Raw genomic sequence first — 114,230 nt, 5'->3', positions numbered from 1 at the left:
TTCATACTGAATAACTATATAACGTTTGTCTGTAAATAATCGAGTCTGAACCACAATCATAGGAACCCAGCCCACAAACTACAAAGCTTACATAGACTCTACATGGCTATAACGTTGTGTCAATGTGACATGCTCGTTGATTCATACTGAATAACTATATAACGTTTGTCTGTAAATAATCGAGTCTGAACCACAATCATAGGAACCCAGCCCACAAACTACAAAGCTTACATAGACTCTACATGGCTATAACGTTGTGTCAATGTGACATGCTCGTTGATTCATACTGTTTCAGATTTTCTCTCTCTTTGTTCACGTTGTACAATTAGTTATTGTTTGTCAACAAACATATATTACACTTTATTCAGGTTATTTGTTTTGTTTGTTTGTTGTTTAACTCGTACTCAGCAATATTCAAGGTATATGACGGCAGTCTGTAAATAATCAAGCCTGGACCAGACAATCCAGTGACTGGCCTCATGAGCATCGATCCACGCAATGAGGTTGGTTGTTTTGTTGTTTAACGCCGCACTCAGCAATATTCCAGCTATATGACGGCGGTCTGTAAATAATCGAGTCTGGACCAGACAATCCAGTGATTTATATCATGGGCATCGTTCCACGCACTTGGGATCGATGATTTGCATCAACCAAGTCAGCGAGCCTGACCACCCGATTCCGTTAGTCGCCTTTTACAACAAGCATAGTCGCCTTTTACGGCAAGCATAGGTTGCTGAAGACCTATTCTACCCCAGGTCTTCACGGGGTTTTATGCAGTTTTATTTTATCTGAATATATCTTTATTATGTAAATGCGAAATATGCACAATGTATGTGTATTCACATATAAACAGCAGGTTGTTTTGTTGTTGTAGAAAGTTGATAATAAAGTAAACAGAAGTGTGATCTTAATGAATCATGTTTCCCTTCTTTTATGTTACATACTGGAATCATTCTTGTTTTTATTGTTGTTTAACGCCGCACTCAGCAATATTCCAGCTATATGACGGCGGTCTGTAAAATAATCGAGTCTGGACCAGACAATCCAGTGATTGACATCGTGAGCATCGATCTACGCAATTGGGATCGATGACATGTATCAACCAAGTCAGCGAGCCTGACCACCCAATCCCGTTAGTCGCCTGTTACGACAAGCACAGTCACCTTTTACGGCAAGCATAATCGCCTTCTACGGCAATATTGGAATCATAGTTATCCTCGGTCTGACTGAAATTACCTGAGGTGTTTCTCTTTGACGCCCTGAAATAGTTATTTGGTACATGAACCCTGGTGTCTGTATTCACATTATAACAACGGGTTGCATGGTTCTACTTGTAAGTGGGGGCACGGGTGGCCCAGTCGTCTAAGGCGACGCGATTCGCTGTGCAGAGTTGCGTCCCTTGGGCACGCCAGAAACCTATGATTGTTGGTTCGAATGCGGGTTCGCCTCGATTATGTTTCTAGGTTTGTCAGCATCATACCCGTGCTCGTGGGTTTTACCGAAGTGGTAAACGTCTGAGACCTGCATCACTTCGAGCTTTTCTCCCACATTAAGCTGACACGTCGTGATATAACTGGAATACTGTTCAAAGCGGCGTTTAACACAACTCACTCACTCACTCTTCTTGTAAGTTGACAATGCAGAGAGGACATCATGATCATACATGTGGACCCGTGAAGACATGTTCCAGCTATATGACGGCGGTCTGTAAATAATCGAGTCTGGACCAGACAATCCAGTGATTAATATCATGTCATCGATCCACGCAATTGGGATCGATGACATGCATCAACCAAGTCAGCGAGCCTGACCACCCGATCCCGTTAGTCGCCTTTTACGACAAACAGAGTCACCTTTTACGGCAAGCATGGGTTGCTGAAGACCTATTCTACCCCGGAATCTTCATGGGTGGGCAATCAACAAACAAACTGGATTGATGCTCATGATATCAATCTCTGGATTGTCTGGTCCAGACTCGGTTATTTACAGACCGCCTTCATAATGCTGGAATATTGCTGAGGGCGGCGTTGAACAAGAAACAAAGGCCTTCCATTCTATGTTGTGTTTCCATCTCCAGCTTGTAAATAACGTTGTGACCAAGTAAATCGATGGAGAAAGATGGTCTCTCCTCTGCTGTGGTATGACATTTGAAAGAGTCCGCGTCACATACAAGGTATACGCACAACACTAGTAGTAAGGCGAAATGAGGTGATGTGGAATTTAACGTCGCGTACAATATTATAGCACTTATATAGCGTGTGTCTGCCAGCTTGCACTAGTCCGGACCGATGCCGATTTTATAGTGCTAGCACACTGAGATACCATGCCGCAGTTTAACATGAGTACCCCACTCAGACACAGTATACTGACTCCGAGCCGACCAGTCCTTGTTTTAGCCCCTTAATGCCGAACACCGGACAGGATAACAAGTACCATCTTATAACGTCTTTTGGTATGACGCGGCCGGGGATCGGACCCGGGATTTTCCGATCTCCTGGCGGACGCTCTACCACATGACCTTGGAGGCGATCACAACAGGTAAGACAGCCATGAGTGAGAGTATGAGACGAAGCGTACGTAAAAGAAATCAATAGGAGCTTGTTGGAAGCAAGTTACTCATACATATTTATGTTTAGCTAACCGGTGCTCATAAACCGTAAATAATTCTTTCGCAATTTCACGGCTGCAAATCATCGTCTACGCGCCGTTGGTCTGACGATGGTCAAACAGGAATGTCACAAAACAAATTTGCCGGAAATTTTACTGTTCGCAGAGAGACAATATCATCTCTGGATGACAATACTCATTACTTGCCACGGGCTGGGTTTTTTCTATTTATATACAATTTAATATAAAGTGTGAGGTATTGTCCATGTAGGGAAATGTCTGTGTGGGTAAATGTCCATGTGGGGAAATGTCTGAGTGGAGAAAATGTCCATGTGGGGAAATGCCTGTCTGGGGTAGTGTCCATGTGGGGAAATGTCTGTGTGGAGAAAATGTCCATGTGGGGAAATGTCTGTGTGGGGTAGGTCAGTGTGGGGTAGTGTCCATGTGGGGAAATGTCTGTGTGGGGTAGGTCAGTGTGGGGTAGTGTCCATGTGGGGAAATGTCTGTGTGGGGTAGGTCAGTGTGGGGTAGTGTCCATGTGGGGAAATGTCTGTGTGGGGTAGGTCAGTGTGGGGTAGTGTCCATGTGGGGAAATGTCTGTGTGGGGTAGTGTCCATGTGGGGAAATGTCTGTGTGGGGTAGGTCAGTGTGGGGTAGTGTCCATGTGGGGAAATGTCTGTGTGGGGTAGGTCAGTGTGGGGTAGTGTCCATGTGGGGAAATGTCTGTGTGGGGTAGGTCAGTGTGGGGTAGTGTCCATGTGGGGAAATGTCTGTGTGGGGTAGGTCAGTGTGGGGTAGTGTCCATGTGGGGAAATGTCTGTGTGGGGTAGGTCAGTGTGGGGTAGTGTCCATGTGGGGAAATGTCTGTGTGGGGTAGTGTCCATGTGGGGAAATGCCTGTGTTGTGTATTGTTCATGTGGGGAAATTTCTGTGTGGGGTAGTGTCCATGTGGGGAAATGCCTGTGTGGGGTAGTGTCTGTGTGGGGAAATGTCTGTGTGGGGTAGTGTCCATGTGGGGAAATGTCTGTGTGGGGTAGTGTCCATGTGGGGAAATGTCTGTGTGGGGTAGTGTTCATGTGGGGAAATGTCTGTGTGGGGTAGTGTCCATGTGGGGAAATGTTTGTGTGGGGTAGTGTCCGCGTTGGGAAATTGCCCAGTATATTATATTACATTAACATAACATTTTCACCACTTTGTATGAAACACAGCTATTTTGTCTGCTACATAACATATATTGTTACTGGCTATAATGCGGATTTTGAAAGTCTAAAAATTCAAGTTCGCTGCCAGTTTCCATTTTACTAATCGTCCATTTTCTGTTCAACAATGAAGAGAATATTGGGTTGACAACCCACACTTTGCTCTACCCAGGCCAAACCAAAGCCTATGTTTTACAGCAGATTACACATGTTGTTCACTTAAGTTGCCCACGTTCTGCTTCTCGATTCATCTTGGCATATATGTCAATGTCAGTGTGTCTCATCACGATAAACATGTAGGTAAAATGAATGGGATGTCTATCCAGCTCATCATAAACAGCTTCCTTAGTTGTCCTTGTGTTTACAGAGGACTCTTTTCTAAGGGACGTAATGTGTACACGTAAAATAGACTGAACTTGTTCATAACCCCACACATCTGATCCATAACAAAAGACTGGTATAATCATTCTGTCACACCAAAGACCTCCAATATCATGTATGGTTGTGACTCTCAAAAGAAAGAAAGTTATGTTCTTCAATGCATATTGTCGTTGTTTTTCTCTTGTTTGGCACTGTTTGTATATAGCAAGTGTACAAATGAAAAGATTTATGAAATTATGTTTCCTAAATGATATTCAAAGATTGCCACCAAACCCATCCATTCTGTTCACTTGATTCATTATTGGCATCATTGTTTCCAAACTCATCGCCGTCATCTGAGTATTTTTTAATAAGGCATTGCGCAGCAACTCTCTCAGAAAAATATATATAGAATAATATCATCACAACTTGGAATTAAAGATTACCTGTCTTGAGACATTCAGAAAAAACCGTCATGAAATCTGTGTTTTTTCTGTAGTTGATATGCCAAGACGTCTTCTGTATACAAAGTATACATCTAAGGAACACAAGCAGATGCTGCTGTTATCAATATACAGTACTGTACTTTGAACAGGTCAGTTATCGAACGTGCCCTTAAAACAGTTCTCTGTTTTTCGGGACAGTTGGTACAGTCTCGTGAGATCAAAACAGTACAGCTCCTATTTTATCAATTACCTTTTGAAGGAATGATTTTTCATTCTCTGCCTCCCTCCTTGCTCTTAATCGTGCCTCTCGTTCCACCTTTCTCACATGTTCCTTATAATCCTCTTCATAAATCATCTGAAGAGTGATCATAATTTGTGCATCATTCTGCTCCAGCATGTCCATTTCTGCGTCATATTTTTCTTTCAAAAGTTTCATTTCTTCTTCTTTCCTCCGATTGAGTTCTTCTATTGTCTTTCTCTCAATCTCAGTTCGTTCAGCATTGACAATCTGCGCTGCTTTGTTATCACGTTCCCTCTGAAGTCGAACACTCTGTGAATATTCCTTTAATGCTGTTAGTTCCTGTTCAGTGTGTTTCTGCTTCTCTGTTGCTTCCTTTTCTAGTTTGGCTCTAAGTTCCCCTTCCTTCTGTTTCTGTTTCTCGGCTTCTTCTAGAGCCCTCCTCATTTGACGATCCTGTTCCTCTTTAAAAGTCCTTGCTTTCAGTTCTTCATTCCGTTTCAATTCACGCAACATCTCGTCCGTCTCTCGCAGTATTTCCTCCTTTTCCTTTTCGTATTTAAGCCTTTGCTCTTCAGCCTTTCGTTCCATCTCTTCCTTTTCCTTCATCAGCAACTCACTCCGAGCCTTTTCCATTGCATCGAGTTCAGCCTGTTGTTCCATCTGAACATGTTCCGTGAGCTCCTCTTCTTTTACCTTCATTGCAAGTTCAGCTGCTTCAAACATCGCATTAGTGTAACACCCTCCACCATTATGGGCAACCGTTCGGTCAATGAGGTCGATGAGATTTATTCGAAACGTCTCTTTTTCCTGTTCATTACGATTATTCACAACAATGTATCTATCCTGACAGTCCTTGACGAGCTGTTGTAAGACTGGTGAACTTCTCCTAAGGTGATCTTCAAGTGTTATGCCATCGTGTATCAGATTGTCTTTTCTGGTGAAAACAATGATCATGTAGTGCACAACATTCTCGCCAAAGTATTCCTTGTAGTATTCAACTGTGTTCTGATCTTCCTCGGTAAATCTTCCAATCTGCGTGACAAACACCACTGCATGTAATCCAGGGGACGTGAGTGCTATACATTTCATGATCTCACTCTTTCTTTCATCATTTGATTCCAGAGTGTCAAACATCCCGGGTGTATCTACAATAAGAATCGACCTGCTTTTGTATTCAGCAGTTGCATACTTAGACTCCTTTGTGATAGATATTCCGCTTGCACGGGAATCAAATGCCTTGGATCCAATCAGAGAATTCCCTGTTGCACTTTTACCTGATCCTGTCTTACCAATGAGAACAATGCGCAATTCTCGGATTATTTCTTCGTTGGGAGTACATTCCTTTTCTGAAAGAAGAAAGTTAATCAATGACTGAGCTGTTGATCAAGATATTAACTAGTTAGTAAGTGCATAGTTTTACTCCACTTTTAGCAATATAACAGCAATATCACGGCGGGGGTCACCAGAAACGGGCTTCACACATTGTACCCATGTGGGGAATGGAACCCAGGTCTTCGGGGTGACGAGAAAACGCTTTAACCACTAGGCTAACCCACCGCCCAAGATATTAACTATTTGAGTGCATAGGTACATGACAAGGCTTTGAAACGCAAACATAATGGTAATTCTATGTAAAACTGTATGCGTCATTATCTGCATAAAGGCACGACGGATCGAAATGATTCTCTTCATTGTTGTTGACACGGGAAACAAACAGTACTTTAGATTCTAGGCTTTTCTCAACATAGAAATGGACCTGTGATCATAACCAAAGACTTACTTTTACCCTGAACTATATAAAACCAGTATACTATAATGACGACACGGATATACTGAATATTGAAATGAACAAGGGAACACTGAGGTTTGGACTCAGTAAAATGATATGCTGTCATTGGTGGCCACCCTTGTCGACCAAATACATGTTGGAATCAATGCACACAAACGCATATCAACCTCTGATACTGACATGTGTTGAACTTGTATGCGCGCTGTTTCAAATGTACTTAAGCTTATTCCTCTAAATGTCACATTGCTGCATCATTCCTTTCCATCCGTCTATATGGTCCATAACAATCTGTCATTATGATAGTCGCTTACATTAAAACGTGAAGAAGACGCAAGAGTATCGTATCATCCATACAAACGTCATCATGCTTATCTCATTGCATGTTTTGGTCCGTGAAGATCCGGGGTAGAATAGGTCTTCAGCAACCCATGCTTGCCGTATAAGGCGACTATGCTTGTCATAAGAGGCGACTAACGGGATCGGGTGGTCAGGCTCGCTGACTTGGTTAATGCATGTCATCGATCCCAAATGCGTGGATCGATGCTCATGTTATCAATCACTGGATGATAATGATGTCCAATGCAATTCCATATTATGACTTTTATCATAATTATTTTCCTGTGTTTTTTAGGTTATCATTTGACCTGGCCTTGTATGTGTTTATGATGGGTTCCACCGGTGGGACAAGATTGGACTCACCTTTTCGGGAACACCTGGTGTCATCATTATCTTATAGTGATTCATAAACACATGCTCATGATAGTCGAAATTGTACAATCGACTCTGCTTTCGGCAGAGGAATTTGACGCTTTCAACTTTTTGCATACCTATGGTGATGACTGGACACTCCTTCAACCTTTTAACATCCTCCTCCAGCCTTGCTTGCCTGCTCCTTGCTTCTTCTAGCTCCTTCATCATATTTGTCATCTTTTCTTCATATTCCTAATATATAAACATATAACACCATAAGTAAATAACTTGAGTGTGTAAATACACAGAACATTCATGTGTTCATACAATGAAACAATGCAACGGTCAATTATAACCTGAATCATTTTGCCGGTACATAATGTAAATTATGTTTTAATGTGATAATTTGCATAGTCAGCTGACCCATATGCGACAATAAACGTTTTGTCTGGGCCATGCAGACCAAGGCCGTCTTGGTACGATTACATACAAAGAACAAGGTCGCCTTGTCCTCCAGACCCGTTAAGATTCCGGGGTAGAATAGGTCTTCAGCAACCCATGCTTGCCGTAAAAGGTTACTATGCTTGTCGTAAAAGGCGACTAACGGGATCGGGTGGTCAGGCTCGCTGACTTGCTTGATGCATGTCATCGATCCCAATTGCGTGGACCGATGCTCATGATATCAATCACTGGATTGTCTGGTCAGATCGCCGTCATATAGCTGAAATATTGCTGAGTGCGGCGTTAAACAACAAACCAACCAACAACCTTGTCCTCCATGTGTCTAAAGACACCCTAATGACACCAATAACCTGAATGAACGACTGTTGTTATTGTCGGCTTCAGGTAGGTGAAATAGTTCCTATTTTCAAACTAAAGTGGTGCTCGCACCAATGTTGGGTAATTCACCGAGAATAAATATTTATTGCGTTATGTAATGAGAAATTCGTGTGTCAGCTTGCAGCAGTTGCGATGCGTTAGATCAAGTACTTCTATAAACAGTCCGCGATGAACGGCACCTTTAGGCAAGTATGTTAATAGTCTGCATAGAACGGTAAATTACAGCGCTCCCAGGAGAGCTAGGAGTAATCAGACACGCGACAGCTGACAAATGAAAGCTCGAGCAATAGAAATACCGATAGAAACTGCAGCTGGAATGACAATGTCAATCAGGAAAAGAGAGGCGTTTGATAGCATACTTCCGATGCCTAAAAACGACGCATTTTGCGTCCCCAACCGTCGTTCTTTCGTCCAGTGACCACATACGTAAGTAAAAAACCTCTTCGTGTTTGCAGCGATACCCGGGCTCGTAGGATCTACCAGTGGTAAACGTTTAAGACGCAACACACGCTCTCATCCGTCCAACAGTCCATCCACCCAACCACACAACCAATTTTGAGACGGACGCATTGATTGACCCCATAATAGAGGTCTGAAGCAAAAAACAAGTTCACGGAAGTTCCTTTTCCTGGCTTGAGACAGCTAATGTACTCTAGTTATTTCAATGCTGCTTATGCCAACGATGCTACGTATAATACATCATGCATATTGCAAATTCGCGATAAATACACATAGTTTGTCATTAAAATATATCATTTTTTTAAAGTTTAAGTGACTGAAGCCAATCGGGGTATCAAATGATGTGTTTTGTAGATCGTACTCGTTTAAATGTAAATTGAGTCTTTATTTATTTAATTGTGTATCGTTGTGAACTATCTTTTCATCAGCATTACGTTTTTCTGTTGTTATTATGTGACATGGTGACATTTATCTCGTGTTTAGAACTTAACAAGGCAACTTCCTTCTGGATAAACTCATTCTAAATACCACATAACGCCAAATTGACATTTATGCTGTATGCACTGTTGATATCAATAAAGAAGGAAGATATAGAATATACTTCTCTGACATTAATTAAAATTATAAACATTTTTATTTGTAGTAACAGAGTGCTAACCCTTTGCATTGCTGCTTTCTCCGCTTCAAAGTAGGCTGCCTGTTTTTCACTTTCCTTCTGTGAGAGCAAAGCTTGCAGGTCGTCATCTGTATTGCAGACAGAAAATGTGACCATGGCAAACAAAAACAGTACAAAAATGTAATGCTTAAACGCGCGTTGATACAGCTTTTTCAAACATCAGGGGAAGCTTTGTGAACAAACAATTGCTATATGAATTGCGTCTGGCAGTTGGTCATTTTTATTAACAAACATCACACTAAGTTAGTTAAACTCATTACTGATATAAAACTGGAATCGTTCAGTCGGGGATGTGCACCCCTTCATCCTAAGCCTTTATCCCCTGCTCCAGCCAGCCGCATGCACTCACGTATGCAGGAGACTGGAACATATAATGGATACAAAATGGTGAGTGATGCCACATCTGGTTCTGACGACAGGGGGTGTATAATTGGAAACTGCATTTACAAACCTGGTATTCGATTCTTGTCCCCAGTCTCTGCAAGTCGAGCCCTCAGTTCTTGTATCTCTGTCTGAAACTCTCTCAGCAGTGCATCCTTAGGGTCTTCATTGATGACCGGCTTGTTCTTGATGGTCTTTGCACTGCTGGCAAACCTGAGAGTGCTTAGTGTCTCGTCATAGTTGTAGTCAGCCGGGGAGACACAAGCCACCATCAGCGTCCGGGAATTCCCGCCCAGAGAGTCCTGGAGCAACTTCGTCAACTTGGAGTCTCTGTACGGTATAAGTAGGTTCTTTCCCTCTGCTAATATTGAGATGACTCTTCCAAGACAGTGAAGAGAGAGGTTGATCTTGATGCCTTCCTTGAACCTCACACCAGCGGTCCCTATCATAGAATTCCATACAGAACAAATATAGTGAAGTGAGGGAGTTGATTTTAGTCTTTTCGACAGTCACAAATATTTGGAAATATTCTACAAATAATGGAATCACGGCCAGGCGAACCAATGAACAAATCAGGAAACGATGACATGCCAAGCTTGAGTTAACACACATTCCAATTTAGTTTCCTATAAGATTGTTCGCCTTAAGTATAATTTCTATAACAATTTAGGGTTAATTCCAATACGAGTACAACTTATGAAACACATTTTTGGTGTACCCAGCCGGAATGTTGCTGAATATTGATGTATGTGGCATACAAACATACTCACTCGCTCTTCCTTTGGAGTTTCATTGACCTAACGAGATTGAGTTGTCTTCGCAATATATACACAACGCAGACTCACAAAATACAAATGAAAGGTAACTGCAATAACCTGATTCCACGTCCACTCACCGGTCTTGCTTTGTCTTTCACTCCCTGCCAGATCCACGAGGTTGAGTTTGCCAGCTCTGATGTGTCCATTTGTCCTCTGGTCCAGTGTCTCAATGCTGATAGCGAAGACGGTGTGGCTGCGAGAAGATTCGCTGTTCATGTCTGTGGCACCTGTAGAACGCCTTTTCAAGCCTTTGTTCATGAGCTCCTCGCACTGAACCACTGTATTCACTGGGTGTTTCGACAGACCTGTATTTGTAGGAATGAATGGGTTCTACTGTGAACAGTAACTCGTACCGTATTTGCATTTATCTATGGCCCATTTACTCTATACATACCTTGATAATTAACAGTTCGTTTATTTGCTTAAATAATTCAGCTGTTTCTTGACTGCATGTTCTGTTTACTCCTGTACACATGTACACAAACTCATGATCACTGATAGACGCGCAGGCTAATAATTGTGATGTACACATATTACATCTTGGTCCGCACTAGGGTTGCAACCGGGTACGAAAACTGAACTCGAGTACCCGGCAGACAATACCCGAACCGGACTCGGGTACCCGTAGTTCAATGTTGTCCCACTTGTTTGTAATGCTTTTGCGAATATAATATCAAACGTCTATTGATCTATTCTAAGGTATTATGTTTTTTATTAAATGCCTGCATGGCTTACCTAAAACATTTGAACGTGTATCCGCTTTGTCGACCATTTTGAAGTGACTTATGAGTTACGAAAGGCGATTAGAGTTATCTCCCCTGAACGGGTATTCGAGTCCTGAAAATTGGACTCGAGTCCTAAGCTTCCCGACCCGTTATCGGGTACTCGAGTACCCATATTACATCTTGGTCCGCACAATGATGAGCCCAGTAACGAATGTAAACTCGTTTGTTCCTCTTACATACCAGTTGCTGGTAATTTGTGCCCTGTAGTTTCTTTCTTATGATGACTTTTAAGGTGAATCTATAATTGACCGTCTTAACCATGTCAGGTGAGGTGAGGTGAAATTGAGTTTAACGTCGCATCCAAGATTATTGCACTTATATAGCGACGTGCATGAACGTGTGTGTGTGTGTGTGTGGCTGCTTGTTCTAGAACGGCTGATGCCGATTTATAGTTCTAGCCCACTGAGATACCATGCCGCAGTTTAACATAAAAACGCCACTCAGACACAGTATACTGACTCCGAGCCGACCAGTCCTTGCTTTAACCCCTTAATGCCGAGCGCCAGACAGGTTAACAACCAGTACCATCTTTTAACGTCTTTTGGTGTGACGCGGCTGGGGATCGAACCCCGGACCTTCCGCTCTCCGGGCGGACGCTCTACCACTAGACCACGGAGGCGGTCTGAACCATGTCAGGACAGTGATAATGCAAAACAATGAAACGGGAGAGAATTCAGATCTAATCACACATCACTGACATCGACATGGTAGAATTTCAGTGTGGACACTTACCTTTTACATAGAAACCCTTATTGGGGAAGGATCCAATATCCAATTTCTCTTTCAGGCTTTTCCCTAATAAATCTCTGATTTCTTCATTGTAGATTTCGTAGCATGAACAGTGTACAACACACTGCTCACTCTTGGTGGAGGACACGATTTTGAAAATGTCTTCCACGGCCCTAGAACAACAAGGTGGTCACCGTCTTGATAACACATATTCAAGCTATACTTGGCACATTACATTAAGGTATTTAAACATTATTAACACTTACTACTATGACAACACCTTTAGCCAAACAAATGGTTCCAAATTTACGCCACCGTTAGGACCACTGGAACCATTTCGTGACGGGAGACAAAAAGAATGGACACGTAGTCATGTGTAGAATTGAACCCGGGTCTTCGGTGTGACGAGCCAACACTCTAACCACAACTATTCCCCACCCTGTATAATTAGTCTATATGTTACCTTGGTATGATGCCATGTTGGGTTGTAGGTTCTGATATTCCCTGCATGGTAAACGTCTTTCCAGAGGCAGTTTGTCCATACGCAAAGATTGTACCATTGTACCCTTCCGTAACACTCTGAAAGACAATGTTACAATACTGACTGATACGAGCATTGACGACCGTAACCGCTAATACCTTCACACCGCGATGCCTAATTCGTCTTCATTCTTGGTGACGTTCCCCTAATTTTCTCCAAACCATCTATCATGATTAATGATAACTTGGAAACTGTTCGTTGTATTTGCATTTGTATTTGCACCTAAGTACTATCTGTCAGAAGAAATATACTTGCTACATATGTGCATGTTGGAACATGGTTGACCCAGTGTCATGCCGAACTGCTGCTCTCTATGATCCCTAAGCAACCACAGCGGCATGCGTTCGAACCCAAGGGAAATTATATAGCTCTGTCAGAACCAGCATGGATTTCAACCAAGGTGATCAAATCCGAGCTTCTTTCTCAGGTTACACTGAAACCCCATATCATAACTAACATGTAAAGCGATTAAAGTCACATATATGGCACAGACAATTCAGTGTATGATTAGATAAACATAATATTAGATGCACTTGATAAATCACCACCACACTGATCACTGACCTGCACAATAGGACACACGATGTCGCTGTAGATGCGTGCTGTAGTAGTGTCGCCAGGGTATGCCTGGTCAAAGGTGAACTGTTTACTGCCAGGTCTGTCCGAGTCCTGCTTTGTTATCACACACGATCCCTCCGTGTCAGCAATGGTGAGCACTGGCTTACATCCTCTTTTGTGTTCCGAATCGCTCATTGGGCGGCATCTTACAATGACCTTCACCAGTTCTTCTCTTGCTGCCATTACTTACAGATGGGTGTGAGCTGGAAGGAACGACATACTCAACACCAAGTAAAGTGATACCATACAACTCTATCATCACTTTCAAATATGCCTCAAAATTAAGAAAATACGTGATCATTTCTCGTTACCAATTCGCACATGGCTTTATTACTTTATGCACAGTGCGTGAAGGCTTTGAATAATTTAGTTGCAGTCTCATTAAAATCAGGTCTTAGTTCTCGCTGCTGCTGAACAAAGATCTGGGGACGTCCCATTACGGGTCACGTCAGACCGACCTTGGGCGAATTTTTACCGACAAATGAAATGACTGACAAGAAGTCGACATTAGCCAATCAGAAGGCAGCTTTCTCGTGCTTTACGGCACTAATTTCTAATTGGCGACAAAAATTCGAAACATATTTTGACAAATTCTCGATAAAACATTTGAAACCTGAACAAAAAACATTCTGGAATGGCTAATAGATTGTCTAGATTGTATGGATTCAGTCGTTAAGCCCGTAACTATCGTTCTGAATACCCCGTGTTAAAGTTTTCGAGGTTGCATGATTAGAAATCACATTCCAACTGTCACTTTCATGAGCTGGTAAGCGAAGCGCTGATTGGTCGGATGAAAGGTCGCCCTGACGTGACCGCTGAATCATGAAAGTACAAGTTGGGGGCAAAATGATACTTGTACAGATATTAACGCCCCCACACACCCCACACCCCAACCCCCCGTAAAAAAATACGGCCTTGAAATATGACGATGGTCTTATATTTAGACGTTTACAATTTGAAGACAATAACGAGTACATGTATTGTACTGACAAAGCACAAATCATAATTTGGGCCAGTGTCGGATTAGAACCCACGATCATGTGCATATAATATGAAGAATTCTGGCACGTCCGAGCGACTCATCCATGTTACGCCATGTATTGATAAGAAAATGGAAGGACTAGTTGCAACATGACAATCAACAGAGCATGTAGGCCCTGTATTGTAAGGTGCAAACAACTGAGAAAGACGATGAGGTTTGAGATGACTTGATCCATAATAGGTCATGCCCCGCCGTTGGCCAAACATCGTGGCATAGTCTGAATCAATGTCCCAACTTAAGGGAGTCTTGTCCACTTCTCTTGCAGCGCCTGGCCCAGTACACATTTCCCAATCATTTCCCTGACGTGCTCTATTGGGAAAGGGTTAGAATAGGTCTGTAGCAATCCATGCTCGCCGTAAAAGGTGACTCTGCTTGTCGTAAAAGGCGAAAAACGGGATCGGTTGCTCAGGCTCGCTGACGTGGTTGATGCATGTCATCGATCCCAATTGCGTGGATCGATGCTCATGATATTAATCACTGGATTGTCTGGTCCATACTCGATTATTTACAGACCGCCGTCATATAGCTGGAATATTGCTGAGTGCGGCGTTAAACAACAAACCAACCAACAAACCTATTGGGGAAAGGTCATCTCATATCTGGCCATTGCATCATGTTGATGGTTTGTTGCTTGTGTTACGATACGTGAACGGTTATGGTCTGGAAAGACAAATGGTGGACCAGCCAGGGCACAACAGTTAGCGCCAGTACGTTGTCTCGGTAGTACAGTCCAGTGACCCTTCGATGTCCAGTGTCACTGAAGGGTCAAAATCAAGACTGAACCGCGTAACCAAGTGAACGAAGGAATTGCTTGCTCCACATGCAATGGTCAGGTGTGTTGAGGCGTTAGGTTTTGGTTCCTATAAATGGCATATATTTTTCAAAGCTGATCTTTCATCTTTATATTTCATGATCCCCTATGTATTTGGAGGGCATATAGTTAACCTGTGAACGATCGTAGTTTTCAAGATGATCGTTCAGCTTCACCAATCGACCTTCAAATTCCTTTCACCATTGTCATAACCCATGTCATCCTTACAACGTAAGTACACGTAGAGGTAAAACCGATGAAACAAAGTTAAGAGCGAACCAAGTAAAATTTGTAGGGATGACGGCGATTTGGTGAGTGAGTGCCGCTTTTGAACATTATTTCAGTTATATAACAGCGTTTTAACTTGAAGTGAAAGGAAAGATTGAGGTGACGCAGGTCTCAGACGTTTACCACTTTGGTGAAACCAACGAGCACATCTATTGTGCTGTCAAAACAAGAAATATCCTCAGGGCGAATCAGGTATTCGAATCATAGGATACGAGCATGTCTGAAGGCCGCAACTCATCATAACGAATTGCGGGGCCTTAGACGAGCAGGCCAAACTGCCCCCTATGATGACCAGGACAGGAGAAGCGCTGCATTTACATGTTAGAAAGAAGTCATGACAAACATGGATCCGTGCGGGGTTTTGAAAGACTGCTCGGTGGTACGTGAGCAGCTGAGAGTTTAACAGTTCGTTATAAACATAAACACAATCCAGTGATTGCTATCATGAGCATCGACCCACGCAATTGGGATCGATGACATGCATCAACCAAGTCAGCGAGTCTGACCACCCGATCCCGTTAATCGCCTTTAACGACAAGCATAGGCACCTTTTATGGCAAGCATGTGTTGCTGAAGATCTATTCTACCCCGGAATCTTCACGGGTCCGTTGCAATTGACGGACTACACACGTGAGTTCGCTATATCTTTTATTTGGTTTAAGCGTGTTCTTAATATCCATCAAATATATATTATAAAATTTACAAATTGCCAGGACCTACAAACTAGTTCGTTTTATCTGTCAGTTTGTTACAAGCGTGTCCGTTATAAACGTACCTGCATGTATTATTCACTTGATAATCGAAGATGTTATCGGCGTTACACATTATCTTCTCGTGTGATAATAAACGTTCATATAGTATTGAAATAGTAGAAATTGGTATGATATACGTTTGCCATCTCACATGTAAGATATATCATGATTTGAAGACAATATATAGTGAGTGAGTGAGTATGGTTTTATCACGGCGAAGGAAGACAATATATAACACATATATGAAAGTTAATGTTTACAACATACCTGGTCTCAGCCAAAGTGATAGATATCAGGTTATACAATGTCACAATTCAAACAAGAGTATTTCATAAATATGGATTCGCCTACACGTTGTATTTAGATATATACATTGTGTGTATTGTCAGTGTCACATGTACATGGTATATCGTATGACTGAGGCTGATTAAAAGATTAGATAGTATCCATGTATCCATTTTATACATATCAGCCATACAGGTACAAGCGTTGAAAGGTCTTCGCGGATCACGAAAATGTGATAATAAGTCACATGACAATTACGGACACGCCTAGTATCGTCACTATTTGATAGTGATTCATAAACACGTTAAAGTCAGACGCGTTCGGTAGACTTTTAGGAGAGATTCCTTATGAGTATGGAAATGTGTTTTCGCTTCCACCAAGCAGGAGCGGACTATAAGTGTAGACTTCCGTCTGTCCGTCCGTTCGTCCATAAATCATTCTGTCCGTCCGCCCATAGCTTATGTCGAGAAGTGTTTTTTCAGGAACAGTTATGGATACAAGGATGATGAGTTATAGCCCTCAACGAAGTTCCAAAACAACCATCGAAAATAAATATTTTAAAGAGTTATGCTAGAGTTTAGCGAGTCAGATGCTACAGTACACAGGCTACAGGGTCTAACACAACAGTATTACCTGACACTGTAGATCAGGATCAAAACGTATACAGGTTACAGGGTCTAACACAACAGTATTACCTGACATTGTAGATCAGGATCAAAACGTATACAGTTTACAGGGTCTAACACAACAGTATTACCTGACACTGTAGATCAGGATCAAAACGTATACAGTTTACAGGGTCTAACACAACAGTATTACCTGACACTGTAGATCAGGATCAAAACGTATACAGTTTACAGGGTCTAACACAACAGTATAACCTGACACTGTAGATCAGGATCAAAACGTATACAGGTTACAGGGTCTAACACAAAAGTATTACCTGACATTGTAGATCAGGATGAAAACGTATACAGGTTACGGGGTCTAACACAACAGTATTACCTGACATTGTAGATCAGGATCAAAACGTATACAGGTTACGGGGTCTAACACAACAGTATTACCTGACATTGTAGATCAGGATCAAAACGTATACAGGCTACAGGGTCTAACACAACAGTATAACCTGACATTGTAGATCAGGATCAAAACGTATACAGGCTACAGGGTCTAACACAACAGTATAACCTGACATTGTAGATCAGGATCAAAACGTATACAGGCTACAGGGTCTAACACAACAGTATTACCTGACATTGTAGATCAGGATGAAAACGTATACAGGTTACGGGGTCTAACACAACAGTATTACCTGACATTGTAGATCAGGATCAAAACGTATACAGGTTACGGGGTCTAACACAACAGTATTACCTGACATTGTAGATCAGGATCAAAACGTATACAGGCTACAGGGTCTAACACAACAGTATAACCTGACATTGTAGATCAGGATCAAAACGTATACAGGCTACAGGGTCTAACACAACAGTATAACCTGACATTGTAGATCAGGATCAAAACGTATACAGGCTACAGGGTCTAACACAACAGTATTACCTGACATTGTAGATCAGGATCAAAACGTATACAGGTTACAGGGTCTAACACAACAGTATTACCTGACATTGTAGATCAGGACCTAAACGTATACAGGCTACATGGTCTAACGCAACAGTATTACCTGACATTGTAGATCAGGATCAAAAGGTACACAGGTTACAGGGTCTAACACAACAGTATCACCTGACATTGTAAATCGGAAAGTAAACCTACACAGGTTACAGGGTCTAATACAACAGTATCACCTGACATTGTAAATCGGAAGGTAAACCTACACAGGTTACGGGGTCTAATACAACGGTATCACCTGATATTGTAAATCGGAAGGTAAACGTACACAGGTTACAGGGTCTTACACAAAAGTAAAAACCTGACATTGTAAATCGGAAGGTAAACATACACAGGTTACGGGGTCTAACACAACGGTATCACCTGACATTGTAGATGAGGATCAAAACGTACACAGGTTACAGGGTCTAACACAACAGTATCACCTGACATTGTAGATCAGGATCAAAACGTATACAGGCTACAGGGTCTAACACAACAGTATAACCTGACATTGTAGATCAGGATCAAAACGTATACAGGCTACAGGGTCTAACACAACAGTATAACCTGACATTGTAGATCAGGATCAAAACGTATACAGGCTACAGGGTCTAACACAACAGTATTACCTGACATTGTAGATCAGGATCAAAACGTATACAGGTTACAGGGTCTAACACAACAGTATTACCTGACATTGTAGATCAGGACCTAAACGTATACAGGCTACATGGTCTAACGCAACAGTATTACCTGACATTGTAGATCAGGATCAAAAGGTACACAGGTTACAGGGTCTAACACAACAGTATCACCTGACATTGTAAATCGGAAAGTAAACCTACACAGGTTACAGGGTCTAATACAACAGTATCACCTGACATTGTAAATCGGAAGGTAAACCTACACAGGTTACGGGGTCTAATACAACGGTATCACCTGATATTGTAAATCGGAAGGTAAACGTACACAGGTTACAGGGTCTTACACAAAAGTAAAAACCTGACATTGTAAATCGGAAGGTAAACATACACAGGTTACGGGGTCTAACACAACGGTATCACCTGACATTGTAGATGAGGATCAAAACGTACACAGGTTACAGGGTCTAACACAACAGTATCACCTGACATTGTAAATCGGAAAGTAAACCTACACAGGTTACAGGGTCTAATACAACAGTATCACCTGACATTGTAAATCGGAAAGTAAACCTACACAGGTTACGGGGTCTAATACAACGGTATCACCTGACATTGTAAATCGGAAGGTAAACATACACAGGTTACGGGGTCTAACACAACGGTATCACCTGACATTGTAGATGAGGATCAAAACGTACACAGGTTACGGGGTCTAACACAACAGTATCACCTGACATTGTAAATCGGAAAGTAAACCTACACAGGTTACAGGGTCTAATACAACAGTATCACCTGATATTGTAAATCGGAAGGTAAACGTACACGGGTTACAGGGTCTAACACAAAAGTAAAAACTTGACATTGTAGATCGGAAAGTAAACCTACACAGGTTACAGGGTCTAATACAACAGTATCACCTGATATTGTAGATAGGAAGGTAAACGTACACAGGTTACAGGGTCTAACACAACAATAAAATCCTGACATTGTAGATCGGAAAGTAAATCTACACAGGTTACAGGGTCTAACACAACGGTATTACCTAACATTATATATCAGGATCTAAACGTATACAGGTTACAGGGTCTAACACAACAGTATTACCTGACATTGTAGATCGGAAGGAAACCGTACACGGGTCACAAGGTCTAACACAACGGTAATCCCTGATATTGTAGATCTTGTTGAGCAGTACACGGAAAGTGAAAGTAAAACGAGGAAAGACTTACGCTCGAAGCGATGTATTATTGACGACGGCAACACGTGTTGAAAAATGATATCATCATTGAATACTGCAGAAGACGCCGTGACTAGAGCTGAATACGACCTAATCAATACTCACTGCTACAGCTGTTGTGTGTAGTAAAGGCACAGTAAGAGTCACTTTGTACATACATCTTGACATATTGTAAGACTCACGCTGCACGTGCTGGACAGGTAATGCAGTGCCAATCTTTTGTGACCATGGTTACATGGTTGGTTTCTTGTTTTACGCCGCACTCAGCAATATTCCAGCTATATGACGGCGGTCTGTAAATAATCGAGTCTGGACCAGACAATCATGATTGATATCATGAGCATCGATCCACGCAATTGGGATCGATAATATGCATCGACAAAGTCAGCGATCCTGACCACCCTGCGAAATGTGTTAAAAAAACTTTTCCGTCAATTTTGTTGAAACGTCATAAAAAAATCAACCTTTAATTACCGGACTTGTTGTGACTGTGAGTGAGGAGGAGGTGATAACATCAATACATCGCAGTATGTCGGGAAAGTGTAACTATGCAACGCTTCTATTGTTGAAGGGCTTATTCTGGCATCCAGGAAGATTTGTTTTTGTTTGTTCTTAACGCCGCACTCAGCAATATTACAACTATATGACGGCGGTCTGTAAATAATCGAGTTTGAACCACACTATCCAGTGTTTGACATCATGCGCATCGATCCACCTAATTGGGAAACGATGACATGCAACAACCAAGTCAGCGAGCCTGACCACCCGATCCCGTTAGTCGCCTTTTACGTCAAGCATGGGTTGCGAAAGACCAACCGCGGATTTTCAGGGTCAATATGTACACGTATCAGTGTAGATCACACACTTGATGAGGGGAATCAACAGGTAATGCTACCTATCAAAGCTATCAGTTGAACTCGACTTTGCCCAGGTGCGTTACTCTTGGTGGCTTAGCGCGATCTCTTGGTGATGTGGTGAAGGCCTGTTTTCACCACAGCGACGGTATAACGACAACGCAACATTTGGGAGTGGCAAAACGTACCGCTCATTTGTTCAGGTGAGGTGAAATAGGGTTTAACGTAGCGTCCAAGATTAATCGTTTATATAGCGATGTGCATGAACGTGCGTGTGTTTGTGTGGCTGCTTGTACTAGTCCGGACTGATGCCGATTTATAGTGCTAGCTCACTGAGATACCATGCTGCAGTTTAACATGAATACCCCACTCAGACACAGTATACCAACTCCGAGCCGACCAGTCCCTGCTTTAACCCCTTAATGCCGAGCGCCAGACAGGGTAACAACCAGTACCATCTTTTAACGTCTTTTGGTATGACGCGGTCGGGGATCGAACCCCGGACCTTCCGCTCTCCGGGCGGACGCTCTACCACTAGACCACGGAGGCGGTCTCTAAGTCCAGTGACCCACAGTAATGAGACCGTTGACATATGAATTAATGTAAGTGTGTCATTACTTGTGTAACGAGGAAGAACAATATCACGACAGCGAGTTATCTTGTTAAGCCATGATACGACAAATGTCAGAGAGTGAGTGAGTGAGTGAGTGAGTATGGTTTTACGCCGCTTTTAGCAATAATGCAGCAATAGCACGGCAGGGGACACCAGAAATGGGCTTCACACATTGAACCATGTCGGGAATCGAACCCGGGTCATCGGCGTAACGAACGAACGCTTTAACCACTAGGCTACCCAAATGTCAGTGACCGTCCTTGTCCAGGCCATGTGTAGTCGTGTTGTATCGTATGCGTGTTGTGTTGTGTTGTCGTGACAATATGTTTAAGAAATACACCCATGTGTAGCGTAATATAGTTTTGCCCTGAACTATTATAGTTAAAGCACGATGACGCTAGCGTCAGAGTGCTTTGACGTTAACGTGTAAACATAGCCGACGTTCGGAGTCGCTGGTTATATTGCGAGTTGAGTTCTGTTGTACAAGTCGCAACTGTGTTATCACCTCTAATGAACTTCAGCAACTGCGAGCCATGAAATAGTGTGCTTACAGAGTTGGTTGCGCTACATGTTACCGTAAACGACTTGAATCGTAGAATGAACATGGCGGTTGAAGAGCAACAGCGGCTGGTTTGCTTGGCTGCTGTATGTTGTTAAATGCCATCCTCTAAGCAACTTTTCAAGGATTGCTGATTCCTTTGTTTCCGAGAGACATACATAATTCGTTGGGAACCAACGCCTGCCTCGGACAATATTGTGACTCCTGTAGGACAAAGTGGTTTGAATATGTTTAGTATAAGCCAGGGGTCACGGGTGGCTCAGTCGTCTTAGGCGACGCAATTCGCTGTGCAGAGTTGCGTCCCTTGGGAATGCCAGAAACCTATGATTGTGGGTTCGAATCCCGGTTCGCCCCGATTATGTTTCTAGGTTTGTCAGCACCATAACCGTGCTCGTGGGTTTCACCGAAGCGGTGAACGTCGGAGACCTGCATCACTTCCGGCTTTCCTCCCACATTAAGCTGACACGCCGTGATATAACTGGAATACTGTTAAAAGTGGCGTTAAACCCAACTCACTCACTCACTCACTCACGCACTCTCTCACTCACTCACTCACTCGTATAAGCATGTGGCATGAGAGATGGGTGACAATCATCTTTCCATATCTCTAATGACAATCAAATATTCTACAAGTTTAAAGAATGTATATAACCGAAAACCGATTTGGATGCGCCATCTTGTAACGGCACTAATGAAAGAACGATGATATCAAGGAAACGTTAGATCACGGGGAGGTACTTTGAACAGCGTCATAACGTCAGCCCATTATGACGTACCATTATATATCGCAGGATATATAGAGAATACTACACTCATTCTCGTTAGATACCATTTTTACGAAACGAGGGGACTTTCTATGGTATCTGACCGAGCGAAAGCGAGGTCAGATACCATAGAAAGTTCACGAGTTTCGTGAAAATGGTATCTAACAAGAATGAGCGTGGGTTTTTTGTTATTACCCACGTTAAATATATATGTAAGTGTAAATACATAACAACTTTGAAACCGGTTGCAAAATCTGGTTGCGTATGAATATTGATATATGCCCAAATATGGGCATTGTTGACATTTCTATGCATACGCATTGACAACATGCGCCTGCAGTTGTGTTTGTAAAGAAAACAGCACCGACGCTCAAGATCCTTTTGGAAGAAATTCTTCAACTTATGGTAATCCAAGCGCCATGTTGTTAGTACGAAGGACACCTAGATCCATAAGAAAATTTGAAAAGTCACATAAGCGCCGCGCTTTGAATATCGGACCAACAGTCGGTCACTCGCACTGCCAGTGTCCCGTCTGTGCAATCAAAATGATTCGGTTTCCTTGATCTATCAGCTGAATCTATATCATGTTTGTACCATTTTGGAAGAGGGAAATCAGAAATTTTGGCCCAAAACATTCATGTTAACTGTACCACCCTATACTGAAGACGTGAAAATCAACAAACTCAAGTCTGCTTGCATGTCAGTGACAGCTTCGAACGATCGAAGGGCAAGGTCACCACCGGAATAAGAAAAGACAACCGTGGTCTACTCACAGCTTTTAGGAAATGTTATTGTTCACATTTGGGATGTTTGGGCCACAAAATCAGATGTCAGGCACACTTCCACGGATTTTTCGAAAGATTTGTATCTGGTCGTGCAGTCGTGTATGTTCATTCATGAACAACACCTCCCGAAACAGCGCCACAAAATACGCTTCGAAGGGGACACTGATGGCACAACCGGATCATCCCAAGTAAGTCTAGATATCTGTCGGGATAGTTAAACAGACTTCATTTCGCCACGGTTATCCTTTTACGTTAAATCAAATTGAAAGTTGCTAAAGTGGTCGGGTGCGTCACGCTCATGGGGGACCCTCGCTCAATTGATCGGTAGTCGTACATTGTAAATGGATATAACTTGATAATAGATCTATATAATGTCTGTAGAAGCTCTATGCATAACTTATATAGAATGCAAACCGAATTTGATGCGTGTGACTATTTGTTTGGTTTAATAAAGTGTTTGTAAATATTTTTCGTTCTCATTATTTCTTTCTTCAGTTCTGCCTTGTAGTTGCAAAATGAATGACGTCTCGCGATCTTTTATGAATGAAAAAAGTCGTCCCGGTGTGACAGAGGTCACGGTTATCCAATCAAAACGAATAAAACAAGGTCAACCTTGTACGACACACGTGAGACGTACGGATTCAGTATCTTACCACCTGTATCTTCACCACGTGGGTAATAAAGTACAGTACTACAGTCGGCGATTTGATTTTATACGGAAGCATCTCAGAAAGTCGTATCGTGTTGTGTTGTGGCGTCGTGTGGTCGTGTCGACAGTGTGAAATCGTGCCGTATGGTGTTGCGTTGTTATGTCGAAATCCTGTTTTCTACCTACATTGTAGGTACGGAGTGACTTGACGGCAACACAAAGTGTCATGTGATCACATATCGCCCTCCTTATTAGCACAATAGATACATATACACATGTACGCTTCGTCGAGCATGTTACCTCGGCTGTTGTTGTTGGCGGTCATTGTGAGTGGTGAGCGTGATTGACTTTATGTTAGTTATTTGTTTGTTGTTTAACGCCGCACTCAGCAATATTCTAGCTATATGACGGCGGTCTGTAAATAATCGAGTCTGAACCAGACCATCCAGTGATTGACATCATGAGCATCGATACACACAACTGTTATACGATGGCATGCATCAACCAAGTCAGCGAGCCTGACCACCCGATCCCGTTAGTCGCCTCTTACCACAAGCAGAATCGCCTTTTATGACAAGAATGGGTTGCTAAAGACCCATTCTACCGCGGACCTCCACAGGTCTTTTGACTCTATGTACATCTTTCGTGTCATTCAGATTTTTTTTCAGATTGTTTATTGTTATTAACGCAAAATATTTTGTTCAAGGAACGATATGGCCAAATGAATATGGTGTATTATATATATAATATATATATTTAAGAGAATGATACGTTCAGTTCGCGGCGTGTCCGAAGTGTTTCAGGACGTTTACACCTTTGGTGATGCCCAGGAATCCCGGCAGACCAAGAAATGTAAACAAGCCGAATCTGGGATTCTAACCCACGATCATAGGTTCCTGACACGCCTAAGGGGCACAACTCTGCATTGACATGTCATCCTGAGATGCAGTGAAGGGACGAGGAATAATTGTAACATTAATCCGGTGTTGCCATGGGCTACATATAAACATATTGCCAGATAAAGTCAGGATTTTTACTTTAAATTCATTACTTTTTCGAATACTTGGGATTGTGGCTCTATATTGAGGATATGATCAAATATGCATTCTTTTCTGAAATAATATAATTATCTTAGTTGTTCATGCAGCCATTGGGATCGAATGATATAATCGGGAATCAACATTCAATTCCTGTGCTTCTTGTAGAAGGTAAAATTTGAGTGAGTGAGTTGGGTTTTAAAGCCGCTTTGAACAGTATGCAGTGAGGCCTCGGCGTGTCGGCTTTATGTGGGAGGAAAGCCCGAAGAGATGCAGGTCTCAGACGTTTACCACTTTAGTGAAACCCACGAGCAGGTACGGTACTGACAAACATAGAAACATGATCGGGGCGAAAATTATTGGTTTCTGGTTTGCCAAAGATTATAGGTGTCTGGCGTGCCAAAGGAACGCAACTCTGTAAAGCGAAAGGTGAAATTTGAATATTGTTCTACGAAACAAGAGTTAAATATTTAGTATTTACCCTTGAAGTCTTATTAAAGTATGTCTGTGAACTTTCAACGGGTGGCCCAGTCGTCTAAGGCGCCGGATTCGCTGTGCAGAGTTACGTCCCTTTGGCACACCAGACACATATGATTGTGGGTTCGAATCCCGGTTCGCCCCGATTATTTTTCCAGGTTTGTCAGCAACATACCCGTGCTCGTGGGTTTCACCGAAGTAGTAAACGTCTGAGACCTGCATCACGTCGGGCTTTCCTCCCACATTAAACTGACACGCCGTGATATAACTGGAATACTGTTAAAAGGGGCATTAAACCCAACTCACTCACTCCAACATTTCAGAGTAAAATCTTGGATTTCATATTTAGCCGTTGATGGTTCCCTATCAGGCATTTTAGGATAATCGTTTAGATGATAATATCATGTTCCTTTGTTGCAGTCATCGCTGCCGAGTACTGCAGGTTTCAAATAAGTAAAAGACACGCGAAGTACAAGCGATGTCCTTATGGGTGTTGCACTGGCGACTGTTGTGATGAACCTGTCGAAGAAGAGGAAACAAGGTATGTTTCTCCTCCGAGTTCCGAGATACATTATGTAAGGCTGATTGACTTAAGATATTGATTTTGTTAAAGGTTTATTTTTTAGTGTTAATTAAAACAGGAATCCCCTCCCTCATGCCTCTCCCCTCCCAAGAATTTCAGATGCCTATTTCACACGTACATCAACGAATTCGCATAATTTGAATTGATAAACAATATCAAGAAAGAAAATGAACAAATTACCGACAATCTAATTCTGTAGTTCCACATTAACTTTTCAATCCACCTCTACAATATCCAGTCTTTCCCTCCTGCCAGACCAAGCCTTTTATCATTGGAGAGACTGTAGTGCACGTGCTGCACGAGATTTACGTGGTTGAAATGTGACATGACACACATGGAGGTGCTGTAGGTCAGCGGAAGCTTTGCTGCTGACACTCGCTTCGTCTTTCGAAAAAACAACCATCCAGAAAAATTAAAAACAACAACATTGGTATCCCCGGCCACTCTATTGTAGTCTGGCGATTTGCGCTCTCTGGCAATCAAATTCGTGAGAGTTCTTTTCAAACTGTTCAAAGGGCACGGGTGGCCCAGTCGTCTTAGGCGCCACGATTCGCTGTGCAGAGTTGCGTCCCTTGGGCACACCAGAAACCTATGATTGTGGGTTCGAATCCCGGTTCGCCACGATTATGTTTCTAGATTTGTCAGCACCATACCCGTGCTCGTGGTTTTCACCGAAGTGGTAAACGTCTGAGACCTGCATCACTTCGGGCTTTCCTCCCACATTAAGCTGACACGCCGCGATATAACTGGAATACCGTTACAAGTGGCGTTAAACCCAACTCACTCACTCACTCAAACTGTTCAATCCACATCTGTCTTACCGCGCCTGAATATCAAATTTCCCAAGTCACTTCTCCCTGACAAGCGCCTGGCATATGGTTGATGTTTATTTATTTATTTGTTTACTGAATCATGGTGGCATATTGAACAGTCTTTTCCTTTCTCAGTGTCGGTTCATACATAGGTGGGTCTGTTAGTGGTGGTGCGGTTTTATTTTATCAAACAAAATAAATTGTCCCCGAACAAATCTAGAGAAAAAGCTTCAAACTGTTGAAAAAGAGAAATAAATTGCCTGCAATAAACATAACAGTGTTGCAAGGTGTTATTCTCTTAACAATTCAGGCTCATGGTTTTGAATAAAAAATATCTGGTTTCGTAGTTGTAACTAAATAAATAGCTCATCTCGATACACAATCACCATACCACCACCACCCCGTCCCATGAATATCGACCCCTGAAGATCCGGGGTAGAATAGATCTTCAGCAACCAATGCTTGCCTGAACAGGCGACTATATGCTTGTCGTAGGAGGCGACAAACAAGATCGGGTTGTCAGCCTCACTAACTTGGTTGATGCATGTCATCGTATCCGAATTGCGTGGATCGATGTTCATGATGTCAATCACTGGATTGTCTGGTCCAGACTCAATTATTTACAGACCGCCGACATATAGCTGGAATATTGCTGAGTGCGGCGTTAAACAACGAACTAACCAACGAACCAGCCCATGAATATCAAATTGCATGGTCCCTAATTAAGTTGCATCCTGTTCATTTCATCACCATACAAGATGTTTTGGAATTTGAGTATTTAACCGTGCATGGTAACTTTACTTGAGGGGGCATATGTTAGTCTACTCTGTCATAATCCTCGGTACAAAAACCATACTTGTCCTCGTATGTTTCACAAACGTGGTAAAGATCTACGACCTGTATTACTTCAGGACGTCCCCATGAGCTAACACGCCGTTATACTGAACCATTGTTTGCTTCGTTTCCATGCCAAGTGTCGGTCTCTACATTGGTGTTCCGGTGCTGTCGGCGATAGTGCTCGCCGTCATCTCCTATCTATGCCCATGCTGCCGCGGTGGTGATGGTGAAATCGAGATTGAGCTGTAGGTCTTCTGGAAGGTACGTATTTTGAACGTACCGGAATAACAATACAACACGTCTTCTCTTCAGTTCGGATATATATGTTTCCAGATATTAGTCCTCACCAACTGAGGAGATAATATATACCACTCAAAAGTATTTAAGGACCACCCGATTCTTTCATATTGCTTAGCTATAAGCCATGACAGATGAACTATAGCAATATGAAAGAAGCCGGTGGTCCTTAACTTGTTTTGCGTTGTATAAATATCATAAAGGCTCTACACGGACTATCAAAGAACGTTATAAAAACAGAGCCTAAGATTGGTTGGTTGGATCGGGTGGTCAGGCTCGGTTGATGCATGTCATCGATCCCAATTGTGTGGATCGATGCTCATGATGTCAATCACTGGATTGTCGGCACAGACTATTATTTACCGACCTCTGTCATATAGCTGGAATATTGATAAGTGCGGCGTTAAACAACAAACAAACAAAACTCATTATGTATTTCAGACTGCTCTGAGGTGTGACGAATTCCGTGCTGTGTGTACAACCCACGACGAGTCGCTTACCACCAATGCGTGATATACGATATACTACTCAAAATAAGTTACAGAACACCCGATTCTTTCATTACGTTTTGTTCCTAATTACATGCATACGGGAACAATCATTTCATATCATTTGGGCAATAAACTGATACCGCCACTGGAGAAAGTGATGGGCGGATATCTCAAATGGTCAAGCGCAAATCCATAGCACGAGGTGAGGATCGCCGCGGCGGTATATCATGGCAAGAAGATTCTCCTTGACGTTCGTTAGAAACACTGGACTCTTAATTTCCTTGATCTGTTTGTTTGTTCCCAGATCATTCCGACACATTTGTCATGTTTAGTTCCTTGTTTATTGAGAAACGCTGAGTGTTTATTACAAGCGGTTGATCAGTGGTTTGAAAATGGTCGATGTCTGATTTCTTTTCAAGTATTCCTACTCCTCATTTTTGTCTGATTTGTATCTTCATTAAATGAAATCCTCACACGTTAGTAGAACGTTCGTCTTCAATTTGGCAGTATCAAATACTACTTACAAATGTCTAGTTTTCGACGTCTCTAACGTTGCATCTTCTTTGAATGATAGCATGTTGTTCTTTAAAAATATTTCACTGTCCACCAAGGCGGACTCACCCTTGTTAAGGCGGATTGAACCTAATCGAATTTTGGACAGGCAAAACAGTGATTGATAGTATGAACAGCGTTACTGCACCAACGCCACAAAACGATGACGAGTTTTCGATTATTAATCAGGACAAATCATTTTATCAGAATAGACCCGTTTGGAGTCGGGACATTTTAAGTCCCAAGGTGCCTGTTCCACAAAGCGATCTTAGCGCTACGACTGTAGTAAATCTAGGTTAAAGTATGTGAGTTACGATCGTCATAGCGCCGCAATCGCTTTGGGAAACGGGGCCTTGTACACAACGTTTGTCGTAATGTTTTAAGAACTGATGTGGATCGGGTGCTAACTGTATGTCCACTTTGTATGGTGGCACTGTGCCCTGATAATTGATAACGTGTCCTTTTAGATAACAACAAATGTCATTCTTAAACATGCTTTGGCAGCAAATATAAATCTCAAAATTTTGTTTAAGTAATCACAAACTAAAAACTTGAACTGGTAGATATACAAAAACACCAACCCCATTGGAACAACGTCTTTGTGAAACATGTGATGTCTTAGAAGATGCTCAGCATTATGCACTCGTCTCGTATTAAATACGACCAAGAAAGAGAATCACAAATAATCCCCAATCATGATAAAGAATTTGGTACACTGTTAAAGGGGTCACGATATGGCTGAAATATTGCCGATGTGACCTTAAATATTAACTCACTGTTAAAGGGTACCCTTCTTAATAATTTTAACAACAGTTATCCAGAAACGATTTCCAAGATCTGTTTTCATAACTACAAGTATAAACAAATTCCTTGTATGTACAACATTACCAAGGTTTGTTCAATTCTCATATGTGGATCGATGGTCATGATGTCAATTACTGGATTGTCTGGTCCAGACTCTATTATTGTACGGACTGCCGTCATATAGCTGGAATATTGCTGAGTGCGGCGTTAATCCACAGACACACAAATAATTTTCATATTGTTTCCATATCACTATAATGCACTTGTTTTAAAATTAAAAAAATACCTCCTTAATATGTTGAATGTACCTTTGTGTTTTGCACTTATTGTGCATATATTTTGAAGTTTGTAACAGTGTAATTTTGCCATTGTTTCGTCATGGAATTTTACGCAATACATATCTCATCTTAAACATATTTGTTGTATGATAGTTTGTTACAGTTGCATAATCGCATAAGGCGCTGCACCTCGCTATGCACGCCAGAAACCTATGACAGTGTGTTCGGATCCCGGTTCGTCCAGATTATGTTATCAGCACTATACCCGTGCTCGTGGTTTTCACCAAATTGGTGAACGCCTAACACGTGCATCACATCGGGCTTTCCTCACACATCAAGCTGACATCCTGTGATATAACTGTAATACTGTTAAAAGCGGCGTTAAACCCAACTCACTTTCTCATTACTCTTGTGTTCGGTTCCTGGGTTTGTGTAGTTACTTCCGGTTTAGATTTGAAGTATGTTTAGAAGAATGTTACTATGTGCAACCCACACATCGTGCATTTATCATGCAACCGTATTACTTTTTAGGAACATAATTGCAAACTACAAACCAACCTGGTATTAATTCATGTTGAACAATAAGTTGCAATGGCAGTGTGAAGGGAGAACGTTTGAGTGCGCGTTTCATGCTTGACCTGAATTCCTCCTTGGAACCTTCATTGCTGGCTGCCTCAATAACATACGATACATTACCTAGGACGTGCGCAGTAGAGCTATTCGGGTAAGGAAGATAAACACTCACTTTCAGTGAATAAGATACGATCTACATCATTGCAAGGTCATTGCGTAATAAAGCTCCATACCACGCCTATAGCTAAAGGAGATAATCGCTCAATGCTCAGGTCTATTCTTACAAAATACAGACCGGTTGACTTTAGCGAAAGGCGAAATATTTCCCCTAAACATTTTACCTCTTTTAAAAACACAATGAACAAATTGCATGGCTTATCTACATTACGAAACATCTCTAAGTCACAGAATGTGACAGGCGATTGGTTGAAACATATCCAGAATAAGTTACTCTGAATTCAGTTTAATATACTCCAAATGTTTTAGAGAAACCAAAATAGCGCGCCCCTTCAGTCACAAACTCACCCGTATATATTTGAAACAACAAAATAAAGATATTTTACGTGCGCTTCATATATACCCGTATGCGATAATGAACATTTGTACGCGTTTATGAACCATGCGAAATGAGGTTAGGTGAGATTTGTGAATATTGAGAAGAGCTCAGTTGACAAACCTTTGTCTTCGGGTTTAAGTTTTCAGACAAACATTTCGGCGAGTACAGATATATTCTGTGACAACTTGTCAGTGTTTTAACTTTCAAGAAGCCATAGCAATGTCCATGAAGAATGTTGTGGTATGATCCAGCAAGTTTCAGTGTAAAGGTTATTGCCGTTACATTGGTTGGTTTGTTGTTTAACGCCGCACTCCCGCTATTATTCCCGCTATGTGACGGAGGTCTGTAAATAACCGAATCTGGACCAGACAATCCAGTTATTGATATCATGAGCATCGATCCACGCAATTGGGATCGATGACATCCATCAAATAAGTCAGCGAGCCTGACCACCCGATCCCGGTAGTCGCCTCCTACCACAAGCATAGTCGCTGGAACAGAAGAACATGGGTTGTGATGATCACCTCCATGGCCGACTGTCAACTCAGGCGTCAAAATCCGCCAACAGCAAGCAGCTTTACACCTACTTCCCACGAAAGGGCAATACTATGCACATGTTCATCAGGGCCTGGTTATTACGAATCAATTATGTGAACGAATGGCATAAAGCGGACATGCTTCAGACCTCAACGACAAGACACCAAACCCTCATGCCTTAACCTGTATTTTTCGTTGCTGTTTTTGAACGATAAAAGCTTTCTAAACATAAGCTAATACTGTAAATATACTTAAATAAAAAGGGAAACTGATAAGACCACGAGATCTTCAAAATAAAACACCAGGTGACAAAGACGTTTAGTCAGGGTTGCTCGTGGAATATATACTCAACAAGAAAAGTTCCTGTGACCCCAATATTTTAGTGTATTTTTCAAACAAGAAAAGTTTGGTTTTCAATATTGTAGTACATGTTTGGAATCAAGTCACAAAAACGCAACTTCTACAGAAAAGCATGCATTCCATGCACAAGTTGGCTTTTATGCAAGCCCCATGCATTTCACTACCCAAGAATGGGTATAAAAACATGTGCATTAACGGAATTCCATATGCATTGTTTAGCATCGTGCTGACAACAACCACTCAGAAAAACTACAAAATTACGCAATTATTCAACATTACGAAATGCCACGCCTGTCTGAAAATGAGCGTCTGCGAGCCATTGGTATGGTTGAAGCAGCATCGAGTCAATGTGATGTTGCAAGACAATTTAACGTCCACAGAAACACCATTTGGTGTTAATGGCAACGTTGGCAACAGACGAATGCAGTCAGAGATCATCCTCGGAGTGGCAGGCCGCGCGTAACAAAAAATCGACAAGACAACTGCATTCGAACAACACACCTACGAAATCGATTCCAGCCAGCAACAGTGACTGAGAAGCATCCCTGGCCCTCGACGAATATCTTCACAAACCGAGCGTCGTCACCTCAGATTTGCAGGGATTGTCGCCAGAAGACCCGCCAGACGTCCCATTTTGTCAGGAAACCACTGTCAATCACGTTTCCACCCTTGCCGAACTAGGCTGGTATTATGGAGTTACATTTTGGCTAGACTAACGAGTTTAACCTTATTCGAATCAAAATCGCACAAGGAAATCAAAATCCGGTTCGTAAACTGTCGTGCTGATTTCGGTCGATTGCAGGATTTGCAAAGCATGTGCACGGCCAACTCGTCAACATATTTTCAAAATCTTTTCATGTTTTTAATCAAGGTGCTCACAATATAGATCTTGATTATCGATCAGATCGTCTTGACTGGGCGCCGCAGTTTTTAGTTTGAATCAAATGCAAGCGATACGATAAGTGGAATCTGGTTGGTCCATAGGAGGGGTTTAGAAGGGACGTAACTCGTAATAACTACAGGTGGCCCTACGATCGAGCCCAGGAATTCAAGCATGGTTCGGCAAGGGTGGATACTGGACTTTTATAGACAGTTAACTCTTGCCTCGGGAAGATGAACGGAAGTGGCTACGAGGATAAACACTGGCAGTGAGTTGGGAAATTCTGGCAAGTTATGGTAAATACTTGAATCTTATTGTGATGTCACTATACCTGGCATATCTTTTTCTCTGGAGGGATATATTGTATTACTAGCTGGGTATTATTCTCAATTGCTGTCAGTCTCGTTTTTATCTCATAAATATGCAATAGGCAAGCATTAAAGCCATAACAATTCTGTAGGTGATCTGTAAATGTCGTGCTATGTAAACTGAACAATTCTACCAAACACTATCTCTAAAACGTCGTGCCATGCTGCCTATGTAACTCTTCAATACTTGACAGCACGACGGCCAAGCGTATAGTCGACGAAGTCAGCTATAGCCCCCGCCAATTTTAACACGTTATGGTCCGAAACCAGGTAACTGACCCAACATTTCTCTTAGCCCATGTCAAAATAGCTGCAACGGAAATTCTAAAATGAAAATTTATAAAATTCCTAAATAGCAAAAGGCACCAGTTCAGCATGAGTGATAGACATGCTAATATTTAACGGTTTCTGAGTTATGCTCCGGAAACGATTTCGGGACGCGCGCACACAGACGCACACAGACGCACGGACGGACGGACGGAACCCATTTCAATATCCCCTGACAACTTCGTTAGGGCGGAGAATAATTACTGATCCACCCAAACAATACCCCACGAGGTAACCGCAACTCTTCATAAAGACACAGGCACGAGGTATCACGTTTCATAATATTTATTCACAATTCAAGCTCTTGAATAGACATCGTGAATGCACAATACATTATTAAACATACATTCCCTATACTAAGAGTACACCCTTTCTGAACCAGCTCGGGCCAATCGTTGAAAGTAGTCATCCTCTCGTGTACTTAACCAAAACTTCATTGTAACAGTTCTCGCTAAAATCAGACACCAACATCCAATCTTCCCCCGGGGTTTTCAACGAGTATCCGCATGAATCTTTCTCACCATCTCCCCTCGCACCTCTTAATACTTTCACGGTAACCATTATGAGATGACAACTGCAATTACTGTCCTGAAATAAAATTTCTTGTATACTTAGTCTTCATTAGCAGAACCAGGGTCGGTCGGGTAGCCTCGTGGTCAAAAGCGTTCGCTCGTCACGCCGGAGACCCGGGTTCGAATCCCGACATGGATACAATGTCTGAAGCCCCTTTCTGGTGGTCCCCCCCCCCCCCCACACACACACACACACCCCCCGATATTGAAAAAAGCGGCGTAGCAACCATACTCGCTCATCAGCAGAACTATATCACATGAAACAGTCAGCTTTCACTCCTTTCTCTGCTGCTTATTGGCATCGGAAACAGGGTAGATACTCGACATTGCGCATGTTGACGGGGAATAAGCTCTTGGGGGAATACAGGACAAAATCGACATCACTGTCCCGGAACGCTTTATGCACAACATGTAAACAACAATTACACAATGAGCGGAACACCTGTTCTGACAACACAAACGGCGATAATCCGACCTTCGGAGCGGAGCTCCGGACGTTTCCTACGAGAGGCACATCATCCTGCTCGAGGTCGTCCCTTCGCCAAACTCGGAATACCAAGCTTGACTAACACTATGTAATGGTAACACATATATAGTAATGAACAACAGAGGACAGAATGACGTTGCTCTGGACTCGGGACTTCTGGGGGTGATGAACCGACACTGCTCAGGGGATAAACAATTAAGGCAATAAATGTTATACTATACTGTATTACTAACAGTAATTAACGGGGAGTGATATAGTTGCCCAGGTTGGCTGACAGTCATAATACAAAGATACGGTTATAAATCGCTTCTCTACCGGTATATTACCTCTGCCGGATTTTTTCCCAATAAGCGTTTCACGCTATTATCAGACCATCTCCAAACCATGGAAGTTTTAAACAATACCCTTTTCTCTGCAATGTTTCACTTTCATTAGGTTGGTTGGTTTGTTGTTTTACGCCGCACTCAGCATTATTCCGCTATATGAATGCAGTATGTAAATAATGGAGTCTGGACCCGACAATCCAATGATTCACATGAGCATCGATCCACGCAATTTGGATCGATGACATGCATCAACCAAGTCAGCGAGCCTGACCACCCGGTCCCGTTAGTCGCCTTTTACAACAAGCATAGTCGCTTTTATGGCAAGCATGGGTTGCTGAAGACCTATTCTACCCCGGGTCTTCACGGGTCATCTCATTAGGTATGCGGCGAGAACTATCAAAATAAAAACAATGATGCAAAGTATTTCTACTACTTAGACCACCGTAGATGTTTTTCAGAAAAGGATCGTTATGCCCAAACCACTGCAAATCTCGCCCATACGTCATTTCAGAATGTGTTGGACCATGGATGTCATCAATATTTGTGTATACGAGGATTTCTAGAGTGATCAAATTCATTTACACTGTCCAATTCTCTATCACACAAGAGTGAAAGCTCGGTGTGGGCTGTGGAAATGTTAACTGGATACCGACTGTACTTTTAGAACAATTTCAGTCAAACTGAAATGTTTGTTAACAATGGATTTTGGTACAATACACAGGTAAAAACACTCACTGTCCACTGGCACCGAGCACTATTCTTTTAGGAATATATGACCCATTATCAGATGTCCTGAATCATTCTCTCAAGCCCTGTGGAATGTGCGTCGTTGTTTTCAGTCGAGCTATAGGAGATTTCGTAGTACTTCCACTCCACAAACCTTTAACATGATCATCTTTTAATGGCGGGTGCCACCTTAGCTTGGCGACATGAAATTCGGCTGAAAGAATGTGACGAGCATAAATGGTATGCCATTCGTCACCACTCGCCCCTTTCCGTAACCTGCAAGAAGACTCGTCCCCCCTATCCGTGAATGTTATGTGCGAAAACGACAAACCAATCAAAATGAGCGTGTGACTTCAAGTACTTCCGACAAAAATCTCTCAGGAATAATGTTTGATTTTACATATGTCTTGGATTTAAACATATCAATCATACTGTAACACGTCCCATTTTAATTCTGGAAACCCAAAAGTCCAGAAACTCTACAGTCTTTGCCCAGTCTCGGTCAAAGGTATTTACAAAAATGAACATGCTGTTTTCATGGGAACATACTAAGGAAGAAAAAATGAAAAAGAAAGTTCAAAAACTCAATATTTACACCATCTCGCCCATGGGCCTGCCTGAATATTTTCCTTTGCTCAGCAGTTTTAGTTTCGCAAATACATAAAGGTGTGTCTACAAGCATGACACGATTCAACTGATTTTAATTTATTAACAAATAATTCAACGGTGGTATTAAAATATCATGACACTTTTCAACTCAGTTTCACTTTAATTCAACAATATCGCCTTGGACGAGAATATTTTCCTCAACATTTTGCTCAAAACACAAGGTTTTGTTTCTACAAGTATCATGACACATTGTTTGCTCAAAACTTTGAACACATCTTTTGTTTTGCAAAAACAAGTGTCGGTGCACGTAGCACGACACTAGCTCAGCTGATCTAAAACTTGGTAGCCTAGGGACCACACACACATTTTGACTACACATCTCCTTCGAAAAATAGTCTACACAACATGATGACAAAGCAAACTGATAATGGATTACTATTTATTTACATGGCAATGTATACCTATATATGCACATTGTATAAACACATAATTCAACTCGTTTTAAATTAATTCAAATATTTCATAGAGTTATTGAAATATGTTACACATCCGGGGAAAAGTTTGGCCCATTGACAGGCCCATTGTAATTAAAGATTAAAACATTTTATTTATGAAACAACCGACACAGAATATATTGTTGATAATTACTTCAATTCATGTATGAAGCACATAAAGATAAAGTTGAACTATATTAATGCCTTTACATAATAATAAGGTTTTCCAATATATACATGTCAATGTCGTTTTAAGTTTCAACATGGAAATGAAATATTTACAAACATTATTTAAACAGCAATATGCATTTAAGAACATCTTGCAAAATGTCAAATTGAAGAATGACTGTATGCGGTAAACAAGGCTTCCAATGACACTTGCATCAATATCAGTCTATTTAGATTTTTTAATATGACCTGGAACAGTTTACAAAATGTATCACTTATCAACTATATGCAAAATATAGCATCTTGCAAAATGTCGAAAATCAAGTTTAACTTAAATGCATATCTTAGTAAAGTTTTTAATGACACACTTACATAAATATCAGTCTATTTAGAAAATGTTTTTTTAATATGACCTGGAACAATTAAAACAATGTATCCCAATCAACTATAAGAACAATAGAGAATCTTGCGAAATGTCGAAAAAGCAAGATTAACTTAAATGCATGTGTCAGTAAAAAGGTTTTTAATTACAACACCTTCATACGTCAATGAATATACACAATAAGTATGTGACTATTTATACAATTTATCAAATATTTACCATATGCAGAATACAGCATCAAATTTAAGATTAACTGTATGCATGTTACTAAACCATGTGTTCTGAAGCGTCCGGGAACAAGTGTCTGGGAACAAGTCTCATGTTCCTGGACACAGTGGTTGACTCATGGGCACACAACAGCTTCGTGGAAAGCGTTAAAGTTGGCATGCAGCACGTGCTTCTTGCTGGATGAGCGCAAAATGCGCGTGCTCTAGACAGTTTATTTCATGTGGTTTCTGGCATTCATATGGGCAAGGAGTAAATGGGTAACTCTCTCTAAGTTACCAAATAGTGAATTAGAATAGTACAGAAATAGAATAGAATAGAAATAGTTGAGAGAGTTACCCATTTACATTGTTACTATACGGCAACTTCACTTTAAGTTTCAAATACATTTCATTTGATCTTATCACATTTTCATTGTTCATTACATTACAAGGGGATTTCACGTTTAGTTGATTGCAAGGTAAGTTCATGTTTAGATTAGTCTTCCACTGCGAACCACCATGTTTTGAATTTCACACGTACACATATATATGTATTCATACAATACTTTTACCAATTTACCATTGGAGCAAAATATAGCTTTTTCATTCAAATTTGTGTTCGAATGTTTATTGGGAGTATACTAATAGGTATTATTTTGGAAGTGATGTCTCATGATCAAACAGTTACATTAAAACAGCTATGCCTCAATAGAAAATACATTGAAAATACAAGGAAATTCTTTGCGGGCAACAATCCATATCAAATCAAAGCTTCGGTGTGCGTTGGGTTTTACAGCTACTGTGTCCTCTTCCTTTGGACAGATACCTGAAACATTGAAAAATAAATTATCACAACAGGGATAAATCTAGATCCATGTGTATATCAGCAGCATCAGATGAAAATTTTATCGTGAGATGTTACGGAAAATCCTTCGAAAGCAATATGTCTAAAGTGTTGTTAAGGATCAGAAATTAGAACATAGGTTGTATTACTTCACTATCAGGAAACAACACACGCAGAACAATGATAAAATTGATTTGTTAAGTACAGGTTCAACGGATGAACGAGGGCTTTGTCTATTCATTACAAGCTTTTGATTGAGTTAAGATATATCATAATAAGTGCATAAAGCAAATAACATTGTATTCACGAACCTTGGACTTTTCTGGTTATTTTTCTTGGACTTTTCTGAAGTGCTGCCATCAAATTTTCAGGTAGTCGTCCATCTTCTGTTGGTGCAGTATTGTAGTTGTCAAAGTCTTTGAATTCGACTTCAGGGTATTTTGTTGTAGACAGTGACTAAGTAGCTTTCCCAGTCAACTATCTCAGAAGGCTGAAGGCGGGCTGAATCTTTCCGTTTGGGAAGATCCCTGAACATGTTCTGATGTCATTGACCGTGCTACACATCGGCCTTACAACAACGAGTTGTGGGTTCATGCCAGTCAAGTTTATCGGAATTTCCCTGTAGACTTCACTGGGTAGAGGCTAGTCTTTGTAGGCCAAAGTTAGCTGGCTGCCTTTCATGTAAATTTTGAATACATGGGGAATGGAATGTCCTTTCAATCCATCGCGCTCTGAAGTCCCAGACAGATCGAACCCCCGACAAGCACAAGCACAGCACTGTTGGGCCTGGAAGACACCACCGAAGGAGAGGAGTTGGACACCAACAGCTTTCAAGCTGTTGTAGAGGTAACTAGATCAAAGGAAAACATAGGTGCTCACAGACTAGGTTCGGCCCATAATCACATATCGACTCCACACTGACACTGTGCAACTAAAGTCCTCAAAGTGACCAGTGGACATCCACCCCCACAATACAATAACACTAGATCCGATTAATTAACCGCGACCAAGTACATAACCACAAATATATATTTCAGATATTTCGGAGGCTCCACCAAGCCAACTCCCAATGTGACTCCACAGTAGGACTCGACTCCAAAAATAAAGAATGGCGAGGAAAATGCATGGAAGCTTTGCGTTTGGAGAAGGTGGTGTGTAGATATAGCAGAATGTAAAATGCACTATATTCATCTATGAATAGTCCGTCACTTGCGCCAATGAATTGGCTCCTTATTCAAGATATTAATTGGAGCATACATATCTAACAGTTCCATAATCGGATGAAAAAAGTATTGTCTTTTGCTCTATTTTAGATGCGTTTCTGTTGTCCAGGAGGTGTTTTGATGCTGCATTAAACATCATGAAACAATACAGCCTCAACAAACTGCCAAATCAGACATCCAGGATAGTCAACAGGTACATGCAACGAGGAAGCACTGTTCCAGGCGCTACTAGATTTTCGAGACGGCAGGACCGGAAAAGAGAAATTTAATCAGACTCTACAAATAATGAAAACGGGGACATGATGCAGTTGTATTAGCTGAGGAAAGAATTCATTCTGCCACTTGCACACCATCTTTGATCATGACAATGCAATTCTGCTCCGTTGGGCTGTCCACCCCAGGTACAGACCTAACAACTTCATTAATGGACGGTGTATATTTTGCGATCAAGATTAACATAATAATGTCTGTGAATGCTGTTTCATTTACATTTGTCACGTAACACGTTGGGCACTTTATTACAGAAAACATGAGCAGACAAGGAATAAAGACAACGAAAAGCTGAGACGAGAATTGAAAAGACAGCAAGCTATTGTCGAGACAACAGAAGATTGCAAGCCTAGAAGCCGAGATCAAGATTCTGAAGGTAGGTAGCGAAATTTATTTATACAAATGTTTATGTTTGTAGATTTACGAGTTTCCATCAGAAGATTCAGTTCATGTGGTAAGTATAACAATTTGCATAGCCCTGCAGGGTAGCTGGTTACCCCTGTTCTTTCAACTTATGACTTGTAGACATTATTAAGTGTATGATTAACACATGTGGAGAAATTTCATATTTTAAAATATATATATTGTCATCTCATTCGATAAATAACGAAAACCTACACATAAAAGTGTATCTGACTGACGATGACCTAGATGAAGGAGCGTCCGGGGAAGACATAATGATGGGAGCAAGCGGAGATGAGGTCCAGAGTATGTACAGAGTATGCCTCTATGGCATAGATAAATTACATGCGTAAACATTTTCCTAATAATACCGTCTGGTATCTAAAGTATTCAAATATTTTACTTTATTTATTTTACAGGGAGTGGTGACGCAACAGCATCAGCAGGTAATTTGACGTCTCTACTTACTACAGTTATCCTGGTTCCATTCCGACACGATAGAGCAAACCATCACCACACCACAAATCACTGATCCAATAGTTCGTATTTTTCCCCAACTCAAATAAAACAGATGATATTTAATATATTTATGTTTAATAAAGACTTTTTCTCTTTAAGGTTCAGCGGTTTATTGAGAACCAATGAGAAAGGGAAGAAGCTGATGCAGTGAGTGTTTGCTTTCTGCCTTGTAAAGAATGACTTTCACACTTATACAAATTATTTATACACACTATTTTCTACATTCTTAAATGCCCCAAGCAATATGATGAGGAATGCTGCAGGAATACCTTCTCTACATACATTATTATAACATTTGGTCTCGTTTCAGACAGTGGGGAAGATGATGGAGGGCAAAGACCAGGAAACAGAAATGTGGTAAGAATCTCATGTCACAGAGTTCTATCTTGGCTTGTATATAACAAAGATTGAAACTTAATCGAAGCTGAACCTGTACACCTTGCAGGACGTATACATTATATACATTCGCGTCAATTGTCAGTTTGTTCATGGTTACATACAGGAAGATACCACATCACTTAGTCAATGTATTTACTTGCCATCAAGAATAAGTCAATGTATTTACTTGCCATCAAGAATTCGTACTGTTTGGCAATAGAAATATTGGGCAAAAAAGTGATGTGGCTCTTTGTTGTGATATAACCTGAATGTATTTCCCATGTTGTATTCTTACACAGGTTCAAAGTAAAGATCATAGACAGGAAAAAATCCCTTGTTAAAAGTCCACTGGATGAAATACTCAAAAGACTGATTCTTGGTTAGAACAGAAACTACTCAGACCCCTCAAGCCAACGGTTCGTATGATCACATGGAAATAAAATCAAAACGATATCAAAGTCTGGCCACTCTTGGACATTTTATAATTCTGGAACTTTTACATGCAGTCACCACGCAATAAATACAGTATTATACCTTTTGAACATTTCCCTTCATCTGATGCCATTTTAAAAATGTCTTTTCCCAATTTGTAGCCTGTGCCACTGAATGATACACAGCGACCGAGTATTTATATGCAGTGATGTAATAATAGTTGAACCCACTCGAAGTAGCACACATGCAATATTAAATAAATCTACATTCCTGTTTTCAGAAGGAGACCTGGTCACAGCCCGGTATAACATATCCTACAAGACTGTATCCAGCCACAGTTGAAGCCGTTGATGGGTGTACGTCATTGGCATTATTGAACATTAATAACATCGTTCATGTATGCCATATCGTTCATGTACCAATTCACTTACATTACTTACCTTATTGTTACAGACAAGGTGTTCGTGCGCTATGAAGATAACTTGGAAAAGAGAATATACCAAAGATATGTCAAAGCAAGATACAACAGCCGGACCTAGCTCCATACATGTATATACATTGTAAACTAAATTAATATAAGTATTGAATCTATTTGACGATATTCGTGTGTATCAGAGTGGGATTTTGATTGAGTGTTTATACAATGTGCATATATATACATTGCCATGTAAATAAACAGTACTCCATTATCAATTTGCTTTTGTCATGTTGCGTGGACTATTTTTCGAAGGAGATGTGTGTGGTCCCTTGGCTACAAAGTTTTAGATCAGCTATAAAATCGTTAAAATGAGTTAAATTGTGTCACGATACTTGTTGGATTACAAGTTAAGTAACTGCGAAACAAAAACATGAGTTTTGAGTAGAGGAAAATATTCTCGCAGGCCCATGGGCGAGATGGTGTAAATATTCAGTTTTTGAATTCATTTTTTCTTCCTTAGTATGTTCCCATGAAAACAGCATGTTTACTTTTGTAAATACCTTTGACCGAGACTGGGCAAAGACTGGGGTTTCCAGAATTAATATGGGACGTGTTCTGTGTAATACCTGAAGTCCCGATGTGTCTTACATAGCATCTGGAATATATATGACATGGGAAATATACGTGAATCATTACGCAACGAGTTGACAATTTCTTTAGTTATGCCCGTTTCGGCTTAGACTGAACCCAGTCGCAAAAACTGGGCACCAGTCGCTATTCGGCTTGTCCCGGAATAGCCCGAGTTGGTCACGAGTACCGCCCCGGTCTGTAACAGCGTGTAACATGTAACAATTATATGGGCTGTGTATCAAGTCCATCTTTAAATGTACCCCGTCTGTGAGATCTTTGTTGCATGAACAGGTCTTCCATAGGTCGGCTGAGAACACATTTTTGCCTTCTTTTCACGAATGCTGGTTTTTGCATTTCTCACCTGGAGAGAAATTATCAAAACAGTCGACCTTATCTTCAATGAAACCACGTGCTGCCAAATTGTCTATGGGCGATCTTTTTGTTCCAAAGGGCAATAACTCTCCTTTTGAAATGATATTAGTGACGGTCCAAACTGTCGCTTCCGGTCTGGTTCCCGGATCAATGCGCTCTGCGACAACGACTGACATGTAGAGACGGAGCCAAGCTAAAGAGTTATCCTGTTGCACCTGCGTTCAAAAACGGTCGTTTACAACTGAATATTTTTAACTAGCACATATTTTGTAGTGATTATTAGTTTATAATATCAACATTTGTTGAGTCTTCAACTACGAAACGAATTGTCACTTTGGAATATAGCGGGGAAAAACGTCATGAAAAATGGTATATTGCCATGGTATTTTCTACGTCAGAAAACAGCGAGGCATTAGTCAGTCGATGAAATAATGCAAACTCATTTATCTATTAGCCTTGGTATTATTTCCCACAACAATTCAAGCATTCAAATCTCAACCATGGACTTCAATGTAATAAAATTAGTGATACGCCAACATTTGCAACACACAGACATCTTTGACAGGCCTTTACCAATGATCTATATAGTAAGTATACATCCGTGCCTTTACAAATATTTTAAGAAGAAATAACGTTCACAATAATAAAACAACTGATTTTAAATGTATCTTTTTATATCAAAATTAAAGTTGCATCTGAATATTTAAATTTACATAATTCTTTTAGAAATAGGCCAAATGAACATGTACCATGCATCTATTAAGCACTCAGTTACTCATTTGCAATATACATACCAGTCATCATTCTTTGAAATAAGAGATTTACCCATATTATTCTGCCCCTTATAACATGTGTCCCACCATTAAGTGCTCTGGGTCATCACAGGTGTTAATTCATTGATCTATTATTGCTTACAGAATTCTGATACTCATGCTCTTAAAATAGTAGTTAACAAGTATTTGTCATAGAGTGACGAAATATCCCCCGCCTGTACACCATAGTACCAAATATGAAGACAATCCAGAGATTAGTTCTTGAGATATCGCGGCAACACTGTTTTCCAACTCCAAAAGCAGATATGCCTGCTGTGACCTTGAAAATGGGGTCAAGGTCACCAAAACCGACTGGTGTCTGCGGAGTCTGTATATACACCATAGTTCCAAATATGAAGACAATCCAGTGTTTAGTTCTTGAGATATCGCGGCAACAAACAGGTGGGACGTACGGACGGACGGACGGACGGACGGACGTACGGTCGTGAATACTATATCCCCCGCTTCGCGCTTTCGCGCGGCGGGGATAATTACAGAGATGTGTCCCAACAAACAACAAATCATACTGACTACCCCAAAAAATGTGTATGATGCATAAATAGATCTAAATCATAGTTTTATCTTCTTGTTTTAGTAACATTATATTTATTTTAATGTTGACAATTTCCCATACAAACCCACACACTATCCTGCTGTATCTAAGTATCCTGATTTTCATTCAACAGTATTTCAAGACACCTGTAGTATAAAGTATATTTATATGAAAATATGAATATGAAAGTTTATCTTCAAGTCTTCTGACGGTTAAATAAATGCAAATTGAACCCCACAGTCATTCCATGTAGATAAATGGATTTATTTATGTTATTTGTTCTTGCATATAAAAGATTATATTTACATATGTTACAGTCAGTGTCTATAATCAGGCCCAATATGTATTTTGACTGAAAATTTTCAGTCAATATGCATATTGACTGATTCACTCAGGTAAGGCGTATGTTTTCTTAAATTTTCATTCATTTATTATTGCCTGAAAAATAGGACCTGATTTTAGACAGACTGGCTGAAATGAATAAGACTGCATAATTTAATCCTCCTCAATTTAATTAGGATCTATTTTGATCTTATCAAGATCAAAGTAACTTATGTAAGAAATTAAAAATGTTTTCACAATGAATTGATTGATTCTCCAAACCTGAAAGAATACCAGAGTCCCTTTTTAATGTTACTTATCTTTATTAGCATAATATTCAGTTCAGAAACAGATGACAGCTAAAAAGTCATGCATGTGTAATCAAATACTAGTACACATGCACAAGTGTGCCATGATATTGAATAAAATAATAAGAGTCATTGTGCAATGCAGATATCTTTTGGTGTGAAGAGAAAAAAGAAAAAAACATTTATAATTTATTTTTGTTGGAATTTGAAACATCAGTTTAGAACAAGGAAACATAAAAAGCTTTAGAACAAGAAAAATAAAAAGCAAGGCCTACTGAAGTTAAGAATCAGCTTTATCTGTGTCACAATCATATGATTATTGTCAATGCAAACTGGATGTAGACACTGCTTTGTTAATACAATCAACATTATAGAGATTGGCAATTAGTATGAATATATTGTTTTATTTTTTAAAAATTGTAGTTTGTACAAATACTCTTGAATATGTATTTTAACTAACTTATAGGGTCCTCTGTGTCTGAATTTTTTTTCTACTTTGTAAAATTAAAAAAAGGCCAAAATAATATATATATTTCATTGATCATATTGAAATATAATCATGGTAGTATTTGGCAACAAACAGCTACCATTCATATACATAAAATCCTTGTATATAACATGCACCAATTAACCCTTAAATATCAAAACAGATTTCAGTGATTTCCATGACCATTCCCCCGTTACAAGGTACCAATTCCAGGCACTCCTAAAAAAGGCCTTAGCACACAGCAACATAAACACGGCCTGCTATTCTTCGCACTCCTTCCGCATTGGGGCAGCCACATCAGCAGCCATGAACGGGGTGCCTGAACACCTCATACAACAATACGGCAGGTGGAAATCAGATTGCTACAATGCTTACATACGCTTGCCAACAAATTCAATGTTGCACAATTAAATCAAATAGTCTTTCATGGTACTTACTACACTTCTTATTGTTTACAGTTTGGATGGTGGGATCCAGCTACATGGCCAGGGCACGGCAGTACTTGCTCCTGAAGGGCACCAGCCCGAACCAACCGAGGATGCTATGGCTGGCACGAGGGGGGGATGAGGTGGAAGGAGCTGGACACCATTCTGGATGCACAGGTCAAGGCGACACGGCGCAGCCCCAGAGCCCTCATCATTCACCTGGGCTCCAACGACCTGTGCTCGGTCAAAGGCAGCCAACTCTACCTTGACATGGTGGCATCAATCCTTCGGATACAACTCCAGCTTCCTGACACCAAGATCATCGTATCCTCAATGCTGCCCAGGCGCTACTGGCACGATGCCAGGGATCCACGAAAGATCGAGGGGATGCGGAAGAATATCAACTGCCGACTGACCAACCGAGTCAAAGAGCTCGGCGGTACAACAGTGCCACATCCCCAGATCCTGGCATCTGACAAGACATGGTACGCCTGGGAGGGCGTCCACCTCAGTGACAAAGGACTGCGTGTTTACGGACAATTTATTGCATGCCCTGGCGCTCGTTTTGCGCCAGTAAGGATATTATCTCCACAGGTTAGTGTTTCCTTTCAGTACATAAGCAAGCCGGGCAACAATGCTATCTCCGCGTATCGCGTGGCCGTGGGTGTGGGGTAGCACTCTGGTGCTTTGTGGCGGGGTTCTTGTGGGCTACACTGCTAGTAACAAATTAACTTGCTTCCAAATTAATACTCGTGCTTAAGGCTACCTGCTTTTCAGCGGGAACCTTTCCGGGGTTACCTGCTTCTCAGTGGGAACCTTGTCTTTCCCGACTTTTCAGCCGGGGAATCGTAGAATAACATACGTTGGGGCAAACAGTTGCCACGTATATGGGCCCGGCGGCGGAAGTCGTCTTGTCAAGCGGTAGCTGACAGTTGGGTCCGCGGCGGGAGCCGCACAATGGTTTTGCAAATGGGGCCGGGCAGTGGGATCTGCTTTGGCCGGCTACCTGTGGCCGGCTACCTGGGGCCGGGCAGCGGCAGTCTGACTTAGGCCAGCAGCGTGGAGTTGCCAAGCAATGGTAGCGTATAAATATGCTACCGTGGGGGCCGGACAGCGGTAGCAGTCTCAGGCCAGCAGCGCTAGCTGCAATCGCCGTCGGCCACGCGCGTGGCCATGGCAACGGTAGCATTTTTGGTATATACAATTAGCAGCTAAGTAGCCCACTAGTACCTGCACACCCTCGGCCATTTAACCCAATCTCATCTTCTGTTTTATTACAGGCACGGGCACCAACGGATCAATATTCACAACATTGAGGCTACGGGCAACGTCGCATGAGACCTTCACATTTCGCGTACCGTATCGCCTCACCGTTGTACATACTGAAATGCATGCATATGATGTAGCCTGCTCGGCGATGCTACAACATAGATATAGGAACGTATACAAAATCTACTTAATTTTCATATTCATACATCAAGGCCAACACTTTCAGTACCGATTGCAAAACGTCAACAAAGCGACCTGGGATGAACGATCAGCTGATCTCACTGCATCGCTTCGAACGCATATCTAGTGGATAACTATACCATACAATCAGTCGTGGTCATCCTTGATGTATAATTAAATCAAGGAACATTTATTTCCGGACATGGCAATAGATAAATCATTGTTTAGGCGAAAAGATATGCTGTCCACACACAAGCGTAACTGTTGCCGATAGAGGTGAAGGTTATACTAGTTAACTGTCTATAGGCGTCATAGTAACATGTAGTGCTCGTATTGCGCATACCACATGCGCCGTCAGTTTAAGGTTGGACCGTCCGGGTCAGCGCACCTAGCGGGTTAGTGAAGGGAAGATAAATTGAAAAAGATCTCCCATTTGTGAGTGATTGTATGGTCAGGTTCCCAGACTAAGATATCGGTTAATTCTAGCTGGTTGGACCCGTTTTGACCCTTACTTCCGAAATAGAGAATGTAGTTTGATCCCAGTGAACAATACAAAATGTACTTTACAGGAGGTAATTTGTCGGCACTTTCAACATTCAAAAATAAAACTAAGTCCAAATTGACATAGCAGAAAAAGACTATAGGCATTATGCACCTGTCGTCAAGGTGTCATAGGTCACGTTGATCTACTTACACCTGGTTATGCCCAGTTTCACAATAATCTGTTTTATTCACATTTTTACACACTTTTACGTGTAAAAAAGGCATAAAATCATTTGATACGCTGTATTTGTGCCACGGCCCAATTAGTACTAATTCAGTTGTTTGAATATTTACAAATTTTGTATATTAACTGCATTTTTTTAAGATCTGAGGTCGAAAAAAGTTCCGTGAGTACTTTAGTCACTGTCCCACCACGTCGACTGCGAGGGTGGCGCGATACGATCGTCGTCCATCTTAAATTTGCACAAAATTCTAAAATAACATGCAGCGAGATAGATGATAACTTCCATAGGGTTTTTGATATCAAATCTTATATAAGGATAAGAATTTATGGATGAACAACTTCTTTATTACAATTAAGAGGGACGTTTCGGTGTAGGTTCTAACACCGTTATCAAGCAAGTGATTTACAGAGTGTGGTTGGCAAGTATATATACGAGAAGGAGGCAATGTTTGTACAGGCAAACATTGCCTCCTACTTGTATATATACTTGCCAACCACACGGTGTTAGAACCTACATCGAAACGTCGCTCTTAACTGTAATAAAGAAGTTGTTCATCCATAAATTCTTATCCTTACTTAGTACTCCAACTTCTAAATGCCTATCAAAGAAGTCAAATCTTATGGTTCTATCCAACTGGCTGGGACAGGTCACGGGACTATACTTGGTCCAGTGTGAATTGGTTATTGTGGAAAACATGCCTGGTAGTGAAAATAAATCCATCTCTTTGTAGGCGACCCGTATCCCCAGACAATGACAAATATGTAAATCTTTACTACGCCGTACACTTTCTGTGCATTGTACATTGAACTACCAGTCACGACATCGCCGACTACACCCGCGGCACCTTCACTCAATATGTTTTCCTAATGATTTGAGCAAGGGCATCAGTATTTTACCTATTGAGCCTAGAACATTCCCAGACCAGCACCCCCAGCCGTAATGCCGACACAATCTCCCGTTACAATGAAAAGAAGCCGTGTTTAAACACCGATTGTCATACACCTAATGCTGCACGCAAATGCCGGCCTTGCACATCTTGTAATAAAATGCGATGTGTTAGCACTTACCGTTGCTTCTTTTCCTCATCCCTGATGGAGCAGTGTTGTAGAAGTTGAAAATCTGGCTCCATCTTCAATAAGGCGATGTTACATTCATTTAGCTTACAGGTCTCGGAAAAGCGCCCAGTTAATGTACAGCTCTGTGAGATAACTCAGAATTCTGGTGTGATTGGAAACATGTGGGCGTTGTTCAGGAAGGCGATTGCCGCAGATTACTTACTTGTTCACTGTTCGGTTGAATCTGGTCGGCATTTGCACATAAGCTGGAATCGATTCACATATTATTTAGATGTGCATGTATGCATTTTAAGTAGATTAACGCAGGGTGGTTGCATTGTTTTCTTTGTTATTCTGACATATTGGCGTAATGGTACATAATAGCGCTGATAGATGTAGCGAGTGAGTTGGGTTTAACACCGCTTTTAAGGTATTCCAATTATATAACGGCGTGTCAGCTTCATGTGGGAGGAAAGCCCGAAGTGATGCAGGTCTCAGACGTTTACCACTTCAGTGAAACCCAAGAGCACGGGTACGCTGCTGACAAACCTAGAAACAATCGGGGCGAACCGGGATTCAAACCCACAATCATAGGTTTCTGGCGTGCCGAAGGGACGCAACTCTGCACAGCGTATGGCGGCAGCATAGACGATTGGGCCACCCGCTGAATAGATGTATGTGTACCAGGCTGATTAGTTGATGCCGCTGATGCGGTACCATTATTTTCACTAGTTAAACCGTTTGACTCACCAGGTGAGGTAGTGAAATGTGGCAGCTAATTAAATTACTCCGTTAGAGGAAGGTATAGGAGTAACGGCCTATTGAGCACAATGGGGGTGGGGGGTCTGTAAATAATTGAATCTGGACAAGACAAGCCAGTGATTGACGTCATGAGCATCGATCCACGCTATCCCGTTAGTCGCCTCTTACGACCAGCATAGTCGCCTTTCAAGGCAAGAATTAATTCGCTGTGCAGAGTGGCGTCCCTTTGGCACGCCAGAAACCTATGATTGTGGGTTCGAATCCCGGTTCGCCCCTATTATGTTGCTAGGATTGTCAGCACCATACCCGTGCTAAGTAATAAACGTCTGAGACCCGCATCACTTCGGTCTTTCCTCCCACATTAAGCTGACACGCCGTGATATAACTGGAAAACTGTTAAAAGCGGCGTTAAAGCCAACTCACTCACTCTAAAACGTATATGAATGGCCTCACAGTTGATATATTTGCGTAATCGGGACGCTCTCGTTACATTCAACTAGAAGTGTACCATGCAGCTATCCTGCTACTCATTCAGCGCCTCTTACAAGCAGTCGCCTTTTACAGTAAGCGGAGCGGTCGGGTAGCCTAGTGGTTAAAGCGTTCGCTCGTCACGCCGAAGACCCGGGTTCGATTCCCGAACATGGGTACATTGTTTGAAGCCAGTTTCTGGTATCTACCGCCGTGATATTGCTGGAATATTGCTAAAAGCTGCGTAAAACCATACTCACTTTTACAGCAAGCATGGGTTGCTGAAGACGTATTCTAGCCCGGATCTTCTCGGTTCACAAGTTCAAGAGTGCGCGAGTTAAGATTTATCGACTCATCGGCAGTATTTCAGCCATATCTTGACGATCACAAGTTCAAGACATGTAGGCAGCTATATAATTTTCAGAAAACCTAAACGGGAAATATATTTCTGCATATTTCATCCATTTTAAATTGCGATGTAATATTTACTTACTTTCCAAGTTCTGCACTGCCATGTACACACTATCAAGGATTTCCTGCAAGAAATTGAACTCGCATGTGACGTTTGACACAGTCATGATATCTTTGACTGTCCACACATTGAGATTGCCGTAGGTAAAACACTGACGGTCGAGTTGGTATGTTGTTTGGTTTGTTGTTTCACGCCGCACTCGGCAATATTCAAGCTATATGACGGCGGTCTGTAAATAATCTAGTCTGGACCAGACAATCCAGTGATAATATCATGAGCATCGATCCACGCATTTGGGATCAATGACATGTATCAACCAAGTCAGCGAGCCTGACCACCCGATCCCGTTAGTCGCCTTTTACGTCAAGAATAGTCGCCTTTTACGGCAAGTATTCTACCCTGGAATCTTACTGGGATATTGCTCGAGTATTGCTAAAAGTGGCGTAAAACCATACTCACCTTATCGTGCCATCGAGAGATGCCGTACACTTTGTCTTTAAAGCAATCAGTTGCTCAATACGAAAAGCATCTCAGTCTTTACACTGGCCAAGGATGTCAAGCATCACTGGAAACACCTTTAAGGGAATGAAAACGTAGGTTAAATGACATAAAAACTGGCGAAAAGTTATTTTTTTATTCTTGGAAGGTACATGTACTTGGTGTGTGTTGAAGATGCTGGTCTGTTTGCTTATTAAATTGTTGTCAAAAAGTGTCATGGCAAATAAGGAATTCGAACCAATAAAAATTGGACAAATGGTTTGATTAATTTTAGCAAGAATTGTCACCAAAGAGTCCTGGTCACGTGGGATGGTACAATGTTTTACATCTGTACGTTTATCAAAAGTATTTTCAATGGATTTGTGATGAATGTAGAAAATTAGCTAAGCACACTTACAGATGTTGGAAAGGTGGTCATGATGGAGAATGAAATTGTATTGATGTTAACAGCATCATTACAAAATACACATAACATACTGCTTACCTCATGACTTTCTCATGACACAAACTATAACCTTGCAGAGTTCTTTACCTCATTTTCAGCCAAATGGATGGGTGCATAGTATCTGTAAATATGCCAATGTGATTTTTGCCAAGATGACCTACCTACAAACAGGAGAGAATCCGGGAACCAATAATAAATGTCAAGCCTCCTTGAAATAGGAGGGTTCTGTAAAGTAATAAGATGTCGCGTTAGCAATATCACAGCCTGGGACAGCAGAAATGGGCGTCACACATTGTACTCAAGTGGGGGGTCGAATCCGGACCTTCGGCGCGACGAGCGAACGCTTTAAAATCTAGGCTATCTCACCACGCCTGTAAAGTAACGAAATGATCTACTGCACTGGGTGTCACAAAAAGCGATATTAGCGCTAAGGTGATCGTAACTCCTGTACCTTAACAGTCTTACGGCAGTCGCAGGGCTCAGCTTGTCCTGAACTGTCCTGCAAGATTTATATCATTAAAGGGTCTTTATCATTCTTGTCACGGTCATACAAATTTCTACGTCATGTAAACACCTGGATTAGGACATCAATATATCATATCAGTTTGACAATGGGCAACATTGTTCTGCAATATTCCAGCTATATGACGGCGGTCTGTAAATAATCGAGTCTGGACCAGACAATCCAGTGATAGATATGAGCTTCGATCCAGGCAATTGGGATATCATTTCATGCATCAATCAAGTCAGCGAGCCTGACCACCCGATCCCGTTAGTCGCCTCTTTCGACAAGCATGCATGGGTTGCTGAAGACCTAATCTACCTTGTAGTCTATTCTACCTTGCAGTCTATTCTACCTTGCAGTCTATTCTACCTTGCAGTCTATTCTACCTTGCAGTCTATTCTACCTTGCAGTCTATTCTACCTTGCAGTCTATTCTACCTTGCATTTGCAATGCGCACAGGCTGCACTTAAAGGCAAACGACAAATTACCTCCGGGAAAACGATCACTTTTCACTTCGTAATTTCCCTTTGAAAATGTTGGTTTGTCCGCAAGGAATGTCAAAATCGAAAATATCAGATGATAAAATGGTGAGTATGGTTACATTTCGCTTTTAGCAATATTCCAGCAATGTCGTGGCGTGGGGCACCAGAAATTGGCTTCACACGTACCGATTTCGGGAATAGAACCCGGGTCTTCGTCGTGACGAGATGATAAATAAGAATACATCAAAAGCAGATGAATCTACGAAAGCCCATTAGGACCATATTGGTATATTGTTTTTTCTCTTTTAAAAGTCGTAATTACGAGAAAAAATAGTTTACAATAACTTTCTATTTATTGCTTTGTCATATCACGGTGATTTTCATCATTGTAAAAGTGGTTATTACGACTTTCTCTCTCGTAATTACGAGTTTTAAAAGAGAAAAAACAAAATACTAATATGGTCCTAATGGGCTTTCGTATGAATCGGTGTTGATTTGACAGGTTGACTACTACATTTGACTTGATGGTACTATCTGAATCAGACGATACATCAAGGCGTTTTCGTTTAGGCATGATCCTAGAGAAAAATGAAAACGCTGACTGAACATAAAACCAGACTAAAATACCCGTCACAGCGTTCTCCACGAAAATATCGGGATGACGGGTATATATATATATATATATAAAAAATCATATACAGGTTTATAACACAATACATTACACAAATGACTTTAAATGTGATGAACAAAAATTTATCTGTTGACATTAAGACTATAAAAATAGCATGGCCTAATGAAACACACTATAGAGTCTGTACAACGACACCTACCCCGTGGGCGACACGGGAGTGTCTTCGCACCAAGTAGCCGGACAGGAAACTCGTACAGTAAACCTATATAAGGGATAATGCATTGATCAAATGTATTTCTTGACAACTAGATAATATATAAAGGGCTACCATTATACTTACTGAAACATATATATTACATAAGTGTGACCACTATGAAATTCTACAATATTACCAACACTATAGGATGATATATATCAATCTTACATCAGACAGTAAACAGTTACAAAACAATAATTACTAGCCAGCATATTGACCAGATTAAACAAAGATAAACCATACGCATAGGTCTTCAGCAACCCATGTTTGCCGTAAACGGCGACTTTGCTTGTCGTAAAAAGCGACTAACGGGATCGGGTGGTCAGGCTCGCTGACTTGGTTGATGCATGTCATCGATCCCAATAGCGTGGATCGATGCTCATGATTTCAATCACTGGATTGTCTGGTCCAGACTCGATTATTTACAGACCGCCGTCATATAGCTGGAATGTTGCTAAGTGCGGCGTTAAACCAAAAAAAACAAAACCCAAAACAAAACTATTTTAAGCAATGATTTATTTTAAGACTTTAATCTACAATTTATTTAACTAAAATGTATAACTAACCTTGAGTTGTACAATATTCAAGCTGGTGTGTAATCCTCATGCAGTGATTGTATTACAAAGTTAATAACATGGCGGGTGACATGTATATTTGAAACAGGACCAGTCAAGTGAGAAGCTTGGTCTGGGCTGTTGTTAAAAAGACAATGACATGACAATAGACCAATCTAAATACCCTTATACCTGAAATGTGACCAGCCCTGTGACAAAGTGCAGTAAACATGAAAGCAAAGAGAAGATGGACTGACAACTAATTGCAACTTACGCGCGCACAAGCGTCTGTCGGATGACTTAAACCTGAAAAAAGATTAAAATGATTAATTATTCATTAATGTACACGATATAATATCACTAAATTAATCCCCGTTACATATATCCGACTAGATGGTTTGAGAAAGATACAAGAAAAGAGTTCGTCCAGTTCTCGATTTAAGATAATAGCATACCTTTAAAACTGTCGCTTCATGTAACGTCTTCTTGAACCCAAACGAAATCCAACGGTACCGATGCAAGTAGATCACTATTGACGTTTGCCCATCACACACAGCCATTCAAATCTCAAAAATCAGTCAGGGCAACATATTTATCTCCCTACCAAGTGTGTTTCTGCGATCCGCTCTAATGTTTAAAAAAATCATGCTCTGGTGTGTTCCTGCGATCTGCGCTGTAGTGTGCGTCAAAAACGTGTTCTACGTCCTACACTGGTAGTACACTTCCTAGAACAGATCAAGGACATTCTCACCACTCGATCAAAATTTATCCGCATATGTTGCAGGGGACCTATTTAAGCCAGAATCAAAGGGTTGTATATGGTGTATGGTATCTGACAATCTCATTAAAATCAGATCTTAGTTCTCGCTACCGCTAAACAAAGATCTGAGGACATCCCATTACGGGTCACGTCAGACCGACCTTGCGCGAACTTTGACCGACCAATGGAACTGCCAATCAGAGGGCAGCTTTCTAGTGCTTTACGGCACTAATTTCAAATTGGCGACTATGCTTCGAAACATATTTTGACAAATTCTCGATAACAAATTTGAAACCTGAACAAAAGAACATTCTGGATTGGCTAATAGATGGGCTGGATCGTATGGATTCAGTTGTAAAACCCGTAACTATCGTTCGGAATAAAGTTTTCGAGGTTGCATGATAAGAAATCACATTCCGACTGTCACTTTCATAATCTGGTAAGCGACGCTCTGATTGGTCGGATGAAAGGTCGTTCTGACGTGACCCCTAAAGGAATGTCTTCAGATCTTTGTTTAGCGATAGCGAGAACTAAGGTCTGATTTTAATGAGATTGCGTATCTGATGAAGTTGCATCAAGATATATTGAAAGGTTTACGAGTTAAGTTCATCAAACCCTCATTTGACGCCACGTTCAGCGAGCAAAAGGTATCACGTCATAACATTCCTGATGTGTATACAAAGATTGATAAGGAAATATTCTTAGTTACCTGAAAAACGAAATATGAAGGACAGATGTTCGTTTAGGCAGGTGATAATAATTTTTGTTGCCTGCCAAAAATTGTTTTGGATTGTGTTCATCGTATTTCCTCTGCAACGGTAGAAGTACAGTATAATCGCCATATATACTGACGAGCTAAAGAAACGAAGCATCGGTAAATTTTATTTATTTTTTATTTTTTGAACAAAATATGTTTTAACCGAAAACTTGCTGGAAATGATCGCCTGAATGCAACCAACAGATCATGCACATGGATCGTGCATTTCGGGCAGTTTGATTTTCTAACTATCAATTGTGAAAAACGTGTAATTTTGCAAAAAATCGTGAAAGAGTTGCATGCACGTGATGCATAAAAGAAAAACGTTCAACAATACAGTATGACACTATCACATATAACAATCCCACACAGAAGATTAACGGCAAAAGACAGATTGTGAGAGAGGCTAACTGGAGCTCTTGGTGTATCAAATATTGGCACATAGGGATATATGGCCAGTACATTTAGTGCGGCATTAAAAAAAAATTGAACAATATTTCATGTGTGTGTGTATGTTACTTACAATCGAGGAAAAAAAAGAACGTTATGTAATGTTATTACCGGTATATGTAACACATATATAAAAACAACAGCAAGCAGAACAGTGCAGAATAGAGTTTTTGAACTTGATCTTGTGTGAGTATTTTGAAGACTTGTCAGCAGAGGTGTGACCCTCATCCCCAAACGCGCCCTGGGCTTGACTCACAATGACAATCAACTTTATGAAATGTATGACACTCTGAACACCTACAGTCGGCCCTAATTGTATAACATGGCTCAGGCCGCTTCCTCAGAGGCTACATCGTCCGCCGTGAGCGGGAGAGACTGTAATGCACGCGCCGCACGAAATGCACGTAGTTGAAACTTGACACGACGCACTTGGAGGTACAATGAGGGCGGTGTAAGGCTTTGCAGTTGACACGACTGTCGTCTATAAACAAAACGGCCAGCCAGATAAATGGAAATAAATGCACTTGCATGCCCAGGTTGCTGCGATTTCCGTATTTTCTAATCAGGTAATCGTTTAACAGCAGTTTTTCGTGCGGGCTACTGATAGTCCCGTCAGACAATTATGCCAATGTGTACGTTTGCTGTAAAATGGACAACACACTTAATACATTAATATATAGTCATGTAATTTTCTAAAGTCTGCATACTAAATTACATCTTCCTTCAATCATTCACCTCCAACTACTGTTAAACTATTCTTTGTTCTTTAAATGTCAGGTACCGACCATTTAATAATAGGGTTTGTGTATGTACTTTAATTTGTTTGAGAAAGGGTTCTTCGTCAGTCACCGCACCAAAACATACCAAGCCTCACCACCCAATCCCGCTTCTTACGACAAGCAAATTCGCCTCTTATGACAAGCATGGGTTGCTGAAGACCTATTCTAACCCACATCTTCACGGGTCGACCTTACATTATGGTACTTGTTGTTACCCTGCCTGGCGCTTGGCGTTATGCGGCCAAAACAAACCCTTGTCCACGCGGCATCATAAAATTATATCTTTTTCAAGAATGTTCTGGGAAAAATTATTTTGGGATAAAATCCCCCCTAGAATAACAAATGGTCCAAACCTTAAAAACATCCTTGTCCAGTGAACACTGTTTTGTGTGTTATCTTTTAAAAAATATAGCAGATCCCCAAGAATGTTAAATGGTCGGCCTCTTAAAAAAACACATCATATTATTGAATTCTTTTTGATTTAATGAAAACCCTTTCACATTTATGTCAATGTGCTTTGTTGTCAACGTGATATCTCGTTCACCTCGGCCTGGAATAATCGGAATTATTATTGCTGAGTGCGGTGTTAAACTTTTCTCCGAGAGGAACCATGGGTGTTCAGGCAAAGCTCCCAACATCGTAGTAACACAGAGCGTAGTGCTGTTCTGAGCAGTCGGCAGTGAACAGTCTGTAGTGGTCGCCAGCGTCCAGCAGCACGCATTGCTCGGAGTTGTTGGGCTGCCCTGGTCCCAACTGGACACTAGCCTCGGGTATTTGGCCTGCACCGCTCTCGGTGACCCATTCGGAGCTACCGGGTCCACCCAGCCAGTACACGTTGGTTGTTGGTTTCCCTAGGAGACGATAGACATGCATGAGCGAATGATTTGAGTCGGTGAATTGGCTTGAACGCCTCTTTGAACAGTATTTTTAATTTTAATTTTAATACAGTATACATGTATTTGACAGTTATGTCAACTAAATTATATATATATATATATATAGTCTCTTGATTTCACGTGTGGGAATGAGAAATACGAAATAAGATGATGTATGACTGAATTAGTCTCCCATAGTTTCATGAACCCAAATTTGTCCAGATTCCACAAGGAAAGTGTGCTTTACGTAGTGAAATTCAAGTTTCAGACATGTGGTTGCATTTTGCTCCTGTGTGAGATTCCCCTTCCAATAGAGGTTGAAAATCAGCCATGGTGGGGAGAAAGTTATCGAACGCTGAAAGATGGCAAGTGATAGGCATGAAAAATGCTGGCATGTCATGCAGGGCCATTGCAAGACAAATGGGTCTTCATCACAGTTTTATCACTCGTTTGGCTGTCAAACATGGTCAAACCAATTATGTCAATGACAGGCATAGGTCTGGTAGGCCAAGAAAGACCTCTAACAAAGAGGATAGACGTCTTTTCAGGATAGTCAGACGAAATCCATTTGCAACAGATTTAAGACTGCAGTGGATTACCCATCAGAGACTCTCGACGATGACCGTAAGGCGTCGCCTCAGAGCGGCATGTTATAACGCCAGAAGATTAGTAAAACGACCTCAACTGACTGAGAGGCACATACGGAATCGTCTGATATGGTGTCGTGCCCGTATTCGATGGAACTTGGCCAACTGGAGAAGGATGACGAGTGTCTAATGCTGCTATGAACTGTTGATGGTCGAATACGTGTTTGGAGGCAACGTAACACTCGTTTTGCACCAAGGAACATCAAGAAGACCTTAGCATGTGGCGGGGGGTCTGTCATGATTGGCTGCAAACTTCCGCTGGTGACAATTCGTGGAAATCTGAATGGCCAACAACACCAAGATGCCGTTCTTCGTCCAGTGGTAGTCCCTCATTTTGACAACAATCCTCTTCAGACAAGACCTGTTTACATGGATGACAAAGCTAGACCACACAGATCTCGGGCAGTTTTGGCATATTTGCGTCAAGTAGCTATTGCCACTCTTCCTTGGCCGGCCTGTAGTCCGGATCTTAATCCGATTGAGCATCTCTGGGACATTCTTAGCCAGAAAATCAGACATCGTGATCCCCCAGTTCAAAATCTCGCTGGACTTCATGAAGAATGGATCCGTTTGCCTCAGAGAAGCATTCAACGACTTGTAATGAGTATGAGGCGTAGGATTGAAGCTGTGGTCAATGTCCGTGGATCATAAACACGTTACTGACGTTTCTGTCTTGCAATAGACTCTGCACTCCCTAGGGTGTCTATGTGACACCTGATATGGTCTGCTGATATCATGACAGTTACATGACAAAAATGTTTTCTAATCCTTCAATTTCTGGTCTTCGGCAAAATTCCTTTCTGCTCATATTCTTTTGGAACACAAGATACACTTGCTTTGGGACAACTTTTGCATCACATGAGGTTTACATATACGGCTTATAACAATCGTACATCTCGTTATAATAGTCAGCATTAAGTGCCAAAAGTAACAGCTCACGCATATGGTGGATGGCGCTTAACTTTTGTGCATGTGTATGTATATATATAGAGAGACAGACAGAGAGAGGTACATCACGATCATATTATTTAAATCCACTTTACCATTTGAACGCGTACATATGAGACTTTTCTAATTATTGCACTACAAGAACGAAAACATATCATAATAACATACCAAATGACGTTAAGACATGGTACTTGTTGGTACCCTGCCTGACACTCGTCATAAAGGGGATGGTTGGCTCTCGGTCAGTCTGCTGTGTCTGGTTTGGTGTGATATCAATGTTAAAGTTTCTCTCTCTCTCTCTCACTCCCACTCCCTCATCCCCCCTCCCCCATCTCTCTCTCCCTCTCTCTCTCTCTCTCTCTCTCCAGTTACAGGTACGTTTCAACCGCACTCAGGTTAGTGGTTTCAACTCACTGAGGTACTGCAGCTGCATTACGATACATCTTTGCTCCCAATCAGACCAGATCTCCAGCAGGTAACTTGAGATGTCACCACATGCTGCCCCAGCATCGGCCCAGGTCATCGGATTTTCCAGAACCGGCATGCAGAACCCACAGGAGCTCTCTAAGCAGGGACCGGGGTGGATCTCTGAAAACATGTAATACCATCACAATTTAATAACTTTAGAAAGAAGTCATCATTTGTGTGTAGTACTCCTGGTCAAGACAAACTGACTATTGTATCATACATCATTGGAAATGCTCCCTGGGGTATCGGGTGGTCAGGCTCGCTGACTTTGTTAATGCCCATGCTCATGATGTCAATCACAGGATTGTCTAGTCTAGAGTCGATTATTCATAGACCGCTGGAATATTGCCCAGTGTGCCTTTACACAAAACAAACTAAAAACAAATTTAATTTCAGGTAATAAGTTGTGTTTCTGGTGATTCAATACAGACCTTCATTTCTTAAAAAGACATCCATATCGGGCAGAGGCGTCCAATCATGTTCCACATAGTAGTCGACGTTCAGGAGGATGCACAAATCTTTATCTCCGTGGTAGCCGAAGGCGGTGACGTTTCTGAACAGGCTCTCAGACGCACATGCTAGAGCACTATCAGGGAACAGTTCCTCTACCGGCTCAAGGTAGGAAGTGTCATATCCAGTGTCCATCAACTTCCAAAAGTCAGATATGGATGCAGGTTCTACCGCTGACGTTACCAGAATTGACAGAAGTAATTTGGCAGCGAGGAATTTAATCGTCACCATCTCGAACAAAATGTTTCTACTGATGACACTCGTCAAACACAACTGTACATAACGATTTGTAGTGCACCTCCTGACACTCTCTGAGCAGTGCCCTTTGAAGGAGAGAAACATCACTCAGCAATCATTGCAAAACATACACGTGTACATGTTGATATCTATTAAAGAAACATTGTGTTTCCTTTTCCAGTATTAGCAGTCTTTCAGAAGAGACTTTATCTGTGAGACCATTAATCCTGTCAACAGCATCCTGTTTATTCGCTCTCTTATGCAGTCAGTACACGTTAATTGATTATCGTTGATACCCATTATAAGCACGCTCCTGTTCCTCGCATTTCACTGTGACGACGTTTTAACATGAATACGACATTTCGATGTCAAACATGTCTTTGTTTGGCTATTCATCGATCAATAACTGTGGCATTATCAGTTTGTTTCAGCTAATTTTTGAACTTGCTGAAAAGGGTGAATTGCGTGAACTGTTAACTGTGGTATTTGCACAGTTAAATATACAATCGACCCTCGTTGTGTCGAACTTGTGAGGACCGGGGTTCGAGACAACCAGGTAAATTTCCGAAAACCAAACATGTTGTGAGAGATTAATACATGTTGTTGTTGTTTACCGCCGCACTCAGCAATAGTGAGTCTGTAAATAATCGAGTCTGGACCAGACAATCTAGTGATTGACATCATGAACATCGATCCAGGAATGTCCGGGTTCAATCCCCGGGCGCGTCATACCAAAAGATACTTGTTGTTACCCTGTCTGGACCTCGGCATTAAGGGGCCTAAACAAGGACTGCTCAGCTCGGCGTCAGTATACTATGCCTGAGTAGGACATTCATGTTAAACTGCGGCATGGTATCTAAGTGAGCTGGCACTATAAATCGGCATCAGTCCAGACTAGTACAAGCAGCCACACACACGTGCATATACGTCGCTATATAAGTAAAATAATCTTGGACGGGACGTTAAACCCAATTTCACCTCACCTCACCTCACCTCAGAAGACATTGCCACCACTGTCCTATACTTTGTATTAGCGATCTTAGCACTAAGATGATCGGCACGTCCATACACTTACGACAGTCGTAACGCTAAGATCGCTTTGTGGAACAGGGCCCTGTAGAAATCGGATAATAAAAACCGAGCATATCACAAGCGAGTCTGACTACCCGATCCCATGAGCATTTGTCGCTGAAGATCAATCTTACTCGGATGTTCAAGGAACATTTGTAAAATGACCCAAACGTGGCTTGCCAGAGTTGAATCGGTGTCACCCAACACATGACTATAAGTATTCAAAACATGAAGAACGAGAAGAAATATCGCTTCCCAAAAGAACCTGGGTGACAGTTGAACCGTTCAGCAACATAGTAAATCTTCATTTAAAAGTTGCCTCCATTCTGTCAGAAACCGGTTTCGTTTGGTTGGATATTTAACGCCGCACTCAGCAATATTACAGCTGTATGACGGCGGTCTGTAAATAATCGAGTAATTTTTTTATAATAAAAGGGATGTACTGTTATCATACTGCATTATGCCACTAGAGGCTGTGATGGTGTATAACATTTTAGAGTAATCTCCCTTGGCGACCTAGCCGTCGGGACCCCTGTTTTACCGGATGTACCACCCGTGTATGTATGGCAATAAATACAAGATGGAACACAGAATGTCGTTCTCCATTATTTATTTATTTATTGTTTGCGGCGTTAAACAAAAAACAACCAATCAAGCAATTTAATGGTCTGGTTTGGGTGGATGTTTTACGCCCAACTCAGCAAAATTCTAGCTATATGACGGAGGTCTGTAAATAATCGAGTCTTGACCAGACAATCCAGTGATTAATATCATGAGCATCGATCCACGCAATGGGGATCGATGACATGCATCAACCAAGTCAGCGAGCCTGACCAACCGATCCCGTTAGTCGCCTTTTACGACAAGCATAGTCCCCTTTTACGGCAATCATGGGTTCCTGAAGACGTATCCTACCCCGGAATCTTCACGGGTCGAATACGTTTGTTATGAATATATCTACATGTGGGTGGATGTGTACAAGTTTGTTTTTTTCTATCAAAGTTATTGTAACTGTCCGTACTATTACATACAAAATTGCAAGTGATCCCTTGGCATTTCCTTGGCATTGTAAGCGTTTCTGATTCCTTAAACAGAAATATAATTTTCGCCACGCAAATAGTGGACTAGTGTTTACTGGTTGCTGATAACAGTATCACGCTTCACGATGTCACTCATTTCACCTTGTTGTCTTCAGCTTTTGTTTTAATGAATAAATAAGCAGTCTGCGAAGTTATGATTGTTGACATTACTCAAATTGTTGTCTCGGATTGATGATTGACAGCTTATTGACATTTTTTACTTACAGGCATTACGTTGTCACCGTCTCCATTTACTGCTAATTACATTTTTTAATGGTCACATAATAGCACTGTTTCTAAAATCTGTTCTTAATCGGGTACGAGTTTGTTTTAATAATATTCAGTGTTTGTTCTCGTTCAATCTACTGCTCTTATAATAATACGTCATTTTAAAGTTTCAATTACAAGGGTCAAGGGGAAATGGTGTGGTGGTATGAATGAAATTAGAATAAAAGTGAAAAAAAGTTAATCAAAGACCATGATAATTGAGTGAGTGATTATGGTTTTACGCTGCTTTTAGCAATATTCCAGCAAATTAACGGCGGGGAATACCAGAAATGGGCTTCACACATTGTATCCATCTCTGGAATCAAACCCGGGTCTTCGGCGTGACGAGCGAACACTTTAACCACAAGGCTACCCGAGCGCCGCCCAAAGGACGACGGCAAAGCATTATGGAACATACCATCTTGGGATTATAAAATCTAACTAGTTCCCTTAAAAGTCCCAATTAGAATCCGCGGAAACTTCCTGTAGTAGCTCCACGGAGTGTTTGCGTACATAATTAGACATGATTCAAAACATTCTACGCAGTAACTGCGTAGCTAAGTAGACATTTTACAAAATTCTGCGCAGGCTTCGCGGAAATTTTGCGAAATAAAGTAAAAGACTTTTGCCATGTTGTAGATGTTCTTAGAAGAATTTACTTCAGTATGGCTTTCCTAATATGCCACGCGTATTTACACTTGATTTACGTTTATACCTCCATAAACACATAAAGTATTGGAGTCAATTCTTAAACAAAGGTTTCAAATCATATCACACTGTGAAGTTTTAACATATTTCACTTCGATGATAGATTACCAGTGATCAATCGATAAGATGTTGAAGACAGCATGTATTAGTTGAGTAGATCGTCAAGTTCTCTCGCACAAAGAATTAATTTATCTTTGTGCGAAAGTTGTCCATGTATAGCGTCCTACAGTCGACTGTTTTGTTCATCTGCTAAGGAAAGAGACGATTGACTACCATGCTCAATGCTGGTTGTGTGTGATTCCATATCAGTATCAGATCCGGGGTAGAATATGTCTTCAGATACCCATGCTTGTCGTAAAAGGCGACTATGCTTGTCGTAAACGCGATTAACGGGATCGGGTGGTCATGCTCGCTGACTTGGTTGATGCATGTCATCGATCCCAATTGAATGGATCCATGTTCATGATGTCAATCACTGGATTGTCTGATCCAGACTCGATTATTTACAGACCTCCGTCATATAGTGGGAATAAGCTGAGTGCGGCGTAAAACCAACCAACCAACCATATCAGTATCAATTCCATATGCTTGAACCGCATCGACAAGGCGGGTTGCAAACGAAGGTACATGTACATCGCCAAATATTTCTTCAACAGAAGTGTGTAATGAATTCGCATTGTTAAGGATAACATCAATCCAGATTTGCTCAAGGAACGGTTACTTTCTCTTCGCATTCTGTGACAGTTCCAACCACATCGAAAAGATGTCAGTCGACGGTTTATTTCCGGAACATAAACGAAGTGCAACGCATAAATGTGCTGAGTGTTCAATACATCACGGATACCCTCATCCGCAAACCCGTGAAGATTCCGGGGTAGAATAGGTCTTCAGCAACCCATGTTTGACATAAAAGGTGACTATGCTTGTCGTAAAAGGCGACTAACGGGATCGGGTGGTCAGGCTCGCTGCATGTCATCGATCCCAATTGCGTGGATTGATGCTGTTTAACGCCGCACTCAGCAATATTCCAGCTATATGACGGCGGTCTGTAAGTAATCGAATCTGGACCAGACAATCCAGTGATTGACGTCATGAGCATCGGTCCACACTATCCCGTTAGTCGCCTTTTAAGGCAAGAATGGATTCGCTGTGCAGAGTTGCGTCCCTTAGGCACGCCAGAAACCTATGATTGTGGGTTCGAATCCCAGTTCGCCCCTATTATGTTGCTAGGATTGTCAGCACCATACCCGTGCTAAGTGGTAAACGTCTGAGACCTGCATCACTTCGGTCTTTCCTCCTACATTAAGCTGACACGCCGTGATATAACTTGAATACTGTTAAAAGCGGCGTTAAACCCAACTCACTCACTCTAAAACGTATATGAATGACCTCACAGTTGTTATATTTGCGTGATCGGGACGCTCTCGTTACATTCAACTAGAAGTGTACCATGCAGTTTTCCTGCTACTCATTCAGGGGCACACCGCACAATATTTCTTTAGAAGAACGGCAAGGAACATCATCCAGGCAAATACCCGTGAAGATCCGGGGTAGAATAGGTTTTCGACAACCCATACTTGCCGTAAAAGGCGACTATGCTTGTCGTAAAAGGCGACTAACGGGTTGCTGAAGACCTATTCTACCCCGGAATCTTCACGGGTCCCACGTACTTGGGATACGATGACAAGCATCAACCAAGTCAGCGAGCCTGACCACACGATCCCGTTAGTCGCCTTTTACGACAAGCATTGTCGCCTTTTACGGCAAGCAGTTTAGTTTGAATCATAGTTCCCTGGCACTGTCTCATCCAGATTTCTCATTGTACCCTTGTGTTAGTTTATTTTATTTTATTGGTTTTGTTTCGCTATCATGATGTCTCTGTACTGACTGAACGCAGTGTCATCTCGCAGTGTTAGTTGGTTTATTGTTTAACGCCGCACTCAGCAATATTCCAGCTATATGACGGCGGTCTGTTAATAATCGAGTCTGGACCACACAATCCAGTGATTGATATCATGAGCATCGATCCACGCAATTGGGATCGATGACATGCATCAAACCAAGTCAGCGAGCGTGACCACCCGATCCCGTTAGTCGCCTTTTACGACAAGCATAGTCACCTTTTACGGCAAGCATGGTTTGCTGAAGACCTATTCTACCCCGGATCTTCACGGGTATCATCTCGCAGTGAGTTGCCGTAATTGTGTCGGCGCAGGTATCTCTCAAATGACGACTTTATACTCCGCAGTGTGTTAGTTTCAAATTCACCCCCATCCTCTTCCGCACAGAAATTATGAAATGATTATTGTGTTGAGATCTTTGGGTTAATTTCATAAATAAGACGACCTTCGCCTATAGACAATAAAAACAGGTTCAACAATTTCATGTCATGAAGGGTCTTTCTAGCAGTGATATTCAGTTTTCCGCATTTCAATCATTTTGTCTATATCACTACCATCGACTTCGATAAAACGGGATTGGCGTTAGTGAGTGTACGGGACTCACTCGAGGTTGTTGTTGTGTAACTTGAACTTGACCTTGATGACGTTAACGCTGACGGCCGCACACCTGATCTCTTTGATGTGTCGATAAGCTTGATTCTAGTCTCCTTTTGCTCCATTTCGTAATCTATTCCATCCAGTCGCCACAGATAGTTTCCTTCACTAACATTCTTAACAATTGTTGCTTGCCCAGACCAATCAATTGACACTTTAATGTTTATGTCGGCCATGTGTGTTCAAGTTTATCGGGTAAACGTAGTTTATCAGGTAAACGTAGTTCAAATGGTCATAATGGTCATGTGACATGGATTGACCAATCAGTGTTTTTTTAAGAGCGATATACACAATGTTGATAACGCTTGATCTCACCCAAGCGATATCTCTTGTGGGAACCAGTTTGGGTTAATACAGCCTTTTTTTTTACCTCAAATATATATTAAAAAAAGAAGAAATTATTTACGATTTTTTAAGATTTTTCAAACACGGAACTACATTTTACGTCGCAATTACAAGGGGTGGTGAAATGTCACTGCGTATTATGTAGGAATAATTTACTGTTCAAAGCTTTGCCACTCGTGGAAATATCCCCTTTTCACCGTCATGTGATGAGAAAACCAGGACATTTCACCTGACACATGGAATATTCTCTATGGTTTCCCAAACGATGAAATTTGTTCACGATAAAATTGAGATATATAACAGTACTGGATACTCGCTGACAACATAAACACGTTTGGTTCAAGAAAACACTTTTTATTCATGAAACAGTGGTGATCACAGACCCTCGGTATATTTATTAGTCACATTATCAAGGAAGTAGATTTGACTGAGATGTAAATGTACAATATCTCGGCTGCATGTACACTGATATATTTCTGATAATTTGTACATTGATATATTTCTGATAATTACGGTACTATCAGGTCTCAGGGATAATTATTGTTTGGGAATATGAGTAAAACAAACAGATTAGATAAATAAGCCACATCTTACAGACCAATCAAACATGTCTACAGTTCTTTTTACAATAACAAAAAAATAATAGGGACTGAACATACACCGAGAAGAGCTCTTGAAGACATATTTTACTCTGACTCACATAGCCCTGTATTAATTTTATATTTGATACTATAACACATATCTAAGCTGAACTCAGACAAGAATGTGATTCAGTATAATAGGGTCAGTGCGTTATCTTGTTTGTTTGGTGTTCAACGCCGCACTCAGCAATATTCCAGCTATATGACGGCGGTCTGTAAATAATAGTCAATCCAGTGATTGATATCATGAGCATCAATCCACGCAAATGGGACACGATGATATGCATCAACCAAGTCTGCGAGCCTGACCACCCGATCCCGTTAGTCGCCTCCTACGACAAGCATAGTCGCCTTTTACGGCAAGAATGGGTTGCTGAAGGCCTATTCCAACCTGGATATTCACGGGCCGGATGCTTTAGTAATATGGGTGGCATTTTGTCCCTTCCTCACAGCTGTACCAGCGTGTCTGAAGTCCGGTATAGCATGTGATACCCAGTTGACCGTGGATGCCACTGAGGCACTCTCTCGAGTGTACAGACATCTTATCCTGTTGTATTGCCCTAGTACAGTTATATATGAATATTGGATATATTCAGCCAAGCATTTATCACAGGTGTGTTTCATTTAACGTCACGATATATCATGGATGCATGTAAATGTGCCATTTAAATTGTATCGAAATATCGAAAACCATATTCCATACTTCCGAAATGGGTTTATCGTGATACAAAAAGTAAACAGGTCCTCAAAGGATTGCATGTAATTTCAAATTGTGGATAATATCTAAGTATATTTGTTTGCCCATATGAAATTTGGCATTAACCACAATAAGTACAGTTTCTAAACATTTAATGACACAACCCCAAGTATGTGAGTATGGCTTTCCGCCGCTTTTGGCAATATTCCAGCAATATCACGGCGAAGGACACCAGAAATGGGCTTCACACATTGTGCCCATGTCGGGAATCGAACCTGGGACTTCGGCGTGACGAGCGAACGCTATAACCACATTCCGGGGTAGAAAAGGTCTTCAGCAACCCATACTTGCCTTAAAAGGCGACTATGCTTGTCGGAAAAGGCGACTAACGGGATCGGGTGGTCAGGCTCGCTGACTTGGTTGACGCATGTCATCGATCCCAATACGTGGAACGATGCACATGTTTTTAATCACTGGATTGTCTGGTCAAGACTCGATTATTTACAGACCGCAGTCATATAACTGGAATATTGCTGAGTGCGGCGTTAAACAACAAACCCAACCATCCAGAAGTTTTCCTTCTATAACATCATATCTTTCGGTTCACAAACTACCGCTATTTGTAAAGGCTACGCTTGTCTTACAAACATCGTCAGAGTTTCAATTTCTTAAAGAGAAGTCTTGTCTTTTTTATAATTGTTATCACATCAGACATTGTGCTCGAAAGCATGATTGCTCGTGGCCGAAATTGTGATTATTATGACCGAATGACGGTTTGATGCCCTGTTGGCTAGGGGGATGGCAATGGGTATGGGATTTTCGTTAGAATCGGAATTTATTTTTGTCATTGCGCCATGAACTGCGAACAAATGTTTTGTTGTAAAATCTGAGGCCAAATTATTGATATTTAGTTTCATAACAAAATGGTCGGCACCTTACATATAGGATCGGCTCACCATTCTTGGAAGAGTTCAGGGGTTTGTAGCAGAGGGTGGCACTAAGTTTTGCGGGGGAGGGGGATACACAGCAGAGGGGGGGCCTGGAGGGGGGTACACGGCAGAGGGGGGGCCCGGAGGGGGGTACACGGCAGAGGGGGGACCTGGAGGGGGGTAAGCGTTGTAAGCCGGGGGTTGTGGTATCTGGCCTGCATATCCACCTTGTTGGGAAGATGCGGCTAAAAACAAAGAAAAAAACATTAATTATTAATGATATTAACATTTTGGACCCGTGAAGATTCCGGGGTAGAATAGGTCTTCAGCAACCCATGCTTGCCATAAAAGGCGACAAACGGGATCGGGTGGTCAGGCTCGCTGACTTGGTTGATGCATGTCATCGATCCCAATTGCGTGGATCGATGCTCATGATATCAATGACTGGATTGTCTGGTCCATACTCGATTATTTACAGACCACCGTCATATAGCTTGAATATTGCTGAGTGCGACGTTAAACAACAAACAAACCAACCAACCAAATCGTACAGTCGACTCTGCTACAGGAAGATATTTCTTATGGCTTTGGAAAGGCTGTTGTCACTTTTATTCATATTATTAATTCAAGGAGTGCTTTCAAACCTGTTGTTGACACCATCGTTGGTCCGACTGGCTGAACGCCGATGACGCGCCGTGGTCTATTTGCTGACTTCACACAGGCACAGATGGCGGCGATGACGACAACGATGAAGAAAAAGCCACCAACTGACAATCCGACGATGAGTGGGATGTTTCTGTAAATCAGGGAAATAACAATCCCATGTACATGTATTGGAACTGCTCTAATATATATATATATGTATAAAGAGTACCCCTGCAGGAAATCCGGGCTATACGAGGTCCCCAACAAACCAAATGGTTGGTTGGTTGTTGCTTACCGCCGCACTCAGCAATATTCCAGCTATATGACGGCGGTCTGTAAATAATCGAGTCTGGACCAGACAATCCACTGATTGATAACATGTGCATCGTTTCACGCAATTGTTTGGTTGTTGTTTAACGCCGCACTCAGTAATATTCCAGCTCTATGACGGCGGTCTGTAAATAATCGAGTATGGACCAGAAAATCCAGTCATTGACATCATGAGCGTCGATCCACGCAATTGGGATCGATGACATGCATAAACCAAGTCGGCGAGCCTGACCACCCGATCCCGTTAGTCGCCTTTTACGACAAGCATAGTCGCCATTTACGGCAAGGATGGGTTGCTGAAGACCCATTCTACCCCGGAATCTTAACGGGTCCGTATAAGGATCCATACCCAAGCGTCGCCTTTACAGTAATTAAAGAAGTTGTTATCAATAAATTGTGTCTATTTTGCATGTCAACTTCTAAGCAATGCCAATCAAACAATTCCACCTACACGTATGTTGCAATTGTACTTGTATAACTCGAAGAGCAACAGTATCTACCGGTACTGCTGTAATATGTCCCACAACAGCTGGTGCAGTATATGTCGGTGTAGTAGTACGATGAGCAGGTCTCTCCCACTGCCCCTGAAAGACAAGCAGTCATTGACTAGTCAAAGACATATGACAACAACCATATTAACGCCTGGGTCTATTGCGCTTTAACGTACGGACAGCTGATGCATATATACTCTTCAAAAATAGAAACTTGACACTGACTTTCAAAATGTAATATAATGCGATTGTTTCAAAATAGGACACAGAAACCATAATTGAAACACTGTTTGAAGATCAATGTACACAATGTTCAAAACATTAATAGTGTCACCTAGACAGACACACGTACACGATACAGTTAATGTCACAGGGGTTGTGCCCACCACGTGCATCAATCACCGCTTGACACCGACGACCCATAGATGCAATCAAGTTGTCAATAACACGCTGTTGGATGTGCCGCCATTCATGCTGAAGTGCATCAAGAAGCGCCGGAAGTGTTTGGGGCGGTGGATTCCTTCTGCGAACGCGTCGATCCAACTCGTCCCACAGATGCTCAATCGGGGACAAATCTGGTGACCGGGCTGGCCAATGTAATGTCTGAATGTTGTTGTGCTGACAAACACGTGCAATATGCGGTCGAGCCTTATCCTGCGTGAACTGTTCGCCATGAACGTTGACGTGAGGTAGAACGTAAGGCTGTAGGATCAAGTCTCTGTAACGCACACCTGTCAATGCACCTGCCACATGCACGAGAGGCGTCCTACCACCGTGATGAATTCCGGCCCATACCATGACACTCCCGCCGCCAAATAGGTCAACCTGCTGCACACAGTTGGGGGCGTAACGTTCACCCCGATGTCTGTAAACACGTGCGCGCCCATCAGCACGTGTGAGTAGGAAACGGGACTCGTCAGTAAACAGTACATTTCTCCACCTTGCACGTGCCCATCTAACTCTCTGATGACACCAAAGCAGACGGTCCGCCAGATGACGTGGGATCAATACATGACGTCGAACAGGTCTTCGTGCAAAAAGTCCAGCCTCCCTCAGTCTGTTGCATACCGTTTGATCTGATAGTCTGCGTACCCCTGTGTGGTTGTAGACGTGGCTGTGGTAGTGCGGTCTCGGAGGTGTCGCAGCCGGATGTATCGATCTTGTGCTTGGGTTTTCACCCTTGGTCTTCCTGACCTTGGTCTGTCGTCAACTCTGTTGGTGTTGTTGTATCGGGTCCACAGTGCGGAGATTGTCTGTCTGGATACGCCTGGCCACTTCTTGCTGAGTTGCTCTAGCTTGTAATCTCCCAATGGCGTTGTTCCGTTGAGCTGCATTCAGTCTTGGCATTCTGTCACCGCCTCTACTGCCGTTATAAGGACTGTATGAACAGCCGTTGATGTGGATTTCTATACCCATTCAGCAGGAGGGCCTGCATGCCTAAATGCAGGATCCTGTGCTGCACGTTTTTTACAGGCGGTTGCGTTTGGATGAAGCTGTAAAAATTGATCCCCAAAGGCTACGTTTATATGCTTTGCATGTGTTTTCGCGAATTATAGACACGTCATCTTTCTGTTTGACTTAACTGGTTCTCATTTAATGTAATTACTTTAGATATTTGGCAAAAGGTGGTTTTACATCTATGTCAAGTTTCTTTTTTTGAAGAGTATATTACATGTAATGGCACATAAGGCAAGAGACAGACATGTGCAGGGTAGTGAAAAAGTGCTTTTGTTGTCGTGTGGTAGTAGTGGTCGTATTGGTAATACTTTTGTTGTTTGTTTGTTTGTTGTTTAACGCCACACTCAGCAATATTCCAGCCATACAACGGCGGTCTGTAAAATAATCGAGTCTGGACCGGACATGACAATCCAGTGATTGACATCATGAGTATCGATCTACGCAATTTGGATACGATGACATGCATCAACCAAGTCAGCGAGCCCGACGACCCGATTACGACATGCATAGTCGACTTTTACGGCAAGCATGGGTTGCTGAAGACCTGTTCTACCTGGGTTTTCACTTTTCGGTAATCGTTTTGAAAATGGTAGTAGTAGTAAATGTAGTGGTAGTGATGGTTGTAGTAGAAGCAACAATGGTAGTAGGAGGGGTAATGGTAGTAGTAGTAGATGTAGTGGTAGTGATGGTTGTAGTAGAAGCAACAATGGTAGTAGGAGGGGTAATGGTAGTAGTAGTAGATGTAGTGGTAGTGATGGTTGTAGTAGAAGCAACAATGGTAGTAGGAGGGGTAATGGTAGTAGTAGTAGATGTAGTGGTAGTGATGGTTGTAGTAGAAGCAACAATGGTAGTAGGAGGGGTAATGGTAGTAGTAGTAGATGTAGTGGTAGTGATGGTACAGTAAAGGACGGTTATAACGAACACGCTTATAACGAACTGACGGATATAACGAACTTACATTTTGGTCCCGACTATTTGCTGTAGTTATGCTGTATATATGCTTATAACGAACTACGGTTATAACGAACTAAAATTAGTAGTCCCTTTGAGTTCGTTTTAACCGTAGTTTACTGTAGTAGTAGCAGCAACAGTGGTAGTTGGAGGGGTAATAGTAGTAGTAGAAGTAGTATGGTAGTAGTAGTAGTAGTAAATGTAGTGGTAGTGATGGTAGTAGTAGCAGCAGCAGTGGTAGTAGGGGGGGTAATGGAAGTAGTAGTAGTAAATGTAGTGGTAGTGATGGTAGTGGTAGCAGCAACAGTGGTAGGAGGAGGGGTAATGTTAGTAGAAGTAGTATGGTAGTAGTGGTAGTGATGTTAGTAGTAGTAGCAACAGTGGTAGTAGGAGGGGTAATGGTGGTAGTAGTAGTATGGTAGTAGTGGTAGTGATGGTAGTAGTAGCAGCAACAGTGGTAGTAGGAGGGGTAATGGTAGTAGAAGTAGTATGGTAGTAGTGGTAGTGATGGTAGTAGTAGCAGCAACAGTGGTAGTAGGAGGGGTAATGGTAGTAGAAGTAGTATGGTAGTGATGGTAGTAGTAGCAGCAGCAGTGGTAGTAGGAGGGGTAATGGTGATAGTAGTAGCAGCACACAAGCAGAGGTGATTTTGTGACCTTTCTATGATCGGTAGTGGTTGTGGTAGTTGTATTGGTGGTGATAGTGGCAGTAGTTTTACATGTAGTACTAGTGGTTTGTTTGTTGTTTAACGCCGCATTCAGCAATATTCCAGCTAAATGACGGCGGTCTGTAAATAATCGTTTCTGGACTAGACCATCCAGTAATTGACATGAACATCGATCTACGCAATTGGGATACGACATGCATCAATGAAGTCAGTGAGCCTGACCACCCGATCCCGTTAGTCGCCTCTTACCACAAGCATAGTCGCTTTTTTACGGCAAGCATGCATTCTACCCCGAATCTTCACGGGTAAGTAGTAGTAATAGTAGTAGTTTACCACAAGCATAGTCGCTTTTTTACGGCAAGCATGCATTCTACCCCGAATCTTCACGGGTAAGTAGTAGTAGTAGTAGTAGTAGTAGAAGTAGTAGTAAAAGTAGTATTAGCAGTAGTAGTTCATAAGTACGTTCATAATTATCACTCGAAACAATGTAAAACTTTGGCAATAATTATGTCGTCATTCAGTGTCATGCTGACCTGAGAAAAGCTTCATAGAAATCCCGTGTACATGTGTTACGTGGCCGACGTTGTATGGCAGGAAACACGTACTCATTCACGCAAATTGTATGAATAACGGGTACCTGCAGGATATGTTTCCCTTTCCACGAACACCTGGTGTCATCAATGTTTTCACTGATCCATTCATATAATTTTTCTCTCTTTTTTTGTGTGTGTGTGTCTATTACGGTCAATGGAATATATTTCTACCCGTGAAGATCTTCAGCAACCCATACTTGCCGTAAAAGGCGACTATGCTTGTCGTTAAAGGCGACTAACGGGGTCGGGTGGTCAGGCTCGCTGACGGGGTTGATGCATGTCATCGATCCCAATTGCGTGGATCGATGTTCATGATGTCATTCACTGGATTGTCTGGTCCAAACTCGATTATTTTACAGACCACCGTCATATAGCTGGAATATTGCTGAGTGCGTCGTAAAACAACAAAACAAACCAAACGAATATATTTCGGCGGATAATCGAGACTGGTTGTTCTTTCGCATTACGTTTTAAATTTCCTTGTCGCTTTTCTGTCTGATTGGGTTTATCAAAACGCACATACGTGTACCTTTACTGCTATTTAGAACATGAGCTTAGTCAAACCAGTATATACGTTATATATATACTTTTCATTGTGGCTGACCACTGGCAAATATAATAAGTGCAGGAACAAAAGTAATTTTTTCTATTACTATTCACACAGATAAGAATTGTAGGACTTGCCTTTAAGGAGAATGAGAAGAAATCCAGTAACATAATAGAGTCCCTCCATGCTGAAATGTTCTTTAACACTGAATAGGATATTGTGCAACTGTTGGTAACCAAGGACGCTAAAAAGAAGGGGTAAGCACACAACAGTCACAAGGGGCGAATAAACCACGTGACAACAATGCTGACTGTTTGAGGTCAAACTGCTCTACCGAATCCCCAAAACAAACAACTTGATGTTAACAAGTAGTCTTAAATTACAAGTACCACATTGACTGTTTATGATCACATGCTACTAATCCAATGTTAATATCACAGCGCACAGCTGAATCATACGAACACAGTTCAGACAACCAGTGTCTGTTTACTATTCATATCTTGTAATATATATATATATATATATGATGAGTCACATTGAAAACGCATATTATATTTCACGCATATTAATATTGGCAATATGGCTACATATAGGCCCGTGAAGATCCGGGTCAGATTTGGTCTTCAGCAACCCATGCTTGTCGTAAAAGGAGACTATGCTTGTCGTAAGAGGCTACAAACGGGATCAGCTGGTCAGGCTCGCTGACTTTGTTGATGCATGTCATCGTGTCCCATTTGCGTGGATCGATGCTCATGACGTCAATGACTGGCAATATTTCTGCTATATGACGGCGGTCTGTACACAATCGAGTCCAATGATTGACATCAAGAGCATCGATCCACGCATCGATTCTTCAGTAATAGTTTTAGTGGTAGTAGAGGCGTTACCTGTCGTGGTCGTGGTAGTAGTAGTCGTGGTCGTGGTAGTAGTAGAAGAAGAAGAAGTTTTATAATTATGGTAGTTGTAATAGTCATGTAGTCGTAGTGGTAGTTTGTTTGTTTGTTGTTTAACGCCGCACTCAGCAATATTCCATATGACGTTGGTCTGTAAATAATCGAGTCTGGACCAGACAATCCAGTGTTTAATATCATGAGCATCGATCCACGTAATTGGGATCGATGACATGCATCAACCCGATCCCGATAGTCGCCTTTTACGACAAGCATGGTCACCTTTTACGGCGTGCATGGGTTGCTGAAGACATATACTAACCCGGAATCTTCACGGGTCCGTAGTGGTAGTAATAGTTTAGTATTAGTAGTAGCCGCTCTCAGCAATTTCCCAGCTATATGACGGCGGTCTGTAAATAATCGAGTATGGACCAGACAATCCAGTGAATGACATCATGACCATCCATCCACGCAATTGCGATCGGTGGCATGCATCAACCAAGTCAGCGAGCCTGACCACCCGATCCCGTTAGTCGCCTCTTACGACAAGTAGAGTTGCCTCTTACGGCAAGCATGGGTTGTTGAAGACCTATTCTGACCCGGATCTTCACGGGTCTCAACGAAAGGGATGTATTAAGGTGTTAAGTTGAAGAATGTCCGTTCTCATTTCAGCAGAGATGTCTGGATCATGGTGCACTGGATTAGAAAATTGAAATTCATTTGTGAACGTTCGTTTCAGGGGAAGCTGATTTTCAGGATTCAGGAATAATACGTCTCTTGTGGAAGCCCAGATCTATGCGCTCTTTCCCAGAGTCCCCCTGTCCCTAGTGGGCTTTACGTATGCCCGTTGCGACATGGGCAGGAGAGTCACACAAATTGATCCGCAGTCCCTCCTTGATCGCGAGCGCAAAGTCGGAAAGGCCAAACTTATTATTGTCCCAAGCAGGGACATCCCAATGGTAAGAAACCAAGAGACTTATTTCAGTGAAGTATCTTCTAATAAATCGCATCGTGAATATTTTGTTTATGGTCAAGGTTGTTTCAATTCATTTTGACAGAATGAGATGGACTAACAAGAGTCAGTTTTACTGCAAGAGTTACCGTGCGAACAGGCTTTGCTGCAAGAACCACCGAGCGACCAGGCTTTACTGCAAGAGTCACCGAGCAACCAGGCTTTGCTGCAAGAACCAACGAGCTACCAGGCTTTACTGCAAGAGTCACCGAGCAACCAGGCTTTGCTGCAAGAACCACCGAGCGACCAGGCTTTGCTGCAAGAACCAACGAGCTACCAGGCTTTACTGCAAGAACCACCGAGCAACCAGGCTTTGCTGCAAGAACCAACGAGCTACCAGGCTTTACTGCAAGAGTCACCGAGCAACCAGGCATTGCTGCAAGAACCACCGAGCGACCAGGCTTTGCTGCAAGAACCAACGAGCTACCAGGCTTTACTGCAAGAGTCACCGAGCGACCAGGCTTTGCTGCAAGAACCAACGAGCTACCAGGCTTTACTGCAAGAGTCACCGAGCAACCAGGCTTTGCTGCAAGAACCACCGAGCGACCAGGCTTTACTGCAAGAGTCACCGAGCAACCAGGCTTTGCTGCAAGAACCACCGAGCGACCAGGCTTTGCTGCAAGAACCACCGAGCAACCAGGCCGTGCAGTAAACACAAGAAATGGGATGAGCGATGGCAGGGACCCCAACAGAGCAGTTCTGCATGACAGGTAAACCACAGTCTAAAGAAATACTACCAACCGACCCCATGACTAGTTTATCTAGTAAGGTCAGTTACAAAGATTTTAAGGCAACCGGTGGTCACGGGCCTTCAGAACGGTTATGTTTACATGCCCAACTTAACATCAAAGGAGACTACACGACTTCTTAAAATGAATGCTCTATGATACAGTGGACTCTGCTTTTAGCAGAGATTTCTCATGAATATGAGTGAGTGAGTATGGTTTTACGCCGCTTTCAGTGATATTCCAGCAATATCACGGCTGGGGACACCAGAAATGGGCTTCACACATTTTTGGGAATCGGACCCATGTCTTAACCCACTAGGCTACCACATTGTCTTTGCATCAGAGGTGGACGGACGATGCCTTTTAGAAGACCACTAAGGAGATCAATTGTCCACACGTGCTCAAATCTGATAGAAATAAGTGTGCTGTATTCCTCTTTTCAGGAGCTCCGTCGTTAAATGACGCAGTATTTGAGGAACGAATTAGCTTTCCAGTTTTCAATTCTATAAGCTTAGCAGAAGGGTGCATATGATATATTCAGCAAAGGAAATGTGAATGTACAGGTTAAGCTTAACGTCGGCTGCAAAGTCACTACAGTTAATATATCAATATATTGTTACAAGATAATGAAATATTCAAGACGTATTTTCGGAACTATGTCAATCATTTAAAAATAAATTGAAATTGTGCCACCGATAGATTCTTGGAAAGAGGAGATGTGGAAGGAATATTTTCATGTGCATTAATGTGGTCAACAAAAGAATAGAAAAGGTGGTCGGTCTTTCTTGAATTGGAACCCGGTCATTAGCCAATCATTATCACAATTGAGTATTCACCAAGTTACTGCACAATGCATTGTGGATCATGGATGTTTCAAATGAAGATCTTTCTATATGTATAATAACACTTCTTTTGTATGTTTATTGTTCAGGATACAGAAAACGTTAAGTAAATCCGCTTTATTTGATGTGATTACGTTTGTTATGAATATTTCCACATATGGAGTGGAAGTATACAAGTTGTTTTTTCTATCAAAGTAATTGTAACTGTACTTACTATTACATATAAATTGCAACTGATCCTGTGGCATTTCCTTGGCATTGTTTGCGTTTATGTTTCCTTAAACAGAAATATATTTTACGCCTCGCCCATCATGGACTAGTGTTTACTGGCTGGCTACCTGACCGCCCCAAATAGACCATGATAAAACGTTATGGAATATACAGTCTTCTGATCATAAAATCTAACTAGTTCCCATAAAAGACCAAATTAGTATCCGCGGATACTACCTTTTGTAGCGACCCGTGAAGAGTCCGGGGTAGATATAGGTCTTCAGCAACCCATGCTTGCCGTTAAAGGCGACTATGCTTGCCGTAAAAGGCGACTAAGGGGATCGGGTGGTCAGGCTTGCTGACTTGGTTGATGCATGTCATCTATCATAAATGCGTGAATCGATGCTCATGATATCAATTATTGGATTGTCTGGTCCGGACGTTAAAGTTCGGCAACAACAAACCAAACCAAAAAACCTATAGTAGCTCCACGGAGAGTTTGCGTGCATACTCTTCCTACTTTTCAAACGTTCTGCTGAGTAACTGTGTAGCTAAGCAGACATTTTATAAAATTGTCCGTATGTAGCGTCCATAAGTGAACTGTTTTGTTCATCTGTCAAGGAAATTTGTTTGTTTGTTGTTTGCACTCACCAATTTTCCAGCTATATGACGGCGGTCTGTAAATTATCGTGTCTGGACCAGACAATCCAGTGATTAATATCATGAGCATCGATCTACGCAATCGGGATCGATGACATGTATCAACCAAGTCAGCGAGCCTGACCACCCGATCCCGTCAGTCGCCTTTTACGACAAGCATAGTCACCTTTTAGGGCAAGTATGGGTTGCTGGAGACCTATTCTACCACGGAACCTGCTCGGGTCTCATGGTCATGTGACATGGATCGACCACACTTAGACTAAAAAACAAGTGTTTCTGTTTAAACACAGAAATAAACACTAATGTTGCAACACTTTACAGACACGTCCACGTGTATGTTTATAAACATACATGTGTAATAGGAACGGCTGTCGCAAACAATGTCTCATGCTTTGCGTTGTGTTCGTCATTCTTAACCTACAGCCGACCTATTTCCAAGTTCTTTTTGGGATGTAGAGGAGTGATTAGAAAAATAAATAAACAAAGTCAGAGTAACATAAACATAGTTTATTCAATAAATCAAGGAAAGCTCAAATTATTAACCTAACCCCCACCCTCAAAATCCTAACATTACCCAACATGCCGTTTTGACTACTTTTCTACCTAGCCAATTTGCCCTACATCACTCTTAAGATAACCCTGCATCCCTGCTATGCACTGCACTTCCGTAAAATGTCACCCGCCCAACCCACTATCTTACCGGTTTCCCAAAGAGTCATTAACTCTACCAAATTCCTCTTATATTTTATTAAAGAGGATCTGGACAGATCCCTCACAGATCTACTGGGAACTAACTCCGTCACTGAGTTAAGAGTGGTGCGGTCACCTCACCTGTATCGATCAACCGATAACGCAAGACAGTCTACCCCAGGTGTCAAGTCCCCTTATATTTACCGCGCCAACCGACCTTGATCTCTTCCCGCACCTATCCTAGACGCGATTGGTCAACAATCCGCCCGTCACCCAATCAGAACACTCCTATCAGACGCTCTGACCGAAACTTGAAACTAAAATGCACCCACGTGTAGACAATGCGATAGGAACCCAGCTGGAAATAAACATTTCCCCCATTCCACGGCCAAAAGGTAAGTTTGAAAGGAAATATAAAGGTGGTAAATTGACTACGAGTCACCGGGAGTACACTACGGAAGCCTTTTAGGGCCATTTGTTTTTTTATATTTTTTTCGATACTATCTTAAAGTTTCATGATACTAAGTTGAAATTTGAAGATACTAAGTTGAAATTTCAAGATAGAGAAGTTGAAATTTCAAGATAATAAGTTGAAATTTCAAGATAGAGAAGTTGAAATTTTGATATTCACACTAATGACTGAGTCAGTAAGACTAGAGACAGTCAAGGGTGAGACGTATCACGAAAGTGATCCATTTTGTTCCTTTAGGTCCACTGTAGGCGTCTCCCACCACAAACTGCTGCAGCAATCCAAGGGCACGCGTGTATAAGTCTGGCTACCTCAGATCAAATACATAATACGCTGCCAGGAGCACAACTGCTGCATCCAAGATAGATGCAGCTTGGCAAGCTATCTTCGTCCTGTCACCCACAATGTAGGATGTCATGAAAATGATGTCGTCCTTATTGACGACAATGATAAGGCGTGGCGAGGTGAATTCCTTGTATTAAAAAAAATGCTTCTTTGACTGAAGCCACACCATCCACCTGAAAATTAAACATTAAATTTAAGTTTTGGTGTAAAAACATTTGATAAAATTGTAAAAACGTCTGTATTTAAATAAAATGATATCTTTAACTAAGGATGAAAGTCAGTTGGTCATTTCCATATAGCATAATGTTAAAAGCTGAAATTTTAATGGTCACAGCATACTTTAACCACAGGTGGTATAGTACTTTTTATATGTGAAGCTATTCAGGAGATATTATTTAAATGATAATAAGAGTGCTCACGTTAGCCTTCTTTGTATTCGCCACATGCCGCAGGAGCCATTCAATCTTCTGGCAGACACCTTGTCTGGCCTGTTCCTCCCCCTTTTCTGGATACACCCTAGCAAAGAATTCCGACAGCACCTGTGAATAAATAACAGAGTATGAAATGACGAAAGTCTAGTCATTTTACAGGTAATCTATTGAGTATAATCCTTTCCTTCATTTGCACATGAAGTTTAAACTGTACAGAGTTTTGATAATATTATTTGGAGACACCATGGACTACCAACAGCATGATCCTATGATCTGTCACTACTCAGTACTCACATGTTGGCCTTCTGTGAAACAGGGATACGCCTCAATTATGGGCTGGATCTTTCCGTCTGGTAGAGACGTCATCCACCATTTTCTGTTCTGACGTTCTGGGATCGGGTGGTCAAGTTTGCTGACTTGGTTAATAATGCATGTCATCGATCCCAATTGCGTGGATCGATGCTCATGATGTCAATCACTGGATTATCTGGTCCAGTTTCGATTATTTTACAGACTGCCGTCATATAGCTGGAATATTGCTGAGTGCGGCGTTAAACAACAAACAAACAAAATGTTCTGACGGAGGTGCCGGAGAAGCAGCTTGAGTGCTACTTGTTACTTGGTTTGGCCTTGTCCATTCAGCTTGAAGTTCTTTGAGACTGACATTTTATTCTTCTTCAGACAAGTGATCGTCATTAGAAGCAGTGACTTCTCTGTATCGGAAATATTATGTGAAGGGAGACATACCCACATGACAGTAGACCTGCCTTCACTGAAGACGGAAGGTAAACCTGCAGTTGTTTAGAAAATTAAGAATATATACAACAATCTAGGTAGGCCTATGTAACATTCTAGGTTCAAACAAGACTTGCGTTAACTCTGATATTGTGTTTTCCACTAGTTAATATAATGAAGTTTCACTTCAGTTTTGCAATACTACTTACGTAATTTTGAGTAATCTTGTGCAGGAACACTTAGTACAAAATGGCGACAACCACTCAGTATAATGACGTCATCTAGTGACGTCATATATTTTACAACACTGCTGATAGTATATAAACACTGGTGTTAATAAATCAACTCATGTGACCAACCATGAGATAAAGGACCTTACGGGTGAAATATCACATTTTGACTTCTCAACATAATTATATTGATGTATGCGTGGATGTGTTGTTGGAAAGATGCATGCGGCATGAGGCTTACGAAGTAAATCTGCCGATATATACAATTTATGTTAGATATATACCATTCGTAAGAGGTCCATGGCAAAGTATTCAGCTTTCAGATGAGAGATAGATCTAAATAGATAAGCTTAATAGTGTAAATTCAATTTGTTTTTAATAAATTAGAAATAATAGTCGCCATAACTATTTCTATTATTTTGATCAAAAATGTAATATTAGTAAACGGATGTACACTTAAAAATACGTGTGTGTATCTTGAATCTCAAACTTGTTTTACACCAGTGACATAAAATATGCATTTGACGCCAGGAACAAACATTTCAAAATGTTTGTACTAAAAACGTGTTTGTGGTGTGAAAAAGAACAAACAGGCGTGAACATTTATGAATGCACATGTGTGCATTGGCTGTATAACAACCTGTGGTGATTATTAAGCACCAGTGACGTAAGATATACTCTAGCGTTTAGGAACAAGCACTTCAATATGTCTATACTAAACGTTTGTTTTTAGAGTGCATTCAGTGGTTTTTAAAAGCGATATCTCCAATGTTGATATAGCTTGATCTCACCCAAGCGATATCTCTTGTGGGAACCAGTTTTGGTTAATAAAGACTTTTATTTACCCCAATTATTTATAATAAAAATTATTCATGATTTTAAAGATTTTTCAAACACGGGACTACATTTTAAGTCGCAATTACAAGGGGTGGTGAAATGTCACTGCGTATTCGGTAGGGACAATTTACATTTTAAAGCTTTGCCACTCGTGAAAATATCCCCTTTTCACCGTCATGTGATGAGAAAACCAGTACATTTCACCTGACACATAGAATATTCTCTATAGTTTCCCAAACGATGAAATTTGTTCACTGAGATGTATAACAGTACTGGATACTCGCTGACAATATAAACACGTTTTGTTCAAGAAAACACTTTTTATTCATGAAACAGAGGTGATCACAGACCTTCGGTGCATTTACGAGTTACATTATCAAGGAATGGGATTTGACTGAGATGTTAATGTACAATATCACGGGTGCATGTATACTGATATATTTCTGATAATTTGTACATTGATATATTTCTGATAATTACAGTACTGACAGGCCTCAGGGATATTTAGAGGTTGGGAATATGAGTAAAACAAACAGAATAGATAAATAAGCCACATCTTATAGACCAATCAAACATGTCTACAGTTCTTTTTACAATAACAAAAAAATAATAGGGACTGAACATACACCGAGAAGAGCTCTTGAAGACATATTTTACTCTGACTCACATAGCCCTGTATTAATTTTATATTTGATACTATAACACATATCTAAGCTGAACTCAGACAAGAATGTGATTCAGTATAATAGGGTCAGTGCGTTATCTTGTTTGTTTGGTGTTCAACGCCGCATTCAGCAATATTCCAGCTATATGACGGCGGTCTGTAAATAATAGTCAATCCAGTGATTGATATCATGAGCATCGATCCACGCAAATGGGACACGACGACATGCATCAACCAAGTCTGCGAGCCTGACCACCCGATCCCGTTAGTCGCCTCCTACGACAAGCATAGTCGCCTTTTACGGCAAGAATGGGTTGCTGAAGGCCTATTCCAACCTGGATATTCACGGGCCGGATGCTTTAGTAATATGGGTAGCATTTTGTCCCTTCCTCACACAGCTGTACCAACGTGTCTGAAGTCCCGTATAGCATGTGATACCCAGTTGACCGTGGATGCCACTGAGGCACTCTTTCGAGTGTACAGAAATCTTATCATGTTGTATTGCCCTAGTACAGTTATATATGAGTATTGGATATATTCAGCCAAGCATTCATCACAGGTGTGTTTCATTTAACGTCACGATATATCATGGATGCATGTAAATGTGCTATGTAAATTGTATTATCGAAAACCATATTCTATACATCCGAAATGGGTTTATCGTGATACAAAAAATAAACAGGTCCTTAAAGGATTACATGTAATTTCAAAGTGTGGATAATATCTAAGTATATTTTTTTGCCCATACGAAGTTTTGTCAACTTGCGTTAACCAGAATAAGTACAGTTTCTAAACATTTAATGACACAACCCCAAGTGTGTGAGTATGGTTTGCCGCCGCTTTTGGCAATGTTCCAGCAATATCACGGCGAAGGACACCAGAAATGGGCTTCACACATTGTGCCCATGTCGGGAATCGAACCTGGCACTTCGGCGTGACGAGCGAACGCTATACCCATTTGGCTACACGGCCGCTCCGATACAACCCCAGACCCGCGAAGATTCCGGGGTAAAATAGGTCTTCAGCAACCCATACTTGCCGTAAAAGGCGACTATGCTTGGCGTAAAAGGCGACTAACGGGATCGGGTGGTCAGGCTCGCTGACTTGGGTGATGCGTGTCATCGATCCCAATACGTGGATCGATGCACATGTTGTCAATCACTGGATTGTCTGTCCAAGACTCGATTCTTTTCAGACCGCCGTCATAGAGCTGGAATATTGCTGAGTTTTCCTTCTATAACATCATATCTTTCGGTTCACAAACTACCGCTATTTGTAAAGGTTACGCTTGTCTTACTAAGATCGTCAGAGAGTTTCAATTTCTTTAAGAGTAGACTTGTCTTTTTTGTAATTGTTGGAGGGGGGGTGGGGAGGGGGGAGGGGGGGCAATGGGTGTGGGATTTCCGTTAGAGACGGAATATATTTTTGTCATTGCGTCATGAACTGCGAATAAATGTTTTGTTTATCTGAGGCCAAATTATTGATATTTAGTTTCATAACAAAATGGTCGGCACCTTACATATAGGATCGGCTATCTATTCCTGGAAGAGTTCAGGGGTTTGTAGCAGAGGGTGGCACCAAGTTTTGTGGAGGAGGGGGATTCACGGCAGAGGGGGGACCTGGAGGGGGGTACACGGCAGAGGGGGGACCAGGAGGGGGGTATACGGCAGAGGGGGGACCCGCAGGGGGGTACGCGTTGTAAGCCGGGGGTTGTGGTATCTGGCCTGCATATCCACCTTGTTGGGAAGATGCGGCTAAAAACAAATAAAAAAACATTAATTATTAATAATGTTAACATTTTGGACCCGTGAATATTCCGGGATAGAATAGGTCTTCAGCAGCCCATGCTTGCCGTGAAAGGCGACAAACGGGATCGGGTGGTCAGGCTTGCTGACTTGGTTGATGCATGTCATCGATCCAAATTGCCTGGATCGATGCTCATGATGTCAATCACTGGACCAACCAACCAAATCGTACAGTCGACTCTACTACAAGAAGATATTTCTTATGGCTTTGGAAAGGCTGTTGTCACTTTTATTCATATTATTAATTCAAGGAGTGCTTTCAAACCTGTTGTTGACACGATCGTTGGTCCGACTGGCTGAACGCCGATGACGCGTCCTGGTCTATTTGCTGACTTCACACAGGCACAGATGACGGCGATGACGATGACGATGAAGAAAAAGCCACCAACAGACAATCCGACGATGAGTGGGATGTTTCTGTAAATCCGGAAATAACGATCCCATATATTAGTGAGTGAGTATGGTTTTACGCCGCTTTTAGCAGTATACCCCAATGTCGCATTTACAGTAATTAAAAAAAGTTGTTATCCATAAATTGTGTCTATTTTGTCATTGGTCAACTTCTTAGTAATGCCAATCAAATAATTAACCTACCTTAGAATAGGTCTTCAGCAACCCATGCTTGCCGAAAAAAGCGACTATGCTTGTCGTAAAAGGCGACTAATGGGATCGGGTGGTCAGGCTTGCTGACATGGTTGATGCATGTCATCGATCCCAATTGTGTGGATCGATGGTCATGATGTTAATCACTGGATTGTCTGGTCCAGACTCGATAATATACATACCGCAGTCATATAGCTGGAATATTGCTGAGTGCGGCGTAAAACAACACACCAAAAACAAAAATCACCTACGCGTATGTTTCAATTGTGCTTGTATAACTCGAAAAGCCACTTGAGCCACTGCAACAGTATCTACCGGTAGTGCTGTAATAGGACCCACAACAGCTGGTGCAGTATATGTCTGTGTCGTAGTATGATGAACAGGTCTCTCCCACTGCCCCTGGAAGACAAGCAGTCATTGACTAGTCAAAGACATATGACAACAACAACATTAACGCCTATTGCGCTTTAACGTACGGACAGCTGATGCATATATTGCATGTAATGGCAAACAATATTGGTTGGTTGGTTTGATGTTTAACGCTGCACTCCGCAATATTCCAGCTATATGACGGCGGTCTGTAAATAACTGAGTGTGGACCACACAATCCAGTTAATGACATGATCTACGCAATTGGGATACGATGACATGCATCAACCAAGTCAGCGAGCCTGACGACCGGATTACGACAAGCATACGACAAGAATTGGTTGCTGAAGACCTGTTCTACCCGGAACTTCACGGGTCGGTAATCTGTTTGAAAATGGTAGTAGTAGTAGTAAATGTAGTGGTAGTGATGGTAGTAGTAGCAGCAACAGTGGTAGTAGGAGGGGTAATGGTAGTAGCAGTAGAAGTAGAAGTAGTCTGGTAGTAGTAAATGTAGTGGTAGTGATGGTAGTAGTAGCAGCAACAGTGGTAGTAGGTGGGGTATTGTAGTACAGCAAGCATGCATTCTACCCTGCATCTTCACGGGTAAGTTGGATTCATTGGTTGGTTTGTTGTTTAACGCCGCACTCAGCAATATTACAGCTGTATGACGGCGGTCTGTAAATAATCGAGTATGGACCAAACAATCCAGTGATTGATATCATGAGCATCGATCCACCCAATTGTCATTTTACACGTAAAAGTGTGTAAAAATAGGAACAAAACAGACTATTGTGAAACTGAGCATAACCAGGTGTTAGTAGATCAAACAGGTGCTTGAAACCCACGTGCATGTGATTTTTCAGTGGTTAGTGATTTGTGAGTGGCATTGTGGGATAGTGAATATCATCGTCCAACTATCAGAACGTAGAAGTAACATATTCCCTTCTCAATCAAACACTTACATGTCATTATTATTATGTACATAAACATAGCGGTTATTTTTATTGTTGTTTTGATAACTTTTTTTCCAGGCTAATATGCATAATGCCTATAGCCTGTTTCTGCCATGTCAATTTGGACTTAGTTTTATTTTTGAATGTTGAAAGAGCCTACAAATTACCTCCTGTAAAGCACATTTTGTATTGAGCACTGAAATAAAACTAGCAAATTCAGACTAGTACTTTTCCAGTTGTTTTGTTATTTCGTATTTACATCTACGTAATGTTTTGTGTCGATTTCTAAATCCAACAAAACAGGGTTTTTTTCATTTCCATGAGTACTTTACCTGTTAGGCAGTACATGCTTTCCCTTTTCGTGGACACCTGGTGTCATCTATGTTTTCACTGATCAATTCATATAGTTTTCCTCGGTTTTTTTGTGTCTATTACGGTCAATAGAATATATTTCGGCGGATAATCGAGACTGGTTGTTCTTTCGCATTGACGTTTCAAATTTCCTTGTCGCTTTGCTATCTGGTTGGGTTTATCAAAACGCCTAAAAATCCATGTATCTTTACTGCTATTTAGAACATGAGCTTAGTCAAACCAGTAAATACTTATATATATACACACACACACACACACACACACACACACACACACACACACACACATACATATATATATATATATATACTTTTCATTGTGGCTGACCACTGGCAAATATAATAAGTGCAGGAACAAAAGTATTTTTTTCTATTCACACAGTAAGAAACTTGCCTTCAATGAGAAAGAGAAGAAATCCAGTAACACAATAGAGTCCCTCCATGCTGAAATGTTCTTAAACACTGAATAAGATATTGTGCAACTAGCAGTAACTACGAACGCTAAAATGATGGGCTTGGTACGCAAGATAGTCACCATGGGCGACATGTCCTGTTACAACATTGCTGACCGTTAGCAAAATACTCAATGTAAACAAATCAAATAAGATTTTGTGCAACTGGTGGTAACCAAGGACGCTAAAAAGAAGGGGTAAGCACCCAACAGTCACAAGGGGCGAATCACGTGACAACAATGCTGACTGTTTGAGGTCCAACTGCTCTACCGACTCTTCAAAACAAACAACTTGATGTAAACAAGTAGTCTTAAATTACAAGTACCACATTGACTGTTTATGATCACATGCTTCTAATCCAATGTTAATATCACAACGGAGAGCTAAATCATACGAACACAGTTCAGACAACAGGTATCAGAAAAATCAGAATCGTCAAAATTGTCTACGATTTAAATAATTTATATTTTGTAAAATTAAATAGAATGTGAAATAAAATCACGAAGTTTAAATTGATAAATTTCCCGTTTTAGGATCTGAAAGAAGCATATGATAGTATCAAAGCAACACAAGATTGTAGACAGTCCGGCAGTACAGGTATTCAGCAGGACATGTCAACGTTCGAGCCTGTTTAAACTTGTGTTGAGTCTGGCAGTGGAAAACACCATTTCGAGTGTCAGGTGTCACGTAAGTGATTTATTGTAACATTCCATATATCAATTCCGCTCAGAATCAAATTTTATGAATTAATTCCGTAATTGTAACTATTTTAGCTTTCATAGTGATATTTGGAGAATCATTTTAGACAAATGTTACAGAAAATATTAGAGATTTATTGAGGATACCTTCCTCCAATTATTCAGGCCATTCTGTTATGATAAATACTCTGTATCAACTCAATATGATATATGGCTTCCTACACACTCTGAGCTGTTGCACATGTATACATATCTGGAGACAAATCCAGGTTGGCGAAAGAAACGACATGCTATACATTTGATTGGACAAAACCCTGCTGACATAATCCTGTTAATCAAAGCCATCATGTCTAGTTGGTCCAGGAAAATTATCGCAATAGAATGGACATGTAATAGCCTGGATCATTGTGGATGGGATATAATGAGATTTATGATTAAGGATATCTAATATATAGCAATAAGTAACATCGAGAGATTATGTCCATAGGTCCGACCTGGTTTATCCTAGTTGATTTATGTTATATATTTTTGATATTTGTCTTATTTACAGTGGCAGTTCCCACGGCAAAAATACATCTTCACACAAGACGGATTTAGAGATTACCTGTCAGAAGAATCACAAGATGCATTCAGGCAAGACCACTGTTTGTTTGTTTGTTGTTTCACGCCGCACTCAGCAATATTCCAGCTATATGACGGCGATCTGTAAATAATCGAGTCTGGACCAGACAATGCAGTGATAAACATCTTTGAGCATCGATCCACGCAATTGGGATCGAAGACATGTATAAACCAAGTCAGCGAGCCTGACCACCCGATCCCGTTAGTCGCTTTTTACGACAAGCATAGTCGCCTTTTACGGCAAGAATTGGGTTGCTGAAGACCTATTCTACCCGGGGTCTTCACGGCCTATGAACTGAAATCATAAGTGTCTGATGTATTAAGAAGGTCTATAGTACTTGAACCCTGCCACTTCTTCAGATGGAAAGTGTTTCCTAATTGCAGGCACCACACCTGATAGTATAGGACGACGTTCATGTTTTCTTAGCCTTCCATGGATCCATCTTGTAAATCGGCGGTATGCCACATAGCGATACGTTCTGTAAACTGAAAGATTTTGTTCATATCTAGGAGTGAGTGAGTATAGTTTTACGCCGCTTTAGCAATATTCCAGAAATATCACGGCGGGGGACACCAGAAATGGGCTTCACACATTGTACCCATGTCGGGAATCGAACCCAGGTCTTCGGTGTGACGAGCGAACGCTTTAACCACTAGGCTACCCGACCGCCCCTCGGATCTAAAATGAGCAATGTACATGACTAGTGTTCTTAATTAGTGACTTGAAATTGTATAATATTGTTACCATACCGGAAAACTTATGTTCAGATGTCATAATTCATTGCGTGTCAGAATAGGTCTTCAGCAACCCATGCTTACCATATTAGGCGACTATGCTTGTCGTAAAAGGCGACTAACGGGATCGGGTGGTCAGGCTCGCTGACTTGGTTGATGCATGTCATCGCATCTCAATTGTGAAGAGACCCGTGAAGATTCCGGGGTAGAATAGGTCTTCAGCAACCCATGCTTGCCGTTAAAGGCGACTATGCTTGTCGTAAAAGGCGACAAACGAGAACGGGTGCTCAAGCTCGCTGACTTGGTTGATGCATGTCGTCGATCCCAATTGCGTGGATCGATGCTCATGATATCAATCACTGGATTGTCTGGTCCAGACTTGATTCTTTACAGACCGCCGTCATATAGCTGGAGTATTGCTGAGCGCGGCGTTAAACAACCAACCAACCAACACTTTAGGAGAATATTTGATGGATTAGTGATAAAGATATGTCAATTTTAATCGATGCAGCAACTTTTACTATAGTAATTATCAGCGGTTAAGAAGGAACATACTTATGAATTGGTTTCTTATCGTCTTGTGGACCTGCCAAGCTCACAAATTCAAGGAGTGCCAACTGAAGGACGTGTATATTGGTGAAATTTACTGAGAATCCTTCATGTTGAGTGATGCAATCCAGAGGTTCAGCTTCTTCTTCCATTTCTCTCTCGCCCCAGCATAAAAGTGGCAACATTTCGACTCAGTTCGGGATGACAAAATTATGATATAGCTAATATGACATAAATAGATGCAAACCTATCAATTTCTTTATGGTACAGTTCCCTAAAATAAAAGCATTTCACATATTTCTTATTTATGGCACATTTTGAAAATTCGCACTATAAAAGTTCATAATTATTTAAGATTTTATGTGTCCCATTTTTGAAAAATTATATACCACAATAAGTATCACAACAGCTTACCAATAGCTAGACGTCTATGGAAATTGAATATGTTATAAAACTGAACATCGATGCACCGGCAACAATGATAATGTTACACTAACGAATTTAGAGTACTCTGCTTGTGTACGAGTATTGACTGACGTACGTACGTAATGGTATTTCACTGAAAAGTTGATCCCCATATTCGATCCTTCTCTTGGGTATATTTCGTCAGAAGTGTTATAACACAATTAATGATTAAGGTGAAAAGTCTTAAATATTATATTAAAATGATTTACTTGTAACTCGCGATTTGAGCATTTACTGTACCATATATAGGCGTGGCTTCGCATATTATTATTGGTCTAACATTGCGGTAATTGTGACTACACATGTTACCCTGACAGCTGAAAGATTGATTCCATATTTAATCTGTTTTCATGAAAATATGGTACGCAAATGACTAGCATTCCAGTCTGTGTGAGGCCTATTCAAAACATCGTCGGGATCGGGATCGTCACTGTTTTCTTGTGAAATGCTGGACTCGTCGTCAGTATTCCTGTCGTTCTTGCTGACAGAAATTGGTTCAAATTGAAAAGGTTGTACTTCTATGTCAGTATATGTATGGGGTAGACCTTCCAAATCCATTTTTGACCTTGTGGGTCGAATTATTGGTGAAGATAAAAGCAGATTTCCGAGAGCGATTCAGCGTGGCACCGTTGCTATCTTGTGTGTTTTGATGCTACAACTGTCCGGTATGACGTCACACGATCACGTGACTGGCTACCTCATTATCTTACGTAATCGCCAAATGCTTTCAATGGTCGTTATTGTTTCAAACTGTCTTGAATGTATAACATATACTCACACGCAAAAGAAACGCAAGTGGTTTTAAGCCAATAGGTAATAAACAAGGGACCATAAATTGATACGGGTTTTAGCATGTAGTGAAGTCTGATGGTGTTATCAATATTTTTGGTTGCATTTTGGAAGCCCCGAGTAAAACGCAACATAAAAAACGAATCGCCAAAACGCACCATTTCAATGAATATGTTGGTATCATGCACCCATTTCTCGCGAAATCGAAAATGCACGAACTGTCACGAACTGTAGTGGGTATAAAACTGTGGCCGATTCTTGGACCTACCACTCCTTGGTCAACAATACCACGCCTTACTCAAATTCAGAGGAACCAGGCTATCGGACGTTTGGAAGATGGAGAGTCTGTCCAAGATGTTGACCGTCATTTCAACGTTAAAATAACCACAATTTACCGTCTCCTGCATCAATACAATGCTACACAGACCTCAGATGACCTTCCTCGGAGCGGTCGTCCTAGGGTCACCACACCTCGACAAGATCGGCAGATTACCCGTCAACGCCAGCGACATCCGTTCTTAACTGCAAGTGAAATTGCTCGACAGACAATAGGAACACATAATCGACACATTAGCCGGGACACTGTGATCCGACGTCTCCGTTCAAACAACCTCAGATGTCGCCGACCAGCTCATCGTCCTGTTCTCCAACCACGGCATCGACTAGCACGACTCCAGTGGGCACAGGGTCATCGCAATTGGCGTCATTGTGAGTGGAGGCTATATCGCGGCAGCCTGCAAATAATCGAGTCTGGTCCAGACAATCCAGTGATTGATATCAAGCGCATCGATCCACGCAATTGGGATACGATGACATGCATCAACCAAGTCAGCGAGCCTGACCACCCGATCCCGTTTGTCGCCTTTTACGGTAAGCATGGGTTGCTGAAGACCTATTCTATCCCGGATCTTCACGGGTCATATATCAGATGTAATAACATACATTGACAGGTTACTGGTTAGCGATCGTGGCACTCAGACATAACTTATCACAAGTATAATCAGAAACAAGGTTACAATCATGAAATATAGATTACTCCGTAATGTTTGATATAACAAATCATTGATTTGTTGCATTGACTGTTTTAGTGCTTACATATGCTTAGCAACCAAGTCATCGTATGACTGATAAGGCGTTGTACCAGGAAGTAGCAGAGTCGTGAACCACTGTTATCTCAAATATAAAACGTCAACGACAGAGAATGTACAGTCTTGATGATCCGCTGACACTGTTTCCACCGAGCGCAAAAGGGCAAACACGTCCTGCTCAACCGGTAGCATCACCACTCCTGCAATGCGACGGCGGCCTGAGAACTAACCAGACAAGTAAGTGGTCGATGGCGCACTTACTGATTTTGTGTAAATATTTTCTTAGCTCATAAAACACGTCCCACCTTGTCCCATAGTTTCAGTGGAATGTATTGCGACTTATCGTCTTAGTCATAAGAAAAAAACTTTATGTACAGTTTTAACTACGTCCGCTGTATACAAGTGCACCGTATACGTTGACTGTTTTAAGCGCAGTGTAAACATACAGTGATGTTATGCGGGTTCTCGTAGAAGTAAGCTGATATGGAATATTATGTGTCTCTCCATGCACAATTAAATGAACTGAATTGATCCATTGTGTTTTGTTTGCATTGCTGGATTTCTATTCTGCAGTTCATTTACTTGTAGGAGGAGGTGAGGAGAGGTGAAATTGGGTTTAACGTCGCGTCCAAGATTATTGCACTTATATAGCGACGTGCATGTACGTGTGTGTGTTTGTGTGGCTGCTTGTACTAGTCCGGACTGATGCCGATTTATAGTGCTAGCCCACTGAGATACGATGCCGCAGTTGAACATGAATACCACACTCAGACACAGTATACTGACTCCGAGCCGACCAGTCCTTGTTTTAGACCCTTAATGCCGAGCGCCAGACAGGGTAACAACAAGTACCATCTTCTTGTAGTATGATAGAATAAAACATATACAAATCCGTGAATAAAATAATATACCGTCGTTAACTAACTTTAGTTGGGAGTTCTGGAGAGATATGTTTTCAGTAAAGAGCATGTAAGACAACAACTGAAACATGATTCACGGGAGTTAATACACTTAGTTTAACTTTTTAGTTGCCTTAGTATATGCATTTTAGCAATGTTCAACATAATAATATTTTATTCACAGATATCACTCCACAGAAAACATACCATTTTCATACAATCTATCAATATTACATAAATAAATAAATAAATAAATAAATAAATATATAAATATATAAATAAATTGGAGAACAGCTTATTACTGATTACATGTCCTGAGTTTACAGTCTCGAGCGAGTACACGATGGACATACAAAACGTAATTCCAAGTGAGTTAGTTTTATTATTCCCAAAATACGTTCTATGTGGTCATCTGTTACAAAATCGTGTCGTGACTCCATAGTCATTACATGTGTCCAGACCTGTGAATATCCTTAGTCATTACATGTGTCCAGACCTGTGAATATCCTTAGTCATTACATGTGTCCAGACCTGTGAAGATCCTTAGTCATTACATGTGTCCAGACCTGTGAAGATCCTTAGTCATTACATGTGTCCAGACCTGTGAAGATCCTTAGTCATTACATGTGTCCAGACCCGTGAAGATCCTTAGTCATTACATGTGTCCAGACCTGTGAAGATCCTTAGTCATTACATGTGTCCAGACCTGTGAAGATCCTTAGTCATTACATGTGTCCAGACCTGTGAAGATCCTTAGTCATTACATGTGTCCAGACCTGTGAAGATCCTTAGTCATTACATGTGTCCATACCTGAGAAGATCCTTAGTCATTACATGTGTCCAGACCTGGGAAGATCCTTAGTCATTACATGTGTCCAGACCTGGGAAGATCCTTAGTCATTACATGTGTCAAGACCTGGGAAGATCCTTAGTCATTACATGTGTCCAGACCTGGGAAGATCCAGGGTAGAATAGGTCTTCAGCAACCCATGCTCGCCGTAAAAGGCGACTATGCTTGTCATAAGAGGCGACTAAAGGGATCAGGTGGTCAGACTCGCTGACCTGGTTGATGCATGTCATCGTATCCCAATTCCGTGGATCGATGCTGATGATGCATGGGTAGCTGAAGACCTATTCTACCCCGGATCTTCACGGATCTTCAAATGTTGAATGTCATTAGCTTTGTTGTCGCTATGGTTTGCCTATGGCATTTAAGTCATGGAACATATTTTAATTAGACAATTGCGTCTAAATTAATCAGATGTCAAGCCAATAAGCATACACTTTTATTCAGACTCTTGGTCTGTTTGTCGTAAGAATACATTGAGAATCATTGTACGAGACTCACATATCAAGGCAACAAGGTGTTCTTTGTGAGTAATTCTACCCATTCTTTTGGCAATATTCCAGCACTTTCACGGCGTGGGACAACATAAATTGACTCCACACATTGTACCCAATGTCTTCGGGTCTTCGGCGTGACGAGCGAACGCTTTAACCACTAGGCTACCCTACCGTCCATGATCTACCAGGTATGATATGGCTCTCCCCATGTTAACGCCACCATAAACTCGTTTTCACTTTGATGTGACGTCATGTGTCCACGGTTACACCGTCAGTTAACACTAGTGAGTTCGAGGTAAAGATACAGCGGCTTCATATCAAACTGCTTGTAACTGCTTATCAAAGTTGTTTGTCTTTTGAGCCATAACACAAACTATAGATTGTGACCAAGACAATAAATCACAATACATTCCATTGAAACTGTGCGATACGGTGGGCCATGTTTTATGAGCTAAGGAAAGATTGACTAATATGTAATAAGGAGATAGCTGGCGTTATCTGTCTCGTGTGAATCACTTCGTCTCTCTAGCAGACTAAGGGCACGAGGAGTGGGATATTTTAAGGCCATATTCTTAAAACAAACATTCTTCTTCTGTAAAAGGGACGCCGGGCAAAGTATTTATTTTCCTTGAAAAAATGAATTTACTCAGATAAAGATCGACTAGAAGCAGTAACTGCAAGCATAGAGTGTTTCTATCAACATGCGCAAAATGGTAGGGTTCCTTATTCAATACATGATATATATTTTGTATACTCTGGTTATTATCTCCATTGGTAATTACAAGATAAAACAACAAGCATGGCTATCCCACTTCAACACTGTTCGAATCAATCGACTGTTCTAACCATGTCTGTAGCGTTGTGTTCACAAAATGATTACTTTGAACCGGAGGCCATATTGTATGTGTCATTGATTATAATGTTAATGACATGTTCCTGATAAGGGCGACGTCGTTTTGCGTTGTAGATTTCAGTGTTGCGTAGCAGTGTCTGCATATCTACATTAAAGGCTCTCCTGTGTGGATTTGGTAACAGCATTGTGGTCCTGTGTACAGGTAAAACATCAGGTCAAGTTAAGTTGGTCGCGGAAGTATGTGGATGAGTTCGACAGCTGGACTCCCGTGGGTTTCTAGGGCTTTGGTCCTGTCCACACCGAAGTACATGTGGTACATGGTCTCCTTTAGGCAAGTGAAGATTCCGGGGTAGATTAGGTCTTCAGCAACTCATGCTTGCCGTAAAAGGCGACGATGCTTGCCGTAAAAGGCGACTATGCTTGTCGTAAGAGGCGACTAACGGGATCGGGTGTTCATGCTCCCTGACTTGGTGGATGCAAGTACAAAAGCATTTATTGGTGAGATATGTTTTACAGACATCGTATGCATGAAACAAATATTTTGTTTGCATTTGAGCAATTTCATATATCAAACTTTGATAATTAAAGGATTATTACAGAGTGTACCAAAAGCGTGAATAGGCTAGTGTTTCCACCAACTCGGTTGCATTATGTTCAAACAGGTGGTGTATAAAAACCACAGCATATAGATTATGAATTGAGTGCACGTGGCTGTAAGTGGTAGTGGTTTTACGAAACACGTGACATAATTATTGTATTGCCAGATAATACATAACACACACATAAGCATCATCACAAAGGAACACACTCACGCACGCACACACATACACACACATAATTATCACTTCATTAACCACGAATTATAGTAAGCAGAAGTAGTGTCTACAAATATAGCAACAAAACTTACGGGGATACCCTGTCTTATCTTCCTTTATGTCATTAAACACAACAATGTTGTTTTTGCCACGCCAACAACGCTATGTATCATGTTCACATTCGTATGCATTTTAAGTAACTGACTTATTTTAAACCATATGGATAATACTTAACAAAATCATATGACTATCAACATATTATGCTCTGACAATTTCTAATATATATGTATGAAGTATGCATATCAATACGGGACCACCTTTGAAGGAAACGTATTTCCATCAGCGAGAGTGTACGTGGAAATATATTTATACACATGTACATTACTTTGAAAGGCATTTAGAAGTAATACACATAAGGAAGAGAATAGATGGATGTCAACTTCTTTATTATGAGGAACACAACGTTTCGGAGTATATGCTTGTTCCTTCATCATCCATCTATTCTCTTCCTTACATGAACATTAACTAAGCACCACCTGATTCAAAATCCAATTCCGAACAATAATCACAACCTCTGATCTGAACCCAACTGAACACCTTTGGGGTTACCTTGACCCTCCAGTTGAAACCCTGAATGAACTGCCCCAGGCACTGCGCCAGGAATGGCAGAGGATCCCCTAATGTTGCAAATCTGATCTGATCAGAAGCATGAGGAGACGCCTATAGAATATCAACCGTGAGAGGGATGGATGCTCCACACACTGGTTGCAGAGTCAGTGGTGATTCCTAGATTGACTATAATCATTTCTACTGCAAAATGTGACAATCCGATTCGTGGTGTTGGCTGGGTACTGACACTTTTCAACGTTGTTTACTTCTCTTTTGTCGTGTTTCCAACAATGTATCACACCAGTCATTTTTCAATGCAACACACATAAAAAATGAGTAGTGCTAAATTAATGATCATGTATGAGAAGACTTATCTGTGGCTAGCTACAAATTGCAAAGTATAATGTATATATTCGAAAGGACTTTAGAGAACACCCGATTCTTTCATATAATAATAGTTAATCTGTCATGGCACGACACAAAATATTTAATCTGCCATTGCATGCATGAGACCCGTGAAGATCCGGGGTGGAATAGGTCTTCAGCAAACCCATGCTTGCCGTAAAAGGCGAGGAGCGGGATCGGGTGCTCAGGCTTGCATGACTTAGTTGATGCATGTCATCGTATCCAAATTCCGTGGATCAATGCAACAACAAATCAAAATGTCACAGCATGCCATATTAAATCATCTTCCCGAGGCAAGAGAGTTAACTGACTTTAAAAGTCCAGTTCCCACCCTTGCCGAACTAGGCTGGAATTACTGGGCTCGATCGTAGCACCACCAGTGGCTATTACGAGTTGTGTCCTTTCTATGCCTCTCCTATTGAGCAATCAGATTCAACCTCTCGTATCACTTGCATTTGATTCAAACAAAACGGTGGCGCCCAGTCAAGACGATCTGATCGATAATCAAAATCTATATTGTGATAAAACGAGTCTTACATCGCGAAGTGCATCAAATAATCTGAGCACCTTGATTTAAAAACATGAAAAGATTTAGAAAATATCTGTTGACAACGAGTTAGCGATGCACATGCTTTGCATCTCCTGCAGTCAACAACCAAAATCTGCATAAGACTTTACGAACCGGATTTCGATTTCGGTGCGCGGTTTTGATTGGACTATGCATAGACTCGTTAGTCCAGCCAAAAGGCAACACCATAATACCAGCCTAGTTCGGCAAGGGTGGAAACTGGACTTTTATCGTCAGTTAACTCACTTGCCTCGGGAAGATGTATTAACTACACTGTATGGGTTACATGGAAGAGTCGGGTGTTCCTCAACTTCTCCTTGGTAGTATATCTCTCGCCATTTCCCACAAGGCTGAAAGGCAAACCCTAATGTGGAACTTCAATGACGTCACGTTCAGCGGTTCACCATGGAATTTCTTAACACTGCATGTTATACAACACACATTGCAGACTGTAGGTGAAGGCGCAGCTGTCTGGATCTGTATCTAGTTAGCCGAATACACAGGAGGAGGAGGAGCAGGTGGAGTAGGTTGCATCCCATAAGAAGGTGGTGGAGGGGGGTATGCACTGTATCCAGGCGGTTGGACCATCTGGGTTGAATACCCACCCTGTTGGGCAGACATGGCTAAACAAAGGACAAACAAGAAACATGAATTATGTTGTTAAAAACCATTACGTGTTCTACTCCAAAGATAACGCAGCAAACTACAAACGCCTTAAAGAACGAAATATGATGAGTTTCGGCACCGTCTACATTGTCGTAAAAGGCGACTAACGGGATCGGGTGTTCAGGCTCGCTGACTTGGTTGATGCATGTCATCGATCCAAATTGCGTGGATCGATGCTCATGATGTCAATCACTGGATTGTCTGGTCCAGACTCGATTATTTTACAGACTGCCGTCATATAGCTGGAATATTGCTGAGTGCGGCGTTAAACAACAAACCAACCAACCAACATGGAAAAAACAGATTTTGCGTACATTGGAGCAGTGAACGAACAATCAGCCTCTGTCTAAGAAAGATCACAGACTGCAATGAACCACGATCACTAACTACCAGCCCCACTCCCACCCCCGCCCACCACCCACTCCCCGCACACCACCCACTCCCCGCACACACACACACACCATTCTTTTTTCTCCATTTCCTGCACGTGTTTATCGTATGGCATGGTCAAATATGTGTCTCATTATGACTTTTTAAGGAAGATATATATTTCGGTTCTGGGCGCCGTTGTACACTGATCATCGCGCTAAGGTCCATACCTTAACTTAAATTTACGGCAGTCGTAGCGCACAGGCTGTTCTGTACAACCGCACCCTGTTCATTTTAAATATTGAAACTTCGCCATGTAAACCTATCTCATACCCTTTCTGGTACATTATAGACGTTATCTCCGCATTAGGTATTGTACAAAACAAACATGTTGACAAAAGCATGACGAATGGAATATTATCATTCACAAGGATACATCTTATACCTTCCTCAACAGTACGAAACATGAAGTTTTCTTCGTCCCATAATGTTTCTTATCATATATACAACAATAACACGTCATAATTTATGAAAGAAAGCTTTCAAACCTGTAGTTGCCACGAACGTTGATTGAACGCCGATGACGCGTCCTGGTCTATTTGCTGACTTCACACAGGCACAGATGGCGGCGATGACGACAACGATGAAGAAAAAGCCACCAACTGACGATCCAACGATGAGGGGGATGTTTCTGTAAATCAGAGAAATATAGTTTCTGTAAGATAATCCTAACTGACGACAACTACGATCAAAAGTGGAGCAACTTACCATCATTAACGTAGTGTTGTGATGAATACGTATGTGTTGTGACGTTTACAGATGTTTGTTGTTAAACGCAACATTCACCAATGTTCCAGTTATAGGACGGCGGCTTCCAGATAATCGAGTCTGAACCAGACAATCCAGTGATTGATATTTTAAGCAACGATCCAAGCTGTCGGGTAGGAGTGAGTGAGTGAGTGAGTGAGTATGGTTTTACGCCGCTTTTAGCAATATTCCAGCAATACCAGGGCGGGGGACACCAGAAATGGGCTTCACACATTATACCCATGTCGGGAATCGAACCCGGGTCTTCGGCGTGACGAGCGAACGCTTTAACCACTAGGCTACCCGACCGCCCCCTGTCGGATAGGATGACCGGACGGACAACCAGTCACCAAGTTCAACCACCTGATCCATTACGACATAGTAGCCAGGTAGATAGATGCATGGACACCAGACCGATAGCATAACGACCTATTAGCTTTGTGGTTTATGAGTAAGTACATAATACAAATGTCACAGCGAGTACAACCTGAATCAATCTTATCTTTATGCCACTGTTTGGTTTGGTTATTGTTTAACGCCACGCTCAGCAATATTCCAGGTATATGACGGCGGTCTGTAAATAATCGAGTCTGGACCAGACGATCCAGTGCTTGATATCATGAGCATCGATCCACGCATTTGGGATCGATGACATGCTTCAACCAAGTCAGCGAGCCTGACCACCCGATCCCGATTGTCGCCTTTTTACGGCAAGCATGGGTTGCTGAAGACCTTTTCTACCCCGGAATCTTCACGTGTCCTTAATGCCACGGAACTTGTTAAGCTACGGGAGCCCAATGTGCAACGAGTTTGTCTTAGCAATATTCCAGCTACATTGCAACGACCAGGTTAAACCAAAGTGGTCGATAGCGTAAGCAATCGACGCCTAGTCGGATCTTTCGCCAGTCATGGAGAGCTCCAATGAAAGCAGGTCCCTGCGGCGTTAAAATCACTTATACCACGCGTTAGTCACGTGATTCCGTGAAAGTTGTTTCACATCGTAGTTTGCTCTATTTCGGCCTCTTCATGGCGCCCTTTAAATAGTTATATATAAAGTCAAGTTAAGTCAAACCAGAGGTTGATATCATGAGCAACAATCCACAATTAGTACGATCAGCTAGACCACACATTGTCATTTGTTAGCTTCTCTCGACAAACGTTGGGTAATGGTGAGTGAGTGTGGGTGAGTATGGTTTTACGCCGCTTTTAGCAATATTCCCGCAATATCACGGCGGGGGACACCAGAAATGGGCTTCACACATTGTACCCATGTCGGTAATCGAACCCGTGTCTTCGGAGTGACGAGCGAACGCTTTAACCGCTAGGCTACCCGACCGCCCGGTAACCTATTCTAACCCGAATCAACGATATAATACCTACTCGTATGTGTCTTCACAACAGTATCTGTCGAAGTAGTCTCCACAACAACCATAAACACAATACAGGTCATCGTCGCTGGCGGATGAACAATACTCTGCCCTCACATCTGTCATAAATGTAAATTGTCCGTAAATTATTTCCTTTAAATACATCATATCATATAACTTATTTTATTTAAAACTCATTTAAATATATCAACCTGATTTTTTTCATCAATCTGAAGCATACTTTGTTTTAAATAGCTTGATGGACAATATATTGCCAGGCACCTACACCTAAAATATCGAAAGGTCAGTCCCTTGGACATGTTGGAGGAGGGCATGCCATTTTTAATCTTAAAATAATTAATGTACAATTGTGTAGGGTACCTACAAGAAGATTATCTTGTCGTAAAAGGCGACTATGCCTGTCGTAAGAGGCGACTAACGAGATTGGGTTGTCAGACGAGTCTGGAGCAGACAATCCACTGGATGATATCATGAGCATCGATCCACGCAACTGGAATGCGATGACATGCATCTACCAAGCCAGAGAGCCAGACCACCCGATCCCGTTAGTCGCCCTAGACCTTCTCTTTCCCGGATATTCAAGGGTCGTTAAAGTGAATAACCTCATTTGATAGGGGAATATGTCAGGAGACCATACATACTTTTGGAATATGTATTCAAACAACAAATCGTGTTTTACTAATAATTTACTCGAAATATTTATGGCTCCCGTAAAATATGATGGTTATACAAATAAGTATAAACATATGATACATGAGTGAGTGAGTTGGGTTAACGCCGCTTTTAACAGTATTCGTTATATCGCGGTGTGTCAGCTTAATGCGGGAGGTTAGCCCGAAAGCACTTTACGACTACGGTAAAATGGTGCTGACAAACCTAGTAACATAATTGGGGCGAACCGGGATTCGAACCCACAATCTTAGGTTTCTGGCGAACCCAAGGGACGCAACCCTGCACAGTGAATGGCGGCGCCTTAGACCACTAGGCCACCCGTGCCACCATATGACACATGAACACAACGTTAAGCCGTAACACATTTCATATAAACACCACCTCATCACAGTATACAATAACATCAATAAGTGTACATAAAACCTATAGTACATGTCAGAACTGCAACTGGGGGCAAATTACCTTCAAGAAGGACCAGAAGAAGTCCGGTGACACAAGCGAAGGCGACCATGGTGTTATGTCCCTACTGAGAGCGGATCTGTCGTCAGTTAATATCTGTGCTGGTGTGCTGCTATCGGTAACCAGGGACGCTAAACCCCAAATGCGTTCAGAAGATAGTAGCCATGTGAATTGATATCACACTTAACAAATACGTCTGACAGCTAATCTTTACACGTTTGGGGACCCACCATGTGATATACTTGGTGGACCTAGGATATTTGTTGGAGACAGGATAATATTTTGGTCACGTCTTAAAAACGTGTGTGAAAGAAGAAGAGTCGGACAAGTTCATTTTTTACTAAGCAATTCCGGTCAGTATGCCAAGCATGTAAACAAATATTGTATATTTTGGGGCAAAAATTGATTTTTCTTTTAAAAACATTTTTGTTTTAATGTATCAAGTCAATCGTGATTGCAATGGTTCGCTGTGTAGTGATTGTTCTAAATGGATCTATACCAGTCAGATACTTAAATAAATGAATAAATAAATATAAATAACACTTATATTGAACACCTGGTATCATCGCAGTTTGATTTGGTTTTGGTTTTCTTTGTTTGTTTGTTTAACGCCGCAGTCAGCAATATTCCAGCTACATGACGTCGGTCTGTAAATAATCGAGGCTGGACCAGACAATCCAGTGATTGACATTATGAGCATCGATCCACGCAATTGGGATTCGAGGACATGCATCAACCAGGTCAGCGAGCCTGACCACCTTTTCCTGTTAGTGAGTGAGGGAGTGAGCACTGGGTTTTTTTCCCGTTTCAGCAATATTTTTGCAATATCACGGCGCAGAACATCAGAAATGGACCATCCACGTTGTACTCAAGTGGGGAACTGAACTTGGGCATCATATAAGCTCTCTAGCTTTTCCGTAGAATAGTAAGTGAGTGAGTGATTTGGGTTTTACGCCGCTTTTAACAGTATTCCAGTTATATCATGGCATGTCAGCTTAATGTGGGAGGAAAGCCCGAAGTGATGCAGGTCTCAGACGTTTACCACTTTGGTGAAACCCACGAGCACGGGTATGGTGCTGACAAACCTGGAAACATAATTCGAACCCTCAAATCATAGGTTTCTGGCGTGCCCAAGGGACGCAACCCTGCACAGTGAATGGCGGCGCCTTAGACGACTGGGCCACCCTTGCCCCCTTATTGTATACGAGAGTATCAAGATACCTAGTACTTGTATCCAGTAACACTTTCCATGTGTTGACTATTTATCTTTTACGTGTACGCTGACGTCAAGCGCTACGTTAACCGAACTGGGCCAGGGACTGCAAGAAGTAGTGGATAAGACTCCCTCAGATTGTCATTGGGAGATTGATTCGGACCAAACCACGAATGTTTGACTAATCATTTACCAGTTGAAGGAAGCTTATTGTCCATGACAGTGCCAATATAGTTTGCATTCAGTTACAATTTCTACGTTTTTAATTTTTCTCTTGCGCAATATCCATTTTCTTGCTTCTTAAATCAACAATATATTCTTTTGTGTTATCTTTTAACTGTAGGTAATTGTCTTCACACAAAGCTACAACATCATTGATGTCATGTCTGTAATATTGTTCATTGTCTGTCATCATGATCGGGTCGCATGTCATCGATCCCAATTACGTGGATCGATGCTCATGATATCAATCACTGGATGGTCTGGTCCAGACTCGATTATTTACAGACCGCCGACATATAGCTGGAATATTGCTGAGTGCGGCGTTAAACAACAAACCAACCAACCAATCGTAAGGCTCTATGACTTCAACGATGGTGTACATCGTACCCCAAAGACATGGGATGTTTATCAGTGAATCAAACATTGGCTAGATGATGTTGCCATATGCAGAATCCCGGATACTGTGGCGTTAAAGAACACACATTTAAAACAAACAAACACATTTCTCGACCTTACAATAAACCCTACATGCACCCTGTACGTTCAGTGTGTACTCGGTGAACCGTCAGCATTGCACGAGGGGGATTTTGACTACAGCCAGTATTAGCCCACACACGTATGCAACAAGGGTAAAGTACATATTTCAAATACCAAAATAAAAGGTAGTGTGAAAAAGACGGCTGATAAGAAATCGATTGAGTGTTATGAAATTCTACCTTATCTGTGCATACCCGTAGAGTTTAGATTGTATATATGAATTAATGGATAACATTCAGTTATTATTCGTTGAGGTGTTCATTGTTTGCCTAATATCTGTCTCAGAAGTGATTAAGTTAATCCTTGTTGGTGTCCAAAAATCCTAAAGGTGTACTAAAAACAAATGGAAAATGTCACAATTATAACATATGGATAACTCATTATCTCCGTATATGTTGTTTATTTTACAATTTGAATACGTGTTCGGAAATCAACTCGATATCTGCAGTCTGTTTGATTATTGAGTGATTGATTGTGTGAGTAAGGTGTAACGCCAATTTCAATAGTAGCACGGTGGGGCACACGAGTCTTTAGCTTCAAACATTAAAAACATGTGGGGCATCGAACCCGGGCTGTCAGTGTGACGGACCAATTCAGTCACCAGAAGGCTACCTCACCGCCCCGTACACCCAAAGGGTCCAATAACTATTTCACCCAAAGCGTCCATTGTCTCACCTGGCAAAGTTGTCGACATTACGCCCCAGTGTCACTTACTAGAATATTACCGAGAATCACACGATGTGACACAGAGAAGGTATGACAGTTGTGTGTACATCTAAATCAAACAAATATAAACTCTATCGTACATAGTTATTTATTTATAGCAACTAATGGAACGTGATCTGTGAACTTTTCATTTGGAATACATGTATATTTTCTACAGTGAAGAGTTCGCAGAAATACTTTTGTCACAAATGTCTTGGCTTTACAGAGGAATTGGCAAACTAAAGAATTGGAATTCATCACCAGCGCTCACAGGACATATTCTGTATTCCATATCGATATTGCTTCAACGTCCTGTTTCGATACCAAGCCTATCAACTGCTGTTCTTAATCTTGTCAGCCAAAATGCATAGATGATACAGTAATAATCATAGATATGGTTCGAACAAACATATACTCTTCAAACAATGAAACGCAAAGCCAGATTTGTGTGAGGTAGGAACATACATTTATACGAGGAACCGTACAAGGTATTAAGCCAAAATGTTGTGGAGAGAACACTTGGTGATTGTAGTCATCTCAGTTATCGATACATAGGAAAAGTCTAAGGTGAAGGTCAGCTACCATCAATAACGCGTATGTCACCCGTTGGAATCGATAGCGGCCTTACATCTCCTGCCCATGGAAGTGACCAGTATGCGAATCACATCCTGGGGAATGGCAGCCCACTCGGCCTGCAACGCAAAAGCCAACTGCTCCAACGTCTGAGGCTGTGGTTGACGTCGGCGTAGCCGTCTCTCCAATTCATCCCACTGGTGCTCTGTTGGGTTCAAATTCGGGGATCTGGAGGGCCAGGGGAGAACATCAACACTGTTGTGTAGACACGCTCTTGTGATCCGTGCTGTAAGCGATCGAGCGTTGTCCTGCTTGAATACACCATTGCCGTTGGCTGCAATTGAGAGGACGTGTGGAAGAAGAATTTAGCTGATGTATCTTTTAGCCATGAGATATGGACCAAACTTATCCTGCCATGATGAGAGATAGACGCCCTCATCATAACGCTACCCCCAACAGACCTGTCCACTTCCTTCACGCAGTTTCCGGCGTTACCTTCTCCCCGACGTCGGTAGACCCGTGCTCTTCCATCCCCTCGATGGAGGAGAAATCTTGATTCCTCGCTGAACCAGACATCTGCCCATCGCAGTTAAGGCCATACCCTGTGTTTACGACACCAATGCCATTCGTTGATGACGATGTTGTCGAGTCAATATGACGCGTCGAACAGGACGTCTTGCTAGTAGATCTATTGCTCTTAAACGGTTTCGTACGGTCTGGTCGGAGGTGGTTGTGGTCGCCCTTTCACGTAGGCGGCGCAGTCAGATGTAGCGATCTTAGGTGGGTGGTGAAACTCTTGGTCGTCCCGACCTTGGCCGATCACGTGTTGACCCATGCTGTTGAAACCGATCTCATAGTCATGTGATGGTGCTGGGCGCTACATTGAAAACCCTGGCATTTGTCAATGACACTATAGCACATTAAACCTCTTCATTTTGCAGATCTTGGTCCGATAATTTTGCATTTATGGCCAAAAATAACCGTTTTCGGTTGACTCTTTTACAGACCCTAGCAACAATCACTCCATTCCTTTCCCATCCCCTTCACAGCTGCTGCAGACAGTTGAGGTTCCTAATACGTGAGAGTTCCTGTTTCAGAATTATTATTGTTATTCCTTGTGCAGTGTAACAATCCTTGTAAACCCCTGGCTGCTACCGTGTAGGTTATGTGACACTTAGGCGACTCACTACACTATTACGATGTGAAAATGCTATCAACGCTTTCGGGTCGGGTGTATCAAGAAGGATTGTTCTGTTAAGCCAAATTCTATATCTATATTTTAATATTACGTTGTACATACCTTATGTACAATGTTGGCATGACAATGTGACCAGAAGACACCAGGCTGAATAAATATAACAAGTAGAGATTGCTGAGGAGCATCAATTGTTCCCCGCAATATAATGTTATGTTGGTTGGTTTGGTTTGTTGTTTAACGCCGCACTCGGCAATATTCCAGCTATATGACAGCGGTCTGTAAATAATGGAGTCTTGGCCAGACAATCCAGTGATTGATATCATGAGCATCGATCCACGCAATTGGGATCGATGACATGCATCAACCAAGTCGGCGAGCCTGACCACCCGATCCCGTTAGTCGCCTTTTACGACAAGCGTAGTCGCCTTTTACGGCAAGCATGGGTTGCTGAAGACCTATTCTACCCCGGAATCTTCACGGGTCCAGAAGAAGGAAGTGTAAGATGTGGGAGGTGAGAATCGCTGTAAAGTACAAATTGGTTGTTATTTATGTAGTTATCTTTGGAAAGCAGAATAAAAGAAACAGGTCTTTAAATGGTCAGCACAAGGAAAACCCAGGCCAGAAAACTGGGCCTGTCAGGCAGAATTTGATATATACCCACTATTAGTACCAATAAAAAAATGATTGATTACACGTCCTAATAGATAACACAGCAAATGTCATTCTTAAACATGATTTTGCAGCAAATATCAATATATCTGGTCAAAATGTTGGTTTGGTTAAATAAAACAAACTTTTAAAATCGTAAACACAAAAATGTAATGAATCCACTGTAAATAAACGTCAGTTCAAATGTAAAAAATCACGCAATTATTTAGGGATTCCCATTCATCTAACAGCAAGTTAAGAACACACAGTTTTGTCAAGTCACATATAAATATTGAGAATTATCTGATATGTTGCAAAAACAAAGGTCAAATCTTCGTTTAAGTAATCACAAACTAAAAAATGAAAAACTGGTAGATATACAAAAACACCAACCCCACTGGAACAACGTCTCTGTGAAACATGTGATGTCTCAGAAGATGAGCACATTACGCACTGTCTTGTATAGAATACAACCAAGAAAGAGAATCACAAATAATCCTCAATCATGATGAAGAATTTGGTACAATCTGTTAAAAGGAACAGTTCTTAATAATTTTACCAACAGTTATCCAGAAACAACTTCCAAGATCTGTTATCATATCAACAATTACAAACATATCCCTTGTATGTACTACATTACCCTAGCTTTGCACAATTCTCATATTGTTTTCATATCATTATAATACACTTGTTTAATGTACCTCCTTTGTATGTTGAATGTACCTTTGTGTTTTAATTGTCGTTTATTGTGCATGTATTTTGTAGTTTTTCATAGTGTAATATTGCCACTGTTTCTTCATGGAATGTTCCGCAATACACATCTCATCTAAAACATCTTTGTTGTATGATAGTTTCGTTCTTACAGTTGTGTACGGGGGCAAGGTCGTCTAAGGCGTTGTAATTCGCTATGTAGAGTTGTGTCCCTTGGGCACGCTAGAATCCTATGACCAGAATCCCGGTTCGCCCCAATTTTGTTGTCAGCACAAAACCCATGCTCGTTGGTTTCACCAAAGTGGTGAACATCTAAGACCTGCATCACTTCGGGGTTTCCTCCCACATCAAGCTGACACGGAATACTATTCAAAACGGCGTTGAACCTAACTCCCTCACTCACTCTTGTGTAGGTTCCTTTTGGTTAACTGGGTTTGTGTTGTGATTGCTTCCAGTTTAGATTTAAACATATGTTTAGAAGAATGTTACTATGTTCAACCCAAACATCGTGAAGATATCATGCAACCGTATTATCTTTTAGGAAAATAATTGCAAACTCCAGACCATACTGTTGATTTCCCATGCATCCAGAAGCAAAGAACATATACGGGTGTATAATCTCTGCCGGAAGTTAAAAAAAACCTGTCAAAGTGTAAACCATACGTGTGATTATGAAGACAACTTATTACAAATTGCTCATATCAAACCCGTTGTTTTACTTGTGTTGTTTATTGAACAAAGTCATACTTTATAGAAATCTGGTATTTAATCGTGTTGAACAATATGTTGCAACGACAATGTGAAGTTGAAGGATTGAGTGCGCGCGACAGGCTTGACCTAAATTCCTCCCTGGAACCTTTCTCGATGGCTGCCTGAATAACATACGATACATTGCAAAGGTAGTGCGTAATAGAGCTGTTCGGGTAAGGGAGATAATCACTCATTCTCAGTGATACAGCTTGAATAAGACACGTTGTACAGCATTACAAGGTCAGTGCGTGATAAAGCTCTATACTACGCCTTTTGCAAAAGGAGGTAATCGCTCAATGCGCAAAAGTTAATTCTTACAAAATATAGACCGGCGAAATGAGATATATATTTCCCCTAAACATTTTTAGTTCTTTTAAAAACAATATTAACAAATGTCATGGGTTACCTGCATTACGAAACGTGACTAAGTCTCAGAATAGCAAGACGATTTTGAAGTATCTTATAGCATCAACATTCCACGCACATGATTGGTATCTTCCGTTTCGGTGAAAGCATGCAAACCTTGAAATTTCAAATAAACCAACATGTTGACATACATGCTACAAAAAAGAATGGTTCCCGTAAACTTCCCCGCCTTTAGGGCGAATAATCTTCTCTTTCCTTTTCATGATCATGTTTTTGTTTTTGTCAAAACTTGAAAATTACAGATTAAACATGTATCTACCCTACCCCACCACCATTCTAGGCTTCAGAGGCGCTGATATTGTAAACCGCAACCAAAACCATTTTTAACATTCTTATTTTCACGTACATCAATGCCATCCATTTTACGTCCGTTTCCAGAGGTTCATGGACAGTGCGTTTGAAACGTCAAATTGTGTGATAAGTGTTGTTTCAAAATTTTCCTTTCGGTTTCTAAGTCAGACATTACAGATTAACTATAGTCATGTGAAAGGTCGGGGGTACTTGTACATCCTGCCATTTGTTGGTTTTTTTTCGTTAAAACAACAAAGAGCACTGGTGCCCCAGTCGTATAAGACACCGCAATACAGAGTTGCGTCCCTTAGACGTGTCAGAAACATATTAAAGTGGGTTGGAATCTCTGTTCGCTCGATGTTTCTAGTTTTCAAAACACCTGAAAGATTTCGCCTAATGCCTAATACGCCGCAATTGGCTGTGCAGATCATGGGTTCGAATCCCAGATTCACCATGATTATGTTTCTAGATTTTGTAAGCACCATCCCTTGCATCACTTGGGGCTTTCCTTCGTAATTATGCTGACACGCCGGAATATAACTGAAATATTGTTCAAAACGGAATTGAAGCCAACTCACTCACTCACTCACTCACGACTTTGAGTTGCAATAGTATCCTTGACATGGCTATAATCCGTAGCTTATTCTTACGTTTTTACTTATGCGCTGGGACAATTTTCATTTTACGAATTTAACTGTTGATGAAGTAAATATTATCTAACGTATACATGTATTTTCTTTCTTAAGTTTAATGGCATAACAAGGTCATAACTAACAGATCTATTATTTGAGTGGTCGCTTAAACTTATAGTCTTCATGTTGTAACCCTGAGTACTGATTTCGAGAGCGTGCACTGCAAACATGACTTATCATTCCCTCTTGACGTCAGTGAAAAACTACTAGGTTATAATAATTACTAATGGAGACGTTTTAATAATTATCCTGAATATAACTTTAATTCACAAATAAACTTTAACCGACACTGCACATTACAAGAATTCGGAAAAGAAATCCTTTCTTTCACCCACAGTCTACCGACATCGTGTCTCGGAATAGTAACCTTGAAATAAATACATACAAATATGCATTGATCGTGTTTTTTACATGCATGGTGAGATCTGTTATATTAATTGGTTATGTATTTGATTGACCGCCATAGTGTGAGCTGTTTGACATTTTTGGACTAGACAAAGTTGAACGTCGGTCAGATGCTGATGTGACCCGTGAAGATTCCGGAGTAGAATAGGTCTTCAGCAACCCATACTTGCCGTAAAAGGCGACTATGCTTGTCGTAAAAGGCGACTAACGGGATTGGGTGGTCAGGCTCGCTGACTTGGTTGATGCATGACATCGATCCGAATTGCGTGGATCGATGCTCATGATGTTAATCACTGGATTGTCTGGTCCAGACTCGATTCATTACAGACCGCCGTCACATAGCTGGAATATTGCTGAGTGCGGCGTTAAACAACAAACCAACCAACCAAAAGATGCTGATGTTACGGATTTTTTCCGCTCACTAGTTATCAGTTTCTCAAACGATCCTTAAGAAAACCATGTACAATTTGACGATGAATGTTGTGATAATGTTTCAACATTTTGTTTTGTTTATTAGTGATGCTCTAAACGTTTATACGGACTTGACAAATACAAGTAGAATATGTCAGTAGTTCAGAGTCATGCATGTGGTACCAACCCATCTCTCGTGAATATTAGAAGGTACTTTCTGGAGTAAATAATCCGTTTTGTTCGTTTGTTGTTTTACGCTGCACTCCAGTGTTTGACATTTTGTGCATAATTGGGATATGATGAATTGCCGTCACCGAGCCTAACCCCACGATCCATTTAGTCGCATAGCTTTCGGGAGACCTATATCTTTACCTGGGATTCTCACATGTCTTTAACGTTTCCTAGACGTTTCAGAGTATAGTTGTAATAGATTTCATTGTGTCCTCAAAATACTGCCAGGCTTCGATATTGGCGGTAAGTAATTGGGCGCGAGCCTTTGAACAAGAGACAAGCATAGTCGCCTCTTATGACAAGCAAATTCGCCTTTTATGACAAGCATAGTCGCCTTTTATGACAAGCATAGGTTGCTGAAGACCTATTCTACCCCGGATCTTCACTGGTCTGAACAAGAGAGGAGATGACTGTGAGAGCCTTGGGTTTATCATCCAAAACTGGCTCCAACAGGAGATATCGCTTGGATTAGATCAAGCGATATCTACACTGTAGATATCGCTGCAATGAAATTACATCACAATGCTTTGCAGACCATTGTGACATCACTGGTTACCATGACGTCACAATCAAATGACATCACTAATGTCTCTGCTACTGAAGCTGTTAGCATTACTTTTTACACTGAAGACACTGCTAATTACTGTCTACAAATTGAAAAAGTTGGAAGAATGATGTTGGATGATAAATATAATCTCACCCTCGTGTCTTTTGATATCAAATATATCAACACTCGTTGATAAAAGTGGCAAAAATCCTCGGCAAGCCTCGGTATTTTTCCACTTTTATCAACTCGTGTTGATATATTTGATATCAAAAGACACGAGGGTGAGATTCTCTATGTGAGAGCCTTGGGTTTATTCAAGAATGAGTGTCAAGACATATCATTCAAAATACAGTAATTCATATGTAATAAGACATACAATGATAATAAGATAATACTATCCTGGAACAGTTTCAATCTGTCTCGGAATAAAAGCAATGTATGTTATATTGGAGTATGTACGGTAAATGAGCACATAGTCATTTTATAAAGTATGCAACAAGTATCAGAGTAATTACTGGTATAATAAATACTGATAAATTGAGTAATTATAACATCATCATAGACCATGTTACGGTACAATGCACATGACATTGTTTTGTGTTATATGCCGTGTCTATTTGGGTAACAACGTTAAATGATTTCTGACTATCGTTGACATAGATTTGGTAAATACAAATGCAGACTTAGAGGATATACGGTATACTGCGAAGAGTGATTTGATGAGGAATATGACTTTTACTTCGGAAAAGTCGGTAATTATTCATCCATGTATTTTAAGTAATAATACCCATAACATAATTCTTTTGGTAAAAACGGTATGTAAAATAGAAGGCTGATTGAACCGAAAAAGGTACAGTTTTAGTGAGAGACTATGGCTACCATTAATTGGATTAATAAAAATACACACGTAGAGCTTATCCGGTAAACTGCGCAGATTTGATGAGGAATGTGACACTGACTTCCGTAAAGAGGTAAACATTCACACATGTAGTTTGAGTAATCATTTTCACAACACAATATTTTCAGCAAATACGGTAAGTATGACTATCGTTAATATTAATTAATACAAATATATACGTAGAGCATATACGGTAAACTGCGCGTAGTGATTTCATGAGGCATATGACATTTACTTCGGAAAAGACGGTAAACATTCATACCTCCAGTTTTAGTCAAACTTTTCATGGCAGAATAATTTCGGCAAATAATCATTTTCACAACATAATATTTTCAACAAATACGGTAAGTAAAATAGCACGGTGATTGATCAGAAAAAAGATGCGAAGGTACATGGCAGAAGATATAGCCCAGTTTTACAGAGAGATACGGTAAGGTTTAATGGTGATTATTTTGGTGACTATTGTAATATGACTATCGTTAACATTTATTAATACAAATACATACGCAGAACATATACGGTAAACTGCGCGTAGTGATTTGATGAGGTATATGACATTTACTTCGGAAAAGACGCTAAACATTCATACCTCCAATTTTGGTCAAACCTTTCACGAAAGAATAATTTCGGCAAATCTGGTAAGTAAAGTAGCAGGGTGATTGAAAAACTTACGAAGGTACAACGTAGACGATGTAGCTCAGTTTTAGTGAGAGAATAGTAATTTTCAGGTATGATTGTTTTGGTGACAAGGTAAT

At 41.3% G+C, this 114,230-nt stretch overlaps 4 protein-coding genes and 1 pseudogene across 5 annotated transcripts; all 5 read right to left on the bottom strand.

Annotated features, from left to right (window-relative positions):
* Positions 1 to 2,818: 2,818 nt before the first annotated feature.
* On the bottom strand, positions 2,819 to 19,805 carry LOC139445944 (kinesin-II 95 kDa subunit-like). Of its 2 annotated transcripts, none has more exons than XM_071227195.1 (9): positions 19,723 to 19,805; positions 13,126 to 13,382; positions 12,484 to 12,599; positions 12,024 to 12,193; positions 10,584 to 10,811; positions 9,759 to 10,130; positions 9,290 to 9,375; positions 7,470 to 7,584; positions 2,819 to 6,199 (listed from the first exon to the last, which is right to left on the bottom strand). In XM_071227195.1, the coding sequence occupies exons 2-9, from the start codon at positions 13,360 to 13,362 to the stop codon at positions 4,830 to 4,832; spliced, it is 2,694 nt and encodes an 897-aa protein (XP_071083296.1). In that variant the 5' UTR covers positions 13,363 to 13,382; positions 19,723 to 19,805; the 3' UTR covers positions 2,819 to 4,829. The 2 variants fall into 2 exon arrangements, with proteins under 2 accessions (XP_071083296.1, XP_071083295.1); XM_071227194.1 differs by lacking the exon at positions 19,723 to 19,805 and adding an exon at positions 16,340 to 16,396.
* A 19,216-nt stretch (positions 19,806 to 39,021) lies between these two features.
* On the bottom strand, positions 39,022 to 49,475 carry LOC139445675 (uncharacterized; annotated as a pseudogene).
* An 8,406-nt stretch (positions 49,476 to 57,881) lies between these two features.
* LOC139446598 (uncharacterized) lies at positions 57,882 to 60,942 on the bottom strand. The gene is made up of 3 exons (XM_071227885.1): positions 60,633 to 60,942; positions 60,148 to 60,321; positions 57,882 to 58,114 (listed from the first exon to the last, which is right to left on the bottom strand). Exons 1-3 carry the CDS (start codon positions 60,940 to 60,942, stop codon positions 57,882 to 57,884), a joined length of 717 nt encoding a protein of 238 aa, XP_071083986.1.
* Positions 60,943 to 69,282: 8,340 nt separating this feature from the next.
* On the bottom strand, positions 69,283 to 88,209 carry LOC139444665 (uncharacterized). The gene is made up of 6 exons (XM_071225594.1): positions 88,161 to 88,209; positions 86,325 to 86,472; positions 85,736 to 85,887; positions 70,667 to 70,799; positions 69,885 to 70,036; positions 69,283 to 69,485 (listed from the first exon to the last, which is right to left on the bottom strand). The coding sequence occupies exons 1-6, from the start codon at positions 88,207 to 88,209 to the stop codon at positions 69,283 to 69,285; spliced, it is 837 nt and encodes a 278-aa protein (XP_071081695.1).
* Positions 88,210 to 89,856: 1,647 nt separating this feature from the next.
* LOC139446597 (uncharacterized) lies at positions 89,857 to 91,844 on the bottom strand. The gene is made up of 3 exons (XM_071227884.1): positions 91,695 to 91,844; positions 90,828 to 90,979; positions 89,857 to 90,016 (listed from the first exon to the last, which is right to left on the bottom strand). Exons 1-3 carry the CDS (start codon positions 91,842 to 91,844, stop codon positions 89,857 to 89,859), a joined length of 462 nt encoding a protein of 153 aa, XP_071083985.1.
* Between the last annotated feature and the right edge of the window lie 22,386 nt (positions 91,845 to 114,230).

Source organism: Haliotis cracherodii, unplaced genomic scaffold (genome assembly GCF_022045235.1).
Source record: "Haliotis cracherodii isolate W230 unplaced genomic scaffold, xgHalCrac1.p SCAF_6, whole genome shotgun sequence".
Lineage (NCBI taxonomy): Eukaryota > Metazoa > Mollusca > Gastropoda > Lepetellida > Haliotidae > Haliotis > Haliotis cracherodii.
This window is presented reverse-complemented; position numbering and strand designations above follow the sequence as displayed.

What these genes read in the sequence shown, in the direction of transcription:
- LOC139445944 (XM_071227195.1), bottom strand. Translation starts at nt 13,362, where the DNA reads ATGGCAGCAAGAGAAGAACTGGTGAAGGTCATTGTAAGATGCCGCCCA. An exon ending in TCGTGTGTCCTATTGTGCAG is followed by an intron (nt 12,600 to 13,125) that starts GTCAGTGATCAG and finishes ATTGTCTTTCAG; the next exon opens with AGTGTTACGGAAGGGTACAA. An exon ending in TGAAAGACAAAGCAAGACCG is followed by an intron (nt 10,131 to 10,583) that starts GTGAGTGGACGT and finishes ATTCTATGATAG; the next exon opens with GGACCGCTGGTGTGAGGTTC.
- LOC139446598 (XM_071227885.1), bottom strand. Translation starts at nt 60,942, where the DNA reads ATGGTGACGATTAAATTCCTCGCTGCCAAATTACTTCTGTCAATTCTG. An exon ending in TGTCTTTTTAAGAAATGAAG is followed by an intron (nt 60,322 to 60,632) that starts GTCTGTATTGAA and finishes ACATGTTTTCAG; the next exon opens with AGATCCACCCCGGTCCCTGC. An exon ending in AATGCAGCTGCAGTACCTCA is followed by an intron (nt 58,115 to 60,147) that starts GTGAGTTGAAAC and finishes ATCGTCTCCTAG; the next exon opens with GGAAACCAACAACCAACGTG.
- LOC139444665 (XM_071225594.1), bottom strand. Translation starts at nt 88,209, where the DNA reads ATGGAGGGACTCTATTGTGTTACTGGATTTCTTCTCTTTCTCATTGAA. An exon ending in TCTTCTCTTTCTCATTGAAG is followed by an intron (nt 86,473 to 88,160) that starts GCAAGTTTCTTA and finishes CTTGTCTTCCAG; the next exon opens with GGGCAGTGGGAGAGACCTGT. An exon ending in AGTACAATTGCAACATACGT is followed by an intron (nt 70,037 to 70,666) that starts GTAGGTGGAATT and finishes CCTGATTTACAG; the next exon opens with AAACATCCCACTCATCGTCG.
- LOC139446597 (XM_071227884.1), bottom strand. Translation starts at nt 91,844, where the DNA reads ATGGATTTGGAAGGTCTACCCCATACATATACTGACATAGAAGTACAA. An exon ending in ACGATCCCGATCCCGACGAT is followed by an intron (nt 90,980 to 91,694) that starts GTTTTGAATAGG and finishes TGCTGGGGCGAG; the next exon opens with AGAGAAATGGAAGAAGAAGC. An exon ending in GATAAGAAACCAATTCATAA is followed by an intron (nt 90,017 to 90,827) that starts GTATGTTCCTTC and finishes TTCAGTTTACAG; the next exon opens with AACGTATCGCTATGTGGCAT.